At 45.7% G+C, this 127,567-nt stretch overlaps 2 protein-coding genes and 1 long non-coding RNA gene across 4 annotated transcripts; 2 read left to right on the top strand and 1 right to left on the bottom strand.

The window, feature by feature from the left end:
• Window positions 1–21,370: 21,370 nt before the first annotated feature.
• POLR1A (RNA polymerase I subunit A) lies at window positions 21,371–113,486 on the bottom strand. Its single transcript, XM_073562067.1, has 34 exons — window positions 113,353–113,486; window positions 110,353–110,557; window positions 109,729–109,878; window positions 109,525–109,632; window positions 109,072–109,157; window positions 94,295–94,401; window positions 93,338–93,424; window positions 92,600–92,696; window positions 92,360–92,513; window positions 86,607–86,780; window positions 85,801–85,923; window positions 85,294–85,521; window positions 83,034–83,288; window positions 82,028–82,219; window positions 80,311–80,460; window positions 79,979–80,162; window positions 79,815–79,897; window positions 76,922–77,080; window positions 76,728–76,826; window positions 75,636–75,788; window positions 70,798–70,880; window positions 70,519–70,684; window positions 59,497–59,718; window positions 59,159–59,370; window positions 58,109–58,276; window positions 57,137–57,272; window positions 48,961–49,118; window positions 32,716–32,845; window positions 28,330–28,434; window positions 27,946–28,236; window positions 25,152–25,352; window positions 24,564–24,681; window positions 23,909–24,073; window positions 21,371–21,769 (listed from the first exon to the last, which is right to left on the bottom strand). The coding sequence occupies exons 1-34, from the start codon at window positions 113,427–113,429 to the stop codon at window positions 21,669–21,671; spliced, it is 5,127 nt and encodes a 1,708-aa protein (XP_073418168.1). The 5' UTR covers window positions 113,430–113,486; the 3' UTR covers window positions 21,371–21,668.
• LOC141074823 (uncharacterized) lies at window positions 63,585–70,642 on the top strand. Its single transcript, XR_012227214.1, has 2 exons — window positions 63,585–63,712; window positions 70,481–70,642. It is a non-coding gene; the product is annotated as an uncharacterized lncRNA (long non-coding RNA).
• Window positions 113,487–113,628: 142 nt separating the features above from the next.
• MRPL35 (mitochondrial ribosomal protein L35) lies at window positions 113,629–118,482 on the top strand. 2 transcript variants are annotated; one of them, XM_073562068.1, is made up of 5 exons: window positions 113,629–113,767; window positions 114,868–114,911; window positions 115,026–115,176; window positions 116,798–116,942; window positions 118,252–118,482. In XM_073562068.1, exons 1-5 carry the CDS (start codon window positions 113,709–113,711, stop codon window positions 118,438–118,440), a joined length of 588 nt encoding a protein of 195 aa, XP_073418169.1. In that variant the 5' UTR covers window positions 113,629–113,708; the 3' UTR covers window positions 118,441–118,482. The 2 variants fall into 2 exon arrangements, with proteins under 2 accessions (XP_073418169.1, XP_073418170.1); XM_073562069.1 differs by lacking the exon at window positions 113,629–113,767 and adding an exon at window positions 113,778–113,848.
• The last annotated feature ends 9,085 nt before the right edge of the window (window positions 118,483–127,567 follow it).

The following is a 127,567-nucleotide window of genomic DNA, read 5'->3' on the forward strand; positions in this document are numbered from 1 at the left end:
ACCAGTGCAATATACTACGTTGGCTGGCCAATATACTACGTGACCAGTGCAATATACTACGTTGGCTGGCCAATATACTACGTGACCAGTGCAATATACTACGTTGGCTGGCCAATATACTATGTGCGCTGTGTAATTTACTATGTGGACTGTGCAATTTACTACGTGCGCTGTCCAAAATACTACGTGGCCTGTACAATGTACTACGTGGACTGTCCAATATACTACATAACCTGTGCAACATACCACGTGGCTGTGCCTTCTAGAATACCCGATACATTAGAATCGGGCCACCATGTAGACCCACAATTTTAAGCGTGTCCTGAAAACGCATTTATTCAGACTGGCCTATCGCCTAAACACATTAACCTAACCTATCCCTGTGTGGCAGAGCCAAAAGTTTTACCATAACCAGGTTCCCAGCATCATGTTCCCACTTGCTTTATGCATCCATTAGCCCTCTGTGTCTGTACTGTTACACACTTAACATTATGGCTGGTCCATACAATCAGGGCAACTGTTACCACCCACCTTTCGTGTCTACCTCTTTCCTCATAGACTGTAAGCTTGCGAGCAGGGCCCTCACTCCTCTTGGTATTTGTTATAATCTACTGTATGTGATTATTGTTATGCTGTAATGTCTATTGTCTGTACAAATCCCCTCTGAAATGTAAAGTGCTGCGGAATATGTCGGCGCTATAAAAATAAAATTTATTATTATTATTATTATATTCAAAATTGGCAATCTTCTTAGCGATTTTCCAGTGCTTAGCACTTGGGAAAGTGGCTACTGTGAAAGCGGTCTTAGGGCTAAAACACAAGGCCAAAATTCCCTGCCTAATTTGGGGCCGAAACATCTGGGGGCAAAAAGCAGGGGGCGAAACATCCGGGGGCGAACTGCTGTGGGCGAACTGCTGGGGACAAAACATCCGGGGGCGAACTGCTGGGGGCAAAACATCTGGGGGCGAACTGCTGGGGATGAAACATCCGGGGGCAAAACATCTGGGGGCGAACTGCTGGGGATGAAACATCCGGGGGCAAAACATCTGGGGGCGAACTGCTGGGGATGAAACATCCGGGGGCAAAACATCTGGGGGCGAACTGCTGGGGATGAAACATCCGGGGGCGAACTGCTGGGGGCGAAACATCCGGGGGCGAACTGCTGGGGGCGAAACATCCGGGGGCGAACTGCTGGGGGCGAAACATCCGGGGGTGAAACATCCGGGGGCGAACTGCTGGGGGCAAAACATCCGGGGGCGAACTGCTGGGGGCAAAACATCCGGGGGCGAACTGCTGGGGGCGAAACATCCGGGGGCGAAACATCCGGGGGCGAAACATCCAGGGGCGAACTGCTGGGGGCGAAACATCCGGGGGCGAACTGCTGGGGGTGAATCATCCGGGGGCGAAACATCCGTCGGCGAACTGCTGGGGGCGAAACATCCGGGGGCGAACTGCTGGGGGCGAAACATCCGGGTACGAACTGCTGGGGGCGAACTGCTGGGGGCGAAACATCCGGGGGAGATCTGCTGGAGGCGAACTGCTGGGGGCGAAACATCCGGGGGCGAACTGCTGGGGGCGAAACATCCGGGGGCGAAACATCCGGGGGCGAAACATCCGGGGGCGAACTGCTGGGGGCGAAACATCCGGGGCTGAACTGCTGGAGGCGAACTGCTGGGGGCGAAACATCCGGGGGCGAAACATCCGGGGGCAAACTGCCGGGGGCGAAACATCCGGGTACGAACTGCTGGGGGCGAACTGCTGGGGGCGAAACATCCGGAGGCGAACTGCTGGGGGCGAAACATCCGGGGGCGAACTGCTGGGGGCGAAACATCCGGGGGCGAACTGCTGGGGGCGAAACATCCGGGGGGCGAACTGCTGGGGGCGAAACATCCGGGGGCGAACTGCTGGGGGCGAAACATCCAGGGGCGAACTGCTGGGGGCGAACTGCTGGGGGCGAAACATCCGGGGGCGAACTGCTGGGGGCGAAACATCCGGGGGCGAACTGCTGGGGGCGAAACATCCGGGGGCGAACCATCCGGGGGCGAACCATCCGGGGGCGAAACATCCGGGGGCAAAACATCCGGGGGCGAAACATCCGGGGGCGAAACATCCGGGGGCGAAACATCCGGGGGCAAACTGCTGGGGGCGAAACATCCGGGGGCGAACTGCTGGGGGCGAAACATCCGGGGGCGAACTGCTGGGGGCGAAACATCCGGGGGCGAACTGCTGGGGGCGAAACATCCGGGGGCGAAATATCCGGGGGCGAAACATCCGGGGGCGAAACATCCGGGGGCGAACTGCTGGGGGCGAACTGCTGGGGGCGAAACATCCGGGGGCGAACTGCTGGGGGCGAAACATCCGGGGGCGAAACATCCGGGGGCGAAACATCCGGGGGCGAAACATCCGGGGGCGAAACATCCGGGGGCGAACTGCTGGGGGCGAAATGTGCGGGGGCGAAACAACCTGGGGGCGAAATGCTGGGGGCGAACCTTCCTAAAACCGTCCTATTACAGAGGATTTTGTTATTGACCAGTAACGTGATATTATCACTATATATATGCTGGTAATATTTGGTTATGGTCTGGTGGTATTTTTTGCTATATTGCAATATTATATCGTATATAGCGGTATTATTGGAAATATTGGTCTTGATTTCCTACTTGTGGAGTACTATAAGATATCACCACCATACAGTGATCGTATACAGTGATGCTAATATCAGCTCTACACCGTACTCTGCAGGCCAGGTATGTGTACTGTGCGGCTTCTCTCACTGATTGTAATCATTCATTTTTACTTTTGTTTTCCCTTCGGCCCAGACCACCATGACCATTTCTTCCATCCAAAATGTAACACCTTTGCCTTACTGCTGTTCCATGACCGTCCTCATGGAGCAGCAGTAAGGCAAAGTGGGTCCACCAGTGACACTGACTTTGGGGGCACACTTGCATACAAATATCACACTAACCTTATCCATAAATTTACCTATATCTCTATATAATATATAGATGTTGCCTTTTTCTGTACAGAATCGATTGAATTATGCCAAGTACTTCTCACATAGTGGGGTTGGGGGTCCAGATCTGCACAGGGGCCCACCGGGGGGATTCCCCTGTTACCCTATGGGCCAGTCCGAGCCTGAGTATAATGGTCCCCACATAGCCTCCTAACAAACAGACAATCTCTGCATGAGCTATGGCTGCCCAACACCACGAGACATGCAGGCGCAGGGACTCAAACGTATTTTTCGAGCACGCCGAAGACGCTCGGTTAGCACCCGAGCATGGATAACACCTTATCTGAGCACGCTCTCTCATCATCACTAGTTCTTAAAACATTTTCACAAAAATATCTTTAGGATGGAAAGTTGCAGCGGAGAAACGGCATTGTTTTGTTGTTTGGCTGTGATAAATCTGTGCACCCATACTGATCTAATGCCAGGTTTTGCAAACACTTCTCTCCCCGGCGACTACCCGGCAAAACGTGTCTTCTTGAGACTAATCAAATTGTAGAAATTCCCGCGAGAACATCACCATGGGTAACAGGCAGATATTCCTCCATGTTAATATTTGCAACATGAGACATGAAATGTGTGGCAGTGCAGCTGTATACATGATATACGCCCCAGGGGCCTTAATGCAGAGCTAATGAATCCTTCTGCCTCCGAGAAAACGTTCTATGGTCTTGGAAACCAAAACATGATGAGAAAATAATTATTATTATTAATAACAATAAAAAATAAAATAATAAATAAATATCAGCATTTTTATCACAGATCCAGCACTAACAGACGTTCGTCAAAGAGATAACTCAGGTATGCAAAACTTGGTTTATGAAAATGTTTTCAAATCCAATGACCGATTCTTATGTTTTCTTATGCACAGATTAAAAAAATTTCTATTTTTAACTGTCACGTGAAATTACGTAGAAACGACATAAATAAGAAATATCTATTGTAGCCAAAAATGTACATAATTATATATAAAAATGCAATAAACACTCATAGTGCAACTTTATAGTATTGGAAATTACGGTAATTCTTGCGCCTTTTCCTTTTTTCTCCAAAGCTTCTCTTGATACTTTTTCTCTTATAAAAGGACTGCAGATCTTGAGTTTAGGAGCAGGATTATACAGTTGTGGCCAAAAGTATTGACACCCCTGCAATTCTGTCAGATAATACTCAGTTTTTTCCTGAAAATGATTGCAAACACAAATTCTTTGTTATTATTATCTTCATTTAATTTGTCTTAAATGAAAAAACACAAAAAGAATTGTCCTAAAGCCAAATTGGATATAATTCCACACCAAACATAAAAAAGAGGGTGGACAAAAGTATTGGCACTGTTCGAAAAATAATGTGATGCTTCTCTAATTTGTGTAATTAACAGCACCTGTAACTTACCTGTGGCACCTAACAGGTGTTGGCAATAACTAAATCACACTTGCAGCCAGTTGACATGGATTAAAGTTGACTCAACCTCTGTCCTGTGTCCTTGTGTGTACCACATTGAGCATGGAGAAAAGAAAGAAGACCAAAGAACTGTCTGAGGACTTGAGAAACCAAATTGTGAGGAAGCATGAGCAATCTCAAGGCTACAAGTCCATCTCCAAAGACCTGAATGTTCCTGTGTCTACCGTGCGCAGTGTCATCAAGAAGTTTAAAGCCCATGGCACTGTGGCTAACCTCCCTAGATGTGGACGGAAAAGAAAAATTGACAAGAGATTTCAACGCAAGATTGTGCGGATGTTGGATAAAGAACCTCGACTAACATCCAAACAAGTTCAAGCTGCCCTGCAGTCCGAGGGTACAACAGTGTCAACCCGTACTATCCGTCGGCGTCTGAATGAAAAGGGACTGTATGGTAGGAGACCCAGGAAGACCCCACTTCTTACCCCGAGACATAAAAAAGCCAGGCTGGAGTTTGCCAAAACTTACCTGAAAAAGCCTAAAACGTTTTGGAAGAATGTTCTCTGGTCAGATGAGACAAAAGTAGAGCTTCTTGGGCAAAGGCATCAACATAGAGTTTACAGGAGAAAAAAAGAGGCATTCAAAGAAAAAAACACGGTGCCTACAGTCAAACATGGCAGAGGTTCCCTGATGTTTTGGGGTTGCTTTGCTGCCTCTGGCACTGGACTGCTTGACCGTGTGCATGGCATTATGAAGTCTGAAGAAGACTACCAACAAATTTTGCAACATAATGTAGGGCCCAGTGTGAGAAAGCTGGGTCTCCCTCAGAGGTCATGGGTCTTCCAGCAGGATAATGACCCAAAACACACTTCAAAAAGCACTAGAAAATGGTTTGAGAGAAAGCACTGGAGACTTCTAAGGTGGCCAGCAATGAGTCCAGACCTGAATCCCATAGAACACCTGTGGAGAGATCTAAAAATGGCAGTTTGGAGAAGGCACCCTTCAAATATCAGGGACCTGGAGCAGTTTGCCAAAGAAGAATGGTCTAAAATTCCAGCAGAGCATTGTAAGAAACTCATTGATGGTTACCGGAAGCGGTTGGTCGCAGTTATTTTGGCTAAAGGTTGTGCAACCAAGTATTAGGCTGAGGGCGCCAATACTTTTGTCTAGCCCATTTTTGGAGTTTTGTGTGAAATGATCAATGTTTTGCTTTTTGCTTCATTCTCTTTTGTGTTTTTTCATTTAAGACAAATTAAATGAAGATAATAATACCAAAGAATTTGTGATTGCAATCATTTTCAGGAAGAAACTGAGTATTATCTGACAGAATTGCAGGGGTGTCAGTACTTTTGGCCACAACTGTAGTAGTTATATTCTTGTATATAGGGGACAGTATTATAGTAGTTATATTCTTGTATATAGGGGACAGTATTACAGTAGTTATATTCTTGTACATAGGGAGCAGTATTATAGTAGTTATATTCTTGTATATAGGGGCAGTATTATAGTAGTTATATTCTTGTATATAGGGGACAGTATTACAGTAGTTATATTCTTGTACATAGGGAGCAGTATTATAGTAGTTATATTCTTGTATATAGGGGACAGTATTATAGCAGTTATATTCTTGTACATAGGGGTAGTATTATAGCAGTTATATTCTTGTACATAGGGGCAGTATTATAGTAGTTCTATTCTTGTATATAGGGGACAGTATTATAGTAGTTATATTCTTGCATGTATATAGGGGACAGTATTATAGTAGTTATATTCTTGTACATAGGGGCAGTATTATAGCAGTTATATTCTTGTACATAGGGGCAGTATTATAGTAGTTATATTCTTGTACATAGGGGCAGTATTATAGTAGTTATATTCTTGTACATAGGGGCAGTATTATAGTAGTTATATTCTTGTACATAGGAGCAGTATTATAGCAGTTATATTCTTGTACATAGGGAGCAGTATTATAGTAGTTATATTCTTGTACATAGAGGGCAGTATTATAGTAGTTATATTCTTGTACATAGAGGGCAGTATTATAGTAGTTATATTCTTGTACATATGGAGCAGTATTATAGTAGTTATATTCTTGTACATAGGGGCAGTATTATAGTAGTTATATTCTTGTACATAGGGAGCAGTATTATAGTAGTTATATTCTTGTACATAGGAGCAGTATTATAGCAGTTATATTCTTGTACATAGGGGCAGTATTATAGTAGTTATATTCTTGTACATAGGAGCAGTATTATAGCAGTTATATTCTTGTACATAGGGGCAGTATTATAGTAGTTATATTCTTGTACATAGGGGACAGTATTATAGTAGCTATATTCTTGTACATAGGAGCATAGAGTAGTAATATCATTTTCACTACCACTAAATATTACATTGGATTTTGCATACTTCAGTTCTGCCAGTCATATACAAGCTGTAGAAATCTGTCTGGGATGATTTAGCAAATCCTGCTTTGAGCAGGGGGTTGGACCAGATGGCCTAGGAGGTCCCTTCCAACTCTACGATTCTATCATTCTATGATTCTAAATACATGAGTCATCTATGATTGACAGCTAACAGTAATTTGGCGAGTTGCTGCCAGTAATGCCATTGTTTCCAAAAATATGTCATATGAGGAAGAAGTATTGGACTTGATGGAATTCAGGCATGGCGAAAACCTGTTTGCTACAGCAGGTGGTGCCCATTACGCCAGGACACATTGCTCAAACATTACACTCATGTTTATGCTGTGACTCTTATGCCAACCATAGGAGAAATTAATCTAAGAAATGTACAGTGCAAACTCTGATTGATCCACGTATCTCTACTGCTGTAATACATGCACTGTACGGCATGTATATAGTAGGCACTCACTCATGGGTACAGTGATATATGCTGCAGAGGAAGCAGTTGCCCCTGGGTCATGGTACCTTCTGGTGTCCATTTGTTTTTCTGATTAAGCCACCAGTTACATGATAGAGGAACGCCATTTTACAGTTTTCCATTGGGTCAAGTTACGCCATGGTACTAACTTTTTTTCTTTATCTCCAGTTGTATTTTAGTAGATACAGTGGATATAAAAAGTCTACACACCCCTATTAAAATGTCAGGTTATTCTCACGTAAAACGATCCTACCAAGAAAAATAATTTCAAAACTTTTTCCATCTGTAATATTCCCTATAGTTTGTACATATCTATTGAGAAACAAGCTGAGTCATACAGAAAAAGAAAAATATAGAACTAAAATAATGTGGTTGCATAAATATTAACACCCTTACCCTAATACTTTGTTCAAGTCCCCTTTAAATTTATAACAGCATTCTGTCTTTTTGGGTGGAAGTCTTTTGGCATGGCATATCTCTACAATAAGCAATCTTTGCCCCCTCCACATCTGCCAGATTGCTGTGGCATCTCCTGTGTACAGCGTCCTCTTCAGGTCACTGACAAATTTTCAATTGGATTCAGGTCTTGGGTCTGGCTTGTACTTGTTTTTTATTATCTACACCTCTAATCACATGTAAAGAACCATGGAATAAATTACGCTATAATAATAAATAATAATTTTCAGCTTTTTAGCAGAGGTCTAAAAATTGACAGGTATTTAGGACTGTTCATAATTCTTTCCACCTTAACTAAAGCCCCAGTTCCAGCAGCTGAACAATCAGCCCCAAAGCATAACACTGACTCCACCATGCTTCACCGTGGGTATGGTGTTCTTTTGGTGATGCACAGGGTTGGCTTTGCACCAAACATACCTTTTGCAATTATGACAATAAAGTTCAACCTTGATCTCATCAGACCATAACAGGTTTTCCCTCATACTTTTGTAAGACTAAATGTAGCTTTTAAGCTAAACAAAGCTGAGCTTGAATGTTCTAATTAAAAAAAAAAAAAGCTGTCTTGCCTCCCTACCCAACATGCCAGGCATCTAGATCTTGGTAATGTCATTCTTGTGCCAAAATTAAGCCACTTCTTGACATCTTAAAAGCTTCACAGTGTTCCATGATATATTTAATGTCTTGGATAATTTTTAGTATGCTTTTCCTGACCGATAACTTTCAATAATAAGATCCATTTGCTGTGTTGTCAGCTGTTTTGACGTCTTTAAAAAGGTTTTGAGGATTTTGCAGAGAATCTGCTCCCCAAAAAAGTTTGCAAAGTGCAATGGATAAGTCTGCACAAAAAGAAAGCAGTGGGAAAAAAAAGAAACCACAGCATTTATATGACCAGAATGGTTCTCCATAGAGATGACTGTGCTGTAGTTCATCTGGCTGAACCTACTAATTTAAAGAAGTATTTATGGACTTTTGACTATGTACCTTGTAGGATCAATATTAAAGCCACTTAGCCTGACACTCTAGATACATAATCCTCCATCATTTCTTATCTTTTGTCTTCCACGTCAGGTCTACACCATGGTGACTTTACCTCCAAACACATTAACGGAAGCAATGAAGTAGAAGGTTCGGGTTTTGGACGCTGAATCATTTCCTGTAGATAGGAAATAGGTTATGAGTATCGCTTACTAACAATTCAGAGGTTGCCAGGGCTATAACTATTCAACAATTTGATTTTATTCATTTCCTGATCCATTGACAATGATACTAAGAAGAACATGTCCTACCTGCACTGAGGGCACGCTATCTGTTAACAAATGAGAAACCGGTAAAGCGACCAAAAAACCCAAACTTATGTGAACCCACGGAGTCTGTGCACCTGTTAGATCTCATATGGGCTCTAAGCGGAAGCCGCCCAGAAAGTGAGCCGGTTACTTCTTTTAACTGCTTCATGGTTTCCAAACCCTGAGGCAGTTAAACACAAAAGACTGAACAAAACAAAAGACTGAAAAGGGTACAACTGGAAGGGAAAGTATCATGAGAAAAAAACAAAAACAACAGGCTCATGCTAAACCTCAAGGAGCTGATGAATACACTGGTGAGATCCTGAAACAAGACTGCGCCCGGAGAATTACAACATTCCTTGGGGCTCTTTGTTTCAGGACTTTTCTAACAGACATGGAGTCCTAAACGGAAGATCCCAGGGCAACAACCGCATAGGGTCACACCATAAATATTTCCTCTTGTCCGAGAGAATCGGTCCAATTATGCTAATTGCACTCTGATCAGAGTTTGATGTCATCAGAGTTCAGTCTGATAATTTCCACAGTTTGCTTGGCTGGGTGCAATCTGATAATCGGATCCAAATCGGGAAAGCTATGATTTTTTATTTTCATCGGACCGCCTCGGTTTGGACATGTCCATGGCCCCATAGAATAAGATTAGTCCAAGTGTGATCAAGTGTTTTATCATACTTGGACCGAAAATACGGTCATGTGCACCTGCCCTACTGGTAATGTGCAGATGGAGGTTTTTGGAGTTGATCCTCTCCAATTTCCATCATAAAAACGGCCTAAAATATGGTTGGAAAACTCTTCCTTTTCATTAATATCGAGAATTCACTCCAGGAAAAAATTTCCCCCAAAAAAAGAGCATTTTTCAGAAGAGGTATAAGCTTCCAAAATTTGTGGTTTTTGACAGCAAAGGATTGTCGGGTGTCTAATCTGGACTACAATCCTTGTCTCAGAGCAGGGTATCAACTGCAGTAAAGACGGCGCCCACAAGTGACACCAAGGGCACAAGACATGGCATTGCGACGATATAAATGGCACATCGCAATGGCAGGGAGGGTTGGAAGGAAATGATACAAGGTTTTCTAAATATTTGAAAAATATTAATCTGAAGATTGTGACATGCATTTGTATTTAGCCCCCAGTCAGTAGTCAGATACCTTTAAATAAAAGCCTTAGTGACCATGTGACTCCAGAAGTCTAATAAATAGCACATTGTGTCCACCTGTGTGTAAATTCTTCTCAGCATAACTACAAGTGTTCTGTAAAGGCCTAAGAAGTTTGTTTTAGAACAAGGAGCCCACCAGACAGGTCAGGGATAAAGATTTGGAAAGAGTAAAGCTGGGTTAGGTTATAAAAAAATAGCCCAAGCTCTCTCTGAACATCTCACGGAGCACTGTTCATTCCATCATACAAAAATGAAAGGACTATGGCACAACTGAAAACTTACCAAGACATGGACGTCCACCTAACCTGACATCCCATACAGGGAGAGCACTAATTAGAGAAACAGCTAAGAGTCCCATGGCCACTCTGGAGGAACTACAGAGATCCACAGCTCAGGTGGGAGAATCTGTCCACTGGACAACTATTAGTTATGTACTCCACAAATCTGGCCTTTATGGAAGAATGGCAAAAAAGGAAGCCATTTTTGAAAGGAAGCCATAAGAAATCATGCTTGCAGTTTGCAAATAGCCATGTAGGGGACACAGCGAGCATGTGGAAGAATGTGCTCTGGTCAGAAGAAACCAAAGTAAAACTTTTAGGGCTAAATGCAAAACGCTATGTAGAGCGGAAAACTAACACTACATATCACCTTTAAAACACAATCCCCACTGTCAAACATGGTGGTGGCAGCACCATGCTATGGGGATTATTTTCTTCAGTATGGACAGAAAAGCTGGTGAGAGATGATGGGAAGATGGATGTGGCTTGATACAGGGCAATCCTGGAAGAAATCTTATTCGATGCTGCAAAAGACTTGAGACTGGGGTGTAGGTTCACCATCCAGCAGGACAACCCCAAACATCCTGCCAGAGCTACAATGGATTGTTTAAATCAAAGCATATTCATGTGTGTGAATGGCTCCGTCTCAGTCCAGACCGAAATTCCATTGAGAAATTGTGACAAGACGTGAAAATTGCTGCTCAGATGTCTCCATCCAATCTCACTGAGTGAGGCCAAGTGTGCAAAGAAGAAGGGGCAAAATGTCACCTCTAGATGTCCACAGCTGTTAGAGACAGGCCCCAAAAGACAGCAGTAATTACAGCGAAAGGTCATCCTACAAAGTATTGACTCAGGGGGGCTGAAAACAAATGTATGTCACAATCTTCAGATTTATAATTTTCAAATATTTAGAAAACCCCATGTATCATTTCTTTTAGAAAAAAGAAATGCCAGCTTACCACACCGGTGTATAGCAGCATGGACTCCAAGCGGACAACTTGAGGAATCAATGAAAAATGGCAAAATTGAGTCCAGCTGATAAAAAAGGCTTGCTTTATTACAAAATTGTAAAAAATGTAAAATTACAATACATGGCACCCAATTAACGCAGAAACGCGTTTAGAACACATGCTGTGTTCTTTGTCAAAGCTGCAATAAATCCAACTGGTCAGCAATTTATACAATGACTAATTACACAGTGTGTTAAAAAACACGAAAAGACGAGGTGTTCCGTCCATGAACCTGTATAAAGTGTCTGGAAGCCTGCGACATTGCACGAAATGAATCAGAGTTACTGTAGATATCAGTTAAATGTTCAGAAATACGTTTTTTAAGATTTCTGATAGAACAACCTACAGACATTTTTTTTTTCACAACTCGAACAATAAATGATATATACAACATTATCACTATTGCAATTCAAGAATTGCTTGATAGGAAAGTGTTTAGAAAAATCAGAATTGTGAAAATCTTTTACTACAGAAACAAATTTACACATCTTGCAGCGATTTTCCCCACATCTAAAAAATTCCTTATAATCAAGCCAGGTGTGTCTATCTTGATTAGATGTATGGGGATTACATAGCATGTTGCCAATGGTATCTGCCCTTTTAGCAACAACCGCACAACCAGACTTTAAAATTTTAGCCAATACAATATAACTAAAATATATTTATATACCTAAACACCCCACACTCAAGCCCACCATTGCCAACCCTTGCACTGACCTGAGAGCTGGTCCTGCGTCTCATGCCTCAGTCCATGTCCAACGTCCAAAGGCCAGATCAGGCAGTGCCAGTGTTTCCCCAAACACCCCAGTGTCCCATAGTCCCACAAGATAAACCCACCTCCTAAATCTATACCCCTATATACAATATATACAGAAACAAACACTACAATAACCACAAATCACAAAGTCCAAGTTTGGCGCCTGCAGCCCTACATCACTGTATACCGATCACAAAACAAAAATCTACAGTGTCAGCGGCAGCCCACCACCAAGAAAGGAGATGACTAGACTAGGGCACACTAAAAGAAAAGCCCCTCCAGAGGAGAGCGGCCCTACGTGTGCCCAGTCTCTCGTACTCCAGAGAGCGCACCTTCACCAGGTCACAGAGTATGGTCCTAAACACATCGTCCATTGGGAGGATTTTCCATTGCGTCAATACTAAGCACCGTGCATTCCATGTGTGATACCTAACCACTGCGCTAACTAGAAATAAGGGGCAGCAGTCCCAACCACCAAGGTCACCGAATGCTCCATAGGCCCATTCCGCTTAGGCGAGAATGGCCAGCTGAGACCAGCCAAAGGAGGCGTCCACCCTGTTGTACACCTCTGTGTTGAAGGGACAACGCAGCAGGAAGTGGTCTATGGTTTCCAGCATGGTACTACAATGCTCCCGAGGACAGTTCCTGTCCTCAGAGCTCCTACACTTCAGATTGTCCCTCACACACAGTTTCCCATGGAAACAGCCCAAACCAAGTCCCAAAACTTCGAGGGGATCCTGATAGAATTCAAAAGATGCAAACCCACCCCAAGATCCCAACTTGGGCAATCCCTGAGTGCCAGAGGCCTCTGGAAATGGGTCAACAGAACCCTATTGTTAAGGAGTTTCCTTGGCAGAGTCCTGATCTCCCATATTCCCAGACCCCACCTGCGAATTACCCTCGGAACCAAGGTAGCGTAAGCTGGAAGATGTCCATGCGATGTGCGAAGATCCTTCCACTTGCCCTCCTGTCTCCCATTCCTGGAAGAAAGGCTGAAAACATCCCCTATAGGAGAATACCCACAAAGGAGCCCTCTCTTTCCAGAGGTTTGCAATATTGATCTTAATGAAGGCATCCACAAGGAATACCACAGGGTTGACCACACCCAACCCTCCTAGTCTCCTCGTATGGTAAGTAACCTCCCTCTTGACCAGGTTCAGTCTATTCCTCCCATAACAGTTGGAAGAACAAACTGTAGACCAGAGTCCAGAGAGACTCCGGCAAGATGCATACACTGCCCAGACAAATCAGTAAAGGGAGCATTTTTGATCAGGATCTCCTCCCAGCCAGAGACTCTCACACTTATCCTAGTTGATGTTGAACCCGGATGCTTCTGAGTAGCGATCTACCTCTGACATCAGCCACTCTGCCTCATCGTGAGAGGAAACAAAAACAGTATCATCGGCATACGCCACCACCCTCAGAGTGGCTTCCGGTGCTGCCCGGTCCATCCCAATCCCGGCCAACGGTCCACGTTCCACCCTCCTAAGAAGTGGGTCAATCGCAAACACGTACAGCAGCTGCCTCAAGGGACAACCCTGGCGAACACCAGATCCAAACTCAAAAGAGCTGCCAATCCAACCGTTCACAAGTGGGAAACATTCTGCCCCCAAGGTCTTAAGCCAATCAACAAACCCCCCCGGCAGGCCATATCTCAGAAGAACAATCCAGAGGTACTCGTGATTAACCCGATCAAACGCTTTTGCCTGGTCCAGTCACAGCATGTACCCCTTCCAGTGATCAGCCCTACCCTGCTCCACTGCCTCCCGGACACCAAGCACAGCACTAAATGTGCTGCGGCCTGGAACAGAGCAATGCTGGGCCTCCGAAAGGAGTCGGGGTGCAAATTTCACCAGCCGATTAAACAGCACCTTTGCCAGAACCTTCCTTTCTGCATTAAGAAGCGCTATGGGATGCCAATTCTCAATGCAAGATGGGTCTTTACCCTTTGACAAGATGATTAGGGCAGACCTCAACATTGACTTTGGCAGAAAGCCCGAGGAAAGACACTCATTGAATTCCTCAGTCAAGAGGGCAACCAAAGAGTCTTTAAAGGTCTTATAGAATTCAGATGTTAAGCCATCTGGACCGGGCGATTTTTTTTGATCAAGCCCTTCAATCACCAACTTAACTTCCTCTTCCCTGATCATCTCTGTCAAAACATCAAGAGAGGGGTCTCTACCCTTGGTTCAGGGAAGGCTTCAGCCAGGAAAGCCAACAACTCATCCCAATCAAGATCCCTCTTCCCCAAGAGGTGCGAGTAGAAGGGATCTGACAACCTCCAGGATCCCTGATCTGGATCGCCTCAGGGACCCCTGATCTGGATCGCCTCAGGGACCCCGTAGTGTTGACCAGTCCTGTAACACTTTACTATTCACTGACATCTTGCAGTTTCTGTAAGGGTCAGGCGAGCGGTACTTCACGTAATCCCTCACAAAAACCAAAGATGCATGACTATCATACTGACACCTCATAAGCAAAGATTTCACTCTGGAGATCTCCTCACGACTACCTCCAGTTGAGACAAGACGCTCTAGTTTCCTCCTCAGACGCTGATACAAGCGGTACCTGTTCAGACTCCTGAGGCTCGAGAGCTGGCGGAAGAATCTCGTCACCCTTTTCTTGAACATCTCCTACTACTCTGATTTACTACTACAAAGATCCAGTAAGGGTACCTGGCTCTGAAGAAAAACCTCGAAGGACTGTCTTATCTCTGCATCTTCCAAGAAAGATGAATTGAGCCTCCAAAAGCCTCTTCCCATCCAGAGGGTCTCTGTAACATTCAGAGAAAACAAAATTAAACAGTGGTCGGAGAACTCCACCTCAACAACAGACACTGCTGAAGAGATAAGTTTATTTAAAGGAGGAAGCTATCTATTCTGGACCTACAGTTACCTCTATGATGGGTGAACCCCTCGTGGCCTGGGTTGTGCCGAATGTGGACATCCACCAGGCGAGCCTCACTAGCTATACTATTAAGGGCGACGCTATCATAAGTCAGCTTGTCTGTAGAACCTCCTCTAACTCAGGGCCTTGTGACAGTATTGAAGTCCCCTCCAAAGACACCCTGCCGACTTGTAAAAAGGTAATGCCTGATCCTCATAAAGAGACACTTCCGGTCCCACTTAGATTGGGGACCATAGATGTTAATGAGCCGGAGCTCTTGTCCCTTCATGAGGACATCTAAGATCAGGCACCTCCCCATTTCTAACTCAATAACCCGTCGGCATTCCACCAGTGCGGTAAAAAGGACTGCCACTCCGCTATACGGCTGGGCCGCAAGAGACCAATAGGAAGGCCCGAGTCTCCACTCCCTCTTAGCTTTAAACATGTCTTCCATGTTTGGCAACCTGGTCTCTTGCAAAAAGAAAATGTCAGCTTCAACACAGCTGAGAAGATCAAAGGCCACAAATCTGGCTGTATTTGACTTTATGCTGACGACATTAATTGACGCCAGCGTCAACGGAGTCGGTAAAGCCATCATTGGTGATTGAGTTTGATGGCTTTCTTCTTCCCACTCCCCTTATCCTCTGCCTCACGTGTTTTTTTTCTTTTTGTCATCCTCTTCTCCGGACTCTGGGACAGTGCCTCCCTCCAAGGACCTGACATTGCCAGAAGGAGACTCAGCAACCCCTTTAAGCCCCGCTGAAACGGGAACCTCACCCTCAGCTCCCTCCTCAGAGGAAGAGATGTTCTCAAGGGCTTGGAACCGGTTAGAAAGACCAACCAGAGGGGAGTAAGTTTTTCCTTCCTTAGGTACCTTGGTCAGAGCGGGAGAAGATGTTTTATCTCCCTTCTTTCTGGTGCCGAGCTTACGCTTGTCCTCTAGACACTGCTTATAATCCTCATCCATGCTTTCATAATGGGAGGATTCGGAGGCAGTGGCACTTTTCTCCCTGTGGATCCTCCTGACCTCCTCATCCAACTCATCATCCCTCAGGGCCTCAACAGCAAGACTAGCGTCCAGGACGGGCCACCTCAGTAACCCGGGGCTCGCCCAGCTCCCTCTCCTGTCTGCGCTTGTCTAGACGCCTCAGCTGGGCAGGCGTCTTTTTATTGCTTTTCCTTCTTGGCTCCTCAGCTCCCTCACCCCTGCTAGCTCCTTCCACAGCAGAATCTGCCTCACGGCTTTCTCCCACTGGGGTCACGACTGTATTAGCAAAGGAGCGAGGACAACGGCTGAATGGGTGACATAAGTCACCACACTGGTGGCACCTAATCTCCACACAAGATGCAGCAAAAACTCGTCAAGGTTTTTATTTGGCATCTGGCCAAGCCACGTCATGATGTCATAGCAAGAAAGCGACTCGTTACAAGTCATCACGGTCACTTTCTTGACTTGGTATTGGTGAGACACCGCCTGAATGGCAAAGTCTCGCCAGCCGGGCTCATTTTTTGCCAATTCATAATTCTACCAGAAGAGCTCAAGCCCCTCTGGCCAAACAAAGCTGACATCAAACTCAGGTTTGGAATAGGGATATATCAATGCATAGACGTCAATTGCCTTGACGCCCATCCTCAGCAGGAGATCCACAACCTTAGACCTTGGAGGACATGCATCACTGGCCCTCCACTGAAGGACCACATTCCTATGCACACTACCCGGCCTGGCTGTTGGGAGGAACCACAATGTTTCCCCCCACTTTTTGCTCTCGGAAGGCCCCGAGGCCATGCCTCTCTATCCAGAAGTATAGATCAACTTCTCGACCCATTACCATTAATGATCTCTCCCACTTCTTTAGAGCCTCCAGGAGATGCTGCTGCAACATTCTGTCCCCAGAGACGAGGAGGACGTCCTACTTCCCCGGGAGGTGATGGGTTCTGCCACCACTGGCGGGGCAACTGGACCAGTGACCAACAGTACCACTATCACCCACCTCCATAACCCCCTCACCCTCCACCAAACCAGCAACCACACCACTAGACAAAGAAATTTCCTCATCCACACCTGCTGGACCAGTGATAACAGGGGGTGACATTTTGACCTCCGCATCATCAGGCACAAGGGGCTCAGTCTATCAGTCTCTTCCACAGAACTGGAGGCGACCTCACTCCTGGACTTCCATGTGCCCTCCGTATCATCAGTTGGTCATTTTCTTTGCTTCACTGTTGATACCAGGCGCCGCTGATCTTTTGCCCCTGTGAGGTGCTGCTGATCCTTCATATCAGGATCTTGCTGACCAGCGGTGCCAACACAGAAAACGACTTTGGGAAGACTGGAACTACCGGCCCCGGTAACCCCCTCACACTGCCGCCGATTCTCAACTAAGTAATCAGCGGCAACAGTATTCAGGCGTGCCAAGGCTACCAGAGCTGCCCCCGACACTGGCAACTCCCCCCTCTGACTGAGGAGCGCACCACAGCATCGTGTGGCTTGACCGTTCGCCCACCGCCGGGCCGCTCTCACTGTCCAGCCTCTCGGCTGATGCAAATCCTGCTACGTCCCTGCTACTACAGAGATGGAGCTCTGCGCCTCACTACCATGCTCTGTAATCTCCCCGCGCCTTTGCTCTGGATCCACTGCAGAACCCGGGCTGGACTGGGCAAAGGGGCTTATTCAGCAAGCGGACTCTGCAACTGACTCAGGGAGGGGGGCATATACATAGCTTACCGCTTCCTGCAACTTTGGCTTGGTCTTCTTTGCCTTTTATCTCTGGCCCCCAGGTGACTCCTGTGGAACATCGCCACCAAGATGGAAATTCTGAAAGCACACTGGGGACTCCAGGAGCTTGATCTCCGCCATTAGCGCCCCTCCCTGGCCGCTGTTACCACAGTCCTTCCCAGAGCCAGCAGAACCGTGACCACATGTCAATGTCGCCTGTCCTGCAGGGAGCTCCCTGAACGTGGCCTGCGGGTGACTTTGCAGGCTGCCAGGTGGGGCTTTCTGCTGCTCTTCATCATCATCCACCTGGCTCTCAGGCTGCAGCCCCATCTGCCTTTGCTCTCTGTTGTCAGCCATTTCTCTAAATCTGTCCTCATTCATTAGTTTTTCCTTGAATGGACCACTCTTCTCTCTTATAAAGGCTTTCCTCACCTCCAGCTCATTAAGCTCATGTTTGAGCCTCCTTACCTCCGCCTGGAGTTGCGTCTTCCTCGGTTTGGAGTCACCTGCAGCTTTGACGCTTGTGCAGCGCAGCTCCTCCTGGAGCCTCCTGATGGTCTTACTCGCTTCCTCATACTCACGGAGGTGGCTCATGACTCGGGAGCCATAAGTGGACAGACTCCTGGAGTCTCTACAGCCCCTATCCTTCCTCAGTAAGGTCGGCCTCACCTCCGTAAACACTCAGCTTTCCTCCGGAAGGACCGCCATCTTGAAATCTGCTAGCAGGCTTCTCCTCCATGTTTGAAGCCTTGCTTCTCTTGGCCTCTGCAGACTTAGGGAGAGTAGGAGACACATTGCTGCGACTCCTGGTGGAGCGTCTCAACCCCCCCCCCCCCACGAGACCTCTGATGCGCAGGCCGGTTGCTGGTTTCTTCAGCCCCCCGCTGGCCTGGATCGGGAAACAGAAGCCTGGGACTTGGCTCCTTCACTCATCCCAGGAAGCCCACTCCCTCCCTGGGTAAGAGAGAGAGCAGGTCCCTGGGTGGAGAGGTGGTGATTCTCAGGAGCACACAGCAAGATCAGCAGCGAACACAACCTCAATTAGCAAAATGAACAGCAGCTGAGCAGAGCTGCACTCACTATTCTGCTGGTGCAGTCACTGTGTACATACATTACATTACTGAAACTGAATTACATCCTGTATTATACCCCAGAGCTGCACTCACTATTCTGCTGGTGCAGTCACTGTGTACATACATTACTGATCCTGAATGACATCCTGTATTATACCCCAGAGCTGCACTCACTATTCTGCTGGTGCAGTCACTGTGTACATACATTACATTACTGATCCTGAATTACATCCTGTATTATACCCCAGAGCTGCACTCACTATTCTGCTGGTGCAGTCACTGTGTACATACATTACTGATCCTGAATGACATCATGTATTATACCCCAGAGCTGAACTCACTATTCTGGTGGTGCAGTCACTGTGTACATACATTACTGATCCCGAGTGACATCCTGTATAATACTCCAGAGCTGCACTCACTATTCTGCTGGTGAAGTCACTGTGTACATACATTACTGATCCTGAGTTACCTCCTGTATTATACCCCAGAGCTGCACTCACTATTCTGCGAGTGAAGTCACTGTGTACATACATTACTGATCCTGAGTTACCTCCTGTATTATACTCCAGAGCTGCACTCACTATTCTGCTGGTGCAGTCACTGTGTACATACATTACTGATCCTGAGTTACATCCTGTATTATACTGCAGAGCTGCACCCACTATTCTGCTGGTGCAGTCACTGTGTACATACATTACTGATCCTAAGTGACATCCTGTATTATACCCCAGAGCTGCACTCACTATTCTGCTGGTGCAGTCACTGTGTACATACATTACTGATCCTGAGTTACATCCTGTATAATACTCCAGAACTTCACTCACTATTCTGCTGGTGCAGTCACTGTGTACATACATTACATTACTGATCCCGAGTTACATCCTGTATTATACCCCAGAGCTGCACTCACTATTCTGATGGTGCAGTCACTGTGTACATACATTACTGATCCTGAGTGACATCCTGTATTATACCCCAGAGCTGCACTCAGTATTCTGCTGGTGCAGTCACTGTGTACATACATTACTGATCCTGAGTGACATCCTGTATTATACCCCAGAGCTGCACTCACTATTCTGCTGGTGCAGTCACTGTGTACATACATTACTGATCCTGAGTTACATCCTGTATTATACCAGAGCTGCACTCACTATTCTGCTGGTGCAGTCACTGTGTACATACATTACATTACTGATCCTGAGTTACATCCTGTATTATACTCCAGAGCTGCACTCACTATTCTGCTGGTGCAGTCACTGTGTACATACATTACTGATCCTGAGTTACATTCTGTATTATACTCCAGAGCTGCACTCACTATTCTGCTGGTGCAGTCACTGTGTACATACATTACATTACTGATCCTGAATTACATCCTGTATTATACCCCAGAGCTGAACTCACTATTCTGGTGGTGCAGTCACTGTGTACATACATTACTGATCCCGAGTGACATCCTGTATAATACTCCAGAGCTGCACTCACTATTCTGCTGGTGAAGTCACTGTGTACATACATTACTGATCCTGAGTTACCTCCTGTATTATACCCCAGAGCTGCACTCACTATTCTGCGAGTGAAGTCACTGTGTACATACATTACATTACTGATCCTGAGTTACCTCCTGTATTATACTCCAGAGCTGCACTCACTATTCTGCTGGTGCAGTCACTGTGTACATTACATTACTGATCCTGAGTTACATCCTGTATTATACTGCAGAGCTGCACCCACTATTCTGCTGGTGCAGTCACTGTGTACATACATTACTGATCCTGAGTGACATCCTGTATTATACCCCAGAGCTGCACTCACTATTCTGCTGGTGCAGTCACTGTGTACATACATTACTGATCCTGAGTTACATCCTGTATTATACCAGAGCTGCACTCACTATTCTGCTGGTGCAGTCACTGTGTACATACATTACATTACTGATCCTGAGTTACATCCTGTATTATACTCCAGAGCTGCACTCACTATTCTGCTGGTGCAGTCACTGTGTACATACATTACATTACTGATCCTGAGTTACATCCTGTATTATACTCCAGAGCTGCACTCACTATTCTGCTGGTGCAGTCACTGTGTACATACATTACATTACTGATCCTGAGTTACATCCTGTATTATACTCCAGAGCTGCACTCACTATTCTGCTGGTGCAGTCACTGTGTACATACATTACATTACTGATCCTGAGTTACATCCTGTATTATACCCCAGAGCTGCACTCACTATTCTGCTGGTGCAGTCACTGTGTACATACATTACATTACTGATCCTGAGTTACATCCTGTATTATACCCCAGAGCTGCACTCACTATTCTGCTGGTGCAGTCACTGTGTGTGTACAGTTATTGTGGGTTACAACCTGTATCTACGCTTTTATCACCACTTTTTACATTAGAGCAGGTGATTCTGGGCACAAACAGCAGCACAATTTGCACATTAAACTTTATTACACAGTTATACTCCATTTTACATTTGTAAACATTTACACAGGATGGCGCTTTTTCCTTTCCATCCTCATCTAAACAGTGCTAATGAGGATGACGCCAGGCAGCTGCTGTAAAGGCCCGGGTTAATGATTTCTCCTGCGATTGTTGTTCGGCAGCTGGATTCACCCGGGACGCTGGAGATCCGCCTGGGACCACAGGACAGCTGCGCACACCTCGTCCACCGCTGTAGGAGGCGCTGTCTGCTCCATCAGCCATCTGGCACCGCTTAGTCCTCAAGGTTTATCTCATCGGCTGTTTAAGGTCAAACAATCCGGTGCCTCCTTTTACGACTTTCCCGGTCACCAGACAGGCGGACGGTGACTGGAGATCGTCCTTCGCACCTGGTAAAACACAACAATCCTTGTATTAGAGGCAGCGACTATATAAAGGGCCTATCTGTGGTGGTCTTACACAGGACTGCCAAATGTACAAGCCCCCCACCTTACTCTGTGAAGGTCAATCCTGCTTTGAAGTGAAGACTGAGGAATATAGGACAGTGACGCCATATTAGTTGCCATCTCGGGCGGCACTATTAATCAGATTTTTGACCTCTCTATATATCCCCCTATTGGGGGGGTCTGCTGCTCGGGACCCTCTAAGAAACGGCAGCTCCCTCTTGTGCAGTCCGTGGTCCATGAAGATGCAGGCTAGAGGTAAAACGTGTCCCCGAATATGGCTGCCGCCATTACAGTCCACTTTCAACTGGTGGTGTAGGCCGCCATACTTAAGGACAGCCCATTTTACAGAACATCTCCATCAGCAAACACAGGGATTCACAGCAGCTGGAGTGTGGCCGCTCGCTGACCCGACCCCTATAGTGTGATGAATCAGGGATTTGGGGGGGAAGCATTAGAAATGTTGTTCGCGGATGAGAGGAAATGGCCACTTTCCCCAGGAAATACCATCAGGACATCGCATTTTTGCTCACAGGCGTCTGTGACTGAAGTGAGAGGTGGAGAACAGGGGAAAAAACAAACAAACAAGCAACCGGGCCAGAAACCGAATGCAGTCAGTCCATGCCGTCTGCCTTTACTAACAAGTGGCGGAGCGGCTGGTCGAGACCCCGTAAGGTTACAGAGCGGGGTCACGGAGTGCTGAGGAGCAGAAAAGTCACTGAAGCTTTACCGATTCCATCACCGTCCAGATCTCCTCTGGTATAACATCACCACAAACACTGCGCCCCCCCGCTGGAAGCCTCATGGCGTAACAGCTGCTTGCAGCCGTACACCACCAAGCACAATGCCGAGCATTTACATGATTTGGAGTGGAGCCGCAATACAACCCAAGCACAAGTGCAGCGCTGCATCGGGGAAATACTAGATCGAGCTTTCTGATAATGGACACGCAACGTGTACTTCTTCTGAAAACAAGTCATGTTCTTGCAAGGAACCACTTTGCTTATGAACATCTGTATTCCAAGTGCTGAGAGTATCTGACTGTAAGGAACAGCTAAACATGTTAGCTACGTATAGGAAGAACAAAAAGTAAGGACCTGTACGAATTAGAACATGGGGTATCCAATCTCCCTATCTGAAAGCGCCTGCATATCACTGTGATCAATGGGGGTACAACCATTCCTGAGAACGAAGGGTCCTCGGCACTATATGTCGAGTGCTCTTCGTCACTCAGAAGAGCGGCCCAATTCAAGTGAATTCAAGTGGCTGCAGGTCTCGAGTTTTGGGGGTCTCCAGAGGTCCCCCATTGGTCATGCTGTGATATTAGGTTACCAAGTAGGAAGGTCTTCTCGTAAACCCAGATCTCTGCTACAGAAAAATCAGCATCTTCTGTCCTCCCAGAAGATCTGTATCCACCACCAGTCCTCCAGCCATGAGCGGGGCTGTATATGCAGCACGTAAGATGCCGGGCCCCTATAAACACCCCGGGCAGACGGCGTCACACCATATACACACTCGGCCTTTAAGGATGTAAGAGGAGACTGGATCCTAAAATAGCAGAGGCCCTTGTATAATGTAATAAAATCTAATTAAATAGATAAAAAGGCATAAATGTATAAAAAAAAAAAAAAATGGCTGCTTTTTCCAAGACACAGCACCACAATTGTGTACATTTAAAGCTGCAATACCAGACACAACCTGTGGATAGGTGTGGCGCTGTTTCAAGAGGTAAGCAGCTCTGTTTGTCTACACCAGTATATAGTAATGTTTTATTTATGCATGGAAGGTTACTGTCAGAACACGGCAGGAGTTGTAGCCCAGTCATCCTCCATTACCAGGGTCAGCACACGACTACTACAGTCCGGTGATTGAGAAAGCTCATCATGTTCCACGGAGTTCATTATATTAGGTGGTAACTTTCTGCTACTTCTCGGAGTCATCACTGGATGGTGAGACTTGTAGTCCACATCACAAGGACATAATTGGCTCATAAATGGACAGAAGTGATAATAACCAGCACTGCGGATGGAAGATGGGGGATATCCCCTATAACGTCCCACTTGGTGCCTCTCCTGGAGAACTTACCACTCACGGTAGCGTCCTTCAAAAACTTGTAACTGGTTTCAAAGGTCATCTGCTGGAAAGGGGAAGAGCTGGACAGCATCCCGAAACGGTTGAGGGGCCGATAAGTTCCCTCGAAGCACATGTAGTCGGCTACCAGGGAGAGGTGTCGAGGGTCTACTTCAATACCTGTAGAAACCAAGGAGATTGGTATGTAACACTGTGCTAGAGAAGTAGGTCATGAATTTACATACAATTCCTAAGCACCATTGTCTATTCAAATCTATGAGTATCCATGGTAACAGACTACAAACAAAACTCGTGTGGTCAGATCCTACATCGTTTCTATATTTTTTTTTTTTTTTTACTAAACTTGCAAATTTATGTTTCCAGCAAGAAGAGGATAGATGGACTGAGTTAAAACAGCAGTATCAGACTACAAGGGTCTGTCTGTAGTCTGTTACCAGGGAAACACGTAGCTCTGCATCGGCACTGCAAACACAAAACGGTAAGAGTGAAAAGTGCCTAGCGTCATGTGTAAAATTTTCACGGGGGCTTTATGGCTGCTCTCAATTCCACCAAAGCTGACATTAGGCACAGAGAGATGCTGTCGTGCATGATCGGGACATCCGACACCCATCTGATCTCCTCTAATTACCTAATATATGGTGGCACTTACCATATACAGCAAATACATCCTTGATTTCCTTCTGCACCGCCCTCAGTGCTGCCTCTATGCCGTACGTATTGGCCATCGCATGGATATCATTTGTATATAGGCGTCTCAGATTCAGGATCTGTGAAGAGAGGAGCAGTCATTAGATGGATAATTTTTGGACATGGGATGCCCAGAGAATAAACAGGTCATAGAAGAATGAGTTACAGACAAGTGGTAGAAGGGTTATTCCATTAAGCCTTACTGGGACATGCGGATGTCATAGATGGGCTGGAGACCCTCCACTAGTAATCCTCTAAAACTGTCTCACTGCCCCGACTATACAGTACCATGATCATTGGAAGAACTACTCCTTGAATGGATGGGTCAGCACACAGATCCGTCCATCATCTCAAAGAAGATATGTTCAGAAGAGAGGGGTTGTCTTAACGGGAAGACCCTTTTAAAGTGGATCTGACTCATAAAACAACCCTCAGCAGCCCCAGAGGATATATCAAGTATTGAATTAGGGCCAAGTTTCTGGAGGCCTCAGTTACAGTACAAACATCTCTGACATGCGGCAGCGGACGCCTTCTCAGAGGTGTAACTTACATCTGAATATTTAAACATCTCCTGGAGGTTGATGCCCTCCGTGTTCAGTATCTGCTCCTTCTCTCCGCTGTGGTTTGTGCTTTCGTTCAGGAGACAGCGGGTTATTCCTTTGGTCTCGTGGATGATAATATTTCTTGCCAGGGATGAGATGAGAGAGGAGACATCGAAGTGAATCTTCATGAGCGGCAGCTTCAACGTGACCTGCAGAGAAGTCGACATGTTACAGCACAACGTACAGAGGGAACGACAGTAACGCCGAGTATCGGGCGACACTCGGGGCAGGCACTAATCTGAGGACTAAATTGTCTGTCTTACCAGGAATAATCCTAACAGCAGGCACCAAAGTGATCAACTGATCATCACACGTCCTGCAGTGGGCAAACAACATTCTTTCTGAGAAAGTTGTTTTAAAATTTCTATAGGGTGAGATCCTGCTCGGGGTCCGCCAGAGGAAAAATAAAAATGGATTTGGAGTGACCCAAAAGGGGAACGCAATGGCGGTGTCCTCCTGCCAGGTAATGAGAACGGGGGGACAGGCAGAGAACAGGAGGGCAGCACACTCCCGCCAGGTGGGGGGAGAACGTGAAGGTAGCGCCCTCCCGCAAGGTAGGGGGAGAACGGGAAAGCAGCGCCCTCCCGCCAGGTAGAGGGAGAACAGGAAGATAGCGCCCTCCCGCCAGGTAGGGGGAGAACGGGAAGGCAGCGCACTCCCGCTAGGTGGGGGGAGAACGGGAAGGCAGCGCACCTCCGCCAGGTGGGGGGAGAACGGGAAGGCAGCAACCTCCCGCCAGGTGGGGGGAGAACATGAAGGCAACGCACTCCCGCCAGGTGGGAGGAGAACGGGAAGGCAGCGCACTCCCGCTAGGTTAGGTGGGGGGAGAAGGGGAAGGCAGCTCCCGCCAGGTAGGGGGAGAATGAGAAGGCAGCCTTTATAAGAGCTGGAGTGACCCTCAATGTGTTCCTTGCATGACATTTACTCTGTGTAGGGCTACATTTCTGCTAGGGACCACATAACCACTTGTGCTTCGTTATAGAGCCAGTGGCAATCATGGTTTGCAGTCACATTAGTAAAGGAGGACGGTTCCTGTTGCAGTGAGCTGCCTCCGAAGCAGACTGGTCTGATGTGAGGTATGTGAGCAATGGACTCCATGGGTGCCGGATGCGGCACTGAAGCCAGTCAGGAATGTACTGGTTGACTGTCACTTACTGCAAACAAGAACAGCCAATAACTACAAAACCTGGGGACACACAGAAAATGCTCAGTGCACATTCCTATTTACTTGTTTTGTATTTGTCTAGGCTCACCCACCCAACCCAATCCAACCCGCTTTCAGCCCCGGTAAAGATGGAGCTGTCAATCAAGGCAGATGAGAGCAGAGATAAATGCAAAACAAGTAGATGAGAAGGTTCACTGAACTGCGCCGTCCTCCGTTGCATGGCTTGAACTATTAATTTTGTGCTGACAAATGGTGGGCAACAAATGATCGTATTAACGCTTGTCCACCTGACCATCCACAGTGTAACATGGCCTGAAGACCTGTCCACCAGTGGCGAGTGAACGTGCTCGGAAAAGGTGTTCTTTGCTCATGCTCGGGTGCTAACCGAGATTCTTCGGCGTGCTCTAATACTATGTTCGATTTCCCGCTGCTGCATGTCTCGGTGCTGTTCATCAGCAGCAACACTTGCAGGGATTGTCTAACAAACAGGGAATCCCTGCGTGTGTTGCAGCTGTCGATAAGACATGCAGCCGCGGGGACTCGAACGTAGTATTAGAGCACGCCGAAAACACTCGGTTAGCCCCCAAGCACGGGCGGAGAACACCTTACCCGACCACATTCACCCATCACTACTGTCCACATGTCTTCCTCCAGTAGATCAGCAGTGTTCGTGTACGGCTCCAGGAATGTCATTACCACCGGAGACACAAGGCAGAATGACATTTCTTGTTACAATATCAGACGTAGGATTCCGCTCCTCGCCTTACTACCATATACACTAAGGCTTTAATTCCACATAATATTTGTGAAAAGAGTAAAACGACCCGGAGTAAGGTGAATTGTAGAACTCGAGTGACCCTGCTGATCTCAGCAGGTTCCTATTCTGCAGCCGGGGTGGGGTACAGCATTTCATCATTACTGTCCTATAAAAAAAACCCGCACGGCGACATTCATTACATGCTGTCTGCCGTTTCTATCTCTCATCGATGTTGATAGAGCAGCGGAGGTGCTCAGGGAACTATTTTAGGTCGTAGAAAAAAGGAAATCATAAAAAAAATTGAGCTCCCAGAGATGTGTCCATCACCTACAAACAAGTTATACATGTGACTTTGTACCAGAAGTTCCATTTTCTGCCTTTTTGGTAAATCCATAGGAAATCTTTCTAGATAACGGGTCCATGAATTTGCTGGAGAGATCGGGCACTTGCACAGAGCTTTCCCTAAAATTTTGTGAAGATGGAGGTACAAGTCATAGTGACAGGTGACATGTTTAGATGGTGAGGATTCGAGTACTGGATCCTCCGGATACTGATCACTAAACTAAAATGTAACTGCGGGGCCCCGTCGGACGGGTTTGGTTTTGCTCAGCAGATCCTCGTAGACGTGAGGTTAGAGGTACACCGACTTACAGAGATCATACGAGTGCATGCGCCTCTCTGCTGGCATCTCAGAGGAGAACGATGGAGCAAAGTCCTAAGCTGACCCACTGATCAAAACTTCTGACATGTGACTAAGACATCTCAAAAGTTTCCTGAGCTCACACACACTTATCACCCTAAGTGTCCGGACACATCCTACCTGACACCATAAGCTTCTTTGCGAGTCATAAGAGTAGTCCTCTACGTTGGCGTCGAGGCTCAGGACGCCGTTTACCCGGTCCTCCTCCAGCACATCCTCCATAAGGTTTTCATCGTTACGTTTCTTACTGGCGGATCTTGAAGGTGGAGGAGGACTGGGATCGTCCTCAATTGTCGGCAGCGCGTTGCCATCACCATCCTCCTCTTCTCCATCTTTCCTTTCAGGAGCGTTCTCCTCATCCTGATCATCTTCATTCTCGCCAACCTCCTCTTCTCCACTTTCATAATCAACCTAACCGGAGAAATGACCATAAATGTCTCACCATGCCACCATGGCTGACGTTACGTACCACTTAATCTGCGCTGATCGGAAGTGTGTATTTACCTCTTCTTCTTGCTTTCTTTTCAGCTTCGTGTCTGTGGCATCGGCGTCCCCCTCATCGGCTTCTGCATCCACAATGTCTTGTTCTTCAGCCTCAGCTTCTTGGTCCTAAAATATATTAAAAAAAACATAAGGACACGTTCTCCGACATCCCGTCGGGTCACGTAGGATGGACTGCAAGTGTTCTCAACGAGGCTGCAGACGTCTATGGGAACTGGGGATTTCACAGTCTCATTTCTCATCAATTTTTAGGATGATGGATTATGGAATTTTTTTCTGCTTGGTTTTCACTCCATCTACTAGTTTGTTTTTTTTCTGATTAATTTCCATGATAGAATAAAAAAATAAAAAATAAAATAATATGCTCGATGTCTGCAGCCACCACTAGAGGGAGCTCACTGCATACACAATGGACTCTAACAGTGTGCTCCCTCTAGTGGTGGCTGTAAACAGGCGTCACGTTTTAAATCGATGTCTAGGCAGAGTATTTTCAGTTTTGTATTAGAAAATGGATTTGTGGCCGATATGATGATATATTAAGAAGTAAACCAGCATAAAGTTTTGGACTTCATAAAAAAAATGCTAAAATTTGGATATTCATTGCAAAACAACTGCGAACACAAGCAATTTAGTAAGTACCTGGTATTTAACGTGCTGAAATCCTGCTCCTTATGTGCTCTTTTGCTCAGATCAGAGATGATGGAGCTGTGGCTCTGTGCCTATATTATCTACAGTGTCTACAGGGAGTCTGCGGTGGTCTGAGACAACCCACTGCCTCATCAGTGGTCCACGCTGCCGATGTCTACCCTCCCACTTGCAGCTGCGCTGCTGTATAGAAGCACATGTAAATACTGGGGAGACGACTGCAGAGATAAGAGGCGACCTATTCAAGGATCGGCACAGTCAGTTTATTGATGGAGGTCAATAAAATGAGTGTCAGCCGGATCTAAACTTGGCACCGAATAATCAGAGTGAACATGTACTTTGTATTATGTCAGGGCAGCTTTAGATAAGAGGCCTGAGATAAGCGGTGGAGGTTTATGTAACTGACGGCCGTCTCTGACCTGCCGCACCGGTATCCAACTAGTACCGTCAATATCAGATCAATAGGAGTCCAACTCTCGGCAGCCAGCTCCACTGTTTACCAGGCACGGATTCTGACTGTCAGTGGCAGTACTTTGCCCCCTGCTCTACACACTACAATGCCGGTTCAGGAACAGAGCTCGTTCTACATAGCAGACGGTAACGGGAAACTACTAAAATTAGACATAACTCTGATCCTAGCCTTATACCCCTTTAGACTGTGTAGTAAAAAGTGACTGTGACATCCCGCCAATGGCAGCAGACTGTGCGGCCACTGTGCATCGCATCGTGGATGTCGATACAGTTGAAAGCAATGAAGGAGGAGTTATCCATCCACTCCCTCCTCCATCATTCTGCCTCAGCATCTGAGATTTGACGTCTCAACAGTGGACGCGATGACATCACTGCATGGCGGCTTCTGGCACTTCAGACCAAATGCTGAGGAGACCAGAGCAGAGGGGAACTGAGGAGAGGGATTTTTTTTAATCTATGATAACATTATGGGGCGCATTATGCTATATGAAGTGCAATGGGGGCGCATTATACTATATGGAGGGCAATGGGGGCGCATTATACTATATGAAGTGCAATGGGGGCGCATTATACTATATGAAGTGCAATGGGGCGCATTATACTATATGGAGGGCAATGGGGGTGCATTATACTATATGAAGTGCAATGGGGGCGCATTATACTATATGAAGTGCAATGGGGCGCATTATACTATATGGAGGGCAATGGGGGCGCATTAAACTATATGGAGGGAAATGAGGGCACATTATACTATATGGAGGGCAATGGGAGTGCATTATATTATATGGATGCAATGGGAGTGCATTATATTATATGGATGGCAATGGGGCGCATTATATTATATGGAGGACAATGGGGGCACATTATACTATATGAAGGGCAATGGGAGTGCATTTTATTATATGGATGGCAATGGGGTGCATTATATTATATGGAGGGCAATGGGAGCACATTATACTATATGGAGAGCAATGAGGGCACATTATACTATATGGAGGGCAATGGGAGTGCATATTATATGGATGCAATGGGGGGAGCATTATATTACATGAAGAGCAATGGGGCACATTACACTATAACAAGAGCAATGGGGGCACATTATACTATAAAGAGAGCACATTATACTATATGGAGGCGTATTATACTTTATGAAGGGCAATGGAGGCACATTATACTATATGCCGCACTATAGGCTGTGCAGCATACTATATGGAAGGCAATGAGGGCGCACTATACTATATGGAGGACTATGGTGGATGCATTATACTATATGGAGGGCAATGAGGGAGCATACTATATGGAGGGCAATGGGGGCGCACTATACTATATGAAGGACTATGTGGGGGTGCCTTATACTGTATGGAACTCTCTACCACAACATATCAGACTCTCACCTACCATCGAAACCTTCAAAAAGAGCCTGAAGACCCACCTCTTCCGACAAGCCTATAACCTGCAGTAACCACCGATCGACCAAACCGCTGCACGACCAGCTCTACCCTCGCCTACTGTATTATCACCCATCCCTTGAAGATTGTGAGCCCTCGCGGGCAGGGTCCTCTCTCCTCCTGTACCAGTTATGACTTGTATTGTTTAAGATTATTGTACTTGTTTTTATGTATACCCCTCCTCACATGTAAAGCGCCATGGAATAAATGGCGCTATAACAATAAATAATAATAATAATAATAATATGGAGGAACAATATATTATGAGCTATGTGAGGGGCCATCATACTATTTTGCAGGGCTATGTGGGAGCCATACCTTTTGCATAGCTATGTTGGGGCCTTTATACTGTTTGCAGGGCAACGTGGAGGTCTTTTTTTTATGGTTAGCAGGACTATGTGGGGGTCGATAGTACTGTTTTCAGGGCTTTGTGGGGGCCATTATACTGTATACAAGCAATTATATAGTGTGAAGGTTTGAATGGGGTCTCTTCTATCATACTATGTGGACAGCTGTGTGGGGGCCATTATGCTGTTTGGAGGGTTGTGTGGGGGTCATGATGCTGTTTGGAGGGCTAGATGGACCATCATACAGTGTGAAGAGTAGTATCGGGGCCATTACATTGTATGGAGGATTGTGTTGGGGCCATTATACTGTATGGAGGGCTGTGCTGGGGTCACAGTTTGGGCTTCACACTGTGTTGAGGGCCACCATTCTTTGTCAGGAGGGTACAGTAGGGTCATCAAACCGTGCATGTGGACGGTGACATGGAGGAATTCATGGTTGGGGTATCATATGGTGTTCGGGGGGCACTTTTTTTGTATTCTTCTTTATGGGGGCAATGAGAGGAAAATCTAGGGGCTTCAATAGTAGGAAAATTACTTTGTAAGGGCTGCAAAGTTGTGAGATAAAGCTCCTCTGTGACCCCACCGAATATTCTTTTTTTTTCAAGGGGGGATGGCTCCCCAATTAGAACTTTTGCTACGGAGCATCATAATTTCCATGTATGCGCCACTGCAAAGAGAATGTCACAAAATTGAAACCCATTATCTCACACAAAAAAATAAATAATAATAGACAAAGAAGTGCTGTTTTCATTCATTCCACCCCGCAGAAAGGTGTTTAAACATATTCCATACGAGAGGTAGGATTGGGGGCTGGGGGTTTTTAAGAAATGTGTTCTTTTCTGCCGTAACCTGATGGGGCCTCCAAAATCTACTTTTTTGTTTACAGCAACATTTCAGTTTCAGCCCCCATAGATGCAGCGTTCAAGTGTTGGATGCAGATGTACAGCAGCTCTCAGGATGGTGACCGTCACGTAATTTACCTAAGGCCTCTTTCACACTTCCGGCCAATTTTGGAAAAAAAACGGATCCGCCATTTTTCTTTGCGGATCCATTTTTTTCCCCATTGACTTTCATTATTGGCGGACCCTGACTAATTGCCGTCCGTTGCATCCGTTTGAGGATCCGCCACAATGTTAGTGTCCAAACGGAGCTTGCAACGTTTTTTTGGGCGGCGGATCCTCCAGACACTGAATTAACCCCAAATTCTGTCTGGGTGCCGGACAAAATCTCTCTCTCTTTTTGGCGGATTTTAACTGATGCAAATAACTTAAGTGTGAAAGAGGCCTTAGGCTTCCCTGGTTGTGTACTCTCCTGACCAGGGGCCGATGGCGTCCAGCCCATGCACACAGACACATGAGATGCTGCGGGTATTTGTGCATGTGCTGAACAGTTGCGCCATTTGTCGATGGGATGGGGAAATCAGAATTTAGTGTTCTCGCCGCCAGTACACACTGCCAAATGTATTCGCTGCTGCTCACCTGCGTTGCTGCCACCGTCTCCCCGCCTTCATCCATATCTTTCCGAGATGCCTTTCTGCTGGATACATCCCTATTGGAGGCAAATTTTGAGCTTCTTCTTTTAATGGCCTCTAACATATATCGGAAGAACCTGCAAATATGGAAGATGAAATGGTCAGAATCCACATGTACTAATGAGGCCACAGATCTCCCCATTACTTGTAGTACTCATTACCAGACAATCTACTGAGACCACACACATGTATATACACAGAGCACATATATACACACACACGTATAAAAATACAGAGCACATACATATATACACACAGAGCACATACATATATACACACAGAGCACATACACATATATATAGAGCACATACATATATACACACAGAGCACATACACACATGTATATACACAGAGCACATACACATATGTATATACACAGAGCACATATATACACACAGAGCACATACATATATACACACAGAGCACATACACATATGTATATACACAGAGCACATATATACACACACACGTATAAATATACAGAGCACATACACATATGTATATACACAGAGCACATATATACACACACGTATAAATATAGAGCACATACACATATGTATATACACACAGAGCACATACACACAGAGCACATACACATATGTATATACACACAGAGCACATACATATATACACACAGAGCACATACACACATGTATATACACACAGAGCACATATATACACACACGTATAAATATAGAGCACATACACACATGTATATACACACAGAGCACATACACACATGTATATACACACAGAGCACATACATATATACACACAGAGCACATACACACAGAGCACATACACATATGTATATACACACAGAGCACATACATATATACACACAGAGCACATACACACATGTATATACACACAGAGCACATATATACACACACGTATAAATATACAGAGCACATACACACATGTATATACACACAGAGCACATACACATATGTATATACACACAGAGCACATACATATATACACACAGAGCACATACACACATGTATATACACACAGAGCACATATATACACACACGTATAAATATACAGAGCACATACACACATGTATATACACACAGAGCACATACACACATGTATATACACACAGAGCACATATATACACACACGTATAAATATAGAGCACATACACACATGTATATACACACAGAGCACATACACACATGTATATACACACAGAGCACATACACACATGTATATACACACAGAGCACATACACATGTATATACACACAGAGCACATACACATATGTATATACACAGAGCACATATATACACACACGTATAAATATAGAGCACATACACACATGTATATACACACAGAGCACATACACACATGTATATACACACAGAGCACATACACATATGTATATACACAGAGCACATATACACACACGTATAAATATACAGAGCACAAGCACACATGTATATACACAGAGCACATATATATACACACACACGTATAAATATACAGAGCACATACACATATGTATACACACAGAGCACATACACATATGTATATACACAGAGCACATATACACACACGTATAAATATACAGAGCACAAGCACACATGTATATAGAGCACATACATATATACACACAGAGCACATACACACATGTATATACACACAGAGCACATACACACATGTATATACACACAGAGCACATACACATGTATATACACAGAGCACATATATACACACGTATAAATATACAGAGCACAAGCACACATGTATATACACAGAGCACATACACACATGTATATACACAGAGCACATACACACATGTATATACACACAGAGCACATACACATGTATATACACAGAGCACATACACACATGTATATACACAGAGCACATACACACATGTATATACACACAGAGCACATACACATGTATATACACAGAGCACATATATACACACGTATAAATATACAGAGCACAAGCACACATGTATATACACACAGAGCACATACACACATGTATATACACAGAGCACATACACACATGTATATACACAGAGCACATATATATACACACACACGTATAAATATACAGAGCACATACACATATGTATACACACAGAGCACATACACATATGTATATACACAGAGCACATATATACACACACGTATAAATATACAGAGCACATACACACATGTATATACACACAGAGCACATACACACATGTATATACACACAGAGCACATATATACACACACACGTATAAATATACAGAGCACATACACACATGTATATACACACAGAGCACATACACACATGTATATACACACAGAGCACATACACATATGTATATACACAGAGCACATATATACACACACGTATAAATATACAGAGCACATACACACATGTATATACACACAGAGCACATACACACATGTATATACACACAGAGCACATATATACACACACACGTATAAATATACAGAGCACATACACACATGTATATACACACAGAGCACATACACACATGTATATACACACAGAGCACATACACACATGTATATACACACAGAGCACATACACATATGTATACACACAGAGCACATACACACATGTATATACACACAGAGCACATACACATGTATATACACAGAGCACATATATACACACGTATAAATATACAGAGCACAAGCACACATGTATATACACAGAGCACATACACACATGTATATACACAGAGCACATACACACATGTATATACACACAGAGCACATACACATGTATATACACAGAGCACATACACACATGTATATACACAGAGCACATACACACATGTATATACACACAGAGCACATACACATGTATATACACAGAGCACATATATACACACGTATAAATATACAGAGCACAAGCACACATGTATATACACACAGAGCACATACACACATGTATATACACAGAGCACATACACACATGTATATACACACAGAGCACATACACACATGTATATACACACAGAGCACATATATATACACACACACGTATAAATATACAGAGCACATACACATATGTATATACACAGAGCACATACACATATGTATACACACAGAGCACATACACATATGTATACACACAGAGCACATATATACACACACGTATAAATATACAGAGCACATACACACATGTATATACACACAGAGCACATACACACATGTATATACACACAGAGCACATATATACACACACGTATATACACACAGAGCACATACACATATGTATATACACAGAGCACATATACACACACGTATAAATATACAGAGCACAAGCACACATGTATATAGAGCACATACATATATACACACAGAGCACATACACACATGTATATACACACATGTATATACACACAGAGCACATACACATGTATATACACAGAGCACATATATACACACGTATAAATATACAGAGCACAAGCACACATGTATATACACACAGAGCACATACACATGTATATACACAGAGCACATATATACACACGTATAAATATACAGAGCACAAGCACACATGTATATACACAGAGCACATATATATACACACACACGTATAAATATACAGAGCACATACACATATGTATACACACAGAGCACATACACATATGTATATACACAGAGCACATATATACACACACGTATAAATATACAGAGCACATACACACATGTATATACACACAGAGCACATACACACATGTATATACACACAGAGCACATATATACACACACACGTATAAATATACAGAGCACATACACACATGTATATACACACAGAGCACATACACACATGTATATACACACAGAGCACATACACACATGTATATACACACAGAGCACATACACACATGTATATACACACAGAGCACATACACACATGTATATACACACAGAGCACATACACACATGTATATACACACAGAGCACATACACATATGTATATACACACAGAGCACATACACACATGTATATACACACAGAGCACATATATACATACACACGTATAAATATACAGAGCACATACACATATGTATACACACAGAGCACATACACATATGTATATACACAGAGCACATATATACACACACGTATAAATATACAGAGCACAAGCACACATGTATATACACACAGAGCACATACACACATGTATATACACACAGAGCACATACACACATGTATATACACACAGAGCACATACACACATGTATATACACACAGAGCACATACACACATGTATATACACACAGAGCACATACACACATGTATATACACACAGAGCACATACACACATGTATATACACACAGAGCACATACACACATGTATATACACACAGAGCACATACACACATGTATATACACAGAGCACATATATACACACACGTATAAACATACAGAGCACATACACATATGTATACACACAGAGCACATATATACACACACGTATAAATATACAGAGCACAAGCACACATGTATATACAGTGGGGCAAAAAAGTATTTAGTCAGTCAGCAATAGTGCAAGTTCCACCACTTAAAAAGATGAGAGGCGTCTGTAATTTACATCATAGGTAGACCTCAACTATGGGAGACAAACTGAGAAAAAAAAATCCAGAAAATCACATTGTCTGTTTTTTTTTTCCTTTTATTTGCATATTATGGTGGAAAATAAGTATTTGGTCAGAAACAAGCAATCAAGATTTCTGGCTCTCACAGACCTGTAACTTCTTCTTTAAGAGTCTCCTCTTTCCTCCACTCATTACCTGTAGTAATGGCACCTGTTTAAACTTGTTATCAGTATAAAAGGACACCTGTGCACACCCTCAAACAGTCTGACTCCAAACTCCACTATGGTGAAGACCAAAGAGCTGTCAAAGGACACCAGAAACAAAATTGTAGCCCTGCACCAGGCTGGGAAGACTGAATCTGCAATAGCCAACCAGCTTGGAGTGAAGAAATCAACTGTGGGAGCAATAATTAGAAAATGGAAGACATACAAGACCACTGATAATCTCCCTCGATCTGGTGCTCCACGCAAAATCCCACCCCGTGGGGTCAGAATGATCACAAGAACGGTGAGCAAAAATCCCAGAACCACGCGGGGGGACCTAGTGAATGAACTGCAGAGAGCTGGGACCAATGTAACAAGGCCTACCATAAGTAACACACTACGCCACCATGGACTCAGATCCTGCAGTGCCAGACGTGTCCCACTGCTTAAGCCTGTACATGTCCGGGCCCGTCTGAAGTTTGCTAGAGAGCATTTGGATGATCCAGAGGAGTTTTGGGAGAATGTCCTATGGTCTGATGAAACCAAACTGGAACTGTTTGGTAGAAACACAACTTGTCGTGTTTGGAGGAAAAAGAATACTGAGTTGCATCCATCAAACACCATACCTACTGTAAAGCATGGTGGTGGAAACATCATGCTTTGGGGCTGTTTCTCTGCAAAGGGGCCAGGACGACTGATCCGGGTACATGAAAGAATGAATGGGGCCATGTATCGTGAGATTTTGAGTGCAAACCTCCTTCCATCAGCAAGGGCATTGAATATGAAACGTGGCTGGGTCTTTCAACATGACAATGATCCAAAGCACACCGCCAGGGCAACGAAGGAGTGGCTTCGTAAGAAGCATTTCAAGGTCCTGGAGTGGCCTAGCCAGTCTCCAGATCTCAACCCTATAGAAAACCTTTGGAGGGAGTTGAAAGTCCGTGTTGCCAAGCGAAAAGCCAAAAACATCACTGCTCTAGAGGAGATCTGCATGGAGGAATGGGCCAACATACCAACAACAGTGTGTGGCAACCTTGTGAAGACTTACAGAAAACGTTTGACCTCTGTCATTGCCAACAAAGGATATATCACAAAGTATTGAGATGAAATTTTGTTTCTGACCAAATACTTATTTTCCACCATAATATGCTAATAAAATGAAAAAAAAACAGACAATGTGATTTTCTGGATTTTTTTTTCTCAGTTTGTCTCCCATAGTTGAGGTCTACCTATGATGTAAATTACAGACGCCTCTCATCTTTTTAAGTGGTGGAACTTGCACTATTGCTGACTGACTAAATACTTTTTTGCCCCACTGTACACACAGAGCACATACACACATGTATATACACACAGAGCACATACACACATGTATATACACACAGAGCACATACACATATGTATATACACACAGAGCACATACACACATGTATATACACACAGAGCACATACACACATGTATACACACAGAGCACATACACACATGTATATACACACAGAGCACATACACACATGTATATAAACACAGAGCACATACACATATGTATATACACACAGAGCACATACACACATGTATATACACACAGAGCACATACACACATGTATATACACACAGAGCACATACACACATGTATATACACACAGAGCACATATATACACACACACGTATAAATATACAGAGCACAAGCACACATGTATATACACACAGAGCACATACACACATGTATATACACACAGAGCACATACACACATGTATATACACACAGAGCACATACACACATGTATATACACACAGAGCACATACACACATGTATATACACACAGAGCACATACACACATGTATATACACACAGAGCACATACATACACACACGTATAAATATACAGAGCACAAGCACACATGTATATACACACAGAGCACAAGCACACATGTATATACACACAGAGCACATACACACATGTATATACACACAGAGCACATACACACATGTATATACACACAGAGCACATACACACATGTATACACACAGAGCACATACACATATGTATATACACACAGAGCACATACACACATGTATATACACAGAGCACATATATACACACACGTATATACACAGAGCACATATATACACACACGTATAAATATACAGAGCACATACACATATGTATACACACAGAGCACATACATATATACACACAGAGCACATACACACATGTATATACACACAGAGCACATACACACATGTATATACACACAGAGCACATACACACATGTATATACACACAGAGCACATACACACATGTATATACACACAGAGCACATACACACATGTATATACACACAGAGCACATACACACATGTATATACACACAGAGCACATACACACATGTATAAACACACAGAGCACATACACACATGTATATACACACAGAGCACATACACACATGTATATACACACAGAGCACATACACACATGTATATACACACAGAGCACATACACACATGTATATACACACAGAGCACATACACACATGTATATACACACAGAGCACATACACACATGTATATACACACAGAGCACATACACACATGTATATACACACAGAGCACATACACACATGTATATACACACAGAGCACATATATACACACACACGTATAAATATACAGAGCACAAGCACACATGTATATACACACAGAGCACATACACACATGTATATACACACAGAGCACATACACACATGTATATACACACAGAGCACATACACACATGTATATACACACAGAGCACATACATACACACACGTATAAATATACAGAGCACAAGCACACATGTATATACACACAGAGCACATGCACACATGTATATACACACAGAGCACATACACACATGTATATACACACAGAGCACATACACACATGTATATACACACAGAGCACATACACACATGTATACACACAGAGCACATACACATATGTATATACACACAGAGCACATACACACATGTATATACACAGAGCACATATATACACACACGTATAAATATACAGAGCACAAGCACACATGTATATACACACAGAGCACATACACACATGTATATACACACAGAGCACATACACACATGTATATACACACAGAGCACATACACACATGTATATACACAGAGCACATATATACACACGTATAAATATACAGAGCACATACACACATGTATATACACACAGAGCACATACACACATGTATATACACACAGAGCACATACACACATGTATATACACACAGAGCACATACACACATGTATATATACACAGAGCACATATATACACACATGTATAAATATACAGAGCACATATATACACACATGTATAAATATACAGAGCACATACACATATGTATATACACACAGAGCACATACACACATGTATATACACACAGAGCACATACACACATGTATATACACACAGAGCACATACACACATGTATATACACACAGAGCACATACACACATGTATATACACACAGAGCACATACACACATGTATATACACACAGAGCACATACACACATGTATATACACAGAGCACATATATACACACACGTATAAATATACAGAGCACATACACATATGTATACACACAGAGCACATACACATATGTATACACACAGAGCACATACACATATGTATATACACAGAGCACATACACATATGTATATACACAGAGCACATATATACACACACGTATAAATATACAGAGCACAAGCACACATGTATATACACACAGAGCACATACACACATGTATATACACACAGAGCACATACACACATGTATATACACACAGAGCACATACACACATGTATATACACACAGAGCACATACACACATGTATATACACACAGAGCACATACACACATGTATATACACACAGAGCACATACACACATGTATAAACACACAGAGCACATACACACATGTATATACACACAGAGCACATACACATATGTATATACACACAGAGCACATACACACATGTATATACACACAGAGCACATACACATATGTATATACACAGAGCACATATATACACACACACGTATAAATATACAGAGCACATACACATATGTATACACACAGAGCACATACACATATGTATATACACAGAGCACATATATACACACACGTATAAATATACAGAGCACAAGCACACATGTATATACACACAGAGCACATACACACATGTATATACACACAGAGCACATACACACATGTATATACACACAGAGCACATACACACATGTATATACACAGAGCACATATATACACACGTATAAATATACAGAGCACATACACATATGTATACACACAGAGCACATACACACATGTATATACACACAGAGCACATACACACATGTATATACACACAGAGCACATACACACATGTATATACACACAGAGCACATACACACATGTATATACACACAGAGCACATACACACATGTATATACACACAGAGCACATACACACATGTATATACACAGAGCACATACACACATGTATATACACACAGAGCACATACACACATGTATATACACACAGAGCACATACACACATGTATATACACACAGAGCACATACACACATGTATATACACACAGAGCACATACACATATGTATATACACAGAGCACATATATACACACACGTATAAATATACAGAGCACATACACATATGTATACACACAGAGCACATACACACATGTATATACACACAGAGCACATACACACATGTATATACACAGAGCACATACACACATGTATATACACACAGAGCACATACACACATGTATATACACACAGAGCACATACACATATGTATATACACAGAGCACATATATACACACACGTATAAATATACAGAGCACATACACATATGTATACACACAGAGCACATACACATATGTATATACACAGAGCACATATATACACACACGTATAAATATACAGAGCACATACACATATGTATACACACAGAGCACATACACACATGTATATACACACAGAGCACATACACACATGTATACACACAGAGCACATACACATATGTATATACACACAGAGCACATACACACATGTATATACACAGAGCACATATATACACACACGTATAAATATACAGAGCACAAGCACACATGTATATACACACAGAGCACATACACACATGTATATACACACAGAGCACATACACACATGTATATACACACAGAGCACATACACACATGTATATACACAGAGCACATATATACACACGTATAAATATACAGAGCACATACACACATGTATATACACACAGAGCACATACACACATGTATATACACACAGAGCACATACACACATGTATATACACACAGAGCACATACACACATGTATATATACACAGAGCACATATATACACACATGTATAAATATACAGAGCACATATATACACACATGTATAAATATACAGAGCACATACACATATGTATATACACACAGAGCACATACACACATGTATATACACACAGAGCACATACACACATGTATATACACACAGAGCACATACACACATGTATATACACACAGAGCACATACACACATGTATATACACACAGAGCACATACACACATGTATATACACACAGAGCACATACACACATGTATATACACAGAGCACATATATACACACACGTATAAATATACAGAGCACATACACATATGTATACACACAGAGCACATACACATATGTATACACACAGAGCACATACACATATGTATATACACAGAGCACATACACATATGTATATACACAGAGCACATATATACACACACGTATAAATATACAGAGCACAAGCACACATGTATATACACACAGAGCACATACACACATGTATATACACACAGAGCACATACACACATGTATATACACACAGAGCACATACACACATGTATATACACACAGAGCACATACACACATGTATATACACACAGAGCACATACACACATGTATATACACACAGAGCACATACACACATGTATAAACACACAGAGCACATACACACATGTATATACACACAGAGCACATACACATATGTATATACACACAGAGCACATACACACATGTATATACACACAGAGCACATACACATATGTATATACACAGAGCACATATATACACACACACGTATAAATATACAGAGCACATACACATATGTATACACACAGAGCACATACACATATGTATATACACAGAGCACATATATACACACACGTATAAATATACAGAGCACAAGCACACATGTATATACACACAGAGCACATACACACATGTATATACACACAGAGCACATACACACATGTATATACACACAGAGCACATACACACATGTATATACACAGAGCACATATATACACACGTATAAATATACAGAGCACATACACATATGTATACACACAGAGCACATACACACATGTATATACACACAGAGCACATACACACATGTATATACACACAGAGCACATACACACATGTATATACACACAGAGCACATACACACATGTATATACACACAGAGCACATACACACATGTATATACACACAGAGCACATACACACATGTATATACACAGAGCACATACACACATGTATATACACACAGAGCACATACACACATGTATATACACACAGAGCACATACACACATGTATATACACACAGAGCACATACACACATGTATATACACACAGAGCACATACACATATGTATATACACAGAGCACATATATACACACACGTATAAATATACAGAGCACATACACATATGTATACACACAGAGCACATACACACATGTATATACACACAGAGCACATACACACATGTATATACACAGAGCACATACACACATGTATATACACACAGAGCACATACACACATGTATATACACACAGAGCACATACACATATGTATATACACAGAGCACATATATACACACACGTATAAATATACAGAGCACATACACATATGTATACACACAGAGCACATACACATATGTATATACACAGAGCACATATATACACACACACGTATAAATATACAGAGCACAAGCACACATGTATATACACACAGAGCACATACACACATGTATATACACACAGAGCACATACACACATGTATATACACACAGAGCACATACACACATGTATATACACACAGAGCACATACACACATGTATATACACAGAGCACATATATACACACACACGTATAAATATACAGAGCACAAGCACACATGTATATACACACAGAGCACATACACACATGTATATACACACAGAGCACATACACACATGTATATACACACAGAGCACATACACACATGTATATACACACAGAGCACATACACACATGTATATACACACAGAGCACATACACACATGTATATACACACAGAGCACATACACACATGTATATACACACAGAGCACATACACACATGTATATACACACAGAGCACATACACACATGTATAAACACACAGAGCACATACACACATGTATATACACAGAGCACATACACACATGTATATACACACAGAGCACATACACACATGTATATACACACAGAGCACATACACACATGTATATACACACAGAGCACATACACACATGTATATACACACAGAGCACATACACATATGTATATACACACAGAGCACATACACACATGTATATACACAGAGCACATATATACACACACACGTATAAATATACAGAGCACATACACATATGTATACACACAGAGCACATACACATATGTATATACACAGAGCACATATATACACACACGTATAAATATACAGAGCACAAGCACACATGTATATACACACAGAGCACATGCACACATGTATATACACACAGAGCACATACACACATGTATATACACACAGAGCACATACACACATGTATATACACAGAGCACATATATACACACATGTATATACACAGAGCACATACACATATGTATATACACACAGAGCACATACACACATGTATATACACAGAGCACATACACACATGTATATACACACAGAGCACATACACACATGTATATACACACAGAGCACATACACACATGTATATACACACAGAGCACATACACACATGTATATACACACAGAGCACATACACATATGTATATACACAGAGCACATATATACACACACGTATAAATATACAGAGCACAAGCACACATGTATATACACACAGAGCACATACACACATGTATATACACACAGAGCACATACACACATGTATATACACAGAGCACATACACACATGTATATACACACAGAGCACATACACACATGTATATACACACAGAGCACATACACACATGTATATACACACAGAGCACATACACACATGTATATACACACAGAGCACATACACACATGTATATACACAGAGCACATACACACATGTATATACACACAGAGCACATACACACATGTATATACACACAGAGCACATACACATATGTATATACACAGAGCACATATATACACACACGTATAAATATACAGAGCACATACACATATGTATATACACAGAGCACATATATACACACACGTATAAATATACAGAGCACAAGCACACATGTATATACACACAGAGCACATACACACATGTATATACACACAGAGCACATACACACATGTATATACACACAGAGCACATACACACATGTATATACACACAGAGCACATACACACATGTATATACACACAGAGCACATACACATATGTATATACACAGAGCACATATATACACACACACGTATAAATATACAGAGCACAAGCACACATGTATATACACACAGAGCACATACACACATGTATATACACACAGAGCACATACACACATGTATATACACACAGAGCACATACACATATGTATATACACACAGAGCACATACACACATGTATATACACAGAGCACATACATACACACACGTATAAATATACAGAGCACATACACATATGTATACACACAGAGCACATACACATATGTATATACACACAGAGCACATACACACATGTATATACACAGAGCACATATATACACACACGTATAAATATACAGAGCACAAGGACACATGTATATACACACAGAGCACATACACACATGTATATACACACAGAGCACATACACATATGTATATACACAGAGCACATATATACACACACGTATAAATATACAGAGCACATACACACATGTATATACACACAGAGCACATACACACATGTATATACACACAGAGCACATATATACACACGTATAAATATACAGAGCACAAGCACACATGTATATACACACAGAGCACATACATATACACACGTATAAATATACAGAGCATATAAACATGTATATACAGAGAGCACATACATACACTCACTGGCCACTTTATTAGGTACACCTGTCCAACTGTGTGTTAAGACTTAATTTCTAATCAGCCAATCACATGGCGGCAACTCAGTGCATTTAGGCATGTAGACATGGTCAAGACAATCTCCTGCAGTTCAAACCGAGCATCAGTATGGGGAAGAAAGGTGATTTGAGTGCCTTTGAACGTGGCATGATTGTTGGTGCCAGAAGGGCTGGTCTGAGAATTTCAGAAACTGCTGATCTACTGGGATTTTCACGCACAACCATCTCTAGGGTTTACAGAGAATGGTCCGAAAAAGAAAAAAAATCCAGTGAGCGGCAGTTCTGTGGCCGGAAATGCCATGTTGATGCCAGAGGTCAGAGGAGAATGGGCAGACTGGTTCGAGCTGATAGAAAGGCAACAGTGACTCAAATTGCCACCCGTTACAACCAAGGTAGGCAGAAGAGCATCTCTGAACGCACAGTGCGTCGAACTTTGAGGCAGATGGGCTACAGCAGCAGAAGACCACACTGGGTACCACTCCTCTCAGCTAAGAACAGGAAACTGAGGCTACAATTTGCACAAGCTCATCGAAATTGGACAGTAGAAGATTGGAAAAACGTTGCCTGGTCTGATGAGTCTCGATTTCTGCTGCGACATTCGGATGGTAGGGTCAGAATTTGGCGTAAACAACATGAAAGCATGGATCCATCCTGCCTTGTATCAACGGTTCAGGCTGGTGGTGGTGGTGTCATGGTGTGGGGAATTTTTTCTGGGCACTCTTTGGGCCCCTTGGTACCAATTGAGCATCGTTGCAACGCCACAGCCTACCTGAGTATTGTTGCTGACCATGTCCATCCCTTTATGACCACAATGTACCCAACATCTGATGGCTACTTTCAGCAGGATAATGCGCCATGTCATAAAGCTCGAATCATCTCAGATTGGTTTCTTGAACATGACAATGAGTTCACTGTACTCAAATGGCCTCCTCAGTCACCAGATCTCAATCCAATAGAGCATCTTTGGGATGTGGTGGAACGGGAGATTCGCATCAGGGATGTGCAGCCGACAAATCTGCGCCAACTGTGTGATGCCATCATGTCAATATGGTCCAAAATCTCTGAGGAATGCTTCCAGCACCTTGTTGAATCTCTGCCACGAAGAATTGAGGCAGTTCTGAAGGCAAAAGGGGCTCCAACCCCTTACTAGCATGGTGTACCTAATAAAGTGGCCAGTGAGTGTATATACAGAGCACATACACACATGTATATATACACACAAACACGTATAAATATACAGAGCATATAAACATGTATATACAGAGAGCACATACATATATACAGAGCACATACACACATGTATATATACACACAAACACGTATAAATATACAGAGCATATACACATGATATACAGAGAGCACATACACACATCACATACATACACAGACACATATATACAGAGCATATACATACAGAGCATATACACACATGTATATACAGAGAGCACATACATACAGACGTATCGGGGCATCCACTTAATCCATATACCGGAGTGTGTGCGACTTCTCTAAAACTTTGCCAATTAGGTGCATTATCATGGACAAAAAAAGCAATGCAATGGCGTTTTTAAAGGGATTGTTTTGAAGAGATAGCTTTGCTAGGCCGCCTAGTGGTTGCAGCAGGGACATTACAACAATGCTCACATCGCTTCTGCTCTTCCAATGTTCTCTAGCTGATGGAAAACTACATCTCCCAGCATGCCTCCAGAGCAGAAAGGAAGCTGCTAGGGTCACACGACCCGCCATGCAGAAGTCTATGCTCACACAGCATTTGCAAAGCAGGTTGGTCATGGGGACCTTAATGATGTGGCGAATGGGTCCTGTCTGGCTCTGACACCCTATCGAACACGTCTCAGGAAGGTACAGGTAGAGCCATCCTCACACATACGCACTTATTCTCCATGAAGCGCAGAACTCCCTCGGGTCTCAGGCATTTCTCCAGACGGTAATGATCGTATGGGAGGAAATGGAATTTGATTTTGTAGATGTTAAATTTCCGGGATCTGTCTTCAATGCGGAAGGTTTCTTCTACATCCAGCTTGTGCATGACCTAGAATAGGAGAATTATCTGCATTAATGAAAAAAAAAGAAAAATAGTCTGGCTGAGATCACTGCTAACCGTATCTGACTAAGTTTCCACTACATGGCAGCTTTATACAAGTGGAGAAGAGATTTATGTATTAAAAGTACATATAGTATAGTAGTATAGTATTATATTATAGAGTCCCTAACAATATATTAGATACCATGAAATGAAATTTGCAAGTTGTTCCTAATTTCATTCTTGGACGTGTTCCTCCCAGTAATCAATGCTGGCTGTGCGGTCTGTGTGTCCAGGATGAGGCTGTATTAACTAGCTCTCATGTAACAGCACAGCTTCTTTCCTGCAACGATTTCTCCTTCTCTACTTCATCAGTGTCTCAACACAATGCATAACCTGTGTGATTTCTCCATCCACCACTTGTAGACTGCTATTTGTGTGTGCTCTCTGCCCGATCTATTCTCTGATAAAGCACAGCTCACTTGCAATATTTCTGTCTTTCATGCTACAAGTCATGAGTTTGAATACCCAAAGTGGATGAGAACAGATTCAATTTTGTGACTGTGGTATTCATCTTGTTTTGTAACCCCCTGTGTCATAGTGATCAACAATGATGGGCAGGGAAGTTTCACATTGCTATTCACGCCCCTAAAGTTCCAATTGGCTCACAGTTCAGAGGGAACTTTTCCTTTGCCTGTGGCCCTATTTAAAGTGCCTATATGTGCTAATAAACCAGAAATCCTACGTACACCATACAAGACTGCGATCTAATTGATTTCCCAAGAGTTCGTAAAACAAATCTTATTAATTTGGAGCTCAAAAGGCATAGAAGTGAGCTTACTTCGCTCACAGAATTTGGTGCTGAAAGCAGAGACCAGACGCGCATTATAACATCCGGATCTCAAGTGAGAATAGACCTTCCGGTAAAAGTGACTTCTAAAGCTGCAGCAAAGGCAAGAAGCTTATTCGTACAACTGTATCTCACTTTTACTGAGAATTGGTCTACCTCCATTACGGGCAAGTTATTTTGAATTAAATAGTCTGGTCCGAGAACTGGGAAGAGAGCTACCCATGTCTTTGTGGGGTATCACAGGAACAGTTTCTATTTCAAGAAACATCACAAAAAACTAAAATACAGCATTTGTCCAGCACAAAGTGAAACAAACTAAACAGTTTGTACAATAGTGCTGGTTCGCCCGCTTGGCTTAAGACTCCGCGACTCCTTAGACCTTTTCCAGAACCACACAATCCAGGATGTCTACAACTTCTATACACAGACCCATGTATCAGACAAACAGGTCCCATTTTACACTGTGAACCACACCCGGAGGTGGTGATTTGGAGAGCAACCGTCCCGCCCTGTTCAGCTGCTCCCAATTAGAGCTGGCCTTAACATGGCAGATTAACCCTTCTTAGTGCTATGCGTACTAGAGCATTACCCCAGGGTTATATCACAGAAGACATGCACCTCTGTGATACGCATCTCTCCAGCCACTGTGTCCGGTAACCACCTTACAACAGATACAGAAACCCAATGGAAAGACAACAAAAAGAAGAGTTTTCAGATAATATGAAGGAAAGGATGCCATAATAGATTGTAAGAGAATGCTGAAAATGCTGAAATACAGACCAGACCCTCCCCAGGGGGAGTATGTGGTCAGGCAGAAGGTTGTTCATTGGAGCCAGCATGGTTAAGACAAAGGTTGAAGTGGGGTAGTGAAAGAATGTTGACTGAGGAAGTAGTTAGTGGGGGACATGTGGGAAAAAAACTAGGAGCGTTGTGTGAATGTTTTGACATGGACTGGACAGACTTCATCAGAAAGAACCATTAGTACCTACTCCCTATAATTGACCAGGACAGTGGACATGTATTGTATGTAGAGTACAAAATACAGGATGGAGAGATAATTAAATTGTGGGGTACCCAGATCTAAACCCAACGTCCCGATTGATCCTATAATGCGTACAGTGCCAGAGGAGTCTACATTCAATATTCCCCACATTTGTCTCAGCAGAAGGTAGTGTTCTTAGGACACTGCCCGTCACAATGCACCAATCATTTCAAAGTAAAGGAACGTTACGATTCAGAAGCTCAAATTAACCCAAAAACATGGTCTACAGCAGAGACCTGTGGCTTATTAATCAGATTGGACCCTTTCGTTAGGGGTGCAACCTCTTGTGTCAGAGGCATTTCTGAGGTTTATGCTTCAAAAAGGCCACACAAATGGTTCTTGATAAAGTTAAACTTTACGTAATATTTATGCTTTTTTCGGTCAAGTCCAACCTAGTCACATTACAATATGACCTTCTCATGCCCCAAATTGTAAAACTCAAGTGATGTAAAGTTTTGAATCCGGTCACGCCCTTTTCACTGGATTAAAAAAAAGGGGGATGAGATGCGGAATGTGCCTTATTTCTACAGGACTTTGAGATTTTTGTAGATGGATCCAGATACCAAGATGCTGGTCGATTCTACACTGGATACTCTATGGTTATACAACATGAGGTAATAAAAGCCTAACCAATACCTCCTCACCTGTCGGCACCGATGAAGGTACTCACTGAGGCGTGTAGAGCGGCAAAGTATAAAATGGGCAAATGTGAATGTAGACAGTAGATCTTTCGAGATATTAGGGTTAGGGTTAGAAACCGATAAAAACTGCGGATTTTAAAGGCCCTGGTGGAGGCTCTCCTGTTACTGAATAAGCCTGGTGTAGTGAAGATAAAGCTCAAACCTAAGCTGACACCGACGAAGCCAAAGGAAATGGTCATCCAGACACATCCGCCAAGGAAGCAGTGATGGGGCCTAGAGTCAAGAGTCTACAGTCATGGCCAAAAGTTTTGAGAATGACACAAATATTATATTTTCACATGATCTGCTGGCCTCTGGTTTTTATGTGTCAGATGTTTTTATCACTTACAGAAATATAATTGCAATCATATGAGTAACAAAAGGTTATATTGACAGTTAGAATGAGTTAATGCAGCAAGTCAATATTTGCAGTGTTGACCCTTCTTCTTCAGGACCTCAGCAATTCTCCCTGGCATGCTCTCAATCAACTTCTGGATCAAATCCTGACTGATAGCAGTCCATTCTTGCAAAATCAATGCTTTTATTTTGTCTGAATTTGAAGGTTTTTGTTTGTCCACCAGACTCTTGATGATTGACCACAAGTTCTCAATGGGATTAAGATCTGGGGAGTTTCCAGGCCATGGTCCCAAAATCTCTATGTTTTGTTCCCTGAGCCATTTAGTTATCACCTTTGCTTTATGGCAAGGTGCTCCATCATGTTGAAAAAGGCATTGTTGATCGCCAAACTGCTCTTGGACAGTTGGGAGAAGTTGCTCTTGGAGGACATTCTGGTACCATTCTTTATTCATGGCTGTGTTTTTAGGCAAGACAGAGAGAGCCCATTCCCTTGGCTGAGAAGCCACCCCACACATGAATGGTTTCAGGATGCTTGACAGTTGGCATGAGACAAGACTGGTGGTAGCGCTCACCTGGTCTTCTCCGAATAAGCCGTTTTCCAGATGTCCCAAACAATCGAAAAGGGGATTCATCAGAGAAAATGACTTTACCCCAGTCCTCAGCAGTCCACTCCCTGTACCTCTTGCAGAATATCAGTCTGTCCATGATGTTTTTCCTGGAGAGAAGTGGCTTCTTTGCTGCCCTCCTTGAGACCAGGCCTTGCTCCAAGAGTCTCCGCCTCACAGTGCGTGCAGATGCACTCACACCTGCCTGCTGCCATTCCTGAGCAAGCTCTGCACTGCTGGTAGCCCGATCCCGCAGCTGAAACACTTTTAAGAGACGGTCCTGGCGCTTGCTGGTCTTTCTTGGGCGCCCTGGAGCCTTTTTGGCAACAAGGGAACCTCTCTCCTTGAAGTTCTTGATGATGCAATAGATTGTTGACTGAGGTGCAATCTTTCTAGCTGCGATACTCTTCCCTGTTAGGCCATTTTTGTGCAGTGCAATGATGACTGCACGTGTTTCTTTAGAGATAACCATGGTTAACAGAAGAGAAACAATGATGCCAAGCACCAGCCTCTTTTTAAAGTGTCCAGTGGTGTCATTCTTACTTAATCATGACAGATTGATCTCCAGCCCTGTCCTCATCAACACCCACACCTGTGTTAATGGAGCAATCACTGAAACGATGTTAGCTGGTCCTTTTAAGGCAGGGCTGCAATGATGTTGAAATGTGTTTTGGGGGATAAAGTTAATTTTCTAGGCAAATATTGACTTTGCAAGTAATTGCTGTTAAGCTGATCACTCTTTATAACATTCTGGAGTATATGCAAATTGCCATTAGAAAAAATGAAGCAGTAGGCTTTGTAAAAATTAATATTTGTGTCATTCTCAAAACTTTTGGCCATGACTGTAGTACCAATGTAGACCGTGACCTCAGTGACACCGGTCACTCAAGAGAGTCTTGAATCTCTACAGAAGCAGGAGTGGGAGACCTGCTGACTGAGGAAGGTCTTTGGAACAATTGTGGTAAGCTTTGTCTCTCTATTCAATGATGGCCCAGATAATTCATGGACTAATGTATTTGACAAAAAAAATGTGTGTGATTTGGTGGACATGGTATGAGTGGCGTCATGGTCAGTAGCCAGGTGGCCAGAAACACCCAAGTGTTGTATGACAGGGGCACAACATAACATAGGAATTGGCGTGAGGCATATCTGGTGCCGAAAACTACAAAGTCACTGCTCAAAAACTCACGAGGGAGGTGGTATGTAGAGATGGGGTCCTGGAAGTTATGGAAAGTGATATACGTTCACGTTTTCCAGGAGTGGTCGTGAGGGAGATTTTGCAGTCTCTCGGAATTATCAGGCTTTCCACACTCCTTACCATCCACAAAGTAGTTGGGGGTGGAAAGGCTGAGTGGGATATTACAAGTTCAAAATACAGAAGGAAAAGAAGGAAACCAGCAAGTCAGGGACCGAATACTTGCTATTAGCTCCTTTCTCAAAAAGGTAGAAAACAGGTCTCCATCTGAGATAAATTTTTGGTCAAGCACCTAGAACAGGATTAGACTTTCCACAGTCACTTCAGATGCACCATGACAGACTGGCCAGCAATGCAAAAGCTGTACATAATGTACTAAGCAGCGTGAATAAATAGGTGTATTCCTCTATTCCAGACTCTGAATCAATTACAGGAATAAATTACCTGAAGCCGGGAGAATGGATGGTTCTGGTTCAAGTGAGGAACAGCTGAAGGCTACGATCTGATGCTATTCCAGGTTCTTCCTAACCACAGCAACTTCAGTGAAGCTTGAGGGAAAACCATCTTGGATTCACGTCAGCCACTGTAAAGAGTCTAATTTTTCCCAGTTCTAATGGGGGTAGCGGCTTCATTGCCTCTTACGAGGCCACTTAACGAGGTTCTGAATGATGACTGGGATAACAAGTTCATTACACATCACCAGGTGCCCGTAAAAAAGTCATTGACACAAGCTCGTCACCTAGGGACTGTTGGATTTGCACTCACAAACACTGTGAGTTTCAATCCTTCAAAAGGTCTAAGCGGGGGGCTCTCAAGGATCATACGTACATGTACGCAACTTCTATTATTTTGCATGTTGGTATATGTAGATATAAAAGGACTAATCTGTGTTATACCCAAAGTAACAGAGTCTGTGTGTAAAGGAAACCTCGTCAAAGAACCACCGATTGTATTTTACGAACCAAAAGAAGAAGAGATCCATTGTTGTGCTAGAATTATAAGTGTCCATTTAAGGAACTGAGGTGAAGCAGGCAGGAAAGTCCTGAGGATGCGACTAGCGCACTCCTACTGAATAACCCATAATTGGTCACAAAAGGGGGGAAGATTTCATTTTGTGACGGTGATATCCATCTAGTCTTGTAACCCCGGTGTCATAGTGATCAAGTAACACTGCTGGACGGGGAAGTTTCACATTTCTATTCAAGCCCCTAAAGTTCCTAACGGCTCATAGTTCAGAGGGAACTTTTCCTTTGTCTGTGACTCCATTTAAAGTACCTACAAGTGTTAACAAACCAGAAGTCCTGAGTATACCATACAAGGCCGTGCTGTATCGATTTCCAGCGCGCTCGTAAAACAAATCCTATTAATTTGGAGTTCAAAAGGCATAGGAGAGAGCGTATTATTTAAATAAACATACAGTGATAACACCGCTCCTGATCTTCCCACACTGTCCGTCAGGCGCTGTGCTCCTACGCTTACCAGTTCATCTGTGCGGGAGGGATTGTGTTGCCAAGAGAATATGGCTCCCGTGCCGTAGGTTGCCCAACTCACCCTAGACCTCAGGGAATTAAATACTATCTCTCCCAGACCGCCAAGTAAGAGGACATTAGCTTAGCCTTTCAAACGCGGATTTTGTGCACTACCAGGGTTGACAACCCTCCACCAATTCCTGGACAGTTCATAAACACTCGGAACTCGATTTCATGGGTTTCTTAAAAGCTGGTGGAGCTTGTAAAGAAGTCATTTCCACTTTACAGATCACAGTAATTGCCGCTCATATGCTTATATGGCATCTGAGCTATAGGCAAAATCTCTCTTACGATCTTTATGGTTTTCCCCAAAGTGTCCATAAAAAGGTTTGCTGTATAATATTTGAAGGTGGTAAGGGGGCAAAAAAAAAAAAAAACTCGCCTCCGAAACAGTCCTAATTAATCTTTTTTTTTTTTTTTTTTTTTAATTATTTTATACCTTCCTTCCATCGTAGATTCATAGTCCAACAAATATGGAACTTGCACTGTGGAAAAGTGATTTATTTGCCCTCATCTCATAGATGATGACACCTCTATCAACTCATTATCTGTTTATTGCTCGTATCAGAAATCACAGCTTTTAATACAGATCTGATAAGGAAAACTGGGGAGAGGGTGAGAAGAGAGCAAAACACATTTCGGGTGGTATTGGAGGAAAAATATATTGATCCCTGAGCGCGATGTACTCCACTAATCTTTACTGTAGGTTAAGGATTTGGAACCGACGTCTTACTCATATGGCATCGATAAAAAGGTCTCTTTTTGTTTGGCGACCTCATAAGCCCTCAATACACCTCAATACAGCTCCGACTATGTTAGAATAAAAACATTACGGGTCTCAGAAAATGGAAACACAAGCAAATTTTTTTTTTCCTTTCAAGTTTTTGGTTTAAAAAAAATAAAAAATAATGTCGTCATCGTCAGTTTTGACATTAAAAAAAAAAAAAAAAACACCTATATTTTTAGATACCTTTAGTAGTTACATTTAGTTGATAAAGTAAGTTTCAGACTGCATTATTCGTGCCTTCCAGCCTGATCCAATTTTCTTGTGGGAGTGTCTCTTCCTGTAAATTAGGCTGGATGTACAGTAAGGTCTGCGTGTATCCAGGGTTATGCTGTCTTCATGCATCAGCACAGCTTCTATCCTGTACTGACTTTCTCTCCATGTGCTTTTCTGTAGCCAATTTTCTCTGCCCACCCTGAGACTGCACATGCTTTCTCCTCTTGAAAAAAAACACATCGAAGATCTGCTGCTATCTCTAACTTCGAGAGATGGAAGGTGGGAGCAGAAAAAGGATCTGCAATATTTAATTACTCGCTAAATAAAGCATTTACAGGCTCTCTGCACCTGCAAAATGGCAGAACAATTGTAATTATTTATTTCAGTGGTGAAAAAAAATTCAAAAATTTGATAAAATTGATTGTGTCACCATTTTCCAAGGCCTGTAAAGTTTTCAGTCGATGGAGGTGTGTGAAGACTTTTTTGTTTTGAGGGGAGAGAAGACGTTTTTATTGATACCACTTTAAGATAGCTGTGACGTTTTGATTGCTTATTACAGTATTTTTTCTGCTATTAAAGAGACCGAAAATTCTCACAATTTTGGCCTTCTTGAATTTTTCTTTTGTTTATCGATAGGGTTAATTATTTTTATATCTTGACAGATCAGACTTTTCTCGATGCGCGATTACACACATGTGAATCTTTTGTAATTTTTTTTTTTATTATCTTTACTGTTAGTGGGGAAAAGTGTGCGATTTATCCCACTTACCTCTGCCACACACACGCGGGTCAGCTGCTTCTTCAGTTTTTTCACTTTCCGCATAGCTTTCTTAGTGGGGAGGACGGGAACGCTCATCATGGGAGTTTTAATATTGGAGCTCGCAGTCAGCAAAATTTCCCTAAGTCTGAAAAATTAAAACGTAAAATAAAATACACGTGCTTAAAGGAACAACAGTTTTCCCATCAGATCCTAGGCACTTAGTATTATGTACGTTTTTGATGTGTATTTTTTTTTTACTTTATTATGTTTATCTGAATCAGTAAAAAAAACTGAAAAAACTGACCAGCTAGGGTTAACAAAAAAAAATAAAAATAAAAACACCACGGCTGAAGACGCAAGGAAAAAAACAAAGTGTACCACGTGAATGAGATTTTATAAAACTCATTCCTGCACAGTACATAATTTTCTGCACCTCAAAAAAAGAAAAAAAAAAAAACAAAACAGTGTGTGATGCTACATTTCCCCTGTAGTGGACGCAGCATTAGAAATAAGCAACTGGGTTGGTTGTGTTGCCTTACATCACCAAGCACAATGGAGTGGAGTGGCGTAAAGCACACGATTACTGGACTCCGCAGCTGTGGAAACACGATCTTTTTCAATAACTGTACCCAGTGCACAAGTTCCATACAGACACAGTGGAGGGGGTTTGGTGTTGAAGAACATGAACCACACAGAGCCCCAACCAACGCTATAACGCGAATGTGACCACGGCCTCTCCCCAACATCAGGGTCTGACCTAAAAAATGCTCAAAATTTCCCTTTTGTAGAAGAACGGAAGCGGTTATGTCTCAAGAGGGGGCCGGCTCCATAATAAAAGTCAATAGATGTAAAATGAGAGGTCCGAAAAGCTCCTGGAGGGGAAATGTGGAGGGGGCACATACTTATGTAAATATGGTGTCATCTCACCAAAGGGGCAACAACTAGAGATTAAGTCAATTCTCAGGAGCAGCAACAACTTACCTGGGAATACCTAGAGTGACGTTCATCTCTCCTCTGCCGGCAAAGTGGAAGGTGTTCAGCGTCATCTGGGTGGAAGGTTCTCCGATGCTCTGAGCTGCAAGAAGGCCGACGGCATCCCCGGGGTCACACAGGGCTCTCTGCCACTTTAGTTGCAGCAAAGTCCTCAAACTGTGTAAAAAAATAAAAAAATAAATAAATTACAACCATCTGTACAATAAGATTTCCCCTGTGACTGTGGCACGTATAACAGCCCCGATTACAGTGGAAAATCAGCCTCCTGGCTAAAAGCAAAGCTGCCTGGGTCTCCTAAGATTGCTGGGTCCATTGGAGGAAGCAATGTCAATGCTTAATATTGTATACACAGCTATTGTACAGCAATCCAGAGGCCTGATTATTACTGTCTCTGGCGAGCTAGGCTGGGTGATGACCGGATCCCTGCTCTCACGGCTGTATGATCGAGTGCAGGTGCTCTATTATAAAGGGCCATTTTAGCAAGTGGAACACGGACTTTTCAAGTCTACAGGACATAAGGAAAACTGTAAAAAAAAAAAAAATTGTCTATTGGCGTTTGCATAATGAGTCATCTGAGAATCCATCAGTGAGCTTGTTCTGACAGTCTCATTTTCTGACGTGCCCTAGCTGCTTTATGACCACAGAGCACATCAACGTTCAACGTGTAGAAGAACCAAGTGTTTGCAAGAGCCAAACGATGCAGAATGGTTAATGAAACCCAATTGCAAAAAGGAGTAAAATATGCATTTAAGTAATAAAAAAGTTAAAAAATCCCAAAAGTGGAGAACCCCTTTAAGTATCGCTCAGCATCCGTTGATGCATGAACATGGCGGGTCCTCCATAGCTAAAGATGCTTTGTAGCTCCTCTAGCCAATACTTGTTCACACTGGAAAAGAAAAATGTCATCTATCGAAGCTTCGAAATTAGAAAGGGCGATATTCTGGAGGCTGTGATGGAGATTAGTGGGCACACATGAGCTTTTAGCCATAAATTCAGGGACCATCGGACCAGGACGGCCTTTGGTGCGGCAAACTATACCTCTCTGACGGCACCTTGGACTCTTCGTGGCTGGAGCTCTGCACATCCCGGTCCCAAGTGTACTGGTTGACTTGGTCTAGAAATTTTTCAGACACTGATCCAAAATACAGATCTGGACGAAGGACTGAGAGGCAGGGGTCCGGCAGGGGAGAAGACCGCTTTATGTACTTCTTTCTCGCCTTTGGGTCCAGGGCATACCAACTCTGTAACAGCTGGGGAACAAAAATGATCATTATTTCTAGGTAAGCCCAAGTCATCAGGCTGGGGACTAAACGGCGACTCTGCTTCGGCGGTACTGACGTCTCCATTCACTTCCCCATAGTATATCGGGGTCTCACCTGAGTAACAGCCTCTTCTCTTCCGTATTCTTGACATCCCCCGGGACACAGCTCTTTAAAAGCCGCCATCTTCTTTTGGGAGTACAATATGAAGGCGCTCAGTCTCTGGGAAGGAGTGGGATGCTTCTCTCTCCACTTACACATAAAACGACTGTAACGATTTGCTTGCTCCGAATCCATTTTACGCAAAACTTCATCCAAGTGTTTGGATTTTTTAATCACCTAATAAAGGAAGATAAATCAGTAAAGAAAATTACCAGGGAGTAACAAAGAATGGAACAGGAAACTGCAATATACCAACCAGCCACCAGGACCGGAGCTTGGGGTGGTCCGGGGTCACATTATGGAAACATCATGATTACCTCCTGTATTATACCCCAGAGCTGCACTCACTATTCTGCTGGTGCAGTCACTGTGTACATACATTACTGATCCGGTGTTACATCCTGTATTATACTCCAGAGCTGCACTCACTATTCTGCTGGTGCAGTCACTGTGTACATACATTACTGATCCTGAGTTACATCCTGTATTATACTCCAGAGCTGCACTCACTATTCTGCTGGTGCAGTCACTGTGTACATACATTACTGATCCTGAGTTACATCCTGCATTATACCCCAGAGCTGCACTCACTATTCTGCTGGTGCAGTCGCTGTGTACATACATTACTGATCCTGACTTACATCCTGCATTATACCCCAGAGCTGCACTCACTATTCTGCTGGTGCAGTCACTGTGTACATACATTACATTACTGATCCTGAGTTACATCCTGTATTATACTCCAGAGCTGCACTCACTATTCTGCTGGTGCAGTCACTGTGTACATACATTACTGATCCTGAGTTACATCCTGCATTATACCCCAGAGCTGCACTCACTATTCTGCTGGTGCAGTCATTGTGTACATACATTACTGATCCTGAGTTACATCCTGTGTTATACTCCAGAGCTGCACTCACTATTCTGCTGGTGCAGTCGCTGTGTACATACATTACTGATCCTGAGTTACATCGTGTATTATACTGCAGAGCTGCACTCACTATTCTGCTGGTGCAGTCATTGTGTACATACATTACTGATCCTGAGTTACATCCTGTGTTATACTCCAGAGCTGCACTCACTATTCTGCTGGTGCAGTCGCTGTGTACATACATTACATTACTGATCCTGGGTTACATCCTGTATTATACTCCAGAGCTGCACTCACTATTCTGCTGGTGCAGTCACTGTGTACATACATTACTGATCCCGAGTTACACCTTGTATTATACCCCAGAGCTGCATTCACTATTCTGCTGGTGCAGTCACTGTGTACATACATTACATTACTGATCCAGGGTTACATCCTGTATTATACTCCAGAGCTGCACTCACTATTCTGCTGGTTCAGTCACTGTGTACATACATTACTGATCCTGAGTTACACCCTGTATTATACCCCAGAGCTGCACTCACTATTCCGCTGGTGCAGTCACTGTGTACATACATTACATTACTGATCCTGAGATACATCCTGTATTATACTCCAGAGCTGCACTCACTATTCTGCTGGTGCAGTCGCTGTGTACATACATTACTGATCCTGAGTTACATCCTGTATTATACTCCAGAGCTGCACTCACTATTCTGCTGGTGCAGTCACTGTGTACATACATTACTGATCCTGAGTTACATCCTGTATTACACTGCAGAGCTGCACTCACTATTCTGCTGGTGCAGTCATTGTATACATACATTACTGATCCTGAGTTACATCCTGTATTATACTCCAGAGCTGCACTCACTATTCTGCTGGTGCAGTCGCTGTGTACATACATTACATTACTGATCCTGGGTTACATCCTGTATTATACTCCAGAGCTGCACTCACTATTCTGCTGGTGCAGTCACTGTGTACATACATTACTGATCCTGAGTTACATCCTGTATTATACTCCAGAGCTGCACTCACTATTCTGCTGGTGCAGTCGCTGTGTACATACATTACATTACTGATCCTGGGTTACATCCTGTATTATACTCCAGAGCTGCACTCACTATTCTGCTGGTGCAGTCACTGTGTACATACATTACTGATCCTGAGTTACATCCTGTATTATACTCCAGAGCTGCACTCACTATTCTGCTGGTGCAGTCACTGTGTACATACATTACTGATCCTGAGTTACATCCTGTATTATACTGCAGAGCTGCACTCACTATTCTGCTGGTGCAGTCATTGTGTACATACATTACTGATCCTGAGTTACATCCTGTATTATACTCCAGAGCTGCACTCACTATTCTGCTGGTGCAGTCGCTGTGTACATACATTACTGATCCTGGGTTACATCCTGTATTATACTCCAGAGCTGCACTCACTATTCTGCTGGTGCAGTCACTGTGTACATACATTACTGATCCTGAGTTACACCCTGTATTATACTCCAGAGCTGCACTCACTATTCTGCTGGTGCAGTCGCTGTGTACATACATTACTGATCCTGAGTTACACCCTGTATTATACCCCAGAGCTGCACTCACTATTCCGCTGGTGCAGTCACTGTGTACATACATTACATTACTGATCCTGAGATACATCCTGTATTATACTCCAGAGCTGCACTCACTATTCTGCTGGTGCAGTCACTCTGTACATACATTACTGATCCTGAGTTACACCCTGTATTATACCCCAGAGCTGCATTCACTATTCTGCTGGTGCAGTCACTGTGTACATACATTACATTACTGATCCTGAGTTACATCCTGTATTATACTCCAGAGCTGCACTCACTATTCTGCTGGTGCAGTCACTGTGTACATACATTACATTACTGATCCTGAGTTACATCCTGTATTATACTCCAGAGCTGCACTCACTATTCTGCTGGTGCAGTCACTGTGTACATACATTACTGATCCTGAGCTACCTCCTGTATTATACCCCAGAGCTGCACTCACTATTCTGCTGGTGCAGTCACTGTGTACATACATTACTGATCCGGAGTTACATCCTGTATTATACTCCAGAGCTGCACTCACTATTCTGCTGGTGCAGTCACTGTGTACATACATTACATTACTGATCCTAAGTTATATCCTGTATTATACCCCAGAGCTGCACTCACTATTCTGCTGGTGCAGTCACTGTGTACATACATTACATTACTGATCCTGAGTTACATCCTGTATTATACCCCAGAGCTGCACTCACTATTCTGCTGGTGCAGTCACCGTGAACATACATTACATTACTGATCCTGAGTTACATCCTGTATTATACCCCAGAGCTGCACTCACTATTCTGCTGGTGCAGTCACTGTGTACATATATTACTGATCCTGAGTTACATCCTGTATTATACTCCAGAGCTGCACTCACTATTCTGCTGGTGCAGTCACCGTGTACATACATTACTGATCCTGAGTTACATCCTGTACTATACCCCAGAGCTGCACTCACTATTCTGCTGGTGCAGTCACTGTGTACATACATTACATTACTGATCCTGAGTTACATCCTGTATTATACTCCAGAGCTGCACTCACTATTCTGCTGGTGCAGTCACCGTGTACATACATTACATTACTGATCCTGAGTTACACCCTGTATTATACCCCAGAGCTGCACTCACTATTCTGCTGGTGCAGTCACTGTGTACATACATTACTGATCCTGTACTGATCCAGAGTTGATCCTATATTACGGTATATACTCCAGAGCAGCACTCATTTCACTGAGTGCATGCAATTAAAAGTCATTAGCCTACTTGTTGATGGTTTCCAGTTAGTGACAGATCATTCCATTATTTCTTATTTTGCACTGTGGCTAGTTGCGTTTAAACTTGCTAGCATTAACAAAGCAGCATGTGAATACATCAAGGATCAGGCTCTTCATCTAAAGTACTTTACTTTCTACTAATGAAAAGTAACCCCCGTTGTACGGTGCAGCGCTCCCGATCACCAAGTATGAATGGGCGATTTAAAGTTAATCTGAGCCATCCCTTTAGGAGCATCGGCCCCTCACAACGGATCACTGATTCCAAAGGTTGTGGACTTCAAAAACTTCATGCTCTGATGACAAACATCACAAGGCCAGAGTGTAAAGATTATTTTATGCCGTCGTGTCAGCTCACAACCTGAATCACTGGAGACCATATGGCATCATGTATACCGTACATCCTGCTTTCTCAATCAGACGTCAATAGCAACGGACAGATAACAGAAAGGTAATCTCTCGCCTCAGCTCAGATGTCTCCTCTTATCTCAGGATGGATTTTTATAAACTGTATGCAAGCTCACAAAGTGCAGGTCTGAACAGGATTCTCATTTAGATACGGGGATACGCCCCCCCCCCCCCCAAAAAAAAAAAAAAAAGAAAGAAAAAAGTCAGGAACATAAAAACTATAATACTGCCCCCTATGTACAAGAATATAACTACTATAATACTGCCCCTGTGTACAAGAGTATAACTACTATAATACTGCTCCCTATGTACAAGAATATAACTACTATAATACTGCCCCCTATGTACAAGAATATAACTACTATAATACTGCTCCTATGTACAAGAATATAATTACTATAATACTGCCCCTATGTACAAGAATATAACTACTATAATACTGCACCTATATACAAGAATATAACTACTATAATACTGCCCCTATATACAAGAATATAACTACTATAATACTGCCCCTATGTACAAGAATATAATTACTATAATACTGCCCCTATGTACAAGAATATAACTACTATAATACTGCCCCTATGTACAAGAATATAATTACTATAATACTGCCCCTATGTACAAGAATATAGCTACTATAATACTGCTCCCTATGTACAAGAACATAATTACTATAATACTGCCCCTATGTACAAGAATATAACTACTATAATACTGCCCACTATGTACAGGAATATAACTACTATAATACTGCTCCTATGTACAAGAATATAACTACTATAATACTGCCCCCTATGTACAAGAACATAATTACTATAATACTGCCCCTATGTACAAGAATATAACTACTATAATACTGCCCACTATGTACAAGAATATAACTACTATAATACTGCTCCTATGTACAAGAATATAGCTACTATAATACTGCTCCCTATGTACAAGAACATAATTACTATAATACTGCCCCTATGTACAAGAATATAACTACTATAATACTGCCCACTATGTACAAGAATATAACTACTATAATACTGCTCCTATGTACAAGAATATAACTACTATAATACTGCTCCATATGTACAAGAACATAATTACTATAATACTGCCCCTATGTACAAGAATATAACTACTATAATACTGCCCACTATGTACAAGAATATAACTACTATAATACTGCTCCTATGTACAAGAATATAGCTACTATAATACTGCTCCCTATGTACAAGAACATAATTACTATAATACTGCCCCTATGTACAAGAATATAACTACTATAATACTGCCCACTATGTACAAGAATATAACTACTATAATACTGCTCCTATGTACAAGAATATAACTACTATAATACTGCCCCTATGTACAAGAATATAACTACTATAATACTGTCCCCTATGTACAAGAATATAACTACTATAATACTGCCCCTATGTACAAGAATATAATTACTATAATACTGCTCCTATGTACAAGAATATAACTACTATAATACTGCCCCTATGTACAAGAATATAACTACTATAATACTGCCCCTATGTACAAGAATATAATTACTATAATACTGCCCCTATGTACAAGAATATAATTACTATAATACTGCCCCTATGTACAAGAATATAGCTACTATAATACTGCCCCTATGTACAAGAATATAATTACTATAATACTGCCCCTATGTACAAGAATATAATTACTATAATACTGCTCCTATGTACAAGAATATAACTACTATAATACTGCCCCTATGTACAAGAATATAATTACTATAATACTGCTCCTATGTACAAGAATATAACTACTATAATACTGCCCCTATGTACAAGAATATAACTACTATAATACTGCCCCTATGTACAAGAATATAATTACTATAATACTGCCCCTATGTACAAGAATATAACTACTATAATACTGCCCCTATGTACAAGAATATAACTACTATAATACTGCCCCTATGTACAAGAATATAACTACTATAATACTGCCCCTATGTACAAGAATATAACTACTATAATACTGCCCCTATGTACAAGAATATAATTACTATAATACTGCCCCTATGTACAAGAATATAACTACTATAATACTGCCCCTATGTACAGGAATATAATTACTATAATACTGCCCCTATGTACAAGAATATAGCTACTATAATACTGCCCCTATGTACAAGACTATAGCTACTATAATACTGCCCCATGTACAAGACTATAGCTACTATAATACTGCTCCCTATGTACAAGAATATAACTACTATAATACTGCTCCCTATGTACAAGAATATAACTACTATAATACTGCTCCTATGTACAAGAATATAACTACTATAATACTGCCCCTATGTACAAGAATATAACTACTGTAATACTGCCCCTATGTACAAGAATATAACTACTATAATACAGCCCCTATGTACAAGAATATAACTACTATAATACTGCCCCTATGTACAAGAATATAACTACTATAATACTGCTCCTATGTACAAGAATATAACTACTATAATACTGCCCCTATGTACAAGAATATAACTACTGTAATACTGCCCCTATGTACAAGAATATAACTACTATAATACTGCCCCCATGTACAAGAATATAACTACTATAATACTGCCCCTATGTACAAGAATATAACTACTATAATACTACCCCTATGTACAAGAATATAACTACTATAATACTGCCCCTATATACAAGATTATAACTACTATAATACTGCCCCTATGTACAAGAATATAACTACTATAATACTGCCCCCTATGTACAAGAATGTAACTACTACTAGATGGTGGCCCGATCCTAACGCATCGGGTATTCTAGAATATGTATGTAGTTTATTTAAAGGGAATCTGTCACCCCATTTTTGGCCTATACGCTGGGGCCACCGCCATCAGGGGCTTATCTACAGCATTCTGTAATGCTGTAGCTAAGCCCCCGATGAAACCTGAAAAATAAGAAAAACACGTTAGATTATACTCACCAGGGGGCGGTAGGTGTCGCGGTCCGGTCCGGCGTAGGATGATGCCCTCCTCCTTGCTTCTCCTTCAGCTCCTGCGCACGCGTACTTTATCTGCCCAGTTGAGGGCGCAGGCGCTGGGAAAGGTAAGAGAAGTCCAGCGCCTGCGCACTGCAGTACTCTGCTTTGCCCTCAAGAGGGCTGATAAAGTACGCCTGCACAGGAGCCAAGGGAGAAGGAGGAGGACATCATCGTATGAAGATCGGAGGCGCCGGACCGAACGCCGGGGTGAGTATAATCTAACTCTTTCTTATAGTTCAGGTTTCATCGGGGGGGAATTCGAACGACGCACGCCAGCGCTACCGTCGGGAGATCTGCAGCCCTAGCCGCTGATCTCCTGACGGTTGCCGCCGGTCATCTCCTGCCGCACAGAGGTCAGTCAGAAGGTGAGAATAATTTTTTTTAATTTTTTTTTTTTTATTCTCACCTCCCGACGGTCCCCCCGATCTCCTCTCCACGCTCCCGGCATCTTCCGGTCCCAGTAATGCTTAGCGCAAGGGACCGGAGCGAGAGCGCGACGTCATCAGTGGTCTTTCGCGCAAAGCATTACTGGGACCGGAAGATGCCGGGCGCGTGGTGAGAGGAGGGAAAGAGTCCGGGGGCCGTCGGAGGGGAGTATATCACTATTTTTTATTTTAATTCTTTTACAGGTTTATGGTACCCAGGGCCTGAAGGACAGTCTCCTCTCCTCCGGACCCTGGGTACCATCCGCACATTGAGCACTGCGCTGGTCATCTCCCGGCTGGATAAGTCTTTACGAGCCTTCCGCATCTTGACACTGAGATTCTTGTCCATTCCTCAAGGCTAAGCTGCTCCAGCTCCTTCAAGTTAGATGGTTTCCTCTGGTGAACAGCAATCTTCTGACCACAGATTCTCAGCAGGATTAAGGTCTGGGCATTGACTAGGCCACTCCAGAACATTGACACGTTTGCCCTTAGACCACTCGAGTGTTGTTGTAGTAGTATGCTTTGGGTCATGGTCTTGTTAGAAGATGAACCTCCGTCCCAGTCTCAAATCACCGTTGCTGAAGAATTTCCCTGTATTTCGCACCATCCAGTCCGTTGTTAGGCAATCCATGCATGCGTTGCGGCTGCCGAACAGCCGGGAGACGTGCAGCTGCAGGGACTCAAACATATTATTCGAGTCTGCATTAGACACTCTGTTAGCACCCGAGCATGCTCAGATATCACCTTATCCCAGCACGTTCCCTCATCTTGAATACTGATCTTGGGGGCGCTCCTGGTGGCAGGGGTCTAGAGGGGACTCGCTGCACCTGTTTCTATTGCAAACAAATTAGAGAGTTCACCATTGCCAAATGTAGAAATCATCCGGCTCTCATAGGAATCCACAGGAGCAATCCCCTCCGCTCTCTCCGGGACACCAACAATGCGAATATTATTGGACTGAAGCCTATTTTCGAGGTCATCAGTTTTGTTCAGCACGGTGATGACGGCTTTCTTAACTCCATTGGATAATGATGGCGGAATATCCTCCACTTTTTGCATATGTTGTCTGATGCAGGACACGTCCATCTTTAGAGAGCCGATTTATGTCTGTTAGAGCAGGGCAGCAATGTGACACAGCCTGAAGCACAGCGTTGGATCTGCGGCCCCCTTCACAGTGTCCAGGGAACTTGTAATATCCTCAGTGTGAGCAAGCGGAGTATTGGGGAGGAGGGTGGCGCCCAGCAGCACGTCCCCACTCTGATCCTGTGACCTACCGGCAGAGTAAGGTTTTAGTCCCAGATTCAGCATGCTCCCTCTGGTCTTGGGCGTCCTGGCATACGACTCCAGATGCACACCCTGCTCCATGCCTGTCATCACTGTGGCAGGTCCAGCCGAGGCGCCATCTTGGCTTGATGCCTCTGTCTGGATCGCATCTTGTTTTAGCTTCCTGTCCTGCCTCGTCATGCTGGTCTGATCCCCTCCAGCTCCATACACACAGCGGTCTCTCTCTCATCAGTTCACGTCAGTCAAGAGGGTCTAAATCCCCCAGTAAGCAGGATTACTTACAGGACATTGATGGAAATGTTTACTGTGCGACCTGCTACATGTCCAGCCAGGCCAAGCCGCCCGCTGCCTCTATGATTAATGCCTTCCTTGCCAGGGCTGAGAATTTTGAAGGGCTGACTTATACTTACAAACTTTGAGCCAGACTTGTTTGGAGATCTCCTCCTCAGTCTTTGTGGTGTCTGGAGATCTCCACAGTCTTCGTGGTGTCCGGAGATCTCCTCCTCAGTCTTCGTGGTGTCTGGAGAGCTCTCCTCAGTCTTCGTGGTGTCTGGAGAGCTCCTCCTCAGTCTTCGTGGTGTCCGGAGAGCTCCTCCTCAGTCTTCGTGGTGTCCGGAGATCTCCTCCTCAGTCTTCGTGGTGTCCGGAGATCTCCTCCTCAGTCTTCGTGTTGTCTGGAGATTTCCTCCTCAGTCTTAGTGGTGTCCGGAGAGCTCCTCCTCAGTCTTCGTGGTTTCCGGAGAGCTCCTCAGTCTTCGTGGTTTCCGGAGAGCTCCTCAGTCTTCGTGGTTTCCGGAGAGCTCCTCAGTCTTCGTGCTGTCTGGAGAGCGCCTCATCAGTCTTCGTGTTGTCTGGAGATTTCCTCCTCAGTCTTAGTGGTGTCCGGAGAGCTCCTCTTCAGTCTTCGTGGTGTCTGGAGAGCTCCTCCTCAGTCTTCGTGGTGTCTGGAGAGCTCCTCCTCAGTCTTCGTGGTGTCTGGAGAGCTCCTCCTCAGTCTTCGTGGTGTCTGGAGAGCTCCTCCTCAGTCTTCGTGGTGTCTGGAGAGCTCCTCCTCAGGCTTCGTGGTGTCTGGAGAGCTCCTCCTCAGTCTTCATGGTGTCTGGAGATTTCCTCCTCAGTCTTCGTGTTGACTGGAGATCTCCTCCTCAGTCTTCGTGTTGACTGGAGATCTCCTCCTCAGTCTTCGTGGTGTCTGGAGAGCTCCTCCTCAGTCTTCGTGGTGTCTGGAGAGCTCCTCCTCAGTCTTCATGGTGTCTGGAGATTTCCTCCTCAGTCTTCATGGTGTCTGGAGAGCTCCTCCTCAGTCTTCGTGTTGACTGGAGATCTCCTCCTCAGTCTTCATGGTGTCTGGAGAGCTCCTCCTCAGTCTTCGTGTTGACTGGAGATCTCCTCCTCAGTCTTCGTGGTGTCTGGAGAGCTCCTCCTCAGTCTTCATGGTGTCTGGAGATTTCCTCCTCAGTCTTCGTGGTGTCTGGAGAGCTCCTCCTCAGTCTTTGTGGTGTCTGGAGATTTCCTCCTCAGTCTTCATGGTGTCTGGAGAGCTCCTCCTCAGTCTTCGTGTTGACTGGAGATCTCCTCCTCTGTCTTTGTGGTGTTTGGTCAGTGGTACCTCTTATTAATGGTGTTGCAGCCTCTGTGGCCTTTCAGAAAAGGTTAAGTGTATATACTGACAGACTTGGATTACACACAGGCGGACGTCCTGTCACTAAAAATATGACTTATGAAGGTAATTGCTAGCACCAGAAATTATTAGGGGAAAATGGGGTAAATACATCTGCACATGCCAATTTTTATCTATTTGCACCCATATATTTAATTTATGCCTATATTTCTCACTTCACCAGCTTAGACTATTTAGTGCTGATGAATCACACATAAATTGGATTAGGTTGTATGTAACAAAATAGGTAAAAGGCCAAGGGGGGTGAATACTTTTGTAAGCCACTGTATACTGGGGGGAGTAGGGGGGGAAACTGCACTGATTCACACACTGATACATTCTCCCAGAAGAACTCACGGAAAAGAAAAAAATAATTCAATAATTTTATCTACAGATGTAAAAATCCGCACCAGGAACGGCAGCGGGACAAACCTCATAGTTCTCTGCAATGAACGGAAACTGCTTCGGCTGCAAAAACTGCGTCTTGGGAACGTCCAGTCCGTCCTCACCGTACAGGAACTGCACCACGCTGCCATCGCTGTCCCGCACCGTCAGGTCATACTGGACCACCAGCCCCTCAAGATGCTTAATGACGCACCTGGAAAAAAAGGAGAATGAATGAATATTATATATTTATACACACACATATATAAAAGAAAAACACTACAAATATAATATATAACAAAAAGAAAAAAAAAAAATAACGCTAACCTTTGAAGATAGCCGGAACGACTCGTCTTCACGGCAGTGTCCACCAGACCTTCTCTCCCAGCCATACAGTGAAAGTAAAACTCCTAAGGAACAGCAAAAAAAAAAAAAAAAAAATTTAAAAATTATATGTGTATATATATTTCATAAAAACACTTTTTTTTGTTTGTTTTTCACTCTATAAAAGTAAAATAAACAGAATCTTTAAAATAATAATCTTTAAAAAAAAAAAAAAAAAAAAAAAGAATGTGCTCCACTCCAAAATTGTTCTTTGGGTTTTGACTTTACTGTATGTGCGGTAACAGGATTCTCCAGATCAGAACGATCCCACACATACCGGACCTGTAGAGGGTTTTTATTATTATTATTTTAGTAGCTTAAAAAATTCCAAATTTGTAAGAAAAGAAAAGAAAAAAAACAAAAAAAAAAAAAACTTGTTTTGTCAATTTATTTTTTTTTTTAAATTTTCCCGTAGTTGCGTGATGTCTTTAGAGAGGACCAAGATGGTGGAGGAGGGGGGGGCTCTATACTCTTGCACCATGAGATAACATCCTATGTCGGGACAGGATTAAAAGGGATTCTCCCATTAAATATGTTGTGGGGGAAGTGATGAATGTCAGAGCCCCGACAAGTATGAGAATGGGAAGAAGGGGTTTCATAGTCCCCTGTGTGGAGTGTGTGCATGGCCTATAAGTCTCCTTACACTGTCACTCTCCACAAGGAGAAACGTTACCCCTTAGATCCCTGTGCTGGCTATTCCGCTACCGACCATTGCCTCATACGGGGGACTTTATTGAGAGTGTGGGGGTCCCAGTAGTCAGACCTACAGCCAAGATTGTATTAATCACTGATAAATAAATGTATTTACCAGAACAACCCCAGTAAAGAGATCATATGAGATTTTCAGAAACATCACAACCCCTCCACAAGTGTAAGAATGGGGGGAGAAGGGGTTTCCAAAGTCTCCTGTGTGGAGTGTGTGCATGGCCTATAGGTCTCCTTACATGGTCACGCTCCACAAGGAGTACCGTTACCCCTTAGATCCCTGCACTTGCATGATCATTGTTCCGGTCATGTCTATGGAATTGACGGTTCCGCTACTGACCACCCCTTCTTTCACACAGGGGATTTTGGGACTCCCTTTTTAAAAATAAATTGTGGGGGGGGGGTTCCTAGAAGTCAGACCTTCAAAAACACATTTATCCATCAGTGATAGATATAAAAATTGAGACTTAAAAATTGAGACACCATCTCTGTAAAGAGGTTGAATGAAACTTGCAGTAACAGCACCCCCCATCTAAGTGGTCGGAGTCTGCTACTGCAGCTCCTTATCCACACGACTCATGACTGTCCGTGGACTGGTGTGGCGCTACTACTGAAGAAAAAAAAAAAAGAAAAAAAAAAAACCCCACTAGTCTCAATTACTTTAAATTAGAAAAAAGACATGAAGGTAAACCCTTACTCTCCCTTTATGACCTTGCACACAGCTTTGTGAACTCGGTGCCTCCGCCGCCCATCAATTAAACAGGGATGACTATATGGCGGTAATATTCATCTAGGCACCATAAAATCAGCGCTCCTCACTAACGAGCGCCCTTGTCCTTTATCTCGGAGTGAAATATATATCATTAATATGGGAGAACTCCAGAGGCTCCTTCTAAAATAATGTACATATGACATCCACCGGGGTTTATCGGGGCCACTGGTGGAAACGGTTGTGGAGCCGACACAACACTTCAGCTACAACACAGAAGAACGTGTCGATCGTATATTGAACGGTTGTTGTCTCTTTGCCACATTAACAACAAAAAGAGGATTATTTGTAAAACAAGCCAAAAAGGTAAAGAAAAGTCAATTAAAAATAAATAAAATGTAATTAATAAAAAAATAAACAAAAAAAATATAAATTAATAAATAAAAATAATAATATTATTAATAAGTGATCTGCTATCCCACAAAACATGAGAACCCTTTACAAGATCGAGCCAGCCCGGAAGGAAAAATATGGTGGTGGGGGGGGGGGGTTTGGGGAGGCAAAAATCAAGAGAAAACTTGGATTGCTGTAAAGCCTGGGAGACAAGTCTGTGATTTTTTTTTTCCCCGCTTTTGTTTTTCCTCCTTGCCTTTCAAGAGCCATAACTTATTTTTCTACCCACATAGCCCGGTCGAGTTGTACTTTTGAAGGACACCATAGTGTACTGGAAAACGGGAAGAAAAAAAAAATCCAAGTTGGGAAAAATTGCGGAAAAAAAAATGTACCGTAATTCTGACATTTTGGGAATTGTTATTACGGTGTACATTCTGTTGTAGAATTGACCTCGTAATATAATTCTGCTCATCATTACGATTACGGCGATACCAAACATGGCCAGCTTTTTTATTTTTTTATTGTTTTAGTGGTGACAAAACCCCCAAGAAGTTTGCAAAACAAAATTTGTGGGTTGTGTCGCCATTTTCTAAGGACAGTAGTGTCGGTTGATGGAGCTGCTTACAAGTAATTGTATATTTTGATAGATTGGGCTTTTCTGAATGCGGCGATACCACAAATGTGCGTTTTGTTATTTTTTATCATCTTTATATTTACTGTATTTCTTATTATCTTTATAGTGTATTGTTATTTCTTATTTTTATTTAGTGTATTACTTTTTAACTTTATGTTGTTAAGTGTATTATTTATTAGCTTTATTTTTAGTGTATTTTGTTATTTTTTCCCACTTTTCACTGTACTTCTTGGAGCTGCGATCGTTCGGCCACTTGTGCTATACACAGTGAGGCCACAGTATTGCTACATATAGCAAAAATCGTGGTCTCCTTTGAAGCCCGGTCCCAGGCAGGATTTCAAGGGAGCTCCGTAATTACATCATGGGTGCACCGATGAGTGCAGGGCATGAGCCAGATACACACACACGCTTCCGACTTGCACCATATATGTACAACAGATGTCGTGTGAAGGGATTAAAGAAGTTTTTAAAGTTAGCCTGTGGAATTTTCTGCAGAGAATCCGCATCTCTTGACGCTTTCGGTTTTCATACGGATTTCTTGCGGCTCTCTATGCGGAGAAGAGAGGAGAAGAGAGGAGAAGAGAGGAGAAGAGAGGAGAAGAGAGGAGAAGAGAGGAGAAGAGAAGAGAGGAGAAGAGAGGAGAAGAGAAGAGAGGAGAAGAGAGGAGAAGAGAGGAGAAGAGGAGGAGAAGAGGAGGAGAAGAGGAGGAGAAGAGGAGGAGAAGAGGAGGAGAAGAGGAGGAGAAGAGGAGGAGAAGAGGAGGAGAAGAGGAGGAGAAGAGGAGGAGAAGAGGAGGAGAAGAGGAGGAGAAGAGGAGGAGAAGAGGAGGAGAAGAGAGGAGAAGAGAGGAGAAGAGAGGAGAAGAGAGGAGAAGAGAGGAGAAGAGAGGAGAAGAGAGGAGAGGAGGAGGAGGAGGAGGAGAGGAGAAGAGAGGAGGAGGAGGAGGAGAGGAGAAGAGAGGAGGAGGAGGAGGAGGAGAGAAGAGAGAAGAGAGGAGGAGGAGAGGAGAAGAGAAGAGAAGAGAGGAGGAGGAGAGGAGAAGGAGGAGGAGAAGAGAGGAGGAGGAGGAGGAGGAGGAGGAGGAGGAGGAGGAGAGAAGAGAGGAGGAGGAGGAGGAGAAGAGAAGAGAAGAGAAGAGAAGAGAGGAGGAGGAGGAGGAGGAGAGGAGAAGAGAGGAGGAGGAGGAGAGAAGAAGAGAGGAGGAGGAGGAGGAGGAGGAGGAGGAGGAGGAGAAGAGAGGAGGAGGAGGAGGAGAGGAGAAGAGAGGAGGAGGAGGAGGAGGAGGAGGAGGAGACGAGAAGAGAGGAGAAGAGAGGAGGAGAGAGGAGGAGAGAGGAGAGGAGGAGGAGGAGGAGAGGAGAAGAGAGGAGGAGGAGGAGAGGAGAAGAGAGGAGGAGGAGGAGAGGAGAAGAGAGGAGGAGGAGGAGAGGAGAAGAGAGGAGGAGAGAAGAGAAGAGGAGAAGAGAAGAGGAGAGGAGAGGAGAAGAGGAGAGGAGAAGAGGAGAGGAGAGGAGAGAAGAGAGAGAAGAGAAGAGAGAGGAGAAGAGAAGAGAGAGAAGAGAGAGAAGAGAAGAGAGAGGAGAGGAGAAAAGAAGAGAAGAGAGAGGAGAAAAAGAGAAGAGAGAGAGCGAAGAGAGAGGAGAAAAAGAGAGAGAGGAGAAAAAGAGAGAGAGGAGAAAAAGAGAGAGAGAGAAGAAAGAGAGAGAGGAGAAAGAGAGAGAGGAGAAAAAGAGAGAGGAGAAAAAGAGAGAGGAGAAAAAGAGAGAGGAGAAAAAGAGAGAGGAGAAAAAGAGAGAGGAGAAAAAGAGAGAGGAGAAAAAGAGAGAGGAGAAAAAGAGAGAGGAGAAAAAGAGAGAGGAGAAAAAGAGAGAGGAGAAAAAGAGAGAGGAGAAAAAGAGAGAGGAGAAAAAGAGAGAGGAGAAAAAGAGAGAGAAGAGAGAACGAGGAGAAGAGCGAACGAGAGAAGAGAGAGAACGAGAGAAGAGAGCGAACGAGAGAAGAGAGCGAACGAGAGAAGAGAGCGAACGAGAGAAGAGAGCGAACGAGAGAAGAGAGCGAACGAGAGAAGAGAGCGAACGAGAGAAGAGAGCGAACGAGAGAAGAGAGCGAACGAGAGAAGAGAGCGAACGAGAGAAGAGAGCGAACGAGAGAAGAGAGAGAACGAGAGAAGAGAGAGAACGAGAGAAGAAAGAGGAGAAGAGAGAGAAAGAGAAGAGAGAGAGATATGCAGAGAGAGAGAGAGATATGCCAGACTCAAAACGCTGCTGTAGATTTCATTAGGTCACTGATCACTAAAAGTTGAACGTGCGGCATATGTACGGGTACAAGGAGGCAGATACCGGAGGTCTGATGCCGGTCAGAAAGCGGCCAGTCACAAAGCCACCAGACCGTGGGGCAAAGTCGTACGGTTGGAAACAGGGCAGGGATTTTCCAGAAGGCATCAGTGGTGGCCGCCGACCTTCCAATTCAATCTGTCCAAGAAGGCAGGAGATCTGCGAAAAAAGAAATACACCATCATCAGATCATCAGCACGGCTGCCGGACACAGGAAAACTTATCAAACGCGAGAGCCTTGGCCATGTAGTCACAAAGCTGTGTCTATATCCCTAAGAGGGTCCGATGTTTGGGATACTTCATTAAGTGGTGGCATTTGTTCCTTGTAATGTGGCTACAGTTCTCTCAGTCTTGAACTGTAATAGGAGCCACCGGGGTAACATGACATTTCTTCCTCCTAAATCCTCCCACATCAACTGTGACTGATATTATTGAGAACTGGAAGGAATCGCAGCAACTCAGCCATGAAGTGGAGACCCTGTAATGTTATAGAGTGGGGTCACCAAGTGCTGAGGAGCAGAAAAGTCACCAATGCTCTGCTGTCTCCATAACTGTCCAGACCTCCTCTGGTATAACATCAGCACAAACACTGCGCCCCGCCAGGAGCTTCATAGCAGCCTTACATCACCAAGCACAATGCCGAGTGTCGGATATAGTGGTATAAAGTCACCATCACTTGACTCTGGAGGAAATGTGTTCTGAGCAGGGACAGCTTTGTGGGAAAATTTTGGTAAAGACCCTTTTCTGTTCCCCATGACTATGCCCAGTGCACAAGCTCCATACAGACATGGAGGGAGAACATGAGCAACCACACAGAGCACAGACCTCAGCCCCATCCAACACTTATAGTGGAGATTGTGACCCCAGTCTCCCCCCCCCCCCCCCAATCAGGGTCTGACCTCACACAAAGGCATTCTAGCAGATTTTGGAGAGTGTTTGTTAGATTTTCTCCCAGAAGGGAAGAAGATGTAATGGCCGAGTGGAGAACGACTCCCTATAAATGCCTATGAATGTAGCAAGGGAGGGGCAATGTGGAGGGGGCACATACTTATGTAACTTAATGAAAATAGAAGAGATGAACCAAGTGATGACTGTTACCTGCATGGTGTTCACAGTAGACCCTTTAGCTCCAGACTGGACCATCATCTGCAAATTGTTTTCTGGGAAATGTCGGTGGAGACCGAGTGGCATGCAGACCTGGAATGGGGTCAAGGTAGAAGACATTAATACCGAGTGCGGCCTCCTGTGCGCCGTTACCGCTGAGGACGCCGGGCACCGTCTTCAGGCCTCACCTGATTTATCTCATTGCTCAGCTGATTAACTTCCTCCTTAAACTTCAAGTCCACCATGTTGAAGTCCCTCTGGTCTTTACTTAGGTGGGCGTCCTCCCACCTCCCCTTGGCTTCTTCATCTGACGCCAAGTCAGAAAGGTTAAAAGCTGCCCGGACAGCCTAAAAATGAGAAGACGGCCCATGGTCAGCCACACAATCCTTGTAACTTCATGCTGATATTTTTTGGAAGAAAAAGCACAAGACAAAACATACCGTCGCCTTACCCTGACCCTAGAATAGACTACGATCCTACTCCTGACCTCCCAATTGTGTGCACCCTGATGTCGTCTCCCAAGACCCCTTTCGTTAAATTTTCTTATTTCCCAAGATCTAATAGGCATCTTAATCTTATTCTGTGCTGTACCCTTATTCTGTACCTCTATTATTCCTGCGGGAAGTATATGCATAAGTAAGCATTACCGTGTTTGTTTTCCTGGAGACTCAGATCCTGGGGATCAACGACGCAGTCAGAAAATTTCATCAAAGACTGAATAAAAACGAACTTCTGATAACGTATTAATGGAAATGAGCAGCGACACGACGGCTGTGTGTTCCCCAATAGATCGGCAAAACGCTCATTCACTTCGTACAGTGTCAGCCGTCAGAGAGCGGAGCACGGGAGGGCACGTCGCTCATCTAAAGTCTCCTGGAGCACGGGAGGGCACGTCGCTCATCTAAAGTCTCCTGGAGCACGGGAGGGCACGTCGCTCGTCTAAAGCCTCCTGGAGCACGGGAGGGCACGTCGCTCGTCTAAAGCCTCCTGGAGCACGGGAGGGCACGTCGCTCGTCTAAAGTCTCCTGGAGCACGGGAGGGCACGTCGCTCGTCTAAAGCCTCCTGGAGCACGGGAGGGCACGTCGCTCGTCTAAAGCCTCCTGGAGCACGGGAGGGCACGTCGCTCGTCTAAAGCCTCCTGGAGCACGGGAGGGCACGTCGCTCGTCTAAAGCCTCCTGGAGCACGGGAGGGCACGTCGCTCGTCTAAAGCCTCCTGGAGCACGGGAGGGCACGTCGCTCGTCTAAAGCCTCCTGGAGCGCGGGAGGGCACGTCGCTCGTCTAAAGCCTCCTGGAGCGCGGGAGGGTACGTCACTCGTCTAAAGTTGCCCGGAGCAGGGGAGGGTAATCGCTCCTCTGAAGTCATCTGGAGCAGGGGAGGGTAATCGCTCCTCTGAAGTCATCTGGAGCAGGGGAGGGTAATCGCTCCTCTGAAGTCATCTGGAGCAGGGGAGGGTAATCGCTCCTCTGAAGTCATCTGGAGCAGGGGAGGGTAATCGCTCCTCTGAAGTCATCTGGAGCAGGGGAGGGTAATCGCTCCTCTGAAGTCATCTGGAGCAGGGGAGGGTAATCGCTCCTCTGAAGTCATCTGGAGCAGGGGAGGGTAATCGCTCCTCTGAAGTCATCTGGAGCAGGGGAGGGTAATCGCTCCTCTGAAGTCATCTGGAGCAGGGGAGGGTAATCGCTCCTCTGAAGTCATCTGGAGCAGGGGAGGGTAATCGCTCCTCTGAAGTCATCTGGAGCAGGGGAGGGTAATCGCTCCTCTGAAGTCATCTGGAGCAGGGGAGGGTAATCGCTCCTCTGAAGTCATCTGGAGCAGGGGAGGATAATCGCTCCTCTGAAGTCGTCTGGAGCAGGGGAGGGTAATCGCTCCTCTGAAGTCATCTGGAGCAGGGGAGGATAATCGCTCCTCTGAAGTTGTCTGGAGTAGGGGAGGGTAATCACTCCTGTGAAGTCATCTGGAGCACGGGAGGGTAATCACTCCTCTGAAGTCATCTGGAGCAGGGGAGGGTAATCGCTCCTCTGAAGTCGTCTGGAGCAGGGGAGGGTAATCACTCCTGTGAAGTCATCTGGAGCACGGGAGGGTATCGCTCCTCTGAAGCTGTCTGGAGCACGGGAGGGTAATCACTCCTCTGAAGCTGTCTGGAGCACGGGAGGGTAATCACTCCTCTGAAGCTGTCTGGAGCACGGGAGGGTAATCACTCCTCTGAAGCTGTCTGGAGCACGGGAGGGTAATCGCTCCTCTGAAGTCGTCTGGAGCAGGGGAGGGTAATCACTCCTGTGAAGTCATCTGGAGCACGGGAGGGTATCGCTCCTCTGAAGCTGTCTGGAGCACGGGAGGGTAATCACTCCTCTGAAGCTGTCTGGAGCACGGGAGGGTAATCACTCCTCTGAAGCTGTCTGGAGCACGGGAGGGTAATCACTCCTCTGAAGCTGTCTGGAGCACGGGAGGGTAATCACTCCTCTGAAGCTGTCTGGAGCACGGGAGGGTAATCGTGCCTCTGAAGTCATCTGGAGCAGGGGAGGGTATTGCTCCTCTGAAGTCGTCTGGATAATTATATACATATAAACGTTCCCTGTGCAGAACGGCTGGCATTTGGCATTGAATGGGGTCACCGACATCTATTTCTCTTGGCATAAGCGGTCACAGACGCAGAGTAAGCAGGAGGACGGACACTGCTGGAACTACACACAGAAGTTAATAAATCCTTGGTGGCAGTGGGGTCTCATTTATTTCTTAGGTGCGTCCATTTCTGGACAACCAATAAAGCTAAAATTAAATTAGCCACAGGTTTCCAAAATTTCTTAGTGATGTAGTAATATCGACTACTAATGAGAATGACGCACAATTTTCCTACGCTCTTGATGCAATGGGAATCATTGACAGCTAAAAAAGAGACAATATCCATTTTATTGCCCGCTGATCGGGACACTGATGGCAAATCCTAGCCACATGTCACCAACGCTTATCCCGATTCCGGTACGACAGGTGCACAATATCTGCGGATCATGGAGGCATCCTCACCACCAAATGTGGAAGACAGCTTAAAAATACTCATAATAGATGTCATAATGGCATACCTTTCCTCCACAGAGAGGGGACTTTTCCACAATCTTCTGTCTGGCCATATCTGCATAGGGTCGAACCAGAATATCCTCCACCCCTGAAAGACTGCACAGTTACCATACATGCAGGGAATGGAAAATTTTGGAAAGAAAGAAAAGAAAGTTCTTCACAAACTCACCCATAGTGAACCCCCGGTAGAGCTGCAGGTACGCCGTGAAGAGCCGGGCAAGACACGTAAGCAATTTCCCGCTGGTCTCGCCACCATAGAGCTCATAGCAGCAGTGGACGAGGCCGAACGAGGAGCTGCCATAATGGGCTTTATCCAGGACCCCGCAGAGCAGCTCTCCGTCTCTTATGATGACCTGGTAGATCAGAGGTGAACAGGCATCAGTCACCAGTCCTACCCTGGTATATAGTCGCTAACGGACACTTATTCTCTGCTTCTTCAATTCTCGTTAACGAAACATCAATTAATTGGATGAAAAGTACAAGAAAACGATAATTACCCACCTGCGACTCACACATAGAGTCCGCGGAAAACCCAGGGATGGGCCGGGACGTTTCCTTCACCCACGCTTTCCCACCGATCTTTGCTTTTCCTGTCAAGTTGAGAGGTATGTGGTGGTCCGGGATTACGTTGATTAGTAACGTAGAGACCACCTGTGACCGAGAACAAGTAGAATATCTTGATATTTACATACAGTACCGTGCAAAAGTTTTAGGCAGGTGTTGGGAAAAAAATGCGCAAAGTAAAAAGCTTTTAAAAAAAAGTGTTAATGGGGTTTTTTTTGACAATTAATTGATGAGCTACTGAACAATGGAGCGACTGAGAAAGAGAAATCTAAATCCCATCAGTATGTGGTGATCGCCCTTTGCCATCTTCAGTTTTCAAAGGAACTTGGCAGGAGGTTGTTCCAAACATCTTGGAGAACTGACCCCAGATCTTCTGTGGATGCCACTTGTGCAAATCCTTCATATAGAGATCTGGGCTCTGCAGGGGCCAGATCATCACTTCCAGGACTCCTTGTTCTTAATCACATTGGCTGGATTTTTGGGGTAATTTTTCTGCTTCAGATTAGATGTGGAGCCAGACGAATCTGTGGGACTCTTACATGATGAAGTATATGCCTGTATTTGTGAGCATTGAGGACACCATTAATCCTGACCATACTTCACCAAACAGTAGATGGATGTATCTGGGTTCCACTTCTTTCTGCCAGTTCTGAGATGATGGCACTGCTGGACATCTTCCGAATTTGAAACAGCAGTAATCATGATATATCTTAAGTCTCCTTGGCCTACCACTGCATCCTCAACGCCCTCAACATGCCCCATCTCTTGGGCTTCATCATAAAAGCACATAATAAACCCCAGGATGCATTGAATTTGTTGCCTGGGAGACACCTTGGTGATGCAGTAGAACTGCCTTGTGTCTTGTTGCTGTGCATGGTTTAGGACCTATAACATGAACCTTTCTTCTACATCCTCACCTTCAGCAGAGTTTGTCTGTAAATCACCCAGCTTTAAGCCTGCTACACAACTGCTCCTGTTTTAGCTAATAACTATCAATCTATATAGGAGAATGATGATCATTATGGTATAATTAGCTACTTGCACACCTTACTATAATCCTACATAATCCCTGACTTGGTGCAAGCTTACCTAGAAGAAGGCAAAGGGTGGTCAGAAGGGTTTTTTTCGAGGATTAAAAGGATTCTCCAACTCCCTTATAGTTGAGCTTTTGGGGAGTAATCGGCCACCAAGCAGCTCTGCCAATGGGTTATCTTCAGGTTTACCATCTATATTCTAATTTTACTTATATATCACCTATATCTAGTAAATGTTAAAAGGGGTTGTCCAGGACTATAGGTAGGTAGTTGTTAACGGAGGTAACTACCTGCCTGTTCTTGTTTGCTCCTTTCGGCGATTCAGCTGCTCCACGTCAACAGAGCCACACTGTCAACAGGCGCAACTGTCGGCAGCATGACGTCGACAGTCACGCCCCGTCAACAGAGTAGAGCGAAAGGAGAAGCCGCTGCTCTGTCGATATGATGTCATTATCGCAGGCAGGGAAGGTCTGTGACCACTCTGTGTCGACAGAGATCGGCGCTGGCACAACAAGCAGGTAGGCAGTAACTACCCGCCTGTAAGAAAAAATAAATAATATATAGTCCTGGATAACCCCTTTAATGACTTCTCTAGAAATGAAAATGAATCCCCATTATACCTGTTTTCCGGTCCATAGTCGGCACGGTTTCATGATTGCAGGTGGAAGAGTTTTTACCCGGCCCTTCTTATCGGTCAGACCTCGATACACCAGCTCCATGTACTGATCTCTGGTAAAGCAGCAACCGCGGATGGTCATGCTGGCTCCGGACACCATATAATCCTGGATGAGGCCGGCTAGAGGTGTGCCATCCTGACGGAAACACACACACACACGGGGTAAGAACGTATTTATGCGCAGAGACAGTAGACGTGGCGCTATAAGCGTGGCTTGAGAAGTTTTACATCCAAAAATCAACTTTTCCATAGTAATAAATATGCTTTCTCGTTCGGCTCCACAAGGATTCGGTCACCCCCAAAATGCATATTAAGCGACCTATACAGTGATATCGGGAACTGTGCCCCCTATAAAAGTCATCCTAGCATTCAATCCGTTCGTTCTGCATTGCCCGAGAAAATTCGGCGCACCCTTGGCGTAGTCAAGAGCTCAGAGCACCATAACACAGCCTAAATGAGCATTTCGGGGACTTCCCCTCCTTCTGATTAACAGTGATAGATTCTCAGCGCTGCCTACAATCATCCTGCATGTGCGCACAGACACTGCCTGACCGCACAATTTCTATAGTCGTTCTGAACACCATGAGCTTCATAGAGGAGTCAGTGGGAGGGGGCCAATATCTGCCACAACCACGCAGCCTCGCTCAGGCAGGGTTTAGTGTGGCTGTGCAGACACGTGGGCCGAGATCTGGCAGAGCCTATTATGGGCGAACAGTCTCCAAAACGCTAAAGGAGGGTGCACCGAATTCTTAGCCGCTCCTGGGGTGCATCGAAAGTAATTTTCCCCGACACTGCACCAGAAAAATTTAGAGTGCTAGAACGGTTTTGATAGGGTCCAAGCCCCCGGTACGGAACGTTTGTTATGCATTTCGGGATGACAGACTCCCCCATAACCTGCCCCGTAAGGCAGAGCTCCTAGCCGCACCGGCCGCTCACCCATTACCCCTTACCTTGGGCACCAGGTACTGCTCGTCGGTACACGCTATGGTGTAAGCCTCTGCCCGGCCCAGTTCATTTTGGGGAAAATGAGCATTCATTTCGTCTCCATCAAAGTCGGCATTGTAGGCCTTGCAGTTGGCGTAATGCAGCCGCAGCACCTTCTCTCCAGGAAGGATTCGGGCCTTGTGAGCTTGGATGGACGGTCTGTGCAGCGTGGGCTGCCGGTTCAAGAGAAGGACGTCGCCGTTTTTAACGTGACGATAAACCTGAGATACAAAGAGAGAGGGGAAAACAGTGTTAAAGTCCCATGGTGGTCTCTCTCCTGCCCTGGAAATCAGTGTGGGGGTAACGCGCTAGGAGCGGAGCAGCGACCCCTGTCACACGATGTTATTCTGCCTCCATTCACTGTTTACATATGGCCACCATCGGAGCTGGTGGGGGGTGTCAGACCCCCTACTGATCTGATATTGATGATCTAACCGAAGGTCAGCAATAACATAACCCTCCTCACACAATACTACCACCAAAGATGCAGAAAGTGAGTCTTTCACACAGACCACCAGGTATCCCACACTCCTTCACTACTGTAGACCAACAGGGGTTCTACTATAAACTCATTTACTACCCTAGACTACCAGGGAACCTTCTCATAGTCTCCTTCTCTACATTAGACCACCAAGAATCTTCTCAGAAACTCCTTCCTACCATAGATCACCAAGAGTCTTCTCAGAAACTCCTTCCTATCATTGACCACCAAGAATCTTCTCTGAAACTCCTTCCTATCATAGACCACCAAGAGTCTTCTCAGAAACTCCTTCCTATCATAGACCAAGAATCTGCTCAAACGCCTTCCTATCATAGACCACCAAGAATCTTCTCAGTAACTCCTTACTACCATAGACCACCAAGAAGTCCTTCACTATCCTAGACCACCAGGAACCTTCTCATAGTCTCCATCACTACCCTAGGTCAACAGGAACCTTCTCATAGTCTCCATCATTACCCTAGACCACCAAGAACCTTCTCATAATATCCTTCTCTACATTAGACCACCAGGAGTCTTCTCAGGAACTCCTTCCTACCATAGGCCACCAGGAATCTTTTCAAAGTCCTTCACCATCCTATACCACCAGCAATCTTCTAATAAACTCCTTTACTACCATAGGTCAACAGGAATCTTCTCATAAACTCCTTCACTATCCTAGACCACCAGGAATCTTGTTCAAGACTGCTAGGAATGAGGGCAATGGTTCCTTCGCTGTCTTAGACTATGGGGAATCTTAATAATGTTCTTTGTTACCCTAGGCCACTGGGCAAGCAAACCTTGAATCCTGCACTGCCTTCGACCACCAGGAAAAGGGGCAATGTGTCTACAACAGTCCTAGACAACAGGGAGTCTTATCATAAACTCCTTCACTAAATCCTTCAGAGCCCTACATCACCACGGTTCCTACCATAAACTCCTTCACCACCCTATATCACCAACCATGAAGACACGTAATCATGTAATGGCCTTGGCCACCAAGGTCATTTGCAAAGACATTTTCTCCATCGCTTATCTGGATACTATATAAAACTATGAAGCCGGTAGACCCATACTATGCACCTACCTGCTGTACGGTGAATATTTTATGCCAGCTTGAAACTAGCAGCAGCGTAAATTGACAATTTCCAACATCACAAATGGTTATTTTCAGATAAAGCTTGCAAATACAAGGAATTTTGCAATTTACTGCTTATTAAAATTTTCATCCGTTCTTGAGATATTAACAGTTTTCTTTTATTTGGCTTCTGTTGCCTTAGAGACCGACCACCGCTGATAGACAGAAAAACATGCGCAGGGGTTACAGGCTCTTTTCTACAAAGCCTGCAAGCACTGTTTTGTAGCGGACACGATCTCTGAAGCGCGATGTTACCACCAAATCCCAGTGAAAAGCTTACAAGCTGGACATGGACAGCAGCAGTGGTCGGTCTCCTAGGTGACAAGAAGTAAACAAAAGAAAAGTGTTAATATCTCAAGAACGGCTGAAAATTTTAATACACAGCAAATTGCAAAAGTGCTTATTTTTACAAGAACTTTCCAACAAAACCCTTCTCTAAAAAAAGAAATGACCCCCGGCATAATACATCACTTACTAGTAACAGAGGCTTGGAAGGATCACTGCCTGTAATGAGAGAGGAAACAAGAGACCTCCCATCTAAGAAAATCGCAAATTGGAATCTAAAATGGGGGCGGGTGTGGACGGATAACACATTTCAGAGGTCACTTACGATTTTTGCAGACAGTTTCTGTGAACCAGTGGATGGAGTGAGCAGCTGTTTGGCGACGGCCTCCCGCTGCGAGAGATCAGCAGAGTTTAATATTGTGCGAGATCCGTCTTCAGCAACCACAATGGAGGCGCCGGGGTGGACGGAGGGTCCATTTATAACCGCCTGCCTCAACTCCTGCACGTTCCACGTGGTGACGGGCTGGGGGTAAGTCAGCTTGGTGGCAAACACCTAAAAGAGGAGGATACGTGACATACGGCACACACCACACCGCTGTATACTAATCGCTGAGAAATGTGTATACAGGAGACTGCTGAGCGCCCCCTGCTGGTGGCTGCAGAGATCTGCTCCTAGAAAACCACACCGAGAACCTGAAGCAGTCATTACTGAGAGGCCCACACTGCAGAGATTGGGCCCTAGTGTGGCCCTGAGGAGGCAGATTACAGATGCCCACATGGAAAGCAAGCCTCTTCTGGGGAGCGGCCATCTGCGGAACATTCACATACATACCATAGGGATGCCAATCTCATTAGTACTGATGTACATGTCCGGGCAAATCACAGATCGAGCTGCATAGTCCACACGCTTTCCCATCATGTGTTTCCTGAAGAGACCTTCCTTCTTCTCTAGTAGCTGGAATAGAAGTACAGAGTGTGTTTTATTATACTCCAGAGCTGCACTCACTATTCTGCTGGTGCAGTCACTGTGTACATACATTACATTACTGATCCTGAGTTACATCCTGTATTATACCCCAGAGCTGCACTCACTATTCTGCTGGTGCAGTCACCGTGTACATACATTACATTACTGATCCTGAGTTACATCCTGTATTATACCCCAGAGCTGCACTCACTATTCTGCTGGTGCAGTCACTGTGTACATACATTACATTACTGATCCTGAGTTACATCCTGTATTATACCCCAGAGATGCACTCAGTATTCTGCTGGTGTAGTCACTGTGTACATACATTACTGATCCTGAGTTACCTCCTGTATTATACCCCAGAGCTGCACTCACTATTCTGCTGGTGCAGTCACTGTGTACATACATTACATTACTGATCCTGAGTTACATCCTGTATTATACCCCAGAGCTGCACTCACTATTCTGCTGGTGCAGTCACTGTGTACATACATTACATTACTGATCCTGAGTTACATCCTGTATTATACCCCAGAGCTGCACTCACTGTTCTGCTGATGCAGTCACTGTGTACATACATTACTGATCCTGAGTTACCTCCTGTATTATACCCAGAGCTGCACTCACTATTCTGCTGGTGAAGGATCAGCAGTGCGGCCCCCACGTACCTGACGAATGCCGGGAAACTTGTCCGTCATCAGTTTGTCCATCTCGCTGTCAAACACGATGTTGACGTGACTCTGCAGCCGGGTCCAGGAGTTGTAGAGTTTATCTGTGAGGCTGTGGCCGAGCAACAAGGGCAAGAACGATCGATCGATGGTTTCTGACGGCTCAGGGTCGTCCTAATAAAAAAAAAAAAAAAAATCCCTTAGGTAAACATGACGCCTTCTGGATCCCCCCCGAGTTACTATTCCCACGAGTCCAGGATGGAAAAACAGGATTTTTGGTTGCTTACAAATCTGTTTCTCGGAGCCTTCATTGGGGGACACAGGAACCATGGATGTGTGCTGCTGCCACTAGGAGGCTGACACTATGTATAGAAAAAGGTTAGCTCCTCCTCCGCAGTAGACACCCCACCAACCGGCACTAATTTCCTCAGTAAGTGAGAAAGCAGCAGCAGAAGAAACAAAACAGAATGAAAACAGAACAGACAACTCAACTGTAATCAACAAACATCATAAGAACAGGAGTTGCAGAACATGGGAGGGTGCTGTGTCCCCCAATGAAGGCTCCGAGAAACAGATTTTACGGTAAGCAACCAAAAATCCTGTTTTCTCTATCGCCTTATTGGGGGACACAGGAACCATGGGACGTCTCAAAGCAGTCCCTGGGGAGGGAGAAGCAAACTTCCATTAGGTCTGAGAACCCGCCACCTGCAAGATCGTTCTGCCTAGAAGCGCAGGTGTGGACCTTGTAAAATTTGGCAAACGTGTGGATCGAAGACCATGTCGCAGCTTTGCAAAGCTGCAGCGCGGAAGCTCTGTGACGCACCGCCCAGGAGGCACCCACTGCCCGGGTAGAGTGAGCTCTATTTCCAGGAGGGGGCACTCGATGCTTGACCCGGTAGGCTTCCAAAATTGCCGATCTGATCCAGCGAGCAATAGTAGCCTTGGAGGCCGGCTGACCTTTCCACGCACCATCTGGAATGACGAAAAGTGAGTCTGTCTTCCGCAAGGGAGCCGTCCTAGCCAGGTAGACCTTCATTGCCCTGACCAGGTCTAGCTTGTTCATGGAGTGCTCAAGAGGATGGATTGGACCCGGACAAAAGGACGGAAGAACAATGTCCTCATTTAGGTGGAAAGTGGACACCACCTTAGGAAGGAAGGCGGGGGCCGCAGGACCACCTTATCCTGGTGGAGCACCAAGAAAGGGGGGGCGACAAGAAAGAGCCGCCAATTCCGACACACGCCGGATGGAGGTGATGGCCACCAGAAAGGCTACTTTCCAGGATAGAAAGGTTAGGGAAACTTCCCTGAGAGGTTCAATGGGGGAATCTCGTAGAGCCTCCAGAACCAGATTGAGATCGAATGGGTCTACGGGAGCGCGGTACGGAGGTGCCGCATGAGCCACCCCCTGAAGAAAAGTCTTGACCTGCGGTCGGGAGAACAACGTCTTCAGTAACAGAATGGAGAGCGCCGAGACTTGACCCTTTAAAGAGCTGAGGGCAAGGCCTGCATCTAGGCTCCCTGGAGGAACGTCAAGATAGAAGGGAGTGAAAAGGACATGGGTGGAATGTCATTGGCCTCACACCAAGTGAAATAGGCCTTCCATGTACGATAACAAATCCTGGAAGACGATGGCTTCCTAGCCCGGATCATGGTGTGAATAACCCGATCGTCTTAGAACCTCGGTTTCAACAGCCACGCCGTTAAATTGAGCGGCAGAGAACTGGGGTGGCAGATCGGACCCGGAGACAGCAGATCTGCTCTGTCTGGAAGCTTCCAGGGGGCGTCCGCGAGAAGGTTGACAATGTCCGCGAACCAAGACCTTCTGGGCCAATCTGGAGCGATGAGGATGATTGGTACCCCTTCCGCCTTGATTTTCTTCAACAGCTTGGCAAGAAGAGGAAGGCGAGGAAACAGATAGGGGAGCTTGAACTGAGACCAGGGAATGGTCAGAGCATCGGCGCCCACTGCGAGAGGATCTCGGGCCCGGGATACGAATTGTGGGACCTTCCTTTTCAGGCGAGACGCCAGAAGATCTACGTCCGGCGTCCCCCAACGACGGCAGAGCTGATGGAAGATGTCCGGATGTAAGGACCACTCTCCCGCCGTGAGACCCTCGCGGCTGAGAATATCGGCGGCCCAGTTGTCCACGCCGGGAATGTGCACCGCGGATATCGCTGGGACTGATACCTGTGCCCAGTGGAGAATCTTGGACACTTCCGCTAGTGCCGAGGAACTCCGTGTCCCCCCTTGGTGGTTGACGTATGCCACCGCTGTGGCATTGTATGTCTGAATCCGGATCGGCAGACCTCTGAGAAGTTTTTCCCAGTGAATGAGAGACAGAAAAATCGCCCGAATCTCGAGAACGTTGATCGGCAGAGTTGTCTCTTGAGTCGACCACCGACCCTGAACAGTCCGATTGTGAAACACTGCACCCCAGCCGAGAAGGCTGGCGTCCGTTGACACGATCTGCCAGTGAATCAGAATGACCGGCCTAGGGAAATGAGAGGTGACGTCAGCCACCAATTGAGGGACTGTTTGACCCGGGACGAGAGGCGAATTGGACGATCCAGGGAAAAGACAGACCTGTTCCACCGAGACAGGATGGCCTGTTGAAGCGGTCTCGAGTGGAATTGAGCAAAGGGAATTGCTTCGGCCGTCGCCACCATCTTTTCCAAGACTTTCATAGCCGACCGGAAGGATGGAAGCTGGGGGCTCTGCAGCGATCTTACATCTCGTTGAAGAGAGATCCTTGATCGACGGGTGTAGAACAATAAGCCTAGGAACACAAGACGTTGTGTCGGAACAAGGCAGGACTTCCTTTTGTTTACAAGCCAGCCGAATCTGGACAGGGTGTCAAGGACGATGGTAAGATTTTGGTGAGCCTGAGGAAAAGACGGAGCTTTGATTAGAATGTCGTCGAGGTACGGAAAGAGGATACGACCTCTGATCCTCAACAGGGCCATCAACGTCGCCATGATCTTTGTAAACACTCTGGGCGCGGTGGCGAGACCGAACGGCAGGGCGACAAACTGGTAGTGGTCCTGATGAATAGCGAAACGCAGGAATCTCTGATGCCTGGGAAAGATGGGAACATGCAGATAGGCATCTTGAATGTCTATTGAGCACATGAATTCCTGCGCCTCCATGGAAGTGATTACTGAACGGAGGGACTCCATCCTGAAATGTCGCAGGCGGACCCTTTTGTTCAGTAATTTGAGATCCAGAATGGGCCGAACCGCGCCGCCTTTTTTCGGCACTACAAACAGGTTTGAGTAAAATCCTGTGAATCGTTCTGTTTCGGGAACGGGCACAATCACCCCAGAACCGAGAAGAGAGGCGATGGATGCAAAGAAACCCGGAACTAAGGCGGGGTCTTTTGGAAGCCGGGACTCGAAGAAGCGATCCCGGGGCCGAGAAACGAACTCTATTTTGTTTCCTGAGGATACAACTTCCCTGACCCAAGCGTCTTCCACGAGGCAAGCCAGACGTCTCTGAAGAAAAGGAGTCGGCCGCCCAGTTGGAAAGGCGCCTCGGAACTTTGTTGACAGTCATGCCGATGTGGACCGTCCAGTTCTGGACCTGGAGGATCTGCCCTGGGAGGAGTGAGATCGCCAGGAGGGAGTGGGCCTAAAGGAGACCTTCTTCCTATCCTGGCGGGCTTACGGCCTTTGTTGGTTGGAAGAAGGTTCTGCCGTCGCGAAGCGGCGGAAAGACCGAAAGGGCCGAAACTGATGCCTTGGAGGGGGTCTACGAGGCTTGGACTGAGGGAGAAGAGAGCTTGTGCCCCCAGTGGCGTCTTTAATAATCCGGTCCAGCTGGAATCCGAAGAGACGCGCTGCCTGAAAAGGCAGATTGTTAAGGGACTTTTTTGATGACAAATCCGCCTGCCAAGCCTTAAGCCAAATTGTACGCTGGATTGCAACTACATTGCTGGACGCTTGGGCTGCGCAAGACGCGGCATCTAAGGAGAGAGAGACCAAATATTCCCCTGCATGGGAGACTTGGTTGGGGGGAGGCTGTCACGGTGCAGTCGTGATTCCTTGGGAGATATGTGACTCAGGGCCCATACTTACCCTCCACCTGACTCGTCTCTGCAAAAACCTGGGAAGGGAAGGTACCTTCATTACCCAGTTCATAATGGGATGTCCGCGCCTCTTCCAACCGACAGGCTCTGGTGGGCGAGTGGGTGGGAGACGGGGTGAGGACCAGTGTGGATCACCTGACACGTACCTGTGTTCGGGGCTCTTGGTCATGCTGAGGAGAGCTATGAGGATACGGGGTGGCCGTACACGCTTTACTCATAGTCTCTTTGTGGGAGTACAGATGTGACTATTCACTCTGTATCCCTCCGGAACCTGGAAGGAAACGATGCACACTCAGGTAGATAGGGGTCTCATGAAAGACCCTTGTCCACCTCCTACTGACACTAAGCTAAACTGACGAAATTAGTGCCGGTCGGTGGGGTGTATACTGCAGAGGAGGAGCTAACCTTTTTCTGTGCATAGTGTCAGCCTCCTAGTGGCAGCAGCATACACCCATGGTTCCTGTGTCCCCCAATAAGGCGATAGAGAAATCGGATTAGTTCTGCAACAACCCAAGAGGAAGGCGACGCATCACCACGCGGTTATGAGGACAGCGCTCTGCAGGTGATATGGCATTGGCACTGACCCACCATGTAACCACCAACTGCACAGGGAGCCATGATTCCCCCACAATATCAGCTCCATGCTTTACAACGCGCAGTAAATGGATCAGTAATTCACAGGCTCCCTCTGCTGGTGATTCTTGATATGACAGTATCTCAGAAAAAAAAAAAATACTCATCATACTAATAAATGTTAAAACGCCTTACTAGATGTAGAAAATACTCTATTATACTAATCGACATGACCTGTTAATGTTTATTTATTTTTTCATCTTATTTTCTTCCAAAAACTAATCTATATATTCTATTTGTATAAAATATATAAACACACGCAGGAGCTAAGGCTGGCGTTATTTTCTGGACGTAGCTGGACCGGAGCACGTCACGATGAGAGTCGAACATCTTTCCTTCCACAAAGGAACAAAACCCCTCCTGTACAACAGAGGACCCATCATGATGCAAAAAAAATCCAGCCTGATGGCGCCATCTGCTGTTCACATGAAATATGACAAGACTTGTTGCTGAAAGGTTTTGGCGCCATCTAGTGTTGTCACAGATTATTACCATTACATTTTCTGCCGATACTTTGGAATAATAATAATAATAATAATCTTTATTTTTATATAGCGCTAACATATTCCGCAGCGCTTTACAGTTTGCACACATTTCATCACTGTCCCCGATGGGGCTCACAATCTGAATTCCCTATCAGTATGTCTTTGGAGTGTGGGAGGAAACCGGAGTGCCCGGAGGAAACCCACGCAAACACGGGGAGAACATACAAACTCCTTGCAGATGTTGTCCTTGGTGGGATTCGAACCCAGGACCCCAGCGCTGCAAGGCTGCAGCGCTAACCACTGAGCCACCGTACTTTAAGTGTGATAAGTCTGTATGATTAATGTCTATTTTTCAGATCATATATTAAGTACCGTAAAACATTTTTATTTAAAAGATAATGTTCTATTATCCCCCCCCCAAAAAAATCACCCCAATATGTCGTCTGTCCTTTGTGTCCCGACAGTTTCCAATCTTGAGACACCAAGAAAGTTTAGAGGAAAACAGAAAAAGTTGCTAAAAGTCACACAGGGGAAAGCTCATCACATCCTACCTGGGTACTGGTGCCCTGCGGGGGGATCCTCTGCTCCTCCGCCATCACTGCCAGGAGCTTCTGTATGAGGGTGACATCCTTTAGGACGGCCTGCAGATTAACCGTCTGCCCGTTGGTGTACATCTGATCCGCCAAGCGATTGACCGGGCGGTAACTGCACCAAGAAGAGAACGGAAAAGCTCAGAGGACAAACAGAAAGAGCCGGCGAGGGAGCCGACACATCCCCTCCATGTAACCTACCGAGCGGGAGGGACCACCACCAGGTCAAGGAAAAACACGTCTGGCGAGAACTCCTTGCCGATGGCCATGCCGGAAAACAGGCGCCGGAGGAAGAAACCTGGAGACGTAGAAGAAAAGACGGTCACGAGGCAGAATTACTGGGATGACGTGCACTTAAATCCTTCACCCCTGGCGCCATTTTTCGCGCCTCATCTTCCCTTTATTTTCTCATCGATCGGCGAACCTGAACGCGGCGATTCCAAATATGTGTATTTTTTATTTTACTTTTTATGGGTTTTTTATTTTCATTGAGGAGAAATTGGAATTGTTTTTTTTTTTTCATGTTTTTCAATAGATTTTTTTACCCTCACTATTTCATTTATGTGTAGGTCCCCCTTAGGGGACTGGAAGCCGCCTAGGTCCCCCTTAGGGGACTGGAAGCTGTGTAGGTCCCCCTTAGGGCACTGGAAGCTGTGATCACCTGACACATCGACACACGTGACCCCTGCAGCGAATGGTGGTCTTTGCATGGAGATCACACGTGTAGATGGTACATTACATCGGCCGAGTAAACAAAGGGCGATTTACTACGTTGCCTTTTATTTTACGACATTTAGGACAGTTACTTTAGCTCACTGGACAACCCCTTTAAATCCTCCCACAAAATAAGGAGTGAAGAAATACGCCAACGGCAGCCAATCACTGACTTCTGTCATCCATAGTAACGCCCCCGAGGTACACGTATCAGCATGGCGCTACCTTCATTTTCCCATAGAGCCTCTACGTGCTCCTTTGTAGTGCTGGGAGTCAGGAAGCCGCGTTCAGTGAGCTCCGAGGTGTCCTCAACTGAGAAAAAAAAAAAAAAAAAAGATTAGAATTACAAGGAAAGCTGCTAAAATCCCACATACAGTATATGCAGGATTGGAGTGTAACCGCTTAGGCCTGTTTCACACGTCCGTCGGCGGCGCTCAGTAGAAATCCGCCAAAGGGTGAAACGAACTGATCCGTGACGGTCGGATGTCAGCGGAGGATGCGGTATGAAGGATCCGTGGGAGAAGCGAAGTGGCGTAATTTAAAGTGACCGAGGCGGCCACGATAAGGAGCGATGTATCGCGGGAGGTGGAGCCATGTATCACAGGAGGTGGAGCCATGTATCGCGGGAGGTGGAGCCATGTATCGCGGGAGGTGGAGCCATGTATCGCGGGAGGTGGAGCCTGTAGGAGGAGCGATGTATCGCGGGATGTGGAGCAGGACCGCGGGGAGGGAGAGAGAGTTCCTGGAACAGGTTAATGCTCAAAATAGCGGACCGTCAAACAAAAAAAAGTTGCAGTGTCCGTCTCATCCGCCCGGGAGGCGCTAAAATCATGGCGGATCCGTAACAAAACGGGTGAGACGGACGACTGTCAGTCAAGATCCGCCAATAATGTAAGTCTACGGGGGGAAAAAGGATCCGCCCCGTTTTTTAAAGAAATTGGCGGATTTTGACTGACGGGTAAAAACTGATGTGTGAAACAGGCCTTAGATGCCGCATTCAGCATCGTCTGTAGCATCTAAGGGGGTCAGACAATGGTGATGGTCTTTTTCTCTGATACCGGCCGTTGCGCATGGCACAGACACAGCTCTGTACATTACTTCCCCGCAACCCAACGATCGGGGCACTTTTCTAACATTTCGATTCACTCATAAGATATAAAACGGATGGGGGGGTGTACTCACTTTCCATGTCCCCCGTACTCTTTGCTGGATTCTTCTTGCCTACTTTGGAGCTCATCAGGACGGTCAGCTTGCTGTTGTGTTCTTTCCGGACGGCGGAGGACGGGGCCCTGAGAAAAAAAATAACAAAGACACCAAAAGATGGAAGAGTTATTAAAAGTTTGGTCAAAGTTTGAGTGACCGTCTGACCCCCTAAGAGGGCTCTTATTCAGTTCTACCAGCCAGCAGAGAAGTATTAGAAACAAAAAAACAAAAACAGGATTTTTGGGTTGCTTACCGTAAAATCTGTTTCTCGGAGCCTTCACTGGGGGACACAGAGACCATGGGTGTATGCTGCTGCCACTAGGAGGCTGACACTATGCACAAAAAAAGGTTAGCTCCTCCTCCGCAGTGTACACCCCACCGACCGGCAGGAAGTTCCTCAGTTAGTGAGAAAGCAGTAGGAGAAGTAACAGAATAGATTGAAAACAGAACAGACAACTCAAACCAACCAACATAATAACAAGAGTTGTAGAACATGGGAGGGTGCTGTGTCCCCCAATGAAGGCTCCGAGAAACAGATTTTATGGTAAGCAACCCAAAAATCCTGTTTTCTCGTTCGCCTTATTGGGGGACACAGAGACCATGGGACGTCCCAAAGCAGTCCCTGGGGTGGGAAAAACAAACTTCCATCAGGCCAGCGGACTCACTACCGCAGCCTGCAGGATCCTTCTACCTAGGCTGGCATCTGCCGAAGCGTAGGTATGGACCTTGTAGAATTTTACAAACGTGTGAACCGATGACCAGGTTGCAGCTTCGCAAAGCTGCAGCGCGGAAGCTCTGTGACGTACCACCTAGGAGGCACCCACTGCCCGGGTAGAGTGCGCTCTAATTCCCGGAGGGACCACTCGTTGTTTGACCCGGTAGGCCTCCAAAATTGCCGATCTGATCCAGCGAGCAATAGTAGCTTTGGAGGCCGGGTGACCTTTCCGTGCCCCATCTGGAATGATGAAGAAAGAATCTGTCTTCCGCAAGAAGTCATCCTAGTTAGGTAGACATTCATCGCCCTGACCAAGTCCAGCTTGTTCAAGGACCGCTCCCGAGGGTGAGCTGAACCCGGACAAAAGGACGGGAGAACAATGTCCTCATTCAGGTGGAAAGTGGACACAATCTTCGGAAGGAAAGAGGGCGGAGGCCGCAGAACTACCTTGTCCTGGTAGAGTACCAAGAAAGCGGCAAGAGAGGGCCGCCAATTACGACGCGCGCCGGATGGAGGTGATGGCTGCCAGAAAGGCTACTTTCCACGAAAGGAGAGAAAGGGAAACATCCCAGAGAGGTTTAAAAGAAGGACCTTGCAGAACCTCGAGAACCAGATTAAGAACCCATGGATCTACGCGCGCTCGGTACGGAGGAACCATGTGAGCCCACACCTTGACGGAAGGTTTTAACCTGAGGATGGGAGCCAACGTCTTCCGAAATAAAATGGACAGCGCCGACACTTGACCCTTTAAAGAGCTGAGGGCAAGACCCGCATCCAGCCCCGCTTGAAGGAACGCCAGGACAGAAGGGAGCGAAAAAACACATGGGCGGAATGTCATTGATCTCGCACCAAGTGAAATAGTTCTTCCAAGAACGGCAATAAATCTTGGAAGACGATGGCTTCCTGGCTCGGATCATGGTATGAATAACTCGATCGGAAAATCCTGATCGTTGCAAAACCTCGGCCTCAACAGCCACGCCGTTAAATTGAGCGGCCGAGAATTGGGGTGGCAAATCGGACCTTGAGACAGCAGATCTGCTCAGTCTGGAAGCTTCCAGAGGGCGTCCGCGAGAAGGTTGGCGATGTCCGCGAACCAATCCCTACTGGGCCAATTCGGGACGAAGAGGAGGACTGAAATTCCTTCCGCCTTGATTTTCTTCAGCCGCCTGGGAAGAAGAGGCAGGGGAGGAAACCGGTAGGGGAGCTCGAACTGTGACCAAGGAATGGCCAGAGCGTCGGCGCCCACCGCGAGAGGATCTCGAGCCCTGGATACAAACTGTGGAACTTTTCTGTTGAGGCGAGAAGCTAGCAGATCTACGTCCGGGGTTCCCCACGACGGCAAGTTGAAGAAATACTTCCAGATGTAGGGACCACTCTCCCGCCGCGAGATCCTCGCGGCTGAGAAATCGGCGGCCCAATTGTCCACGCCGGGAATGTGTACCGCGGATATTGCCGGGACTGAAGCCTCCGCCCAATGAAGAATCTTGGACATTTCTGCCAGGGCTGCGACACTCCGCGTCCCTCTCTGGCGTGTGACATATGCCACCACCATGGCATTGTCTGTCTGAATCCGGATAGGCAGTCCCCTGAGAAGTCTCTCCCAGTGAACGAGAGACAGATAAATCGCTTGTATCTCGAGGACGTTGAATGGCAGGGCTGACTCCTGAGTTGACCAACGACCCTGAACAGTGTGCTTGCGGAACACTGCCCCCCCCAGCCGAGGAGGGTGGCATCCGTTGTCACAATCTGCCAGTGAAAGGGGAGGAATGACTGTCCTAGGGAGATGAGAGGAGACGTCAGCCACCAATTGAGGGACTGCTTGACATGGTTTGAAAGACGAAATGGGCGATCCAGGGAAAGGACAGACCTGTTCCACCGGGATAGGATGGCGAGTTGGAGAGGTCTGGAGTGAAATTGGGCAAAGGGGACCGCCTCTGTTGCCGCCACCATCTTTCCCAGGACTTTGATGGTCGTCCGGAGAGATGGAAGTCTCATGAGCTGCCGCGATCGTACATCCCGTTGCAGGGAGCCAATTTTCTCTTGAGGGAGAAAAACCCTCGATCGACAAGTGTCGAACAATAGACCCAGAAACACAAGACGTTGTGTCGGGACAAGACAGGACTTCTTTTCGTTGATGATCCACCCGAAATTGGTCAGGTAAGACTTTGGCGAGCTTGACGAAAGGATGGAGCTTTGATCAGAATGTCGTCGAGGTACGGAAAAAGAACGAGACCTCTGATTCTCCACCAGGCCATCAACGCCGCCATGATCTCTGTAAATGCTCTGGGTGCGGTGGCAAGACCGAACGGCAGTGCACAAAATTGATAATGTTCCTGGCGAATCGCAGGAATTTCTGATGCCCGGAGAATATGGGAACATGTAGATAGGCATCTTGAATGTCTATTGAACACATGAACTCCTGCGTCTTCATGGAAGCGATTAACCGAAGAAACTCCATTCGGAAATGACGCAGTCGGGCTCTCCTGTTGAGTAATTTGAGGTCCAAGATGGGGCGAACTGTCCCGCCTTTGTTCGGCACCACGAACAGGTTTGAAGAAAACCCTGTGAAACGTTCTGATTCGGGAACGGGCACAATCACCCCGGAACTGAGGAGAGAGGCGATGGATGCAAGAACCCCGGAACTAAGGCTGGATCTTTTGGAGGACGGGACTCGAAGAAGCGATCCCGTGGACGAGAAATGAACTCTATCTTGTACCCTGAAGATACAAGCTCCCTGACCCAAGCGTCCTCTACTGAGGCCAGCCAGGTATCCCTGAACAAACGGAGTCGACCTCCCAATTGGGAGGGACCCTCGGGAGTTCGTTGACAGTCATGCTGACGTGGACCGTCCAGATCTGAACCTGGAGGGTCTGCCCTGGGAGGAGTGAGATCGCCAGGAGGGAGTGGGTCTGAAGGACACCGTCTTTCTATCCTGGCGTACCTGTGGTCTTTGTTGGTTAGAGAAGTTCTCTGCCGTATTGAAGCGGCGGTAAGCCTGAAAGGGCCGAAACTGACGCCTTGGCGGGGGTCTGCGAGGTTTGGACTGAGGGAGGAGAGAACTCGTGCCTCCAGTGGCGTCCTTAATAATCTGGTCCAGCTGGGACCCAAAGAGACGCGCTCCATGAAAAGGCAGATTGGTAAGAGACTTTTTAGAAGACAAGTCTGCCTGCCAAGCCTTGAGCAAAATTGTACGTCGGATTGCCACAACGTTGCTTGACGCCTGAACAGCGCGAGACTCGGCATCCAAGGAAGCAGAAAGCAGATAATCCCCTGCATGGGAAATCTGGTTGGCCAGATCGGTCAATTGCGCTGGCTGGGCCTTATCTAGGATGCCCTTACGGAGATCCTCTGCCCAAGTGGCTATGGCCTTTGCCACCCAAGATGAGGCAAAGACTGGACATAGCGCCGCTGCAGCCGCCGCGAATGCTGACTTTGCCAAGGATTCTATAATTCTATCATTAGAATCCTTTAGTGACGCTACACCTGAAAGCGGGAGAACCGTGTTATTAGAAAGTCTGGACACGGGGGCGTGGCCTAGCGCTGATGTGAGCAGACACTAGGCAGAGGAGCTCTGCCATCAGCTTTATGAAATATCCTTCATCAGGCCACTTTAGCACTGATCTGGGCACATCTATTGGCACAGTGAGTGCATAAGAGTCGGGGGGGGACGCCGGGAGTACAGAGGAGCGCTGAGATGGGAAGGAGGAGGCAGAAAGATATCGGGGAGGACGGCAGCGTGACTGCACAAGATGGCGCCGGGAAAGTGGAGGAGGCGCGGAGACAATCTGAAAGCTATGGTAAACGGTCACAGATCCTCCAGAAGCTGCAGCGCTTTGCAAGGGAGGAGGAGGGGGACACCGGAGAAGGTATTGTGCTGGAGGGAGGAGTGAGCCACAGGAGATGCTGATAACAGGAGGAGAGGGGGAGGGGAAGTCGCTGGCCCTGAGTGTATGTCTGAGGAGGAAGACAGTGGAGCTGATGATGAGACCCCTGAGAGAGAGCCGACCCTGAAAGATGTCTTTATGGTGGTGTCGTTTTGCAAAAGGACACTGACTAGATTGAATAGTCGGGTTGATAAGATTAAAGAAGAAATCACTGGCATTAAGGAGGCACTGAATAAGGATGATACTAGGATGGGTGCTGTGGAAGAGAGGGTGAGCACCACTGAGGACTCTGTAAACAAAATGCAGAAAACTCAGACTCAGCATGCTCAAAAGATATCAGAAGTGCACTTAAAACAGGACGACTTAGAAAATAGATCAAGGAGGAACAACCTTAGATTTGTGGGCTTTCCGGAAAAAGCAGAGGGCAGCGACCCCACCGACTTTATTGAGCAATGGATTTTATCCAAGATCGGCAGAGACACGCTCTCCAGGGTTTTCGCAGTGGAGAGAGCGCACCGTGTCCCCCTACGACCCCTCCCACCGGGTAGTGCTCCCCGTACTATGCTGGCCAGGATACTAAATTGCAGGGACAGAGAGACTATCCTCCGGGAAGCCAGGAAGCTGCAGGACCTCACGTTTAATGGAAGCCGTATTGAAATATATCCGGACTATTCAGCAGAGGTCCAGAAAATGCGGATGAAATTCGGCGAGGTCAAGAGAGGAATGAGAGCGCTGGGAGTGAAGTATTCTATGATGTATCCTGCTAAACTGAGAGTAGCAGCGTTGGGGTCTGTTCAGTTCTTCCCGACCCCAGAAGAAGCCGTCAAATGGATGGAGAACAATCGCTCCAAGCTGGGAGCAGAGAGAGACGGAGAAGGATGAAGTAGAGACTCTCGGACATATATCCTTTTCTCTTTTTGATGTGGTGCCCCGAGGTACCTGGTTTTTTCAGAACTATTTTTTAGGGGTATTGATCCCCGGACGTTTTTGATTATTATTGCAATATCCTTGTTTGAAAATGTTATGCGGCCTGATGAGTACTGTTGAGCATTCTTGTTTTTGATGGAGGGAGCGATGGACGCCAAAGGAGCGGAGGAGATTCAGTGGCTTTGTATGGGTTTGCAATAACTGGGTGCTGGCTGTACCCTCTCTCGTTGGAAAGAGAGAATCAGCTAGATTGGGATAGAGGGGAGGGAGGGGGGAGTGGAGGGAGACAGGGGGGGCCTTGTTATGGGGTAGTTCATATACTGCAATATAATATAGTGACCATAGGAGATCGGTTATATTTTATATCTTTAGGACATAATGAGTGGTGATGCAAAAATCCTAAGTTGGAACATACGGGGAGTGTCTGATCCAAATAAAATAGCGGCAGTTATGGCAGAAATTAGGAGGCATAGTCCAGCTATCACATGTTTATTGGAAACCCACTTGATTAAAGGAAAGGAAAACTGGTTGGGGGGGAAAAAATGGATTGCTCGGGCCTATCACTATGTATTCGGCTTATGCAAGGGGAGCATCTGTACTGATACACTATAGTACTCATTATGAAGAAATTGATTCTTGCGTAGATAAGGACGGACAGTTTGTCTCTTTGCACTGTCGAATTTCTGGAATATGCATAATTGTGGTGGCCCTCTATATTCCACCCCCATATTCGAAAAAGAAACTGCAGGAGATCTTTGAATGGATTGGGGGGAGAGGGGATTGTCCAGTGCTAATATTAGGAGACGTTAATAATGTTATGAATGAGTTTTGGGACCGGGCGGGTACTGGGGGAAATTGCTCTAGGAAAGACAAGATGACTCCATTTGGGATATATGTTAGCGAAATGGATATGATAGACTTATGGAGAGTACGTAATGAGGGGAAAAAATGCTTTTCGTGTTATTCGACTTCGTATCACACTTTATCACGAATAGACTTAGCACTGGGTAATAGGGGCATGGACAGAATGGTTGGGACGGTGGAATACTTACAGAGACTTATCTCCGATCACAGGGCAGTTGTGGTTAGTGTGAGAGTGGGAATGGGGAAAGGGAAGAGAGCAGGGGGGACAATTCACCCGGAATGGCTCAAATGTTTAAACATGGGAACTATTAAAAATGATATTGTTGAGTTTTTTCAGTTAAACGAAGGTACTGCGGATCCACTTATTGTATGGGATACCATGAAAGCTTACTTGCGGGGATTATTCATACGAGATATCTCGAGGCAGAAGACACGAACGAGGCAAGTGAATCAGGAGGCAGCAGATAGGCTCAGCAGAGCAGAGGAGGAACTGATAGTTAGACCCAATACCGACACCCAAAACGCATTAAAAGAAGCACAAGAGGAAGTAAATAAGTTATACCTACAGGGGATAGATAAGAAAAGGGCATTCCAAAAAGCATTGTTCTATGAAGAGGGGGAAAAGGTGGGACACTTATTATCAGTGATTACTACAGCGCAGAAACAACCCTCACAAATATACAAAATTGTCACTAGAGATGGGGCAGTCCATAAGGATACTACCGAGATTTTGGAGTGTTTTAAGGAATATTATGTAGAACTGTATACTTCGAAATTGAGGGCCTCGGATCTGGAGATGGATAGATATTTACAAGAGATAGAATTACCTAAGTTAGATGATATTGATAAACAAAACTTGGAAGAATTATTTACTGTGGAAGAGGTAGAGAAGGCTATCCTATCATTAACAAATGACAGATCACCTGGATCTGACGGGATCCCAGGAGAAGTGTACAAAGAGTTAATAGGAATTGTAGCACCCAAACTTAAGCATGTATTTGAGGTAGCAGTGGAGAAAGGGGTATTGCCAAGATCTATGAGGGAGGCTGTAATCGTGGTGATTCCTAAGGAAGGGAAGGATGCCTCATCCGTAGAATCCTATAGACCAATCTCATTAGTGACATCAGATGTTAAAATACTAGCCAAAATGTTGGCGATAAGAATGTCTAGAGTTGTCCCAAAATTGATACATCCAGACCAATCAGGGTTCTTACAAAATAGATCCACCGCCATTAACCTGCGAAGACTGTTTTTAAATATTCAAATCCCAGCAGATAATAGGGGGGAAAGGGTGGTGGTCTCACTGGATGTACGAAAGGCATTTGATAGGGTAGAGTGGAAGTATTTATGGGCAGTACTGAAATGCATGGGATTTGGGCTTAGATTTATCTCCTGGGTTAAGTTACTGTATGTAGACCCCAAAGGATTTATTAGGATTAATGGGGAGACTTCGGAGGCATTTGGGTTGTTCAGAGGAACTCGCCAGGGATGTCCATTGTTGCCGTTATTGTTTGCTGTAGCGATGGAACCGTTAGCGATTAAAATTCGTAATTCCAAAGAAATACAAGGCTTTAGATATGGGGAATTGGAGGAAAAGATCGCCCTATACGCGGATGATATACTCCTGTTCTTAAAAGACGGCGGAAAAGCACTGACTGAGGTCATGGGCCTTATAGGGAAATTTGGACACTTTTCCGGATTGAGAATTAATTGGGACAAGTCATGTATCATGGGGGTTGATAGAGAGCTGGGAGTTCGAGATGAGGGGGGGATAGCTGGACACTTGAAAGTAGTTAAGGAATTTAAATACCTCGGAATATGGGTATCTATGCCTGTGTCTAGATTTCTCGAACTAAACTTGGACCCATACTAGTTAAATTTAAAGTTAAGATGACAGCATGGTGTAAGCTAGTACTATCAATAGTGGGGAGGACAAATTTAATTAAAATGATTCTGATGCCTCAGTTGATGTACGTCCTCCATAATGCCCCGGTTTGGATCCCAAAGAAAACATTTTACAAAATTAACACCATTTTTAGGGAATTGATTTGGGGGAAAAAGCAAGCAAAAATTAAATTGGAAATACTGCAAAGGGGGAAGGAAGAGGGTGGGTTGGCGGCGCCAAATCCATGGATATACTTTGTAGCAACGCAGGGGCAGCACTTTAGGGGCTGGAGAGAAGAGGGGAACTTGAGCGTTATGGGGAGAGTTTTGGCCCAAATGACCAACAAGAGAACATTGGTACAGAGTCTAGAAGCAGGAAACTTCGGGAGATTAGGGAAGGACATACCCACATTTGGACTAATGCACAAAATATGGCAGCATATCAAAATTCTTAGAGGAGTTGAGGAATTGACGACATACACACCTATCTGGGATAATGTGAACCTTTCTGAACTATACAAACTGCGGGACTTTATTGATTGGGAGAGGAGGTTTGCAATATGTGTGGCAACTATTGGAAGGGTCTGAGATCAAGTCTTTTACTGTTTTAAAAGAAGAGTTTGGACTCCCATGTAGTGGGGAATTTCGATATTTTGGTCTCAGGCATGCATTTCAAGCGCAGAAACAGATAATGAATATGACGGTACAGAGGGATGTGGTATTGGATTTTGTGTGTGCGTCCGGGGGTACGAGAGGTGTTATTTCTACCATCTATAGAGACTTATTATATTCTTACTTGGCTGGGTCTCCCTTAACAGTAAAATCTAAATGGGAGAGAGAAGTGGGGGAAATAGTAGATGACACATGGGAGTCTATTTTAGAGTATATACCTAAACTCTCTTTGAGTGAGCCAGGTAGGATATCGCAACTATATATTGTACATAGAACATATAAGACTCCAGAACTTATGAGGAAAATGGGCTTGAGGGATAATGCGGAATGTCCAAGATGTGGATTTGAACCTGCGGGAATGCTCCATATGCTTTGGTCTTGTCCACGACTATCATCATACTGGGAGGAGGTTATAGGGCTTGTTGAGAAGATATACCGATGTGATATAGGAAGGGACCCAGTAACGTGTGTGTTGGGGTATGTGGAGGAGGTGTCGGTGGGGAATGCCTATAAGTCCATCATAGCAAAACTCATATATTGCCCGTAAGCTGGTAGCTCAAAAATGGATCGATGCTGAACCCCCAACGGTTGGGGAGTTTGTTACTCGTGTGAATAATGTAATCAGATTGGAGGAGAGAATTTATAGAAGGCGACATACGGAAGTTCACTTTGAAAAACTCTGGGCCATGTGGTTACAGTGGAGACAATCACATTGAGAAAGTCTGTATTGCAGCTGGGAAGGGGGGGGGGGAGGGAGGAGGGAGGTGGTTGGGTTAGTTTATCTTCTTGACGGGGAGGAAATTGAATGTCGTGTAAATTTCTATATGCAATGGAAATGATTTGAAAGATGTACTTGAATGTAATTATAACGACATTTGAATATAATAAAAATCTTTGGTTTAAAAAAAAAGAAAGTCTGGACACGGGTGCGTCCACCGACAGGGAAGCAGACCAGTTGTCAGAGAGCTCTTTAGCCAACGGATACAGCACGCCGAGACGCTTCCCTCTTTGAAATCGCCTGGACGGATTTTCTCTTTCCCTGGCAAGGATCTTGCCAAACTCAGAGTGGAAGGCGAATACCCTGGATGGTGTTTGTGCCCGTCTGAACGAAACCTCCTGATCTGAGGATTTCGCAGGGGAGTCAGATATTTCGAAGGTGTGGTTAATCGCAGCAATGAGGTTCTGTACCGTAACCTTCATGTCCGCGTCCTGGTCAGAATCCAGCTCTAAAATCCCTTCAGAGGACATATCCGAGAACGCTTCACCTGACTCGGGTGAGGAGGCACGGGAGGGCGACTGCTGGGAAGGACTAGGTGCCGATGAGAGACCAGGAGAGGATTCCAGCCGTGGATCCTGCCTGGGCCTTTCGCGGCATCTGCTAGCTGGCTCAGATGGAACGTCTTGCGACCTGCTGGACCCTGCAGAAGTGTCCAGGGGCAACTTATCAAGAACGGCCAACTAGGGACTGAGACACCCTGGTGAGGTCTGCCACAGATTGTGAAAGGGACGAGGCCCAGCCAGGAATGGGGGGTTCGATTTCACGTGGCGCAGTAGATGGCTCCTGGACGGCATCCTGCTGAACGGGATTGCTGCAGTCCCGGCAGAGGGGAATTTGCGATTGCAAGAGGAGCATGCGAAAAAAACCTGTGGAAGTGATGGAGGGTTGGGGGACAGCAAGGCAGGGTAGGGTGTCAGTCTGCAGTTGCAGAACTACTCACGGTCCGGTGTCCCCGAAAGATGGCATCTGCTGTAGTCTCCGGCTGTCAGGCTGCAAAGATGGCGGCAGCCTGATGTGAGGAATCAAAAAGCGCGGTCTCTGTGTAAGAAGAAAGGCGGAGCTAGCCGCCTGCACCAGAGGGAAGAACCGCCTCCTCCCCCTTCCCAGCCACAAGACTAGAGAGGCGGTGGGAGGGCTTAGGAACGGGCGGGAGCGCAGCCGGCCTAATGAACGGGGGGCGTGGCCGCGACGGCCCAAACTAAAGCCTGGGACTAAATTTGAAACGGCGGCCGCCTGTCAGCACGGGGCGGCGCGGAAGAATTGCGACGCAGCCGCGTCCGCCCCTAAAGGAGACGCCGCTATAGCCCTGCTCCCAGACGCAACCCTCACAAGAATACCGGCGGTGGGGTGAAGAAGGCCCGCACCGCCGCCGGGGCCAAAAAGGGATGCGACAACCGTCGGACGGCGCGAGCAGTGCGAGAATCTGCGGCGCTACTTTGGCGCCGCTCCCGGGTCATCTTGTGGCTTTATGTTCCGGTGCTCCAATAAAGGTACCTTCTGTATCCCACGCTGTCTGCTCATCTTCTACATATTCGCGCCTCGTCCAACCGACAGGCTCTGGTGGGCGAGTGGGTGGGAGGCGGGGGACAAGGACCATCTGTTTTCGCTGGCACGACACCTGTGCTCAGCCTGTGGTCCGCCCGGAGAACTAAGAGGATACGGGGTGGCAGTACACGCCGTACTCATAGCCTCTTTGTGGGAGTACAGATGTGACTCTTAACACTGTATCCCTCCTGGAACCTGAAAAGGAACGACGCACATCGAGGTAGATAGGGGTCTAATGAAAGACCCGTGTCCACCTCCTACTGACACTAAGCTAAACTGAGGAACTTCCTGCCGGTCGGTGGAGTGTACACTGCGGAGGAGGAGATAACCTTTTTTTGTGCATAGTGTCAGCCTCCTAGTGGCAGCAGCGTACACCCATGGTCTCTGTGTCCCCCAATAAGGCGAACGAGAAAAATACTATTTTAGAAAATATGCTACCTAAAATTACTCAATTCCCTGGTGGTCTAGGGTAGAGAGTGTGGGGCTGAAGACTACTTCATGATGGTCAAAATTGTCAATGCCATAGTGATGCTCAGATCCTTTTTCGCTAATCTGAATTCCCAGATCACGTCTTTTATATGGGGGAAAACCAGGCCCAAACTTAAACTATCCACTCTGCAGAGACCTAAGAAGCGAGGAGGGGCAGCGCTACCCGATTTCTTTCTGTATTATCTGGCTGGACATGGATGCCCGGTGGTCACCTCCCTAACTCTGAAGGTCATCTGCTTCATGCCGCACAGGTTGGTTGCCCGCTGGGTTTTTTGGAAATGAGGAAAATAAATGTCCCGTGACTGTTACCTCTGCTCCGTCTGGCACGGTCAGTACGGAAACAGATTAAGGGGGTGGTTGGATCTGAAGATATTATAGCTGAAATGCCCCTATGGAATAATGGCTACCCTCCGGCGTTACTTGAACACCCATCTGCCGAGTTTTGGGCTCAGTATGGTGTCGCTATGATAGGTGACCTATATGATCATGGAACTCTGATCTCTTTTGCACAATTACAGGTTGATCGCAGGGTCCTGAAGTCCCAGTTCTTTCGTTATTGACAACTAAGCTCAGCCTGTCACACGAGATGTATAGGTGTGGATAGCGTGATTTCGTCTCTACCCTTGATAGGGATCCTTAAATCACAGGGCCCCCAGGGTCTCATCTCCTCTCTGTATACATATATGTTGTCAGTGGGGACGGAATCCACCATAGACTCCGTTAGGAAGAAGTGGGAGAGGCTCATCCCAGATACACGGGGAGAGGAGTGGGAAGAAATCCTGGAGTCACCAATCTGGGTATCTCCATCTGTTAATAACAGGATGATACAATCATATATTATAAATCAATCATATTTGACTCCAACTCCACTCTTTAAGATGGGCCGATACCAATCATTGGAATGTTTGAGATGTCACTCAATAGATGCAGACTTTATCCATATGATCTGGTGCTGTCCTATCACTGCCCAATACTGGAGAGAGGTGACATCACTATAGTCATCTCTGGTACAAGTTACTGTTCCCCTTGAGCCACTGGTCTGTCTATTTGGGGTCTGGGATGAGGAGGCACGGGGTTAATATGTCGGGATTTTCCTACGGGAGACACTGTTTATGGCACGGAAGGTACTGGCATTGCGGTGGATGGGAGGTTCATCTCCCTCTCTCGGGTCCTGGGTCAGCTTGGTGAATTCGATTATCCCATATGAACGCACGTTCTATCAGAACAGAGGATGCCAGGTAAATTCCAAAAGATTTGGGAGAGGTAGAATTCCTCTGACCTCACTTTGTAGAGATGTTGCATAGTAAGCAGCTCATTGTGTGGAAGTAGGCTGCGGAATGGTTCATGTAGATGCGCGTTTAGAAGCCAGGTGGATCTCCTCACTGGGACAATAACACAATGCATTGTGACTTAATGGGTATTCGGTGTTACTTTATTCTGTGTGCAGATGGTGCGCACATTTGCTTTACATTTTAATGTCACGCAATGCATATGTATGTCATGTATCAAGCTTAACATTAGATGCCAATGTGTGTATTGTATATTTGTTTGCGGTTTAATAAACGAATTTAAAAAAAAAAATTGTCAATGCCAACGTCACTGGTAAATGAAAGCGATTTTTTTTTTTTTTTTTTAATACCAGCCATGATGAGGATCTTGAGATGTGTGTTGGAGGATCAATTCCTATGTCCTTGGGGGTCTAGTGTTGTGAGAAAATGCTGATACAGTGTAGAGTAGGACTTAATGTCAGGTTCCTTGATAATTTATAGTAGCAAGGCGGGGGGGTTAAGATCTGCACCTTGTCTAGGGCAGTAATGCTGGCCTCCCTGGTGGTCTAGGGGAATGTGTTGAGTAGTGTAGGAGGATAAGTACCGGCTTAGCTGGTGGTCTTAGTCTTGGGGAGATAATGAAGGGATTTAATGTCAACTCCCCTGGTGATCTAGAGGAGTGTAGGGAATGCTGATCTGGAGTACAGGTGAGGAGGTGAATGTCCGCTTTCCTGGTGGTAAAGGGTAGTGAAGGTATGTTATGCCAGCTCCCCAAGAATAGTGCAACGTCCTCTGTGATCCATATGACTGCATGGATTAATAGCTGCACTGCTGATTATCTGGAGAAGCTAACGCCTGTTCCCTGGTGGTCTAGAGCAGTGAAGCTTTTCTGATGGTCATGGGTAATCTCAACACTTATGCCTCCTTCCTTGGCGATCTACAGTTTGCACACCTGATTATCTATGGCAGTGTATATGCTTATGTCTGCTTCCCTGGTGGTCTAGGGTAATGAAGGGATTCAATGCCAACTTTCCTGGTGGGTGAGGGGGGTATTTGAGGGATTAAAGCCGGCTTATAATCTGATCTAGATTAGTGGTGGGATGTGAAGGTCTGATGCCTGAAGAATTGTTCTACCAATGTCCCTGGTGGTCTGGATTAATGAAGGGGGTCAATGCTAACTTCCCTGATGGTGTGAAGGAGTAGAGGGATTAATGCCAGTTTATAATCTGATCTAGATTATTGGTGAGGGGTGAAGGCCTGAAGAATTGTTACAACAATGTCCCTGGTGGTCTAGGGAAGTGCAGGTCCTAATATTGGCTTCCTTTGTGATGTATAGTCATGAGGGGGATTAATATCTGCACCCCTATCTAAGAGTGTACAGTAGCGAATAACAACCTCCCTGGTGGTCTAGAGCAGTGGAGGGGTTTAATGGCTGCTTTTCTGTTGGTCTAGGGTAAATTGACGACTCTTGCCTCCTTCCTTAGTGGGGTAAAGCCTCCTTCCCTTGTAGGCCAGGGCACTGGGAGAGGTTTACTACCTGTTGTCCTGGTGGTCTAGAGTATGCCTCCGTGCCGGAAAGTAGTCAGGGGTTAATACTTGATGTCCACTTTTATTACTTGATAGCATCTACCCATAAGGAAACTGACTTTCCGAATGGATTTCTTTTTTCACCCAAGTCTAAACACACGATGGGCATAAATGGATCCCTCACGGTTTCCTCCATTACTCACTTGCAATTCGGACATTTCTTCGCCCCCATTTGTGTCCTCCAGAAGTTCAGGAGAAGATTGTTCCTGGTCACACAGATGTTCTTCACCTGAGAAGAAGTCACAGATGGAAAAAAAAAAAAATCACTACAGACCTAACTACTGGGACGCCATCGCCACCACCGACGCTCCGACCACCTGCCGTTAAAGGCGCTGTGCATCGTTTGGTTTTTATAGGCTCAGCACAGAGGTCTGCGGTCATCCATCAGCTGAGAGGAGCTCAGAAAAAGACAGATAAAAGAGTTACAGCTACAAGCCTCCTATCAGATGTCAGACCGAGCTCACTGATGGATTCTCAGTGAACTCGTTCTGCAGCCAGTTCACCATAGAAGTTATAAAAAGGCAAAAAAATTTTAAAAGAAACAACTGCAAAAATAATTTTTACCCCAAAATACATGTAACTCTGCAGATACTGACCCGGGACGTGTCCTGCTTCTTGGGGTAGGCTTTAAGCACCTTTCTGGTGTAGGTGTCTAATTCTTCACGAATCTCCGTGCCGCTGGCCGTGCCACAACCTTCTAGGAACTGGAGGCAGAAGAGAAGGAAACGGTCAGATCTACAAAACGTCGTCTGACATGGAGTCCGCTGGGAAATCGGGATAATGTGGAAAGTCCGACTCACCCGGCTAAGAACGGCCTCCAGCTCGTAGACCTCCTGCAGAGCCCCCCGCTCCAGCAGCCGCAGCTGGTTGTGCAGCAGGTGAACGGCGGATCGAGGACACGTCAGCAGGCGGCAGAGGAAGCAGGAGCCTTTCACAAGCAGATACAGCTTCTGCCAGGAAGAGGAGGAGGAGAGAAAAGAACATTATGGCTGCTATTCTCACAGGGCCACCTCCAGCCAGCCGCCCGGGGCCACCTCCAGCCAGCCGCCCGGGGCCACCTCCAGCCAGCCGCCCGGGGCCACCTCCAGCCAGCCGCCCGGGGCCACCTCCAGCCAGGCGCCCGGGGCCACCTCCAGCCAGCCGCCCGGGGCCACCTCCAGCCAGCCGCCCGGGGCCACCTCCAGCCAGCCGCCCGGGGCCACCTCCAGCCAGCCGCCCGGGGCCACCTCCAGCCAGCCGCCCGGGGCCACCTCCAGCCAGCCGCCCGGGGCCACCTCCAGCCAGCCGCCCGGGGCCACCTCCAGCCAGCCGCCCGGGGCCACCTCCAGCCAGCCGCCCGGGGCCACCTCCAGCCAGCACAAGGCACCCTCCGCCAATATGAAGCCACATTACAAATGGCGGGCACCAGCGATTACGATACCTACATCAAACAACAGGGGATTGTACACAGTCAGCGGCAGCTCGATATGGCCGAAATGCCCGGGGCAGGTGGAGAAATCCTGGGCACAGGTGTCGCACACTTCTCTGCTGTCCGCTGGGCCCAAGGATAGGTCGTACAGGCCGTTCACCATGGGATTGCCCGCAGGGTCCACATACTGGGGGTTGGTGATGGCTTTTACACTCAGATGCCTACAAAAGAAACAGATGCCGGTCACAATATGGAACGAACAGCCGGAGACAAAATGCAGATTACTGCTCCCGGCACAGCGGAAAAGCTGCGGTCTGATGCCGGGTCTATAACGTGATCCGGTGGCCACTGTGCATGACAGTCGACTGTCACCAGTCACCACCTCAATTACTGCAGATCCCCTCCTGCAGAATAGTGAGTGCAGCTCTGGAGTATAATACAGGAGGTAACTCAGGATCAGTAATGTAATGTATGTACACAGTGACTGCACCAGCAGAATAGTGAGTGCAGCTCTGGGGTATAATACAGAAGGTAACTCAGGATCAGTAATGTAATGTACACAGTGACTGCACCAGCAGAATAGTGAGTGCAGCTCTGGGGTATAATACAGGATGTAACTCAGGATCAGTAATGTAATGTATGTACACAGTGACTGCACCAGCAGAATAGTGAGTGCAGCTCTGGAGTATAATGCAGGGTGTAACTCAGGATCAGTAATGTATGTACACAGTGATTGCACCAGCAGAATAGTGAGTGCAGCTCTGGGGTATAATGCAGGGTGTAACTCAGGATCAGTAATGTAATGTATGTACACAGTGACTGCACCAGCAGAATAGTGAGTGCAGCTCTGGGGTATAATACAGGATGTAACTCAGGATCAGTAATGTAATGTATGTACACAGTGACTGCACCAGCAGAATAGTGAGTGCAGCTCTGGGGTATAATACAGGATGTAACTCAGGATCAGTAATGTAATGTATGTACACAGTGACTGCACCAGCAGAATAGTGAGTGCAGCTCTGGAGTATAATGCAGGGTGTAACTCAGGATCAGTAATGTATGTACACAGTGATTGCACCAGCAGAATAGTGAGTGCAGCTCTGGGGTATAATGCAGGGTGTAACTCAGGATCAGTAATGTAATGTATGTACACAGTGACTGCACCAGCAGAATAGTGAGTGCAGCTCTGGAGTATAATGCAGGGTGTAACTCAGGATCAGTAATGTATGTACACAGTGACTGCACCAGCAGAATAGTGAGTGCAGCTCTGGGGTATAATGCAGGGTGTAACTCAGGATCAGTAATGTAATGTATGTACACAGTGACTGCACCAGCAGAATAGTGAGTGCAGCTCTGGGGTATAATACAGGATGTAACTCAGGATCAGTAATGTAATGCATGTACACAGTGATTGCACCAGCAGAATAGTGAGTGCAGCTCTGGGGTATAATACAGGATGTAACTCAGGATCAGTAATGTAATGCATGTACACAGTGACTGCACCAGCAGAATACGGAGTGCAGCTCTGGGGTATAATACAGGATGTAACTCAGGATCAGTAATGTAATGTATGTACACAGTGACTGCACCAGCAGAATAGTGAGTGCAGCTCTGGAGTATAATGCAGGGTGTAACTCAGGATCAGTAATGTATGTACACAGTGACTGCACCAGCAGAATAGTGAGTGCAGCTCTGGGGTATAATGCAGGATGTAACTCCGGATCAGTAATGTAATGCATGTACACAGTGACTGCACCAGCAGAATAGTGAGTGCAGCTCTGGGGTATAATACAGGATGTATCTCAGGATCAGTAATGTAATGTATGTACACAGTGACTGCACCAGCAGAATAGTGAGTGCAGCTCTGGGGTATAATACAGGATGTAAGTCAGGATCAGTAATGTAATGTATGTACACAGTGACTGCACCAGCAGAATAGTGAGTGCAGCTCTGGAGTATAAGGGTGTGTGCACACGCTGCGGATCCGCAGCGGATTTGGCCTTGCGGAACTGCAGCAGAATTAGCTGCGTTGTACAGTACCATTAAAATGAATGGAAAATGGAAACCGCTGTGCAGATGGTGCGGAATTTTCCGCGCGGATTTGCTGCGGTTTCAAAACCGCAGAAAGAATTGACATGTCAATTCTTTCTGCGGATTCCGCTGCGGTTTGCCATCTGCTCCATTTACCTGCGGATTTTACTAGATCCGCAGAGCATTCCGCAGCGTGTGCACGCACCCTAAGGCCATGTGCACACGGTGCGGATTCTGCTGCGGATCCGCAGCAGATTTAGCTGTGTTGTACAGTACCTTTGTTTTCAATGGTAAACTGGAAAATGCTGTGCTCATGCTGCGGATTTTTCCGCGTGGTTTTGCTGCGGTTTACAATCCGCAGCATGTCACTTCTTTTGTGCAGAACTGCTGCGGTTTCACACCTTATCCATTATGAGGTGTGAAACCGCAGGGCAAAACTGCAGGCAAATCCGCAGATAAACCGCAGGACTTTGATTTTACTACAAAATCTGCACCTCCAAAAAACTCTGTGTGCACTTACCTAAGGCTATGTGCACACGCTGCGGTTTTGGCCGCAGCAGAACTGCAGCAGTTCTGCAGACAGAGTACAGTAGCATGTTATCCTATGGGATTTACATTCTGCTGTAAACATGCTGCGGATTTTTAACTGCGGAAAAGCTGCGGTTTTGAATCCGCAGAAAGAAATGACGTCTCTTCTTTTCTGCGGACTCTGCTGCGGTTTACCATCTCCTACATTGTAGAGGTGATAAACCACAGGTCATTTTACCTGCGGTTCCGCAGATAAAAATCTGCAGCAGAATCCGCAGCGTGTGCACATAGCCTGCTCCATTGTCCAGGTGTCAAATCGCAGGGGAAAACCGCAGGCTAATCCGCTAGATCTTTTGACCTGTGGATTTACCTGCGGATTTTTCAGAATCCGCAGCACCTTAGGTGTGCACATAATGCAGCACCTTGCCCCGTGTAATCACTGATAATGTCCCGTCACCTGATCTCCTCCGAGGAGTAAACACTGAAGGCGATGTCCTGCAGGCGCCGCCATGGCACGTCCCTGGAGAACAGCATGCTGTGGAGAGCGAGCTCTGCGCCACCACTCTGTGCCACACGTGTGGGACCCGGAAGTGGAATATTCCACTGTGCAACCAGGACGGGGGGTGGAGACGGGCACGGAAGCAGCGGAACATCAGTGCCCCTCGCGGTGACCTGTGTGACTGCAGTGTATTATCTGCTCATATCCGTGTGTTCTGTAATAGGGAGACGCCCAGTTACAGGATTCGATTCGGTATGACATAACAGCGGCTCCCTCTCTCTTGTTGGTACAGTCCGGTCGCCGACCCTGCCAACATGGCGCTGTCCTGTGGGCCGTTGCGGGCGGCCTGTTCCTGGACCAGACCACTGCTCAGGTAGAGGGGAGGACACTGCGGGGAGCACAGGGGGGTAATGGTCACTGAGGTGTACGGACGAGACCATCTCCTCTGTGGGGGGTGAGACCTGGTTGCCCATCACCTCTACTAGAGGGCACAGCCTGTGTGGCAGCAGCCAGCAATATGGCGGGGACAGGCTTCCTGACACTTGTTGTTCTCCATCAGGTCCACCTTTTATTAGACTGTATATTCTTGGACTTGTAGTGCCTCAGTATCTGGCGTCTGACTCTGAACCAACAGGGAATGGTGGGAGATTTCAGCTCTGAAGCCTACAGCATGGTGAATGCAGCTACGTGAGCACTTCCCCTGGTGCAGCAGGATTGTGCCCCCATGGAGGGGCATATTTTACAAGCTGCGCTGTAGACTGGCCGGACAGGCGACCGCTCCCTACCTACCTGCGTTGTGCTTGGTGATGTACAACTGCTCGGCCATGTCGCTCCATGCGGGGTCACAGTGTTTCGGCCTTGGTGCTGCAATATCTGGCTGTTCTCTTATTTACTCTCCTCAACAATGAATTACTGGTCGTCTGAGGAAGGTTCTGCCTCGCTGAGTGCGCTTGGGCATGAAAAATAATCAAGATCCTCTGCTGGCAGCTCCCCGTGTGATCAGTGACCAATGAAGCCCCCAGATGTGGAGACGCTGCACCCATGGGAGCACGCTTAGACCACGCAGGATGCTCACAGTGGCACCTATGTGAGCCACGGTGTTACCGTGTCATTGGTCGGTGATTACACAGGAGCTGCCAGCAGAGGATCTTGATGATTTGCCCATGTGCATTCATTTTCAGCACACTTCTCAGACGCCCATTACTAACCTCAGTGATGGCAGCCGAGGCGGTGGGTGCCGGGATTTCTGCCCGTGACTTATACTCCAGATGTTTGTAGTATGTTACTTGTAGTGGGGTCTCTTTTTGAGAATCCCCACCCTGCTGCTGTTGATGGAGCTTTTCGGATTTCTCTGTTGACTGTTTCTAAGTAGTAATAAGACATTTTATTTCTATGTTGCATAGAGAGAAAACAGTCATTTTACTTTATCCTTTTAACATTTTTCTTTTTCTTTCTTTTTTTCCCCTGTTGCAGACAATGGCCAGGAACGTTCCCCCAGCCTGGAGTCGGCACCGCAGGTGTGTGGTGATGGCGGATTCAAAATGAAAGCTAGTGGAGGGTGACAACCAATATGGCCGTCATTCATCCTTCGCATCAGTCACATGTATTCTTGTCCTCCTTTTTGTCATCAGTTCTCCTGAGGCCGCTGGTAAATCCGGGTGTGTCCAGTAACGTACGGCAGTTGTCTGCATTCTGCTCCCCCCTCGCCAGATGCACACAGAGCGTCCTCCGTCCGGCAGCACATAGACCAGCCCCTGCCCAGAGCAGCGCCATTCTCAGCAGGTCAGTGGCCGCGTCCCTGGTGTCAGTGTTGTATGGTCTTATAGAGGTTCTCCACAGATCTGTGACCAGATTTAACACTGTATACATTATTAAATGCATCTCGTAGACCTGGTGAGACTGATGTACTTACTGCGATAATTTGTCGGAATAACTGTATAATCCTTTTTGAAGGTTTACCCTCAGTTTATGCCCACCTAGCCTGATTGATAGCTCCTAGGTGTTCCTTCTCCCTGCTGTTTATCTTTTACCCAATAAGCCTCACTTATGGCTCCTCATTGTCCCTCCTCCCTGCTACTGTTCTTCCACTTAATAAGCCTCACTGATGGCTCCTCAGTGTCCCTACTCCCTGCTGCTGATCTTCCACCCAATAAACATCACTGATGGCTCCTCAGTGTCCCTCCTCCCTGCTGCTGATCTTCCACCCAGTAAGCCTCACTGGCTCCTCAGTGTCCCTCCTCCCTGCTGCTGATCTTCCACCCAGTAAGCCTCACTGGCTCCTCAGTGTCCCTCCTCCCTGCTGCTGATCTTCCACTTACTAAGCCTCACTGGTGGTTCCTCAGTGTCCCTCCTCCCTGCTGCTTATCTTTCACCCAATAAGCCTCAATGATGGCTCCTCAGTGTTCCTCCTTCCCGCTGCTGAATTTTCACCCAGATATCCTCACTGTCAGCTCCCAGATGTTCCTCCTTCCTGCAGCTGAATCTCAATTAACCTAGCCTCACTGACAGTTCCTATATGTCCACCCTCCTTACTGCTGAGTCTCTGCCCCACACAGCCTGATTGACAGCTCCTAGGTGTTCTTCGCCTCCCTGCAGCTGAATTTCCTCCCCACCTAGCTTCACTGAAGGCTCCTCAGTGTCCCTCCTCCCTGCTGCTAAATCTACATGTGCTTAACCTCACTAACAGTTCCTCCCTTCTGCCCACCTTGCCTGATTGACAGCTCCTCAGTGTCCCTTTTCTCTGCTGTGATCTGGCAATGCTCAGTACAAGCTGCAGCTGTCAACCAGAATTGGGGGCATGAAACTGAATACACTTGGAAGCTTATTATGAGCCTCAACTTCTCAATGCACAGTATGGCTGGGAAAGGCGCATGCTCAATTAGAAATGGCTACATTTGTATACAGTCATGACAATGCTCTGTGAGCTGCACGCCGGAGCTCCAAACGGATACATTGTAACGAACCTCCAAAGAGTTTTCCTCCTCCGCTGCTGTGTGTGGCTCACAGAGCATTGTCTACACTGGGCACAGATGTATGCCGGCGTGGTAACTTCCGCTCTCAGTGATCTCGGCGTGCACCCCTGGCTTGTTTCCTCCCGCCACACTGCTCAGCACTGCAATATAACTGATGCAGCTTGTGCTATGTAGAGACAGGCAATAGGAAAACTCTCATTTCTTAGTGTGCAGTGTATGGGAGACATCATAGCAGCTAATCTCCACCCACCAGCTGAGAGGCAACTGGAACCTATAGAAAAAACTGCAGGATACCAGTCATATAATGGCCAGAAATAGTGTTACACACGGCACGCCGATAACATTACGCTTTACTAATGATCATTTGTGTGTTATCAGTTATTTTTTTTTTTTTTATATTGAAGTCATAGCCCCAACTCCTCTCTCCTTAGTGTAACCCCTCTGCTTCCGAGCCTCCTTCATCAGCCGTCAAGGACAATCATTTATACAAGCCTCCGGAAGGGGAAGAGAAAGTCTGTGAGAGCGGTGACCAAACGCTTTATGCGTCTGCACTGTGGACTGTGGATACGGAGAAAGGTATTTTGCAGAAAATCATGTGACTAACCCCCCCCCCCCCCCCCCCCCCCCACACACACTTATTTAGTGCGCCCAGTATTCTTATTTTTATGTTCTTTACCGAGAAAGCGGTGCTCACATTAATGTCCGAGCGCGCGTCTTTGGGCTGCTTTGCATAATTTCCACGTGAGTAACGCTTATTTAGTAGAGATCATAAAATTATTATTTTGGGTGCACTAATTAAAAAGGATTTGATACACTTAACCCCCTCCCCACCTGGGCTTTTTTTTTTCAGTTTTTTTTTTTTTGTTTTTTTTCCCCCTCCTTTTTCCAAAAGCTATACATTTTTAGTTTTTCATCCCCCATGGTAAAAAAATTAGACCCCCCCAAAGTAAAATATCTTAAAGATCTTGAATCACATGTGTGGGGCAGGAGAAAATAAAAAAAAATAGAGTTTTGCATTTAAAAAATAACAAGGTACAAAAGAAAAATAACTGGGGTTCTAAAATCAGAAAGTAGCTATGCAGTAAGTCATATAAACAGGGGCTATGTTATTGGGATATCCCCTTAAAGGGAATCTGTCACCCTTTTTTTGGCCTTTTAGCTGCCGGCATAGACATCGGGGGCTTATCTTCAGCATTCTGTAATGCTGTAGATAAGCCTCCGATGTAACCTGAAAGAGAAGAAAAACACGTTAAATTATACTCATGGAGGTGGGCGGTCCGGTCTGATGGGTGTCGCCGTCCCGTCCGGCGCCTTCCTTCTTCATGCGATGACGTCCTCTTCTCCCGTCCTGAAATGGCGCAGGCGCATTGCGCTGCCCTGTTGAGGGCAGAGCAGAGTCCTGCAGGCATCAGGACAGGTCTGGCGCCTGCGCACTGCAGAATTCTGCTCTGCCCTCAACAGGGCAGAGCAGTGCGCTTGCGCCGGAGCCATTTCAGGACGGGAGAAGAGGACGTCATCGCATGAAGAAGGGAGGCGCCGGACGGGACGGCGACACCCATCGGACCGGACTGCCCCTGGGTGAGTATAATATAACGTGTTTTTCTTCTCTTTCAGGTTACATCGGAGGCTTATCTACAGCATTACAGAATGCTGTAGATAAGCCCCCGATGTCTATGCCGGCAGCTAATAGGGCAAAAAAAGGGTGACAGATTCCTTTTAATGTTTTGACACTGATTCCTATGTCTATGGTAACAAAAGAAAAAGAAATATTCGTCAGTGGAATGGCTGTCCAGATTAAAATGTGTTCCCATCATTATAGTGTTTGGCCCTTTTTACTGATATGCAAGTAAGAAGCCGACTTTATGCCAACATCTAATATTTACAGGCTGGTTATAAGAAGAGGTTGTGGAAGAAGTCAGCCGCAAGGAAGAAGCGTCTCCGAGAAATCGTGTTCTGTAACAAAACGCAGAGCAAACTGCTAGACAAGATGACCACGTCGTTCTGGAAGAGGAGAAACTGGTACGTCGACGACCCCTACCAGAAATACCACAACCGCACCAACCTAAAATTGTAGGCCTGGACCTTGCTAACTGTAATAAAGTATATATATATGTATGAGCGTGGTGTAGTGTGTTTCGTCATTATTTGGGGTATTCCGCATCTTCCAAAAACAGTTGTACCTATTCATTAAAATTTCTATTGCTTTGAATGGACTCCAGTAAACTTTGGAATGAAGGAGCCATGGTGCTACTTTTAGGGTATCCAGGATTGATGATTTGCGGATCCAACCTGCCGATTTCAAGGATATGGAATACCTATAAAAGCGATCGAGAGCCAAATGGTAGTATCCGAGAATGGTGACTGCACAGTATGCGGGGTTGTGGTGTACAGATCGGTACACTGTGTACTTCTGGCAGCCTTAGAGCCTGATAATGGTTCATTAATGGGTGTGTCAGGAGTTGGACCACCATATGATGTCCATGCTTAAGTCCTAGCTAACTAAAGTCACCAATGACCTATTAACCGCCAAAGCCAAGCCACACTACTTTTTCCTCCAGACTTGGCCCTATCTTGGATCTCATCATACCTAACAGATCGGACATTCAGTGTCTCCCCCTCGCACACCACCTCACCTCGCCCCCTATCTGTCGGAGTCCTGCAAGGTTCAGTCCTAGGGCCCCTGCTCTTCTCCATTTACACCTTCGGCCTCGGACAGCTCATAGAATCTCACGGCTTTCAGTATCACCTCTATGCTGATGACACACAGCTCTATCTCTCTGGACCAGCTATCACCTCCCTACTAACCAGAATCCCACAATGTCTGCTATTTCATCCTTCTCCGCTAGATTTCTAAAACTTAATATGGAGATACCAGAATTCATCATCTTTCCCCCAACAGACCTATCCATTAAAGTAAATGGCTGTTCGCTTTCCCCAGTCCCACAAGCTCACTGCCTCGGGGTTATCTTTGACCCTGATCTCTTTTTCAAACCACATATCCAAGCCCTTTCCGCTTCCTGCCGACTTCAACTCAAAAATATTTCCTGGATCTGTACATACCTAAACCAAGAATCTGCAAAAACCCTAGTCCATGCCCTCATCATCTCCCGCCTTGACCACTGCAACCTCCTGCTCTTTGGCCTCCTCTCTAACACTCTTGCACCCCTCCAATCTATTCTAAACTGCTGCCCGACTAATCCACCTGTCCCCCCCGCTATTCCCCGGCCTCTCCCCTCTGTCAATCCCTGCACTGGCTCCCCATTACCCAAAGACTCCAGTTCAAAACCCTAACCATGACATACAAAGCCATCCACAACCTGAGTCCTCCGTACATCTGTGACCTAGTCTCCCGGTACTTACCTGCACGAAACCTTCGATCCTCACAAGATCTCCTTCTCTACTCCCCTCTTATCTCCTTTTCCCACAATTGCATACAAGATTTCTCCCGCGCATCTCCCCTACTCTGGAACTCTCTACCACAACATATCAGACTCTCGCCTACCATGGAAACCGTCAAAAGAACCTCAAGACCTATCTCTTCCAACATGACTACAATCTGCAGTAACCACCGATCCACCAAACCGCTGCACGACCAGCTCTACCCTCGCCTACTGTATCCTCACCCATCTCTTGTAGATTGTGAGCCCTTGCGGGCAGAAAGGCAAATTAGACATAATTTTACACAAAACCCCAAAAATGGTCTGGACAAAATTGTTGGCACCTTTCCAAAATTGTGGGTAAACAACTTTGTTTCAAGCATGTGATGCTTGTTCAAACTCACTTGTGGCAAGTAATAGGCGTGGGCAACATGAAAATCACACCTGAAACCAGATAAAACGGTAGAAGTTGGCTCAATATGTGCAATGTGCGTCTGCAGCACTAAGCATGGAAGACAGAAAGAGAAGAGCACTGTCTGAGGACTTGAGAACCAAAATTGTTGAACAACATTAACAATCTCAAGGTTACAAGTCCATCTCCAGAGATCTTGTCCACAGTGTACAAGATAATCAAGAAGTTTACAACCCATGGCTGTGTAGCTAATCTCCCTGGAGTGGCCAAAATACCTGTGGAGAGGTGCAGAAGTCTCATTAACAGTTACAGGAATCGTTTGATTGCAGTGATTGCCTCAAAAGGTTGTGCAACAAAATATTAAGTTAAGGCTACCATCATTTCTGTCCAGGCCTATTTCATGAGTTTTATTTATTTTTTCAAGGGATTGTCCACTACTTTAAATTAACCCCCCAAAGTATCTCCCTAATGAATTTTGTAAATACCTTATGCTGCCTATTCTGCCTGTGAGTGGCGCTATCTGTGGCCGCTCACAGGCAGCACGTGACCCAGCACTGACGTCACGACAAGTGAGGCATGACTCAGCGCTGGGTCCCCGCGGTGGCTGCTAGGTTGTGGGCGGGGTTACCCACGCGTCACACCCAGCATCCACCGTGCACTTTCTCAATGAATGTGCGCGCGGTGGATGCCGGGTGTGATGCGGGGGGATAACCCCGCCCACAGCCTGGCAGCCAGCGCGGAAGGAGGAAGAGGGACTCCCGGCTGCTGCCAGCACTTGACCGGACATCAGCGGAAGCAAGAGCAGGCTGCAGTGGGGGGTCATGTGCTGCCTGTGAGCAGCCGACGATAGCGCCGCTCATAGGCAGTATAGGCAACATGAGGTATATACAAAATTCATTAGGGGCCCCAGGAGGATACATCGGGGGGTTAATTTAAAGTAGTGGACAACCTCTTTAAATTCTGTGGAAGCATGGTTGAAAAGCAATATCTGACTTTCATTTGTTCTTTTTCATAGATTTTTATTTATTACTAGCTGAAAAGCCAGAGAGAGCGAGAGTTTTATTATATATATATATATATATATATAAAACTGTAGAGCCCCGCCCACTCTGCATAGCCACATTCACTATAATATCCCACATCATCCAGTCAGCCAGAGCCACCGGACTACTACCAATAATATCCCACATCATCCCATCAGCCAGAGCCACCGGACTACTACCCCTAATATCCCACATGGTCCCATCAGCCAGAGCCACCGGACTACTACCCCTAATATCCCACATCATCCCGTCAGCCAGAGACACCGGACTACTACCCCTAATATCCCACATCATCCCATCAGCCAGAGCCTCCGGACTACTACCCCTAATATCCCACATCATCCCATCAGCCAGAGCCTCCGGACTACTACCCCTAATATCCCACATCATCCCATCAGCCAGAGCCACCGGACTACTACCAATAATATCCCACATCATCCCATCAGCCAGAGCCACCGGACTACTACCCCTAATATCCTAAATCATCCCGTCAGTCAGAGCCACCGGACTACTACCCCTAATATCCCACATCGTCCCATCAGCCAGAGCCACCGGACTACTACCCCTAATATCCCACATCATCCCATCAGCCAGAGCCACCGGACTACTACCCCCAATATCCTACATCATCCCATCAGCCAGAGCCACCGGACTACTACCCCTAATATCCCACATGGTCCCATCAGCCAGAGCCACCGGACTACTACCCCTAATATCCCACATGGTTCTATCAGCCAGAGCTACCGGACTACTACCCCTAATATCCCACATCGTCCCGTCAGCCAGAGCCACCGGACTACTACCCCTAATATCCTACATCATCCCGTCAGTCAGAGCCACCGGACTACTACCCCTAATATCCCACATCATCCCATCAGCCAGAGCCACCGGACTACTAATATGCCACATCATCCCGTCAGCCAGAGCCACCGGACTACTACCACTAATATCCCACATCATCCCGTCAGCCAGAGCCACCGGACTACTACCCCTAATATCCCACATCGTCCCGTCAGCCAGAGCCACTGGACTACTACGCCTAATATCCCACATCATCCCATCAGCCAGAGCCACCGGACTACTACCCCTAATATCCCACATCATCCCAACAGCCAGAGCCACCGGACTACTACGCCTAATATCCCACATCATCCCATCAGCCAGAGCCACCGGACTACTACACCTAATATCCTACATCATCCTGTCAGCCAGAGCCACCGGACTACTACCCTAATATCCCACATCATCCCATCAGCCAGAGCCACCGGACTACTACCCCTAATATCCCACATCATCCCAACAGCCAGAGCCACCGGACTACTACGCCTAATATCCCACATCATCCCATCAGCCAGAGCCACCGGACTACTACACCTAATATCCCACATCATCCCATCAGCCAGAGCCACCGGACTACTACCCCTAATATCCCACATCATCCCATCAGCCAGAGCCACCGGACTACTACCCCTAATATCCCACATCATCCCATCAGCCAGAGCCACCGGACTACTACCCCTAATATCCTACATCATCCCATCAGCCAGAGCCACCGGACTACTACCCCTAATATCCCACATGGTCCCATCAGCCAGAGCCACCGGACTACTACCCCTAATATCCCACATCGTCCCATCAGCCAGAGCCACCGGACTACTACACCTAATATCCCACATCATCCTGTCTGCCAGAGCTACCGGACTACTACCCCTAATATCCCACATCATCCCATCAGCCAGAGCCACCGGACTACTAACCCTAATATCCCACATCATCCCATCAGCCAGAGCCACCGGACTACTACCCCTAATATCCCACATCATCCCATCAGCCAGAGCCACCGGACTACTACCCCTAATATCCTACATCATCCCATCAGCCAGAGCCACCGGACTACTACCCCTAATATCCCACATGGTCCCATCAGCCAGAGCCACCGGACTACTACCCCTAATATCCCACATCGTCCCATCAGCCAGAGCCACCGAACTACTACCCCTAATATCCCACATCGTCCCATCAGCCAGAGCCACCGGACTACTACCCCTAATATCCTAAATCATCCCGTCAGTCAGAGCCACCGGACTACTACCCCTAATATCCCACATCGTCCCATCAGCCAGAGCCACCGGACTACTACCCCTAATATCCTAAATCATCCCGTCAGTCAGAGCCACCGGACTACTACCACTAATATCCTACATCATCCCATCAGCCAGAGCCACCGGACTACTACCCCTAATATCCCACATCGTCCCATCAGCCAGAGCCACCGGACTACTACCCCTAATATCCTAAATCATCCCGTCAGTCAGAGCCACCGGACTACTACCCCTAATATCCCACATCGTCCCATCAGCCAGAGCCACCAGACTACTACCCCTAATATCCCACATCATCCCATCAGCCAGAGCCACCGGACTACTACCCCTAATATCCTACATCATCCCATCAGCCAGAGCCACCGGACTACTACCCCTAATATCCCACATGGTCCCATCAGCCAGAGCCACCGGACTACTACCCCTAACATCCCACATCGTCCCGTCAGCCAGAGCCACCGGACTACTACCCCTAATATCCTACATCATCCCGTCAGTCAGAGCCACCGGACTACTACCCCTAATATCCCACATCGTCCCATCAGCCAGAGCCACCGGACTACTACCCCTAATATTCCACATCATCCCATCAGCCAGAGCCACCGGACTACTACCCCTAATATCCCACATCGTCCCATCAGCCAGAGCCACCGGACTACTACCCCTAATATCCCACATCGTCCCGTCAGCCAGAGCCACCGGAATACTACCCCTAATATCCCACATCATCCCATCAGCCAGAGCCACCGGACTGCTACCCCTAATATCCCACATCATCCCATCAGCCAGAGCCACCGGACTACTACCCCTAATATCCCACATCATCCCATCAGCCAGAGCCACCGGACTACTACCCCTAATATCCCACATCATCCCATCAGCCAGAGCCACCGGACTACTACCACTAATATCCCACATCATCCCATCAGCCAGAGCCACCGGACTACTACCCCTAATATCCCACATGGTCCCATCAGCCAGAGCCACCGGACTACTACCCCTAATATCCCACATCGTCCCAACAGCCAGAGCCACCGGACTACTACCCCTAATATCCTACATCATCCCGTCAGTCAGAGCCACCGGACTACTACCCCTAATATCCCACATCGTCCCATCAGTCAGAGCCACCGGACTACTACCCCTAATATCCCACATCATCCCATCAGCCAGAGTCACCGGACTACTACCCCTAATATCCTACATCATCCCATCAGCCAGAGCCACCGGACTACTACCCCTAATATCCCACATGGTCCCATCAGCCAGAGCCACCGGACTACTACCCCTAATATCCCACATTGTCCCATCAGCCAGAGCCACCGGACTACTACCCCTAATATCCTACATCGTCCCGTCAGTCAGAGCCACCGGACTAATACCCCTAATATCCCACATCGTCCCATCAGCCAGAGCCACCGGACTACTACCCCTAATATTCCACATCGTCCCATCAGCCAGAGCCACCGGACTACTACCCCTAATATCCCACATCATCCCATCAGCCAGAGCCACTGGACTACTACCTCTAATATCCCACATCATCCCATCAGCCAGAGCCACCGGACTACTACCCCTAATATCCCACATCGTCCCGTCAGCCAGAGCCACCGGACTACTACCCCTAATATCCCACATCATCCTGTCAGCCAGAGCCACCGGACTACTACCTCTACTATCCCACATCATCCCGTCAGCCAGAGCCACCGGACTACTACCCCTAATATCCCACATCATCCTATCAGCCAGAGCCACCGGACAACTACCACTAATATCACACATCATCCCGTCACAGGCGCCGGACTACTACCCCTAATATCCCACATCATCCCGTCAGCCAGAGCCACCGGACTACTACCCCTAATATCCCACATCATCCCGTCAGCCAGAGCCACCGGACTACTACCCCTAATATCCCACATCATCCCGTCAGCCTGGGGTCAGAACCAGAGCGCTGAGTGGAACGTTCCTAAGTTCCATACCGGAGATCCCTTTGGCTACTTTCACACATCAGGTTTTCGGCGTCAGGCGCGATCCGGCGTCGTGCCGGAACGCCGGATCCGGCAAATGTTTAGTAAAACCTGATGTGATGGATCCGGTTTTCTGCCGGATCCGTCTTTTTCTTGACAGACAAAACCGGATCCATCTCATCCGGTTCATCCGTTTTTCTATCCGTTTTTCGACGGATTACGCCGGATCCGGTTTTTAAAATTGACCCTTGTGGCCTTCCGAACGGGATTGGCTACTGGAAAACTATATATAGCGTGTTCCTACAGCCCTTCTTTGACAGGTTGGAGAGGAGAAAGTGCAGGTTGGAGAGAAGAGCAAGTACTGGCGAAGATGGATGTTGTCATTGGAAATATTTTGAAGAATTTGGCGGATTTTACAGCGGAGGCGAATCGTTTGAGGGTGATTGTTCTGGAGAAGGAGAGAGCGAGACAGCAGCGCATCAGGCATCGTAGACTACGTTTGTGGATCCACCCCATCACAGCCAAGAGAATGACGCGTGGGGTCTATTCTACACTCTGCATGGACCTTCGACGAAACCCGGATACATTTTTTGGATATGTTAGGATGAAAATGGAGAATTTTGATTACTTGGTGGAGCGCATTGCACACCTCATAAGAAAAGCGGACACCTATTGCCGCTTCTCAGTTTCACCCGCAGAGCGTCTGATGGTGACTTTAAGGTAAGCCACATTTATTGGATATGATCGCATCAGAGCACACTTTCACTGCAATCTTGTTGGTGGTAATTTGTATCTCCAAGTGTTATAGCTGAGTTTTGGTATGTAATGCTGTGATTTAAAACTAATTTATTGTTTGTTAATTCCCCACAGATTTCTTGCAACTGGAGAATCACTTTCGTCACTGCATTTCCAGTACAGACTCGGGATTTCCACCATATCTGGAATTGTGAAGTACACATGCCGTGCACTGTGGGACTCCTTAGCTGAAGAGTTTTTACCAGAGCCCACAACAGAGAGGTGGATTGAAATTGCTGACAAGTTTCAACAGATATGTCAGTTTCCAAACTGCTTGGGTGCTGTGGACGGGAAACATATCCGCATTGTAAAGCCAGCTGGATCGGGATCGGAATATTTCAATTACAAGAAATATTTTTCAATTGTCCTCATGGCCATCTCTGACGCGGAATACAAATTTATTGCGGTTGATATTGGGGCCTATGGCCGCTCCAATGACTCTCAAGTTTTCAAACTGTCTGCCATGGGGCGTAAACTGTATGGAAACACCTTCCAGTTCCCACCACCTAGACCGCTGCCGCAAACATCTGGTCCACCTATGCCATTTGTCTGTGTAGGGGATGAAGCCTTCCAGCTGTCAGAACACCTTTTGAAACCGTACTCTAGCAGAGGATTGACAAGACCAAAACGCATTTTTAATTACCGCCTCACAAGAGCAAGAAGAATGGTTGAATGTACCTTTGGTATTCTGACAGCCAAATGGCGGGTCCTATTGACTGCGATCAACCTCAAGACAGAAACTGTGGACGAGGTGATCAAAGCGTGAGTGGTACGCCACAATTTTGTTATCTGCAAGGAACCCATTTCCATTGAGGACACCTCTGAAGAAACCACCTTGCAAGATTACCATGACATTACCACTAGAAGTTCTGTGACGGTTTCAGTAATGAGGGACAATTTTGCACTATACTTTATGTCACCTCAAGGCAGAGTACACTGGCAGGATGACAGAGTGTGAAAGATTTGTGCCCAACCAAACTTGTGTACCTTCTGGACCAACAGTATATACCTTTGCCAACCAAAGTTGGCTATCTTGTCATGGTCTTACTATTTTTAGCTTTAGGCCACAGGTGTGTACCTGGTTGTGTTTTATGCAAAGTATTTCACCTTTTAACAAAAGTTGTGTACATTGTTAGGAAATCACCAACAATAAACACAACTTTTTAGGTGAAATACTTTGCTTCAAACACAACCAGGAACACAACTGTGGCAAAAAGCTAAAATTTACCCACAGTTATATACCTGGTTTTGAATACCATTTCACCTTTTAAATACCCTGTATTTAACCTTTTTCGCCGCAGAAAGAAATGACAGACAACCAGTGTAAAATAATTTAACTTTTATTGAAAAATGTTTTTTTTAGTAAACTTTTTTAAAATTTTAATAAACATGTTTAATAAAAATTTGAAACTATAAAACTGAAACCATAAAACTGGTCATTTTTATTTAAATACACACATTATAAATCTGTGTAGTGTGTGGTGGAAATACTGCTGGAGGGG

This window comes from Dendrobates tinctorius, unplaced genomic scaffold (assembly GCF_039654945.1).
Source record: "Dendrobates tinctorius isolate UK_male_01 unplaced genomic scaffold, ASM3965494v1 ptg000334l, whole genome shotgun sequence".
Lineage (NCBI taxonomy): Eukaryota > Metazoa > Chordata > Amphibia > Anura > Dendrobatidae > Dendrobates > Dendrobates tinctorius.

Coding starts and splice junctions, on each gene's coding strand:
- POLR1A (XM_073562067.1), bottom strand. CDS start 113,429: ATGCTGTTCTCCAGGGACGTGCCATGGCGGCGCCTGCAGGACATCGCC. Junction 59,719..70,518: donor TCATTGCAGAGAACTATGAG/GTTTGTCCCGCT, acceptor TTCCTTTATTAG/GTGATTAAAAAATCCAAACA. Junction 24,074..24,563: donor GGATGTATTTGCTGTATATG/GTAAGTGCCACC, acceptor TGGTTTCTACAG/GTATTGAAGTAGACCCTCGA.
- MRPL35 (XM_073562068.1), top strand. CDS start 113,709: ATGGCGCTGTCCTGTGGGCCGTTGCGGGCGGCCTGTTCCTGGACCAGA. Junction 114,912..115,025: donor GCCTGGAGTCGGCACCGCAG/GTGTGTGGTGAT, acceptor TTTTGTCATCAG/TTCTCCTGAGGCCGCTGGTA. Junction 116,943..118,251: donor GACTGTGGATACGGAGAAAG/GTATTTTGCAGA, acceptor TAATATTTACAG/GCTGGTTATAAGAAGAGGTT.